Source organism: Neopelma chrysocephalum, unplaced genomic scaffold (genome assembly GCF_003984885.1).
Source record: "Neopelma chrysocephalum unplaced genomic scaffold, ASM398488v2 Primary Assembly neopelma1_59, whole genome shotgun sequence".
Taxonomy (NCBI): domain Eukaryota; kingdom Metazoa; phylum Chordata; class Aves; order Passeriformes; family Pipridae; genus Neopelma; species Neopelma chrysocephalum.
Genome location: NW_020897714.1, coordinates 19,572,904 through 19,717,082, shown reverse-complemented (window position 1 = coordinate 19,717,082; position 144,179 = coordinate 19,572,904). Strand labels below are relative to the sequence as shown.

The following is a 144,179-nucleotide window of genomic DNA, read 5'->3' as shown; positions in this document are numbered from 1 at the left end:
CATCAGCCCCAAAGTCTGCAGCATGTTTTTCAGCAAGGACCTTGATAATGACTTCAGAAATGAACTGTGAGGAAGGAAAGAGAGAGAGAAAAACTGAAGGGACACTCAAGGTTTATTTTCAGAAAAGCCAGACTAAGAAATAGGTTGCAGAGCCTGGAAATATCTCTGAGCTAATTCAGTAGCCCTCTGTGAAGTCTCTGGAGAGACAGTGAAGTTTAGTATGCAAGGAACCTGGGCTAGGCAGAAGAACTGGGCTCTATTCCTAGCTCTGACACTGATCTGCTTCATGACCTTGAGTAGACCGTGGCCCTTCCCACTTTTTGTCTGCCTCATCCATTAAGACCAAAAATTCATGCCGTGTGTTTGTATAATATTTAGTTTTATGGGTTTTGGTCTCTAATGGATCCTCTAGGGCTTCCTATAAAATTGTATGTTCCATGTGTCCAGCCACTGACAGGTCTTATGTAATACAGCTTCCCAGGCATGCAGAGGCTGCATGGGTTGGTTTACTGTCAAGGGTTAGTCAGACTGTGTGTGGTGTTTGGAATGGGAAATCTAAACTTGGATATTCACATGCCATTCGCATACCATTAGCCCTTTCTGTGCCTCCTACTGCCTGTACACAGAGACTTTGGTCTTGAGAGAGAACTCACTGAAGTCCAACTAGTCATTGGTAAATAAAAGCACAGCTCTCACACAGATGTCTTACACACATTCACTGCACATCAGACACCAAGATTCCTTGCCCTTTTCCATACCTCCAGATATTTGACAGGGATTTTGTGCTTGGTCGCATGGGTCTGAGCCAGGGGCTTCAACTCTGACTCGTGATTACCCTTCTGCTTCAGGATTTTTCCCAGCTGGGTAAGAACAGTAGCTCCATGTTTTTTCAGATCCTCAGAGCCTTTCATTGCATCAGGGGTCTTCAGGCCTTTGAACTTTTCAAACTTTTCAATGGTCTCAGGGTGGTCCTGAAAGAGTCTGTGGACAAAAATAGAGGGACTTGTCTTTGGAGAGCAGAAGCTCCTGACATACCTCCCTTTGAGTATTGAATCTACTGTAATCCCATCCTCTTATACATGTCCTAATATGATCACCATTGCCTATTTCCATTCCCTCTGGTTGTGACAGAGACACTGCCCTAAACATGTCCAACTAGAGCAACACAGTAAACGTCCGTATTTTTTTCATATAGCTCTGCTAACTCTTTGGCACCGGTCCTCTGGGTTACATCAACTGTTTGAAGACAGAGACAAGAGCCAAGGTTGGTTGTGGTGCTGAGAGGTGAGTTCTTGCATTCATCTGAAGGAAAACCAAAACCAAACAAAACCACTTGTCTTCATTGACTTACTATTGCTGAAGAGCCAACCTGTAGACCTCTGGATCTCACTAGGACTCTATTCCCAGCCCATTGTTCATTTACCAGGGAAGGAGAGTTCTAGAAGCTTCTCACAGATTAAAAAAAAAAAACAATGGTAGCAGTCCCCAGCCACAGGTCCCTTACATCTGGAGCTCAAGTTTTCTTGAACATCAGCTGGATGGGAGCGCTTACTGGGCCCCCCAACCCTATGATTGCAGACACAAAGGAATTTGGTTCCTGATTTTTTTTCCCACCCTCTTTCTCTTGCCTCTCTTCTCCCTCAGAAACTCCTTGGAGGAACAAGAAATTACCTGGTTTGGCTGGGAAGCACAAAGTTACAGGGGAAGGGCTGCCATCTATTTATTTAATGCTATGCTCTACCATGCGATATTTGTAATAAAAATTGTATTACCTTTCCATTTGGAACTGCTTTTACCATCATGTGGCAAATTCAGAGCCAAAGTAGCCATCTCACAGAAACTGATACATGAGGAGGGCTCAGGTTCCTGCTACCCCTCCAGCATGCCTGCTCTGGACCGCATGAGGGGAAAGCCATCACATTGCCACTCACTTCATTCCCACTTCATTCCCTTACCTTCAAATGGCAGCTGAACTGGGCCATTATAAAGAAGGTAAATAAAACAGATCCCTGCTTTGTGTCATCTTCGAAAAAAGGTTTTCAGAGCTCTTCAGTGGATATGCCTGATGGTGTGGTCTCCTTTCCTTAGCCATGCTTAGCATAGGAAAGCCCCCAAGCAGGTGCCATATCCCCAAGAGAAAAGGACAATGAGATCGGCATGGGAAAGGGAAGGCCTTTTGAGTGATGGAGCCAATGCTACTGACTGTCCTGGCCTTTTCTGTACCCTTCCAGCACATTGTACTCTGCACCGCCTCAGGGGAGATCTGAAGAGAATTTCCTCGAAGTCTCCATCCCTGCTGGTCTTTAAAGGACAAACTAGGCTCCAACACCCACCTAATGTTGTTTCCCACTTTGCAGTTTCTGGGTGTTCCCCAGTCAGGGTGCCACGATCTTGTGGAGTTTGGTGTCCTCTCAGATGGAGATCTCATGAGCACTCCTGCTCTGACACAAGAATCATGGAGGAGGGAAGCAGGGGGAAGGATGTGCTTCATTTCACACACCCAGACTGCAAATTCATCATAAAGTAACACACAAGCGTTACCACACAGATTTCTGGCCAGAAAGCAGGATGAACAAGGCTCTGCGAGGTGACACTAAGGTGGGGAAAGGGAAACACTCAGGTACTTCACAGATAATTTTACTGAAATAGTAAATTCCAAGAAAATTTTCACAGAGGTGATTTTTCTCTCATTTCCTTCCCTGCCTCCACATATCCTTTCTACAGAGGACCTGAAGACCCATGACACACCATTCTCCCCAGCATTTCTTACTGTAGTGCTTGGGAAATGGGGATCCAAAGCAAAGCTTAGCCACTAGACGCAGAGGGACAAAGCACCACCATCTTTTAAAAGCAGCACTGGCCTACTCCTGCACCCACAGAGAGATGGAGACAGAGAAGCACAGCCACTTTACACAGTGAGTAACTTTTAACACAGAAACCACAGCAGTGGGAAACCCACCACCCTACAAGAAAGCAAACAGCTTGTTGAAATAAACGCTGACAAACATGTCTCTCATCAAAGGTTCTCAGCTTTAATCTTAGAACAGAAGCTTCTTGCCTACCTCATTAAAATTATATGCCCGTGGCCGGCGAGGTCAGACTCCACCTTTCCCCAGACGGTCAGGACCTGCTGCCATTCCTGGTCACTGAGCCCCATGGTTCACTGAAGGCAGATCCTGAGTGCTCCCTGCAGTCGTTTGCCTTTCCCCAAAGAGTGGCCGGAGAGCTCACCCCTGGGATTTATAGCCCCTGTTCACAGACCTACACCTGTCAATCATTAACTGGAAATCTTGCTCTCTTTCAGGCTTGTCTAACCTAATCAGCCTCCCTGTTTTTTCCTAGGAAGCTATTTTGGGTCAGGTACTATTGTGGGTGCCACTGATGGCATAATTTCTGCTTTTCGTATTGGACTGGCACATGTCCCACTCTACACATAAAGGGCACTGCCGAAACACAGTGCCAGGAGCCTGTCCTAGGTTCCCAAGAACCCAGAGACAGTGTCAAGCTGTATGCCAGGAGATTTCTGAAGAGCACTGTCATCTGCAAGGCCACCCTGCCTCCCTCTCCCCTGGCCTGGCAAGGGCAGGCAGGAGAAAAGGCCGGGTCAGTCAGAAACGTTGGCTCCATCACTCCAAAGGCCTTTCCTTTCCCATGCTGATCTCATTGTCCTTTTCTCTTGGGGTAACACACCTTTTGTTATTAGAGCAGAGCACAGTGTTAGAAGAGACATGTCCTTAACCGTATTCAAAGCAGCCCAGTCATTTCCCCAGCTGCTGCAGAGGAAGGAGAGGGACAAGAGCTGTATGGGAGCCAGTTATGCCACATCCTGCTGCCTGCTCTTCTGGGGAACACCTAGGATTAGCTGTTGGCTGAGCCTGGATATTGGAGCCAACAGATGTACAGCTGAGCCAGGAGGGTAGTTTGCAGCAGGCTAGAGACACAAGGACACAGCAAGGCTTCACTCAACACCCACCCAGCCAGCAGTTCTGGTCTCTGGCTACCTCTGTCAAGCCAAACAAATATCAGTGTTGAAGGAAAAGCCATTGGGCTAACAAACCACCTGGGTATGTTTTGGGACACCTCCCAGACTTTCTCCTCCCTCCCTGTCAGGACTGGTAACAGCCTGGCACAGCAGTGGGATGACTAGTCCCTTCCAGGGGCTGGCTACAGTCAGAGCACAGCCTGATAACAAAGCTGAGCTAGCACTGCTGTCCCAAACCATGTGGAAAAGATGTCCCAAACCTATCTCTGGATGTTTCCAAGATGCAAGCAGATGAGAAATGTCAACAAAGGGCTGAAGATACCTGCCTTGGGATTCAGGAGCAGGGGATGCACCCTATGGTCTCTACCACAGTGCTGCACAACCTGAGGTGCATTGCTGCCTCTACACCCTTCTACTCTCTACAACACAGGAAGAGGTCCCCTGTTCCAGCCTTGCAAGGGGAGAGAAGTGCCCACATTACAAGGGTAATCAGGCAGCAAGGATAATGGAGGCACAGAGCCTCACACCCCTCAGAAACACAGAGGTTTACAGGAAATAGTTTGATTAAGAAGGGTGGCAAAAGCCAAATGGAGGTGTCAGCTGGTTTCCAAGTGTAGAGGTATGGAAATTTTGGCCGTTACATATTACAAGCTTCTGTCAGCCAAATGAACCTGTGACCCTGAAATCCACCCATTCCCGCTCCTCTATGCACCAGTTTGCTTCACATCCAAAAAGCCACATCCTAAACATTTCAATTCCAAGATTTCATCCTGATTTATCTATGCAAACACCAGGTTGCTACCAGTTACCCAAACTCAGATAAGCTGCTGGAATACCACCTAGGACTCCTCCAGCTCGTTCCTTGTACAGTTTTCCCCAGCACAGGATGGAGAGGGGAGAGATCACGTACCTGCAACCTCACTGCCCAAGTACTCAGAGCAGTAAACAAGCATTTGTACCCTTCCAGGTTTGGCCTTGGGTAGGATCCTGAATACTGACCTTACAGGTTTACACGCCTTTCAAACATGGCAGAAACATGCTCCTTGTACACAAATGGCTACTGCTTATGCACCGAGCTCTGTCTTATTCCCCAAGCTGAAACTACTCAGTTCAGGGTAAAACTAAAGCTGTAATAGCTTCATTTGAAATTGGTCGACTCTTCTCTCTCTGTAACTTTCTCCAGGGCTGTGAAGCCAAAAGCCCTGGTATGAACATTAATGTTAAATGGTCAGAAGACTTAAAACGAGCAGGAGATTTCATATTGCAGGTGAGGTAGTAATGAAATAAAATCATAAGCTTTCTCCCTGGAGCTTAAATAAATAAGTAGTCTACAAAAATACTAAAAGCTTTATAGTGCACCTGACTACCCCTCAACCCTGCAGCCTTGAAAAGGACATAACATTTTAGTATCCACAGGCCTCTTCTCGGGGCCTCCCTTGGGGCAAAATCTATCACTTGCATAATCATCTTGATAAACACAAACCATAGAGAGTCAGCATTTTGGCTGCCTCTTCTAAAATGCTTCAGGTGAATGAATAGCCTATTTCAAGCATCTCTGCCCACACCAGAGCCATGCTGGCCCGCGTGGCTGTGCCTCTGCACCCACACCTGAGGCACTCTTGCTAAACCAGCATAAAATGGACCGCTGATGCTTTTGGCCATTTTGCGGTTTTGGCTACAGTGTTTTGGGGTACATTAGCCACTGTCACCTCGTTGCAAAGCTCCTGGGGTGGACGTGCTCTAGCAGACCTTGCCTGAGCACTGTGCGGTGGCCCGGATGACCTGCAGTGGCCCCTGCCCAGCCCAGCCATTCTGTAGCTCCGCGGCCAGCGCGGGTCCCCCCGCGGGTCCCCCCGGGGCTCCCCTGGCCCGGCCCGGGCAGGACCCGCCGCAGCTCCGGCCCCGTCGGCCAGGACTTGCTGCCACCTCGTGGCCACGGATGACTGAGCCACGGGCACTGGAGGCCACGTCAGAGCCCCTGCCCGGGATTTGGAAGAGCGGGAAGATGTCCGACAGGTAGCCCTCGCATTTCGGAGGCAGGAGGGTGACCCTGGGGCAGGCAGGACTTCAGCGTCCCCCCGCCGGCAGCGCCACGGGGCTGCGGCTGCGGTCGGGTGCAGAACTTCTGTAAGGGGCTCATTTTCGGCATGGGATGTAGAGACGTTGCATTCCCTGATCACTTGGGATGCTGCACCTCCCTCCTTCCCCCACCCCCAGCCTTAATATTGGAGAGGTCTGGGGTGGTGAGATCGAGGCAGAAGAAGATCTCGTGTGACAGCAGCAGAGCCACAGCCAAGACTCAGGGTACTGCAGAAGAGAAAGGCTGTTCTAGAGACTTTGTGGGGCTTGCTTCTACCAAAAAACGTTCCCAAAAGGTGCTTAGGAAAGGACTGCCCATGTAACAAGTGCAGCAGGTAGGGGAAGAGCCATCTCTGGCAAAACAGTGGGTGCAATTCCACCTCTGCCTTGCTTCTCCCTCCACATATGGCCAACCTTTCTACAGGTATTAATGAATTTAGAACATGGCTCAATCCTGCAGATGGACAAGCCACTTGTTCTCTCCATTTATGAGTGATCAAAGAAGTTCTATGACTTGCTTGAGCCCACAGATACCCCAGTGAAAGAGCAGGGACTGGCCCTTGGGTATGGTTTTAGAAACACCAGCTGTTTGGTGGTTATTACTATGGGGCTCAGCCACGCAGGTGGCACTGAGAGGCACAGAGGAATCACACACCAGCCACAAGGATGGACCAGATCCACGTTTGTCTGGCCACATTCAATTTTTTTCTTAGAGTATTGCTGTTATGAAGAGAGAAGTCCAACCCCCACCTGTAAAGTGAACATCAGAGAGCCCAGCAGTCCCCCACAGTGCCTTGGTGGTTAAGAGAACAAATATCTAGCTCCGTTTCCTCTGCAGCCAGACCTGCTGCAAGTAGGAAAATGGGCACCCAAGAGAAAGGCACTGGCAGAAATCATAGATTTCTTTCTCATTTGAAGTAAGCTTGTGAAATAAACTTCCCAGTAAGGAAGAGAGAGAGATGCTCTAAAACCCAGTTCTTCCTCAAGAAGGCAGCCAAGCCATCTTGTGTGCTTACACAGCAAAACGTCTCAGAGGAACAAACAGATATTTTCATCAAATACTTTTTTCTTTTAAATGAGCTTTTTCCCCCACAATACAATTTTTTAAAAGCCCTGAGAGTAGCCAAGAGTCCCATGGCTGGGAGAAGCAGTGAGAGCCGCCCCAGCTCTGCTGTGATCCTGGGTTGTGACGTAAGTAGTACACACTGCTGTGGTCAGGGGGAGGCTGGCACTCCAAAAAAACTAGGAATATTATATAACAACAACTTACATAATTACCTATTGCATAATGCCAAGGGAAAGGCCCTCCATAACGCAGCTGTGGTTTCTATGGCATTTTGCTGAAACACGGCTGCTTCTAGGGGATTCATTTGCACTTTGTTTCAGGAGCCTGCAGCTCAGTCCATGCAGATAGACAAGTGAGACCCCTGTACTCACAGCAGCTTTAGCTGGAGAGGTAAGGGATATAGTAATGGGATCTTATAGCCATAGCAGGGCAACAGCACTGAGTTTTCTGAAGCTGTGCCTTTGACTTTGGTATTCAGAGGATCAGAAGACGGTCAAGTAAGAGCATCATCTGCAACTACGTTCATTGCGTAGCCTCTATGGCTTGTAGGAAATGAGGTGGAGTCTAACTGATGATGGCAGTGGCCAAATCAGGCTCACTCCTCTCTTCCCCTTGCTCTTAGACGCTATTCTTAGCGGCACCTCCAGGCAGGGCTCCCGCACACTGATGCATTTACACAGCTGAGAGGTGACCCAACCTGCTTGCTTAAAAAGAAGAGGAAAGACTAGGAGGAGAAGATTTCAGCATCAGGACAAGATTTGGGCTGTGAGTTTGCAGAGATGTGCTACGTACTTACCAGTATCTTGGCACAGATTCTTTCAGAGATCATGCCCGGTGCCATAAAGTCAGAGGTAGCTTTACCTTTGCTTCAGTGCTCACAGGATCCAGCCTTTGGTGACTAACAGACATAACACAGGCATGACCCACAGCTCCTGTGCAATCACTGAGGCATCTCACAGCGTATGTGACGCTGCAGAGCACCTGGACAAAACACTTATCTCGGCTAAGCAGGACACTTATTGCAGACCAGTGCTTGGATTAGTGGGAGAACATGTGGGAAAGCAGCAGGGCAATCCAGGACAAGAATATTTAGGCTACAATATAGAAACTGAGGCTGTCTCTGAGGCACATGAGCTCTATCTGGGGATGTAAACCTTCTCTGGAGGACTGGGTAAGCAGAGCACAAAAGGACTGAGGTTTTTGTGTGGGAAACTGAGTGCAGTTAAAGGAAGGAGGATTATGATTAGAGAACAGGCAGATTTTAAAGTCTCACCCACCCCCGAGCAAAAGGACGAAATTACTGTTTAGAGGTAAGAACATGGATGATAACAGTGAGACCCCAGAGATCTTTAGGAGTCAGTGGGAAATGTGGCATGCAGAAGTCCCTTCAGGTGGATTAGACTTCATAACAGCATAATGGCACTCAGGGATTTGTATAGTACTTACTGAAGTACTAAAGCAAGAGAGGAATTCCTCCCTCATCACGAATAATATATTGTAACTAAAGCCTGCTGAAGGACGACTGAGAAAGGCAAGGGCCACAGAAATACATATGGGCAAAAAGAGTCAAGCAATGAGCCTGCATGTCCACACATGCACTGCCTGCCACCGCGGAGCTCTGCAGCTCAGAGCTACCCACAGGAAGCTGTAGCAGAGACTCTTGCAGCATGGCTGAGGTTGGGATTTCATGAACAGGTTGACTAAAATCCAGGCAACTGGAAGGGGTGGCTGTTCCCAGACCATGCTTTATGCCAGAGAAGTGTCCTCATCCCCCTCTACCCAGTGCCTTGGGAATATGGGTGGTGCCTTGCCATGTAAGGGTGTGGGGTGCACTTTGGGTGTGGCTGAGTGCTGCTGGAGAGGTATTCACATGCCTGCAAAGGCAGCAGCAATTGCAGCATGGCCAAGACCAAAGCAAGAGCAGCATCAGCAGTGACAAAGCTGAGCCACTGTGCAAACAAGCACACTTTTTGCAGTCCACCTTTCCTGGGACACACCAACACTCATGCCCAAAGTTTGCAGGGAGCCAGAAGTGTCTGACTGCTGGTTAAACAGTCAGAATATGCTGAGTTGGAAGGGACCCACAAGGATCACCAAGTCCAACTCCTGGCCCCGCACAGGACCACCCCCAAGAGTCACACCATGTGCCTGAGAGTATCATCCAAATGTTTCTTGAACTCTGTGAGGCTTGGTGCTGTGACCACTTCCCTGGGGAGCCTGTTCCAGTGGCCAACCACCCTCTGGGTAAAGAACCTCTTTCTAATATCCAACCTAAACCTCCCCTGACACAACTTCAGGCCATTCCCTCAAGTCCTGTCACTGGTCACCACAGAGAAGAGATCAGTATCTGCCCCTCCTCTTCCCCTCATGAGGAAGTTGTAGTCTGCAATGAGGTCAACTCAACATTGAATAATTCTTCCTATCTGAGCTGCTCCTCGAGGAAGAGGAGTTAACCTGGCCTCAACACACAATGCACAGCTCAGACTCCCAAAAAAGAGTGGGAGAGCCCATCCCTACATGGTAAAACTGGGTGATACAGCTGGAAATTGCCTTTTCAGGCCCAGTGGGCAGGCAATGGCCCTCAAGGTACCAGCACTTAATATGAGGCTGTTCATATTTTAAGTTGGATTTGGAGGCAATGCCAGCAGAACCTCCTCCACTCCACAATGCCTGTGCAGCTCTCTATGAGGGCTTGAAATGAAGTGGATCAAGGAACTGGTCTGAGTTTAAAGTAACTGTGTTTATCTTTTGGAGAGTTTATTTTGAAGCCAGATAAGTTCTACAGTCTGGTTTGTCACACAGCTGGACCAACATATGCTGGCAGGGGGAGTAGGAGGACGCAGAGCTACTTACGCAGGCATCGCTTGTAAAAGAAACACCCATGGAGCCATCCTCCAGAACCCCAGGCAGCACTGTCTAACCAGTGGAACAGCACATACAGATTAGGGTTTCCCTTTGCCTGAGTTTCATGGGGTGAAAAGTGAGAAAACAGGCACACTTTTTATTCTCTTTGCCTGCAAAACAGCCTCTCATCCACAAAGCACGAAGCTTCTGCAAGATAAGAGCCCGTGGGGAAGCCAAGATCTACCCCTCGTTTGTATTGATGTTTACACTTGCCTTTTAATGAGCTCCAGCAGGTTCTTGCTTCCAGCTGCAGTTGGCCCTTTTCAAAGTTCAAGGTCTCATTTTGCATTATCGTTCCAACGCCAAGTGCTCCCTTAGGGAGGAAAGGAACAATCAGGACTTTTTCTCTTCTGAGAAGCAGCACCAGTTTAAGCAGCCCCTAATCCAGTAGTGCCTTCTGTGCTCTGCTAATCTTCTGGGAACTTCTGCAAGTAAACTGATGCCTTGGCAAAAAATAAGTGTTTTCTTCAAGCAGATCAACACTGGACAGTAGTGAGCACCCTAAACACAGTGCTGGTGGCTTGGCTGCCTGAGCAGAGCATGTACACTGAATTTGGGGTGGTGTCTCTGTTCTTTATCTCTTCGCTGGTGTTTTCAATGCTGTGCTTGCAATCAGATCTTTTGTCTTCTGCCCTTTAGGGTCCTACTGGCAAGACAACCACAGTGGTGGGACTTGCTGCTGACTGCAAGATACTGGCATGAAAAAAACACTGGAAGATTTCGCCTCTGCTGCGACTCCTGGTCCCGTGGTTTAAGTGTAACATAGCATTCCTGCCGCATGCTCAGCCTGGCTAGCCCCCTGAGCTCTTTGGGGTCTAGGGTTGCATATACAGATGTCTCAGGCTGGTCATCTTTGGAAAGCTCACATTACATACACAGGATCCATGGACAGATAGAAGCTCATCTAGCTCCTTCTTCCAACAGCACTAGTGGCAGGTGCCCAGGGAAAGTGTAAGAAGCAGGAACAATTGTACTCCTGTGCAGCAACTTGAGGCTAAAGGACTTCCCAAGGTTATATTTGCATGCTTGCATTTAACAGCTGTAGGCAGAATTCTTCACAAGTTTATAATTTTTTTTAATCCTTATACATGCTCCTCGAAATATATTTCAGACATGGCTGCAGCCTTACTAGGTCAAACAGTTTAAAACAACCTGCTGACTTGGTGACTCTGCAATAGATTAGCCAATGAACAAAGACAAAAATCTGATAGTCACTTTCTAACCATTCATAAACAGCTTTAAGGCATGCTCATTCCAAAAAAAAAAAAAAGGCCAATAAAAATGAAGCTCCATTACCATCAAAGATCTCTATATCTCTGTACATGCAGGGCTCCCACCTCTGGTGACTTTTTAGTTGCAAGTTCCTCAAACAACATGGTTTTATTTTTCAATCTTCCTCCTCCTGCTAAGGAGTCCAGTGCTGGTGGCTCAGCTGGTCGGATCCAGCTGCTCTGTGACAGCATCTGTTCTGGAAGTTGCTTATCTTAGCCTGTGGTCCTTTTATTTCATTCCCCATCATCTTCAGCAGAGATCTCATTCCACGTGGTGACTCTTTGCTCTAAATCCATGCTCCTTCTCTGGGTTTCAGTGCTAATTTTTTGACTTATCCATGGGTTTACAGCAAAGGCTAAATTACACAGGATTTATTATCCTCCTGAGCAAAAGGCCAGAATTTATCTGCTGCTCTTGCAGACATGCAACTGATGTAGCTGAGAGAGGTACATTGGCCCCCACAACAAGACAACCCCAGCCTCACCTGTTTGTTGGGGCAGAGAGGGTCCAAATCATAAAAGAAAAACAGACAAGGACAACAGTGGGACCACAGATAAAAAAGTCAGGAGAAGAAAGGGGACCGCAGATAGATCAGACAAAGCAGGTAGACGTTTTGTGTGAAAAAATGTATATTACAAACATCTCACCCACTGAGCATAGCCTGGGCCAAGAGGGCTACTTTGGGGTCAGGGTTCAGATGGAAATTCAGGTGGGAACGTGGGCAAGCTTTGATTTGTTTTGGTTATTAAATAAAATAAAAAGACCAACTTGAGTAAAGTGAGAGGAGAGCAGGAAAGTGAAGTCCTGGCCAGTATTACCTGCAAGGAGTGAACATGGCAAGTAATTTATTCAGTATCTGCCTCCTTGTCATGGGTCCTGCTTTTGGATGTTTCACTTTACAGACATAGATGTGCCTCTCATCTGCTGAGTGATGAGCCTGATGCCAGGACACTCCAGATGCCAGCTCTGCCAATCAGCCCACCCTCTTGGTCTAATTCACATGGATATTTAATACAGAAGTTATTACGAACCATCTCATCACAATGAAGCCATCATAGGTTCAGGGCTGCTGGCAGCAGCTGCAGATACCAGACTCTACACAAGACAGAGGAGAATGCCCACAAGAGGGAGAGTTGGTGCCAGTCTCGACAGTGATTTTGTGCAAACGGCACTTCCCTGCCTGGCAATTGAAGATCCATTCCTCTTGCTTCACTTCTCCCAGCAGAAATGTTTCCCACTCCTGGACATTCCCCTTTCCACACTATTTCCTCTCCTCTTCTTTCTCCAGATGACTGGTATTTCATCTTCTTTGTGTGCAATAAGCCAAAAGGCCACACTGTACAGGCACTAGATACAGTACCATGGGAAAGGCACTGTGATTAAGATGGTTTCTCTCCTCTACCTCCCTTTCCTCCCACACACATTGTGCTGTGCTGGAAGGGCAACCCTGCACCAGCCTCAGCACAGGCATCCCCTCCTCTTGCCCAGTCCATAACTTGGAGGTGGCACCCCTCATCTGGTCCTCTGGGGAGCCCTGTTATCCTCCATGGGCACACATGCAAAATACCAGCCATTCCTGCTGGGCTTTGCTCAGCCTCAACACCTCAGGTCTAAACTAGACTCCATCGAGACATGGGATTTTCAATCCATTTTCCAAAAATAGTGGGCAGCTACCAGCAACAAGAGCCCTGAAGTCTCTGAACTTCTGCAGGACAAAGCTTATTGTGAGGAAGTGCTGGAAGACATTGGTGATGTGGAAATAGCCGCTCTGCAGCCTCTACAGTTGGAGGTGCTCCTTGGTGCTGATGCAGCATGAGCACCAGAGGGACTTTTCTTGTGGGATCACCCCACCAGCTCCACAAACAGCATCCCTAAATCACCAGGTCCAAAAACTTTCAAGATACATTTTGATGGCTTTGGCTAGTGATTTAGCAGAAACTCTTAACAAAACTCGTAGCACTCCTGGGGCAGTTTTCTAACCTGAAAGCCTAGAGAAATGCCTTCAGAGGAGATCCACATGAACCACATCACCAGGATCACCACAGAGCCACCATGTGTGGCTCCCAGCACCTTGGCCACCCTCTGGCCACCATTAACTTCCAACTGCCAGAACAAGCCTTGCTTGTGCCCAACTGGCTGCAGTGTGGTAGCAGCATCAGCCAGCAGTGTTTTTGCAAGCGTGTAGGAGAAAATCAGCTCTCCAGAGGAAGGGAACAAAGCGGGGAAGCTGCTGGTTCCCTCTAAGGAGAGGGATTTCCAGCTCGAGGCAAAAAGCCATGAATGCTTCCTCTGAAGCACATTGTTCCAGCTGGTATTAGTATGTCAGGCATTGCACACAAACGGGCCTGGAAAGGAGCATCGACGTGAAACCATATGGACTCCTAAGCCTGCTCAGTGGCCAAAGAGCTCACCAAAGCAGGCAGTGTGGTTCATAGCCTAGCTTGGGGCACTGGGCAAGGAGGGGCCTATCATGTCCAAAGCAAGAAGATTTATCAACACACCTGCATGACCTGCCTTGTAGCACATCCACAACACTGTGCAAGACACTGCACGTTGAGATGGAGGAGGGAAATGCAAAAAGAAAACAGAGGGAGGAGAGACATGCCACCAAGATAATCAAAGGGATGGAGTACCTCTCCTATAAGGAAAGGCTGAGAACAGGGTTTGTTCAGCCTGGAAAAGAGAAGGGTTAGGAGTTATGTAGTTGCAGCCTTCCAGTACCTGAAGGGAGCCTATGAGAAGGATGGAGAGGACTTTTTACAAGAGCATGTAGTGACAGGACAAGGAGGAATAAGTTCAAACTGAAAGAGTAGGTTTACATTGGATAATAGGAAAAAATTCCTTACTGTGAGGATAGTGAGGCACTGGAACAGGTTGCCCAGAGAAGTTGTGGATGTCCCATCCCTGAAAGTGGTCAAGACTGGCTTGGATGGGGCTTGGATCAGCTTGGTCTGAGGGGAGGCGTCCCTGCCCATGGCAGGGAAGCTGCAACTGGATGATCATTAAGGTCCCTTCTAACCCAAACCAGCCCATGATTCTATGATTCTGTGCTAGCTTTACTGTAAGCCTTAATCACTCTGTTCCAAATTATAACTATGGGACTGGGCTCACGAGCTCATGCACCCAGCTGGCCTTTTAGAGCAGCTTCTCACCATGCAGCTGATGCAGAAATGCACAATGTGAAGAGCCAGCACCTAATCCCAGCTCCTGCAGTCAATCAGAGCATCTCATTCAGCATTACCTGCTCAGATAGGGTCACCTGAGCAGACACAGTAAGACAGCTGTGTAAACAGAGGCTTAGCAAATACAACTGATTACTGTAGGCAGCATGTTTTTACTTGGCTTTGGGCATGCTGACAGGAAATAACATAACCAAAAGGCATCAGAGGCGAGAAGGTGGAGATACGGGCCACCCCTTGGCAGGGGTGAGGCAGTGAGGTTATTTACAAAACAGCCAGTGGATATATGTATTACTTGTACAGGATAAGAAAACGAAAAGCAAAGTTACCTTGTGTTGAGTGGGATCATTTAATAGTACACAATTACTTCATACAAATTTGGATAGAATTAATTAAAAGTAATGTTGTGCTCTGAGGCAGAGTTCCCCTGCCACTGAATTCAGGTCCAAAGGGAAGCTCTTACTTGTAGACACTCACAAAATCAAATCCCTAAACTTCAGACCATTTTCCCTAGCAGCTTAGCTGTTGTGTCCTTTGAAGTTATATTTTAGGTTTAAATTTAAATCTTTATCCTTCTTTCTTACCTTTAATTTCTCTCTAGTTTGAAATCCAGAGGCAACTTCCATCTGCAAAGCCAAGCACGCTGGTGCACTGGGCAGGATCCCATGATCCCGCTGGGCAGAGCAAGGAAGACACCAGTTGTGTAGCTTCAGGCAGCCAGGAGGCAGCCGTGCCACTGGCCAGTGTCTTGCTCCCTGCCCCAATGCAGGACCTGAAGGTTGGAGTTCAGAAGTATAGTACGGGTTACAAGGAGACCTGCCTTGGGACTGGGAAATGAAATGTTTTCATCTGAAAGCAAAATCAAACCATGTAGACCCCTGATGCAACACACAGCCAGGATACCAGGAAGCTTTTGGCTTGCCAGGAACCTAACAGAAATATTTTCAGCCTGAGTGAGGTTGGCATAAACATTTTTGGTTTTTTCTTCCCCCATGAACTTACAGGTGAACCATAAGCCATCTTGGGAGTAAATTTACAACAGCAGCAAATGTTTCTCAAGTGCCTCAGTGAAATATGAAACTTGCTCCTTCCTTTCTGTCTTTGCCCACGTGTGCATGCATGAGCCTTCTGTCTCTGTGAGAGCATAACTTTTAGTACTCTGGCAGTGGAAATACATTAAATCACATTTACCCCAATTGTCCATCATTTTTGATGCCTGCACAGCACTCGTGGGCCATGACATGGACCACAGTGCTGTGTCAGAGATGTCTCCAGCACTGTACAACACACCAACTGCATGGCACCCACAGTGGGGGCACCCAGAGAGCATCCTTGGGCCAGGGCACTGATACTTCTGCAGGGATGAGAGCCCAGCTGGGGAGACAACATTGAGAAGCACGGTCAAGTGTGGAGAGGATGGGCTGAAGACTTTTCCCTCACCTTCACAGACACAGCTGAAATATCCCCAGCATGTCCTGGCACAGAAACTGATAGAGCAGATCTTCACAGTGATGAAATAGAGGGGGGGAAAACAGAGAAACATTTTGTGAAGGCTAAACACCCACACCAGCTTTGCAGAAGCGTTTTGCTTTTCCACCTGCATATTTCCATCCACTTAAGCAATCTAATACTGACTTCTCATTCATAGTTTGTTTTTTTAAAAAAGCATTTGGAACAAAACACTCTAATTACAGAATAAATATTTTGCTTGAAATGAGCAGACAGATATTCAAAACCATTTTCTGACATGACAGATGATTTGAAAGGAGCTGCACTGCGGGCATTGTACGCCATTCAAGACAAATTTAAAAATACATGGCGTTATAGCAAAAATAGACATGACCCAAAGCACAAACATCACCACACGGGCAATGTCTCCTGTAAAATGCCATTGGTGATTTGCATGGCAGCTGAACCCGGTGGCAGTGGAATAATGTCATCCACTTTTGTGGGTGTTGCTGTGGTAAACCCACATGAACACCATTGCAGCAACACGTGCACATTGCCATGGCAGGGATTGTCCAACTGCTCCAGTTTTGGGACCCCAGCCTGGGTCCCAGCCTTTCCAGAAAACCTAAGGGAAATTCCTGTCCTCTTATGCACGTGATCTGACTTCAAACTCTTGGCATGCTGGAAGAGACCTGAGTGACTCTTGCTACCTTTGCCACATCTAAATTATTTTATGGCATTCCAATGTGACCACAGACCTTCAGAGATGCAGCACAGCTCTGGCTCTGGAAATGGCTTTCCTACACTCGGAGAGCCAGGAGATCCCTGGGATATAACAGACCAGGTGCTGTACCATGATTTTGGGAGGCGAGGGCTGGTAACTCCAAGATCTGGACCTCTCCAGGCTGTTTGCAGAAACACTAGTGAAAGGAAAGAGGTGTTAAAAAAATAAATTGTAAAATGAAGTGGAATAATAACAATCCTGGGTAGAGGAATCTCAGAAATATCATGGCCTTGACTGCCCTGGTGGTAAGACACAGCTCTCGGTGTTCATGGTGCTGCTGAATCCTGCAGCCATGTCCAGAGCAAATCCCACACAGAGCAAGTAAAGAGGGGATGGTGTGTCCTGAGAGGCAGGCTAAACCCAGATTTATTGGTCCTGGTTCTCCTTTTAATTTTGTCCACATGATCAGACTATTAAAATACCATTCAAAATCTGCCTTTCTGCTTTTTCTGCCTTGGATCATCCTGTCCATTCAAGCCCTGTTGTTCCATGGGTCATTCCTTTGGGCACATTCATGGCACATGGTTTTTCTGATGTAGACGATGAGATGGCAGCTTTTCAAGCATTCCTATTTTCCCCAATGCCTGGAGTGAAATTGAGGCCAGAAACATTTCTGGGCATGTTAGGATTTTGTCCCATGGAGATTGCCTGGTTGCCAGAGGGCAGAAGTGAAGGGCTTGGAAAAGATAACTCCTGTACTGCAGCACTCCCTGAGCAGCCACCTACCACCAAGCCAAGCAGTCAGGGCAGCTCAAAGCTTGGGACCTGATTGTTTGCAAAGCAGAAAAGAGGAGATTCACCCATCACCTCTTCTCTCCTTCTGGCAACTTTCACTGTATTTTGGGCACAGATGCTCAGACTAGGTGCTGGTAACTAAACCAGAAACCTGTGGCCCCAGGAGACCTATGTAGCTCCAGTGGCAGGGAGGGAATGAAGCAGATGCACATGATGAGTGAAATCTCCAAGGTTCACATCAGGGATGCACTGTACTGGGCTGTTCTTCAGGACATGCTTTCTGCACACATAGGTTTGCTGAGATCTCACCCATGGCAGTGCCTGTAAGGATGCTCCTCTGTGCCTCTAGGGCCTCTCAGCTGTGAGGGTCCCCAGCAAGGGGACAGGAAGCCATACAAAGGCACAGGAGAGTTGAGTATTTCACATTTTCCCAAGAAGACCAGAGTACAAATCCACCGTGCATCTGCCCATCTCCAAGTAGAGCCAGGCACTACTGTTTCACAGGGATAAATTGGCTCTTGGGTCTGCACAGCAGGCACACAGTACATGCCTCTGGCGCCATCAGTCACCAGCAGGGAGAGAGATGCTCAGTCAAGGTGTTTCATTTCTGGTGGAGGGCTTAGAGAAAAACAGTTGCCAGGGACTTGTGAACAGGATGAGGGCATGCCAAAGATGGGCAGAACAGTTATTTTTCCACAAGTTCATTTACTACCCACTTGCTAGGGAAGGCGGTTGGTTGCCTTTTCCCAGTACAAGAAAGTGAAGGAAGCTTGCAACTTACCCCTTGCCAGAGTTTAAACCCTCCAAATGCTTTTTCTCCTACAAAATGAGAAACATTTAAACACACATGCAAAGAAAAATGGTGAATAAAGCTCCTTGCATGCTCAGCGGTGGGCATTCACTGCCATTGAGAGGCAATCTCCCCGGTTCCCTGCTGCAGTGCTGGGTCACACCTGGTCTGTAAATCACAGTGGATTTTCTGCAGATGCCGGGATGTCCCACCTGAGACACCTCCCAGGAGGCTGGCGTGGCTCTGAGCACACTGGACAGTCACCACTCCCACATACAAGCAGCTCCATCCAAGTGCAAATGTGTACAGCCCCTGAAGTGAAATTTGGCTTCAGCCTCATTTTTTGTTTTGAGGGCACCATTCCTTAGCAAAACGCAACATGCTTTTGAGCTTGAAGGTTCCAGGCTCAGCTGGAGGAAAACCAGGGTCTGGCATCACACTCCCAGGGTTATTTATGACCCTCCTTGGTACTAGGGATGGCTTACAGCCACCTCCTGCATCCTGCTCTTCAGGGGAACAACCAGAGCAAGCTCCCTTAGCTCTACAAATGGGGGTTTTGCCCAGTTTTGGCATGAGGACACTGGCTGATGGTGGGAAGGTGTTTCACCATCCCCCAAAGCTCATGGATAATGGTGGGGACTGATGACTTACCAGCATTCGTGCTGCTCAGCAGAAAGGCCCCAGTACTTAGTTGTGCTGGTGTTGACAGGTCCTAAATCCATATTGCAAGAAGTATTTGATGTCACTAACAAGCCTGTGGGAATGGCATGTTTCACTCAACCCTGCAGTAAGCCCAGGTATTTGCTCCTTTCAAGTCAAAGCTCTTTGAGAGCCCAGGGCTGAATAGGTATTTTGCACAGCCGCTCAGTGACCCGAATTGCCAAGCTGAGCTCTGCCTGGCCTCCCCTCTAGAGCTAATGATGCTCTCAAACACGGCAGGGCCTGGATTTTAACCAGGGATGAGTCGGCTTCACCACTAGCTGTCATCTCTGATGCTTCAAGGCTCTCTCACCCAAACTGACCCTGCGAAGTGTGTCAGACTCATCTCTCCAGACCTCTGGCTGCACCGGCTCTCGGCTTGGTGCCTGTCACACAACAGTGTTAGCAGGGAACAAGGGTGGGTCATTTCCGTTCCTGCATCACAAACTCCATCGCTGGTCCACAGAGGGGAAAAAGGAGTGTTATCCCCGGGCCGCAGCCTTGCAGCCATCTCAGCCCTCACCCCTCAAGGCCACCGAGCAAGCTCAGCAGACACCAGCTTTTCCCCAACCTTGAATTTTTCATTTCATCCCCAAACTGTCGATCAGGCCCCCCCCAGCATAGGTGTGAAGCTTCCTACCACCTGTGCAAAGCTTTGCATGGATGACACGACTCTCCCGCTTCCTTTCTCACCCTCGAGCCCCACAGCCAAGTGGGACGGTGGAGCAGGCAGCTCACCCACATTCACACTGGGGTGAGCTGAAATTCCTCCTCACCCCCTTGCACTCTGCACACAGGCATCTGCAGCTGTCCTTCACTGGGTGAGACCTGTCTCCGTGCTCAGTGAGAGGGCAGGGACAGCCAGCGGCGTCTTGCCCATGTGAGCTGCACTTGGCCAAGAGCAGGAGCTATTTCTGGAGAGCTGCTTCTCTCAGAGCAGAAGCGGCAGAACTCGGGAGCACTGACCGAAAAAGAAAAGCCCTGGTGTTTCAAATGGGAAGCGAGGTTTCCCAGCCTCCCACTGGGGAGGACAGGCAACATCCTTGCAAAAATAAGGGAGGACTGCAGTGCTCTGTGGCAGGAGGACTCCAGAGGAGCTCAAAGGCTACTTCAATAAGACCGTAAACACGCCAGATCGGCTGTTGTTGCAGAGCTCCGTGAAATTGGTGATGTCTGAGCAGAGTTCAGCTGGAGAGCGCTGGTGCTATAAAAAACAAAATGACTTTGGGCTTTGACGCTTCCTTCTGACACACAAAAAGGTGATTTGTGATTCAAAAGACAAGGAATTTATCATCAAAAGGAGCTGGGACAGAGCTCAGTGTTTACACATGGCAGAACAAGACAGGCACCAAGAGCAGATATATTTATACTCATCCATTAATAAAAGAAGCCAAGTCAACCATACCTTTGTGCTAAAGCTAGAGCATAGCACTCTGCATGTCCTTAAAAAGGCAAGAAAGTTTCCACAAACTGGGACAGCTGCTCCCGGTGCCGGCTCTGTGCATCCCCTCCTCAGTGAGCAGTGGGGCTCCCAGCATCAGCACGCTCACTACAGCAGGAAAGGGGCCAAACATGGCAAGGCTTCTCCAAGTGGGAAGGCTGACTCTAGATTCTGGTCATGGGCTGGTGGCCACTGCACCTTAGGAGCTAAATGGTCCCTTCTCTACCTTCAGAGACCTGCAGGAGACAACTGCCTCTTCTGAGACACAAAAATCCTCTGGTTTTGACCCCAGTACTCTCTTTGCTTCCCTGGTTATAGCGCTTGTGCAAGCCAGGAGCCTTCACCACTGCCGCAGGCAACATGGGGAAATGCTGGTCTTGGCACACTTGGGCTGGCTCTGTGGGTTTAAGACTTGGTTTGTGGGGCTGCCTTCATCAACCAGCAAAGCGAAGAGGAGCAGCACCCAAGAGTCTGGGCTATCATTGAAGGGCCAGTGTGAGCCCAAGGTGAACAGAGAGCACCCAGGGCAGTGGATGGTTCATCTCCAATGAGGTAAGCAATAGGGCTGGACGGTGCGAGTCACTGGAAACTCTTGGATTTGACACTAAGAAATACTTTAGAAACCACTAATTGCAGCAAATTCCTTAGCCCACAGGTACAGCTGGAGCTGCCTGGCTTCACCTGCAGTGCGCAGGGGAACATTACACCAATTAGTAGGAAAGACCTGGAAAAGTCAGATCTCTGTTCCTTGCAAGGTGCTTCTAGAAAGCAATCAATTATCCTTTTGCCTGACAAATAACAGATGAGCTTTCGCAGTTGTTTCCCTGTTTCCCCTCTCTGCCCCCACCCAGTTCCAGCCCTTGAACAACGCTGGAAGCTCTTCACTGAACCTCTCCAAGTTCCTCTGGAGCAGCAGGAGCCAGCGCTGGACGTGCTATGCCAGAAATGATCATGCTTCAGGCAAACTGAGAGCAACCATAAAAAATACATCTTGTCTAAATCAAAGTTAAGCCCACTGCAGTTTTTCTTCTCTACACTCCAGTAAAACAGCCACAAGCAAGGACCAACCCCGGCTGCATAGGAAGGAAACAGGGCTGCAGGCACACACCAGAGGCCACAGGTCACCTCTCACCTCCCAGGGCACATTGAAGTTGTTGTCACTGCAGAATGCATTTTGCCTTTGAGCTCATGCTGAAGATGCTACAATTACATGAACCTGACTGACCTTTGAGCAAGACAGAGGACTAGATGGCCTCCACAGATCTCTTCCAACCCAAATTATTCTACAGCTTTGCAATTTTCTGTATAAAGACAGAAAGAGGGCATGCAAATAACTGCCTCCCACACCAGCTACTAAGCTAAGCTCTCCTATCAAAGGGTGCTCAGGCTGCCATCCCTGAGCCAGTATAATCAATAGAAGTCCAGCAGCAAAATCCTGACAAGAAGTCAGCTTTGCCACTGGCACAGGGATCAGGGCTTCTTACTGAGCTTTCGGGTCAAATCTCCTGATGCAGCTTGTCAGTGCCAGCCTAAGATGCAGCCTTAGCAGTCACACTAACCTCACCCTTGAGCTCTTCTGCAAATTCCGTTTGAATTCATAAATCATTTCAATGTGATCCAAATGCTTTCCAGCAAATGTTACCATTTATTGACTATATCCCACCCTGCAGCTGCCAAGCACGGCCATGTGGCACAGGGATTCTCACTCAGTAACCATGCTGGTGGACCTTGGGCTGGCACCAAACCCCAGAGCCCAGAGCCCACATCCAGGTTGTCACCAAACCTTCCTCCCGGCTCCTCCCTGATGTGACAGTGGTACTGTCACTCTCAGCTGATGCTACCTACACACATTGAAATGAGCACCATGGCTTGTGATCAGCTGTGATTCGTGTGATTTGTCTATTATCTATTATAATTATTTACAGCTTATAGAAAGGGAATGTATTAAATCAGCTGTGTTCAATTCCTCAACCAACTTGCAGTGCATTCAAAGAATCTCTGCTTCCTCTGATGAGCTTTACTTTTGATAAATCATATTGAGAAATGCTGAATATTACAACACGTTTACTGACTTACTATTGAATTCCAGCATCAGCCATTTTACAGCTTTGCCTTGAAATGAAGGTAGGCTGGAAGACCTAAAGCTTCTTTGCTTTGCCTCTGAAGCAGCTCTGCAATGCCTTTCTCCCAGCACAGCCAAGCTTCCTTTCAAGACCACTCCCAGTTCCACTGATGAAGAATCCCTTAACCAGCTCTTGTTCAACAATTTTCAGCCCTGATTTCCAGGCATCTAATTTTAGCAGTCACTGTTGAACATCCTCTTGAGTTATTGTTAGAATGAAATGAGGATCATCTGACAGGAACATATCCTTGGTAAGTACTGGGAAGGAATGCTTACAGAGCTCGCATGCCTTCCTGCATCCTAATTGACAATCCTACCACCCGGAAACACACCTTATCCCACCCTTTTTGTTCCTCGTACCTTGTATTTCCAAAAGCAATAAAATCCTGCACCAGTCTCAGCTGTACTAGGCTTATTTAGCTGTACCATTTTGCTCAGTTATTGTTTCCATAATTACTTCCAATTAGCCATAGGGATTTATTTGTTATTTTTAGGATCATTTCAGCTGAAGAGGCACCTGATTATATGGATCTATATTTGCATGACATCTTTCACTGCAGGATCTGTAAATACTTTGTAGGATATGAATGGATTTCTGCTTGTCTGCAGTGATCCTCCTTCTATAAGCAGGAAAACAGGAGCAGTGATCAAAAGACATGTCCAAACTCCCAGAGGAAATTTACACCAAATACAGTAACAGCAGCTTCCAGTTGTGTATGTTAACTATTAAACCTGTGCTAACACAGATGGAGCGAGGTTGGCTACACAGGCATTAAAGGAAATGCCGATATTGTAATTTGAAACAGTTGTCTCTCCTTCCACACTAACAAGTTCAAACACCGATTGAGCTTGAGGAGAGGAAAAAAAAAAAGCTCCTTATCAAATACCAAACAAATGGCCCTTTTCTGCTAATAAGCAGCAATGGGAAAGAATGTGGATTTTCAGAGAGCTCAGTGTACAAACAGATGGGGCTGGGATTTTGCCAGCACGACTTGCCAAGGTTTTGCCCTTTATCACTGTTAAGATCCAATCTCCCAGCTCATTCTTCACACCAGCTTCCCTTCTTTGCGTTTTACCTGTCAGGGAGATGCACCAGCAAAACTCATCCAGATGCACTGAAAAACAGACAACACATGGGAGCCAGTAGACTGGTGTTTCTCTCTTTTATTTAAAAACAGTGCTTCATTACCATTTGCAAAGGGTTAGGAAGGGTTTCCCCCCTTGCTTAGAGTTTATAAAAGCCAGCAACATGATCAATAATTTATACACATGGATAGTAATACAAAAAAAAGGAATAAAAGCTAAAGATCTAACTACTCCAACCTTCACAATTCCAGCTACTTGATAATAATAGGAATAACCCAATGAATACTGTATGGTCTGAAAGCTACTATACAATATGATACTTAACGAGGGAGGGCAGGAAGTTAGAGGCTGTCACGAAGCCCTGGGATGCAGATACTGCTTCTCCAGAGTCAGCAGGGAAATGGGACCCTGGGCAAGCGGCTTGGGCGTCCTAGGAAATGATCCAGGGGAAGGGAACGCATCCCACCTGGGACACGTCCTGTTCCCCGGCGGTACCTGGCAATGGGAGGTGCTGGGGAGACTGCAAGAAGGGGCAAGTCTGTCGCTGCCATTGGAGGTGCTGCGGCGTCTCAGCCTTGCACTGAAAATCTGCAAGTCTCAAGTAGATCAGCCTGTGAGGTCAGTAAAATACTCCACCAGCTCTGTATCACTCTACAGCCCTGGTTCTCTTTTGCTATCAGCCCCAGGTTTTAGCTCCAGCTATTTACAAGCAGGATTTATCATATAAAAAAAAGATAATTCAAAAAACAAACAAACAAACAAAAAACCCCATTAAAAAAAAACAACCGAAACCAAATCATATCCCCTGGGGTAAAAGAGGATGGTTTCGTCACTTGATAATGCAGCCAATCTGAGCTGCCAAAACTACAACACACGCAGCACACACAAAATACTGTGAACAGAAAAAATAGAAAAACATGACCAGAACTGAGACTACTAATGCGGGAGGCCTGATTTCTGTAATTTACTCTGTGGGGAGTCAACAAGCTCCTCCACCAGCAGAGAACTGGGAATCTGGTAAGAGATTTCTTGACCCACTTCAGAATAACAACAAAAAAGAATAAAAAAGAACATTCCCAAGATTAACCAGCATTTTGCTGACTGCCAGCCAAATGAGTATCTGTGTGGACGGCTTTAGACACCAGTGATCTCCTGGTGAAATCAGGCAAGATTTTTGGCTGATGTGTTCTTGCTCTACCATGAGCTGAGAGGCAGCATGGGAAGCTTGTCTCCTGCACAAGCCTGGACCAGCTGCAGCCCGATACCTGGAGAGGACAACCACTGGCAGCACTGGCAGCTGCTGGCAAGAAGTTGCCTTCCAGGGTCAACAGTGGCAACGGAGATGCGACTTGGACATCCCAAGACCCATTTAGGCTGCCATCGATGCAGGCACTGCAGAGGGACGGGGGCTATCCTGACAACTCCTGGCTAGAGCGAAGCATACCAGGGATAAACCCCAAAGCCTACTTGTAAAGGGCCCCATTTCATGCTCTTGCTATCAGACTCCTGCTTGCCTTGTTGACTGGAGTTTTCATTGTAGAAGAGAAGTTTACTGGGGTTGCAGGGCAGAGAGGGCAATCAGTAAGGTGGGGGTGGAGGGAACGGGCTTTTCAGACATTAACATCACAAAAAATAGTGTTTTATGCAACAAAGAATCAAGTCTCACTGGTGTATACTACAAAATGTTTGACATTATCCAAGAGCATGTCAAAAATAAAAACACAAAGAAGTTTACATTGGATGTTTATCTTGTTCACTATGTTGGTTTTCCCCCCCCTCCTATTTTAAAACAGTGCAAACAGGTAAAACACTTTAAAAAAATCACCCCTCTGCACCAAGGACAGCATTCCCCCACCCTGCCAGGCTGGAGGGTCACAGGCAGCAGGTCCTCTGCCATGCTGCCTGTGCGCTTTCCCTTTGGAGCTAGGCTCAGCAAAAGCGCTCCCCAGAGCTGTTGTTTGGGTTTCCCTTTATTAAATTCCTAAGTGCTCCCCAAACCTGTTCTCCACTTGCCTCCATCTTCATGGCCAGGATGGGAAGATACAGATAGGGATGGGCTAGGGAAAAACATGGGTAGAACTGGGAGGCTCTGCTTTGTATTTCTCGCTGTTGGAGCTCTGGGTGCTGAATTGAAAGTCCAGCAGCCAGTGTCTCTTTTCAGGCAGGGAAATGGCTTCATTAACCATTCCACAACTAGCACTTGAACCAGCTATTCAGAAAACCCTCCTCAGCTCTTCCTGTGCACTTCACATCCACAGATGTCTCAAAACAGGTAAGAACAGGGGGTAAACTTCACTTTAGGGGTGGGGAAGCGAAGTCTAAAGTAGCAACACAACTGCTCCACGGTGGCCCTTGAGGATCACTGACAGAGCCCTGCCCAAAACCCAGGTCTCAGACTCCAGAGCTGTCACTCTTTCTTGCTGGGCAAGTCTGCTCCCTCTCAGGCACTGAAACAGCCAAGCCACAGCTATCTTTAAACATGGCTTTGTCTATCTGAACTCATGACACAAGATCCACATAACTGCTTAACCTGGGAAAAGCTGGCTATAGCAGGCTCATACTGAGCTCCCCATTGCCTCCAGGTCCTGTCATGGCTTTTCTTAGAAAAGCTAACCCACCTACAACAGAGCAGCCTCTCAAACATGGGGACAGGGACAACAGTTTGCTAATGTGCTGGGCACCAATACAACTTATTCCCAGTTGAGAATATGCTATACCAGTAGAAGTCATCTTTGTACCAGCACAACTGTACCCACAATGAAATACAGACCAGCACATTAAATAAATCAACTCTTCAAACCAAAATTTTATCAGTATATCATCATGTGCTGGCCAGACCTATTGCAAGACAGTACAAACAGCTACACTTAAACATTTTTAATTCTGCATCAAGAGGAATCCCAGATGCCACCAGACTAGAAGGTGACAAACAGCAAGCTATTTGCCATGCTGCCTGTGTGGTTTCCCTCAGAAAGCCAAACCCTGCTTTGCAAGGGACCTGTGATTGCAGACCCATCACAGGGGCAAGCACTAGCTGCCATCATTCAAATAAGCCAGGGCCCAGTTTAATTTATTAAACGTAATTCTTTTTGCATAGGGAGATATAGGCTTTGTCCTCACTTCTTCAGAAGATGGATATAGCCACGGCTTGGCTACTCTGAAAGCGTCTCTAGTCAGTTTATAACACATCAGAGCGAAACTAGAGCTGTTGTTCGCCAACAGGGAAGAAAGGCTAAAGAGCTCTCCTGTCATGGCACAACACTCACTCAAGAAACCTTGCTGCAAAATTCCAGCTGGCATGCAAGTTTTTGGGAGGTCTGGTGCTCCGGACACCTAGAACCAGTGAGCTACCTCTGGCTCCCAGCCATGCAAGTGTCCCAGTGTCCCCTCTGCAGCTCACTGCTGAGAGCAGGAAGCCGGGCTATCAAGCTCCCTTAGCAGGGATCTGGCAGCACTAACTATGGAGTCATGGAGACACTGGCTGGTTAATGCACCAGAGGAGCCTGGCAGGGAGTGACCAGAGTAGACCAGGCTCAGGTACAAGAGGAATCAGACTGGATGGTCTTAGAGCAGGTATTACTCAGAGATCAGGGGACCACAGTCCCACAAAGGTTGGGTGCTTCTGCACTAACCCCCTCACATTCCTAAAATATACTCGGGCGGGCTGAAGCTGCCATGCATAGACTCTGCTTGGAGGCAGAAATGGGGCTGGCCTCCCTACTTCCAGAGAGGCCAAGTGGCAGGCAGGGATTGCAGGCAGCACTGCCGGGGCAGGGGAGGGCACTCAGGGAGGGAGAACCCAGCTTTTCAGGAGCCGCAGTCAGAACCAGCTGAACTGAACACAGGAGAGGGGCAGCGGGGGGGGAGCAGCACCCCCAGGGGTGCTCTGCAAGCTGCACTCCTCTGCCCACAGCCTGCAGACCTGCTGCCTGAGGAACTGTCTGCGGGCACGGGAAGGGATGGCCTCACTCAGGCCCTCCATTTACAGCGGTAGAACAAGTCCAGTAGAGGCTTTTGCTGCATCCCAGCTCCTCAAGTACCCCGGCTGCCCTTCAGTGGAAATGGCTCCCCTTGAATATAACTATTTGTACCACAAGTCCTGCCTCTTCAACCCCAACTCAGGCAGTAAAAGCCCCCAAACACTCCGAGTCCCCCTCATTTCCTAGATTTTATGAAAGCCCCAACACCCTGTTCCCCCCCACCCCATTTTCAAGCTAAAATATTTATATACAAACAACAAAAAAATTGTCATAACAGCAACAAACCAAACTTTGGCTTGGGGAAAAAAAAAGTAAAAAACCAACAATAAAACCAGAAAAAAAAAGTGGCCAACAGGCTGGCAGTTTGGTGTCCTCTTTATCTGTCTATTCCTCCATAGAATCAATTGCTTCAGCATCTCTAGCTTAACTAATGGCTTCCCCATTCTTCCCATTAGAGGTGCTGTGCACAGAGAGGCTCCATGTGTCACTGGGGAAGAGCTAAAAACACGTGTGGTTGCGTGTGGCTGGGCCAGGACACCTCCCCAGGAGCGGAACCTCCGCTTGGTGATGTTGCTTAGTGTTAAATGCAGGAAGTTTCCTATTCTGTATCAGTGGTGGATGGAGAAGCATGTGTACAACAGAAGTTGGAAAGGCTTCACCAACAAACCCACACTCCAAGCCGCTCTTCTGGGGTTGGTGGCTCACCCCAGCACCAACTGATGGAGTTGAGGCAGCCTAATAAAGTTACGGTTCTGCACCTCTCTACCAGGTGGGTAAGAGGCCTGCCTCTAACCACCAGGGTTACTGGGAGCACTCCAAGAGCTGGCAGCTGAGCAGGGAGGTCTGGAGAGCAGCAACTCCCCATCACACCACAGCTCATACTGTCATCTAAATGTGCTATCTTTGAAACATAGCAAATTTGCTGTATGTGGGAGCAGAAGGGAGGTGGTCTTGGGAGTTGTGGAGCCTTCTGCTAAATAGTCTCTATGCTTCTTCTAATATGTAGTGTCTATATGGACTCAGCAGACCAGGTGCACAACTTTCTACGAAAGGCTGGGCAAAACAAACCCAGGGGCTCCAATGCAGCTATGTAAGGACCTGAAATAGCTTGTGGTAGGAAGTTCCTATGAATTCAGAGCTTGCACAAACTGCTTCTGCCAGAAACAAAACTACTTCAGGATCACATTTAGATATAAAAGATCCTCTTCCCCCACACAAATCCACATGCTTGTCCCTCACCTCAAGTAGCTTATACATGACTGTTTTTACCTTACTCATGTTGTTTGAAATAGATTACTTGCAGAAGCACCTAAGCAGCTCAGGATGAACAGGAGCAGAGACCTTGCACGCTGGGCCTCAGAGCATCTGCTATGCTCGACTCTTCTGCTAACTTTTTTCCTCTGCAAGGCTGCACGTGCTTCACCTCTGCAAGTTTAACCACTTGCTATCTGCAGCAGAGGTACTCTGCCTGATCCTGCATCTGCCACTCCTCGAGGAATGGGACAGCAAGGGAGAAAGATCTTGAAAAGGAGGAATGAAAACTAAGATAATTATAGCCACCAGCAATGGACAACGATCAGCTAGGAAAAGTTCTGTGTGTGGGGGAAAGGTCATCCTCATCAAAAACTTCTTCCAAAGTCTTGTCCCCTATACAGCAGATAACAGCAGAAGTCTTAGAGCAGGTTGAGGGACTCTTCTCTTGTGAAGTCTAAAATTCTGACGCTGCTGAAGCTGTCCCAAACCTGTGCGCGTCAGATGATGACAGGAACGAGGAAAGTCTCTGCATTTCCCCCATTTCCAAATGTAAATGACTATTTCCCACCAGCATTTAGGTCCCAGCCGCAGGCAAAGAGTGCTTCCTTCTGCAGACCAGAAACACGGCAGGTGAAGACTTGTCCCTCACGTCCTTCTGTCTCACAGGCACCAAGCACCAGACCCAGGAAAGTAACTCTGTCTGCGTGTTCCTGATTAATTGCATGATATCAGTTTCTAACCGCTTTTCTTATCACTAATTGCCTTTTCCGTGATTGGTAGGATAAGCTATGCACCAACATACAGACACGGAAATGCATTATTTTTACCACAGTTTAAAAAAAAAAACCAAAAATGAAAACAAAAAAAACCAAAACAAAAAAAAGAAAAGCACAATCTTTGGAACAAAAGAATTAAAGGCAGAAATTTAAAGGAAAAAAATACATATTCAAAGAACATAGTGAGGTATAAAAAAGTATTTTCTCTTTTGTTTTTTTTGTTTTTCCTCCTCGACTTGCTATAGAGTTCCTCTACTAGTAAATATTGCAATAGCCAGGCCTCATGACTTGGGGGGGCTGTCCCACTTGCAGGGGGCTCACGTCACTTCAGTAGGGGGCAAATCGGCTGTAGCCACCTCGGTATAAACTCGCCTGTAGAAATGAAACGGGAGAAGAAAAGGTTGTTAGGAGAACTGTGAAGTGATACCCAGGACAGCACCCAAATGCTTTTGGAAGGACCAATGGACCTGTCCTGACACTGGCCCACCACCATCAGCACCTCTAAGAAGCAAGAGAGAACTCTGTCTGCAAATCCAAAGGCGTGGCTTAGGAGAACATGCTCATGGCCAGCCAAGCTGGAGGTGAAGTTTGGCAAGTCTTGTGGAAGGGAGCTCAGTACCAGAGAGGGGACTCACGAGTCCTAACCTCAAGCTACTTTTTTAGGCTGCCTTTATAAATAGATAGCAGACACCAGGACTTCTAGGATGCTCTTTACCTCACCTTAGGGTGATATGATGACCAGGTACCCTAGAATCACCTGCTTTTCCCTCACTGACCCTAAAGAGAATCCACATGATGAGCTGAGGCTCAAACAGAGGTGCTACACTGCAGTTATCTATTTTTAGGTGTCTTTTTCTCTGAACACATTTGTATTCCAGCCTCTGCAACAACTTAGCTACTGCGCTGGCTAGCAGATGGGCAAGCGTGTGTTTTCAGCAAGCTGCTCCACTCCTCTCTGATGCCAGCATACCTCATTTCTACCCTTGTGTAACTACTGCTGGCAGGCAGGACACCGCATCCTTCCACTAGTGGAAGAGGGAACCAAGTGAAGCAGCTCTGCTGCAAGATGTCACAAGAACAACTTATTCCCTTGATTCCTACAACTGAAAATGGCACAAAAGGGTGTATTGAATCTCAAACTATTGCTGATTTTTGCTCTATATATCACTTTGATACAGTTCTACTCATTCACCAGCAGTGTTCTGGCTCCTGGCACTTCTGGTCAGTTTTAATTTTCGTTTTTCATTGTTTCATTCATTCATTCATTCTTGCACATGGCTGATGTGCAAGACCAAGTAATAACTGGCCTCCTACAACCTGGTTCCTTTCCTAGTGCACACACACATACAAATGCAGAACAACTGGGAACCCAGCATTGCAGCTAAGGACCTCCTCCCTCAACACAAAAGTCTTTCTGGGTGAAGTTTCACTCCCTTGTACCCAGTGAACAGCTGTTCCCCACGCTGGAAATGAGAAACAGCACAAGAAAGAAAATCCCACTTACCACAGCGCCAACTCCGTAGCTAGCGGCAGGGGCAAGGGCATGGTAAGGATCTGCTGTGTACACCCTGCCATAACTGAAGAGAGGGAGAAAAGATATAAAAAGAAAAAAAAAAAGTCACTCGGGAGGGGCAGAGAAATAGCTGTCTGACCACAGGTAATGGAAGAAGCAGCATGCCCTTCCACACACATGTATGCACACATGCACACACAGGCACGCAGGCAGCCTCTCTGTGAAGAGAACCTATGGGCATGCTGCCATGCATCGGTATGAGATGGGCAAGAGAACGGCCTGCATGGAGGTATATGGTAGAAGCCATGAGCTTGACCTGTAGGGAAGAGGTCATCACCTTTGAAATGACAGCTAGTATATCCCTTACCTCACGTGATGCAATTTGGGAGGAGAGTGACTGCTGGCGCTAGCGCTACTGGCACGGTAACAGCTGCTACATGGAAAGCAGTGAGGGATTCTCCATAATGAAAAGAGAGCATAAACTTTAATGGTCTCGCATGTGCTAGGATTAAAACACGGCCTCACTGCACAGGAGATGAAAAATCTTAAGGCAAGCACTCTGATGATGACAATCCTTTGTATCTATTCAGAGCTGCATGTTACAGCATCCTAGAGCACTGCATGAGCTGAGTCATTTTTTCTTTATGGATGGGGAAAGAACGCACCCAGTGATTAAGCAGCCTGCCCAGAGTCACAGAGCAAGGAAAGCCAGATCTCTGACTCTGAGGCTGTAACCGCAATGCCTCCTTTGTGCAGAGAATCACAAGGATAGGGAAGAGGGTAGGATTTGTGCCAGCTCACATACACTGGAGGGCAATACTGTCTGGGAGTAGAGACCGTGCATTCAAGTCTTTCGTGTTGGGTTGTCCATGCATGTGTGCGCATGCGAGTGCAAGAAAGACCAAAAAATGAGGGAAAGAAGTAGAAGTTCTGTAATGGATCGATGCTTCTTGAATCCCTGAGCACAGCAAGCTAGCCCCCGTGGACACCTGCCCCTTACATACCCATCGCTGTAAGCTGCTGCAGCGGCTGCAGCGGCTGTGGCTGCTGTTGCAGTAGCAGGCTGTGCATATCTGTAGGCTGCGTATCCACCCTGCAGGAGAGAAGAGAACTGACTTTACAGATACCTGTCCACCCACGCAGAGCATAAAAAATGAAATTTAAATAAAAGTCACACACATCACAAGGAGAGGAAGTATTTCAAACTGCATCAGCTCCCATGTCTTGTCTATCGCAAGCATCACCCATTAACTCATGTATATTCCTTTCCTTAGAAGGACCAGGGAGGCTCTTCCACTACCCTGTTTAGCAGAAAAAATACACTGAAGAAGACTCAGCATGGTTATAACCCTGCAGAAAATGCAATTTGGCATGGAGGAACTGAAAACCAGAACAGACCTGAAATCTTGCATGTAACGTAATTTTGATGGTCCCTTCCTCTTAAGCTGGAGAAATTAGAGGTGGACACTTTCTGTGAAGTGTGTATTTTAGAAAGGGGATCATTCAGAGAAATTCCTGCATTTATTTATTATTATTTTTTACCCCTCTATCTCTTTTTAAGCCAGGAAAACACAAAAGGCTAGAATTTAATTTAGTCCACATGTGCAAAAGTATCAATAGCCAGAGAAGCCAAAGAGCAGTCAGGAAAAGACGGTCAGAGAAGACAGTCCCTAGTGGGTTCAGGGCTGTCAACAAGCAAACTGACATGGAAGTCAATCAGACTGTTCTACCTTCCCCTCCATGTGAAAAGGACACAGGTCAAGGGAAATTATTCCAGAGCAGTCTGTACTGCTGCTGCTTTTCTGCCCATGCTACACACTGTAGCAAAGGGGCTTACACTGAGCAGAGGTAGTTACTAAAAATGTGCTTACAGCTGTGTTGGCAAAACATGAATCCTGACTCAGAGAAAGACCTGTGAGTCTTCTCCTGGAACTCCCACAAGGAGCTCCTGGGGCAGAGCAAGGCTTGGCCCAGGCTCTGCACACCCTGCAATACTGAAGGGTCAAGGCCAGCCACCTTTCAGGGGCAAAGGTGGCACAGCAGGAAGCAAAGGGGACTCTGAAGCCCTGGTTAGGTCTTTTCTTACTGGACACTTCTGAACACATTTTTGTTAACTTACAGGGGAAGGGGGTATGGTAAATGAACCATGGCTTTAACTTGCTTGAAACACAATGAGTCATTAAAAAAAAATCAGAAAATTCCAGATTGTTTCTGGCCTTTTTTTTCTTTTTTTCTTCCAAATTTCAGGGTTTGAAGGAGCAGAAGGCAGAGTTATGCTCTTCACCTCCAGAATCAGCTCAACATACCTCTACCACTTATACATCCTTTGCACATATGTAACTAAGAGTACAAGATCAGCTCTACCAAAGAACTGTGTTTGCTCAGCAGTGCTCAGTTTCGGGGCTAGGTAGCTTTTAAATTAGAAATAATGATTTTAAACTAATTTTGGTTGCTTTTGTGGGGCCTGCATTAGTCCCATGGAGGCTAACATGCTATCAAAAACATGTTTGCAGACCCTTTCCTACTCCAGAGGAAAAGGACCTGCAGCCTCTTCAATTTTCTAGTTAACAGAAGAAAAAGCAACACAGATCTACACCTGTGAAACATCATCACATGACCTGGAAGAGGTATCATGTTGCAGTTTTGCCCTTTTAATCTCACCTGGCTGTTTCAAACTCTGCATTGTGGATTGATGGTTTGGGGATGCTTAGCTTGGTTTTGCCATGGTATCACTGCACCATTATTTCCACCTCCAAAACACGATGGAGGCAACTGCAATGAGGTGCAGCCTTAATCCAAACCAAACCTTCAGCGATCTCACCAAATTAAAACAAGACTTCATATCATTGTTATTGAGTTATTCCCTTAGGTTTATCAGCTTCCTGAACCCTTGATCTGTTACTTGGGCACAGCTAAGAGGCACTTTGTCCTGGCACCACCCTCTGCAGGGCAGCTGACTTCAGCATGCACCCTGATTCCCACTCTGCCCCACACTTGCCAGTCACATTTCTGATCAGAAGCCACTTCAAATGTGCCTGGCACATACTCTGAACATGACAGCAAGATGCAGTTTGAAACCAAAAAGGCTTATCATGTAATTATCTTTTAACTCATGTCTCTCATAAAGGAAAAAGAAACAAAAACAAACCAAACCAAAACAAAAAAAAAAAAGAAGAAGAAAAGAAGGGTTGGAATCAGGTGTGGGGGGGGGAATGGCGTAACATTTATTAATCAAAATTAAAAACTAAGCATGCTGACATCTGGAGCTAGAACAACCAGCAAAGTCACCACGTTCAGACTCATATTGGCTAGTTCTATCCATCCCAGCATTCTCTTGGGACAGCAGTTCGCCCTAGGCTCTACCACAAGCTCAGTGAAGTACACAGCCTCAAGTACTAGAGCGTGCAGCCACAACAACCTGCTATTACGGAAACAGTCAGTCACCACCGGAGTTAACATTCCAACCTCAACGACTCCCGCAGCCTCCCGCCCTCGCCCCCCAAAATGGCTCCCACCCTAGCCCTGTCCCACACCACAATGTTAATAATTATAACAAGCAATAACCCATCTGTTATATCAGAGAAGGGAACAGAGACTCCACTGAGAGATTTAGAGCGGGATGTTAACATTTCTTCAGTCAACTGCACAACAAACAAAAAGAAAAAAAAAAAAACAGGAGAAATAATTCATTGGAGAAATGAAGTTAAGAAATAGCTGACGTGTATTGCTTTTTAACCATGCACTGATGCAAAATTGAAGCTACTGGTTATTTAAAAAAGGAAAAAAACCAAAAAAATCTCAGGATAGAGGTACACACGTACAGGCAGACCTGCTCAGTTCAAAGCGATCTGCAAAGTCTACTTATGTGTACTTCAAATAAAACCAAAAATGGGGATTATAATGGCCATGGTGCATTCCTGTCATAGGAGCAATGAGTGGGGACAGCTGGGAGATTTCTGACACAGGGATGTATTTAGCACGACCAGCAGGTCCAAATACACCAAAACAGGGTGAAGGAAAGAGGAGGAACTATTGCAACTATTATTCATTATTTCATAAATCCTTTCACCAAGCTCTGAGACCTGTACAGAGCAAAGCAGACACTGTACAGTTGCCTCATCCAGCTGATGCTCCTGTTCTCCATAACCCAGTGCCCACCTACATAATTCCATAAATGTATCTAAAGCCCTGCTCAGTTTGTCCAATGCATCAGATATTTTGTCCTGCTATTCCTGTTCACACAGAACTTTTAACTGATATGCAGAGCTCATCCGTAACCTCAGCTGCACAGTCTTAAAACCCCTAGTGATTTCTGGTGCCGCTCGCTTCAGGTACACCAGTAAATATAAACTATAACAGAGTAGAGCATCTGCAATTAAGAGGAACAATCATGTTTCCCAATTAAATAAATAATTATTTAAAAAAAAAGGCCCTTGCTAGCTTCACCACATTCCTCCAGTGCCACACAGCCAAACTGCAACAGAAGACACCACTGAGGGACAGAGTGCCTGAAACCCAGGACAGCCATGCAAACTCCCACTCCATCTATTTGATTCCACAGGGACCCACCTAGGTTCAGTTTTTTAAAATCTTTAGCCTCATCTCAAAAGAGATGAGTCTGTCTGAGCTGCTTGCAAAGAGAGACCTTTCCATCATTGGGACAGTTTAATCACTGCCTCCACAAGGAAACAGGAACTAATGAGAAGGCTTATGCATTTTTACTGGGCAGTGACAACCAAAAGGACTGTGCAAATCAAGATTATACAGGCTTTTGGATTGTCCAGGGAACATGTGAGAGAAGAATACAAGCCTAGATGTTGCTTATATTAATTCAAAGTTCTCTTTCTCTGGCTATCTGGCCAGTGTTGCTGGGACTATGCTGAACCCTTTCCCCATGTAGCACTTGAGCCTTCAGACCTCAACTGCCTGTATTAGTCAGGTATTCAGAAAAGCCCAAATTTAAAATGACTCTTCTGTGATGTTACTGTCCTTGGCTCATCAACAAAGCAATTTTTTTTTAAAAAAATCCTTCTTTAATGTTAGATGACAGCTTTTTCAGTACTGTCTTATATTCTCTGAAATAATACAAACATGGAAGAACAACATACACAGGAAGCTGCAATCCCAACTAAAGCAGCATTCCAATTACTGAGCATGTTAATGTACATAAATGAGCACAATGCAATTCAGCTCAAAATAAGTCCATCTTCTCTTCCACTCTTCAGGTCCATATTAGGTGATCAATCCAAAGAGGGGAGGAAATCCAACACTACAGCTTACTATGCCAGTATATCCTATGGTATAAGCCTCCCTTTTTTTTTTCCCTTCCTGCCTTAGACAGGCACACAAAGTATGTTGCTGGCCCTCTTTACTTCAAAGAGCCTTAATACCCCTAAGGCACAAGCATACACATAACCCTGGAGAAATGTGTAACTCATGGTACCAGTTAGATACATTTGACCACCTGCCAAGTTTAGGCAGCAAGCCCAATTTTAGGATCTTCTATTTGTCATCTCTCAAATGTGTCTTCTCCACCCCCAAACTGCCATATAACAGATTTTAAGAATCAGAAAGGGCTAGAACCCCTTCTGGTATTTCTACATTAGAAGGGTGGCATATGTGCACCAGGAATGAACATGAATGAATTAAAAGAGGTGACAGGACAACGGTGTCCATTGCAGCAGGTGCTTCTAACATGGTAATGGGACAAGCATGACCTTGTTAACCCTTCCACTGAATTTATGTTTTGTTGGTTTTTTTTAGTTTTTGTTGTTTTGGTTTGGGTTTTTTTATTTTGAATGAAATGCCACTCAGTATGAAATCTGGACACACGCCACCCTGCTACAGCGGGGGCTTGGATCACACGTGAGTCTGCGCTGCCCTAAAAAAGCCTCTGTTCCCATCTCTAATGTGGTGCTGGAATGGTTAGTATAATTCAGTTTGTTCCACTGCAATCCACAATCTGATTGGTTGGCAGGTCACACTGGCACTCCTACCTGAGGTATTTTAGCGCTAATGATTGGTTCCTGTAAGACTATTCTATAACAGAACACAGGAAGAGCAGTTCAAAAAAACACAGCTGTGGAAAGAAACAATCATACAAACAGCCCGCAGCGGGGCTCACCAGCCTTTTCTTTCCAGTGGATGCAAGCACGCTTTTCACAGGCAGGAGCGGTCTTCGCATGGGTGGGTTTGTTTGGGTTTCCCCCCCCACCACCCAGATTGACCCCATTGTAGAAGAAAGATAACCTTTCTTATGATCCGAAATGAAGCCCTCTGCATCCTGGGGCAGGTTGTTTTATCAATTCAGGTGTCTTGCCAGAGTGGGACGCATCCAACAACAGATGGAATGCCTTCTTCATAGAAGAAATGGCTAGCAGGATGGTTGCCCCAGGAAAGAAAAAAGGAGTGAGGAAAAGGAGGAGGAGGAAAATGAGAAATCGGTGCATAGCATATATGCAGAAAAAGCAGCCCAAACTTGGGACACTTCCCTTTCATCTTGCCTACGACTAACCACTCCCTGCCAGCTTAGCTCCTTTTTCTACCCTTCCTTCACACAACCCTATGGGCTCAGACATCCTAAGAGAATCGCAATTTAACTTGCCCCCAGTCCTAACTGAAGTAACCTCTGCCATCCCTTCTGGAATCTGGACAAGTCTATCACCAACCAGAGGGATGGAAGCACTGCAGTGAAAAGCACGACAAATCAGTGAGGCACAGGGACACTGCAATCATTCCACCTGTGACAAAGAAATTGTTTGGAAAGGCAATTTCAAGTTTGGATTATGATAACTTTTCCTGAGCTCCACTGGAGGGCTTTGAGCAGCAATAACATAGGGAAAAGCACCACCATCTACCTTGATGGAGTCCCCTCTTCTATCAGTCTGCTTTCTGACAGAGAGACCATAGCCACCAACAGCAGTCATCAGAAGTCCACCTAATGGTTCTAACCTGAGTTGGGGGCTTGCTTTTGTGTTACTTGATGGTAGCGCACTGCAGCACCAAGTCGTTACGGATATTCTTCATTACTGAAGTCTCTGTCCTTAAAACATGTTAAATAAGCCTCTCTCCCCACCTGCAACAGAAGCTCTGAAGGAGCTTTCTCAAAAGAAGCAGGGAGTAACCCTGGCCAGTCTTTCCTTTCAATGTGGCAGACTCTTAAACGCCACACTGAGGAAGAGGCACTAAGCATCACTCATTTTCTTGGTTACTTGCTGTAGCAAAGTGAGTGGTGGGTAAAGCTAGTGTTTTAGACGTGAAGCAGGAAAACCCAGAATCTTCTGTTGTCCTTGACACAGTTTTATAAAGAAACACTTGACTGGGCAGATCAATTTTTAAAGGACTGCACACACAACAGTATGTGTAAGAATGAAGAAATGCACCCAGTATCTCTATGCTCAGAGAACACATCTTCCAACTGGTGTACCTGGGCTGAGAAAAGCACCTTTACAAGACTTGATCCTCTACATAAGCCAACAAAATCCAAAAGCTAGTTCCATCCATTATCCCGAGTATAACCCCAGGATTCTCTTTATAAATGTCAGGAATAACACCTTCAAAGGAATGGGAATGTGAAATTCATGCTGACAACTGTGCCACTACCCAGTACAAAACCTCCCCAGCTCCAAAGAGCTATGACCTACAACATCACAAAAGGAAACTCCGCTAAAGCTAGGCAGGCCACAAGTTGCAATGGCAGTAGTGAACCTGAACATATTTGCTTTGAAAGGCATATTCCTGCTCTGCAACAGTTCTCCCTCTCCCACTTTTCTCACTGGCCAGTTCAAATACCTCAATCTACAACCCACCTAGGTAAACATAGATGCCCTGGAGATTTGCAATACAGACTGACTGGGTAGGACAAAGACAATGACAGGACAAAGTCTCCCATGGTATCACAGCTAATTCCCAGACAGGAGGAGGCTGCTGACTCTTGTAACTGAACATCTCAGTATATTTGTACTCTACAATTCCCCAAAGAGATGAGAGAATCTAGCCTATTTAGGTACCATTTCTACTAGCAAAATGAGATGTCAGTTTTCACTCTAGCATCTCAGTCTCCATTTTTAATCAGTCCCAGTGTCTTCCCCAAAGGGATAATCTCCACATCCCAGTGGCACATGAACATTTTTAAACATACAGCTTGCGCAGTTTAGTGTGGGCTGCACAAATCAAACCTGAAAGGGCCCCAAGAGGGAAGAGAAAGGGGAGGGTGAAGGGGGAGAAGGAAAGGGAAGGTCTGAGGCTAAACCAGTCCTGTTATTTTTATATCCAAATTATGAGAGAAGTGTTGAGAGAAATTTTAATTTGCTAGTCGTCTCTCAGGCTGATTAGTACCAGTGTGTGTGTGGGGGACAGGACACCCAGTGAACTGACCCTGGCAATGATCAGGAAACCCAAAGGCTTAGGTCTTGCACCCAGGGGCAAGCGCAGTGACAGAGAAGCATGCTTGCATTCCTAAATATATAAATATATATATCCACAAGGAAGAAGAAGAAAATTAAAGTAAATGATATTTAAAAAAACAAACCAAACCAAACCAAACAAACCAAAAGAAAAGGAAAACAAAACAAAAAAAGGCTGGCTTGTCAGGGGTTGGGGACGAGAAGGCTCCGGTGTGTGTACTTACATAGAGGTCAGCACCGTAAAATCCGTCCTGGTAAACCACACTGCAGAAAATCCACACAAAAACAAAAAAACAAAAAAACAAAAAACAAAAGAACAGAAAACACATTCCGGTTATTGAGGACGGCAGCATGCACATGCGTTTTACACAGGCAGGTGATGTATGAATCCACAACCTGGGCTTTTGGCAGGAGCAAATCAGCAAGAGAATGTGTGTGCGCACGCACGCTAGACGGCTCCAAGTCATCTTCCATGGCATGCAAAGGGAGAAGGGGCGGGCAGAGGGGGAGACAGTATGCGAAGGAGAGAGGGAGGGGAACCACCATCTTGTACAATAAATATAGACTCAAAAAGATCTGATGTCCTGAAGAAGAGAAACAAGGGTTTAGAAACCTCCACTCTTGGTTATTTTCCTGGAATGATTTTAGTTACCCCCTAAACACATGGAAACATTGGCTTCCTGAAGTGGGTTTGTGAAATTGAGGAGCCCCTCAGAAGGCATCCCACTGGGGCTGGAATCACCTATGTCAGGAAGTGTGGTTCAGAGACTTGTGCCTGATTACACATTTCAGGCTTCACAGGGCTGCATGACTTTGTTTCTGACATCCATACATCACCTGCTTTTACCCTGCACATTAGACATGCGATAAGATTTGGCTGATCACACAAGCATGCAAAGTATTATTATTCAGCATCTTAAAGAACCGATGCAACACCTCAGGAAAACAAGTCAATCAATTCTGATCAAAGTAAACACAGAGAAATGTAATTGAAAAGAAAAAACCAAAAATACCCACAATGCATTGCTTTCACAAGCAGAGATAATGAGCTAAAAAGGTTAGGTGACTGGTCCAAGGTCCGAGAATTGAAAGGTGCAGTGGGAGTCCCTGGTAGTAACAACCTATTCCATAGCAGAAAGGAGCAACTGGAAGGGTTTCCATGGGATGGTGCTTTTTCTGCTTTAAGCCATAGTTTTCTTTCTCTCAGAACTTCAAGCAGGAAAACTGTTGAACAGAGCCTGGGGTTCCCAAAGAGCTGCTCTTACCAGAGCATTCACTAGCTTAAGACTCTGCAGCTTGCTCTGGGGACAGGGGTTGGGGAGGGATGAGGAAGGAAGAGAGGGTATGCCCCCCACCCATTTGAGTTCAGCCTGTGCGTCACATACTGAGGAATTTCCTCCTGCTTTGTCCTCTGAATAGCTCTGCACAAACTTGCTCAAGGTTTTAAAAAGCATTAGCCCCACCATCTGTGATGTTCATGGATCTGATGTGTATGACTTACCCATAGCATTAAGGAAAAAGAAGGTATGGAACACTAGCTATTCTTTTGACTATTATTTTTTACTCATCAGATAAAATGTGAAATGCTGCCAAGAGCCTGCCACCCTCAGACACCCATCTATTGTAAGGCACACACACGCAAAAAAAGCCCAGCAGATCTTGCCAAAATTCTGCATGCTATTACTAAAAAATAAAATAAAATTAAAAAAAAAATCTTGCCATGTTAGCTACTGCTTGAATAATTTAGTCTTGCTGTCTTCCCCAGGAAAAGTACACTCCATTCCCAATGGACAAAGTTACTGTAGTCTCCAAGAGCGCTGGGAGCAGGTATGAAGATAGAGACCCTTGTTAGAGGAAGAGGGGAGCCACTTCAGCAGGGAGAAGCAGGCCATAAGATCATGTTTGTTGAAGCTAAATTTTTACAACCACATAACAAAGAATTTGGCTCCTGGGGCAGTGACTTACATTGCTGGGTTCTCTATCTAGGACCAGGAGTGTTTTAGCAGTGATACTCCACCTGCTCCTGCAGGAAAGGCAAACGCATGACAGAGGAAGTGACTTGGTTTATGAACAGGTTAGCAGTTTAACAGTTATTCCGAACACAATCAGTTGGATGAATTACCACATTGGATCAGGCCACTATTTCTGTCAGCAAGAAATGCTAGCATCAGCTCTCCAGAGAAAACTGCAAGGAACACTAATAACAGGTAAGAGTAAGACTTCTTGGATCAAAATAACCAAGCACACGTGCATCCTCCATCTCTCCTTTAGTTAGGACTTGACTGACATCAACTCCCAGGGTTGAAATTTAGCAAGGTTTATTTATATGCTAGAATATCCATATTTGTTGCTTCTTAATGCTTGCAAAAACTGAGAGAATTCCATCATTTGAGAACCACAGAGGCCATTCTGGTAATGTAGCCTGACCAGAAGCATAAAGCAGTCCAGCAGCCCATCAAATCTGTGTCATCTGCAAAAAACACACTAACTGAGCTAAAACACATCCACGGGAAAAAGAATTATGCTGGTTTTGTAAAGCAGCCAGCATATCACTTACGTGTACCAACCACAGTTGACTGTGCTGTAAAAAGAACCAAAAAACCACTCCAAACCCCCAAAGCTCCCTGCTGCCTTGTACCTAATCTTTTATCTGCTGTGGCTTTGAACCTGTGAATCCTCTATATATTTACACTCCTAGACTAAATTACTCTTTACTAAGGCAAGTCCACTCTTCATATAGGTACTTAATGACCATGAACAAGTCAAAGACTAACCTACAGTTTGAGAAATAAAATTTATCAAGCTTATTTAGCTTTCAGAGTTTTACAGTAGGCAAGTTTTTTCACACTATCTAAATTCTTACAGCTTTTGGTCTGAAGTGTAATTTGTCAGCATTCTCATTTAAAAAGCGTGGCTGCTACAAATTAGGGCAATATTCCAGTACAGTTTTTACTCATGCTATATATCAGAGGTCTCCTTATTTCTACTGAGTGGTATCTCAGTTATAAACTGAAGGTGGTATTTGTATTCAAAGTCAGGCTCAGGTGACTATCTAACACCATCTCCAAGAGTCTAAGCAACTGCTTTCTGAGGTATGGATTGCCTTCCCTGGATAAACATCCACAGCCATACAAAAGTATGGAAATTCCACATACACATTGGTAAATCTTAGTTTGAGTTCTTGAAATAAATATTAAACCATTAAGAGCTATGATTTCTTGCACCTTCCTCTGGTCTAGCACTTGACACTGTCAAAACTTACTCTAACCTGAATGGCCCTCAGGTCTGATCCAGTATGGCAATACCAATGAGCTTTTATTAATCTATATTCTGTATTTTTAAAATTCTGCTAAGCTCTCAAATGCAGTGATACCATTAAGTTTTGTAATTTAAACACCACTGAGGTTTGTGAAAACCAATTCCTTCCACCAGGTTTGAGTTAACCTGCAGCCTACTTTACTGTCTTCTTCCACATTACTCACTATGTCTTGGTCACTCATGTGTTGCTGACTGATCTTGTAGTGTCATCTTTCCACTGGCCAGGAAGAAACTAACTGATGCAGGGCAAGGTGTCAGGAACACATGCCTGTCCCTGACCCCATGGAGGTCAACAGTGCCCACATGGAGCAGTGGCTGTCCAGGTTACTGCAACATGGAATTGAACAGCACATTTTGTATGATTCCACCAGGAAACAAATTCGGTCTACAAAATATCTTTTGGAGACTCAGACGACAAAAAACACCAGCAGTTAATTACACCCCGGTGCTTGGAATAGGGACAGTCCTGGGCCATGTGTGAACCTGCCTTGCTTACTGCTGCCCTTGTAAATACTACATAGTGTCCTGCCCATGAAGACATGGAGTCAGTCAGCACGGTTAAAAAAACTTGATGCAATGTAAGTAAATACAGACATGAGACAGTATTTGGGATGGCTAATAAATGGAGCCTGGCCCATATTCCAAATGGAAATAAACCTTTTACAGGGACTCAGGCTGGATTTATATCAAAGACAAGCCCTCCCAGTGCCCCACTCATGACAGCCTCTTGCTAAGAAAGTTTAGCCATTACTCCCAGGGGTGAAGAGCACATTTCCTCTCCCTGGTGCAAATATTTCATATTCTGCTAGACGGCAGCACTTAGCTCAGCTTTGCTTCTCTGTTTAGCTGTGGAGCACTTCCTAATAAAACTTGACTGGGTTATTTTTAGAGCAACAGACTAGTTGTAGGTCAGAGATTATGGTTAGAGGATAACATGAACTAGAAGTGGTAGAAGAAAGAGGTGGATCTGAAAACCCAGAAGAAACACTGTTCAGAAGACCAACATTCAGACAGGAGGTTTCATTTAACGTCTTCTGGCGAATTAAATACAAACATTGTCCAGTTTTGCTCTCCGGCAAATCTAGCAGATACACAACCACTGCAGCTTGTTTCCTCGAGCTCCACTTTAAATATCAGACTGGACTCTAAAAAGAAAGGGCCACAGAAGCTCTCACCACTTAATCTGCTATTGAAGGTGCTGTAAGTTTATCAGGCCAGCTCCCTGCACTGATGTGTGTGGATTCCACCTTCCTTTTTAATAAAAGATTTGTGATTTATTTTCTTCCCTTTTGGGCCTAGTCTAAAGAAAAAAAAAAAAAAGGGTCAGTCCACTTCTCTGTCTCAGAGGATTCATTCCTACTCCTGTTCTTTCTGAGAACATTGTCTGGAAAATATGGCAAGTAAAACTCCTGAGACAATATGAATAAAGCATCCTCAGAATCAGAAACAAAAAAAAGACAGTTTGGAAGGGATTTGCTGATTTATCTGTCATTCCATCACATTTACACAAACCAACAAAAATCCCAAACAAAACTCACATATGGACCTAGTTCCCTGTACTTTTAAACAGTGGAATATTCTTTTGTAACAGCATCTATTCCACTGCATTACTAGTGAAAAGTCTGAGGGCAAAGAATGCTAAGGCCATGCATTCACTGCTGCTTCATTGCACTTTTATTTTCCCTACATCCCAAACACTCCCAGCTTTAAATTAATGGACTTGATTAATCTTTGTTTTAAACCTTTTTAAACCGTCTCCAACAAAGAAAGCAAATCCATTGTGGGTAACTGGCTCTCCTGTGTCCTACTGCCAGATGGTGAGGCATGAAGGTAATGGATAATATTCCTCAATCCGGGATATGAAAACGCAAATGGAGTGCAAAGAGCAGAACCTTTTCAGGAATTTTAGATCTTCTCTCTTTGTGTCCTTCTCAGCAGCACTATAACATTTAGGTCAATGGATGACAAACGCCCCATAGACAAATTGAGAAATTATGAGAAGGAATTCATCAGCGCTTGAAGCTGTCACAAGTACTGAAAATTGTTTCAATCAAAAACTCAACACAGAAAAATTTAGATTTGCCCCCACTGGATTCCATCATGTGCAGAATGCTCTGGCACTAGCAATATCTTGACTCTCACCATCCAGACAATTTTAGGGTTTTTTTGTTAACTGATTAGCTATTTGACACAGTTGTGCAGAGCACTCTGCTCTTGTGACCTGTGCTTACCCTGGGTAGGCAGGGATGGCTGTGGGAGGTACCGCCCGGACTGCCCCATACACTGTCCTTCCTCGGCCCCTCAGATGGGCGCCCCGAAACGCGGCTGCTGTGGTGGCTGCAGTTGGATAGGGGAAGCCTGGAACTGTAAAGACAGACAAAGTGGAAGGTGAAAAGGATCTGAGGTCTCTCCCAGAGAACAACCACCTGCTTCAAACAAAGTGACACAATAGCTCCACAGCAGTGGGACGTTTTGCATCAATCCTGCAGAGGGACATGCTTATAACCCAGCAAGCATCCCATACAGACTTCCTTCTACACCATGGCCCTTTGGGGGGAGAAGGGTTGCAGAGAGGCTTGGCATGCAAGAGGTTAATGTTTTGGCATGCCTTACCCACCCCAAACAGGGTTCAAATCCCCCCACCTTCTGACACCGCCATGCAGTCTGGTTAGAGTCTGAGAAGCGCGGGGAGTTACTATCAATACAGCACGCGGTTCTTCCAAAACTGCAGAGGCTCTTTAAAATAATTGGTCAAGAGGCCCTTAAAGTCAACCAACTTACATCAGTCTCTTCCCTCCTTTCCCCTCCCACTCTTTGCCACCCAATCCTCTGTATGTTCATTTTAAAGCCTGAAAGACAAGATAGCCTATATAATAGCAGCAGTAATTTCCCATAAAGTGCCAGTTTACTGAGTCCCCACCTTCATTTAACAAGTGAGACCAATAGCCAGCACCACATATAGTGATGCCTATATTATTACGCTTTAAACTGGAGTAAACTGGCTCGTGATGAAATGATGTAAAACCTCACAGGCATCTGCAAACACGTAATAATCAGATACTGAGAGGGAATGAGTCCCAGGGCATAAACCAAACCCAACCCAACGTGCGTCCAGGTACATGCCACTAGGGGCCCTGCAGACTTGCAGTTTAGCAGCTTGTATAATATGTACTTTAGGGATTTGTCTGTTTGGTTTCTTCGATTTCTAAAGCAGGGCAGGGGGGCAAGAGAATGGCCTATTGCTCACAGACACCCTCCCCTTGTTCTGCAGCTTCCTCGTTGTTCAGAAAGACACATTCAGTAGTACAGCAACACATTGCAGATGAACAAGTTACAGCAACTGCACAGTATACTTTGGCTCGAGGTGAACTCATTCCCAGCGAGACCCATCCTTTCAAGTATATATTATACAGACTGGAGAGAAGAAGGGTAACAGGTCATTGTTAACTCAAGCACAGTAACAATATAGGGGTCAATGGGGGTTACTTACTGATTAAAGGAATGTAAGTGTTAATACCCCCCCTTCCTGAGAGGGGCACTGCAGCGTCATTGCCGAGCGAGACATCTGCTTGAAAGCTGGACGCTATTTTAATTTTAAAAAGAATAAAAAAAGAAAAAACAAAACAAAACCATAAAAAGGTTATAAAGAAACAGTAGATTAAGAACATAAACAAACACCACTGCAGTTAAATGGCAGAAGTGGAAGTGTCTACTTAAGCTCTACCTGCATATAACTCAGGGCCGTACACCGCTCCAACCACAGGACTCAACTTCCAACCTGAAACAACAAAGACTGCAGTGAATGCCAAAATCTACACCAAGAGAAGGAACGGGCAGCATGGGTAGGGGGAACGGTCTCTTGCATGCGCCCCCAGCTTCACATGCATAGCTCTTTCCAATTTCTGCTTCGCCTCAATCCCCCTTGGTGTAGATGGAGGCCAACTGCCTTTTTCTAATGTCAAGTTCTAGGTACAGGTCGCTGTATCAGAGGGAACAGCAAAACATCAGCTGATCCACAGCACGGCAGAGGCACTGCTGAGGGAATGCCAACTGCCTTATACGCATATTCGCCGTGAGCACCATGCGACCTGGCATTCCCTGCTGAACCTTGCTGCCAACTCCTCCCTCCTTTACTGGGAACACCACAGATCCAAGCCCTATCTAAAGCCACTGGCCCAGACTGTCATCTCAGGCAAGTCAACCTATAGCCTTGAATTCTCAAAACACCCTTCTGTCTTGTTTCCTAGAGAACTGCTGAAAAATAAGTGTCTGAATTTCCTCATTAACTGCATTATACAACTATGGTTCATAAAGACAATTTGCATTCTATTCATCTCACATTTTCTTCTCTCTGTTATTTTAGTATTTCCTGTCTTCTTTGTGCTGCTTTTCAGGTGAAAGCCTTCACAGAGAACTGATTTTAATATAATCTGGATAACTGGCAAGAACTGCAAATCATCAACATAAGATGATTCCCTACAAGAGAATAGGGTTAAAAACTATGGGTATGAGGAGGAACATATTTCCAGTCAGATCTAGAAACCTATCTGTCCTTTCCCCCTCCATCTCTCCAATAGGGGAGAGAAGGGGTGTAAAGCTAACAACATAATCGGGTTAGCTTCCACAAAGCATTCCTTTCAGGAAAGATCTCAGCTGTTCAGCTAGGAATCACACAGGCTTTATTATTTAAATAAATCCATACCCTTCCTCTGTCTTGGAGCCCTGGTGCACTTACTGAACTTTAACACCTCAAACCACTCTAGAAATCAAACTTTGTGAACTGCAGCCCATCAACGGCATCCCTTCATCTGCTGGCAGGTTATCAATGAGAGATGCAGTGCAAGCTCCCTCTATAAGAACAGGCAGGCTTCTGCTGCACTGCCCACCTTGATGGCAAAATGCTCCAGTGGCTGCAACAAGTGGACTGGGAATCAACTCTCAAATTTACTAACAGTTGTACACCCACTTGTCAGTATGCCCTAAGCCTGGCCTAATACTAAGTACTTTTGCATAGGTTTGAAGCTGGCTTTAAACTGCTGGCTGCAAAAGCAAAATATTCTTGCCTCTTATCAGTTTCATAAGTACACAAAGTTTTGTTACCAAACAGTCACATGCATGACACTTTAGGCCCTTGTTTTCAGGACAATATAGCATGGTTGCATTGCCTTTTGCTACAAAATCCTTTTAGGTACTGAAACTCAGAATCCCAGCCCTTTTGCCTGGCCCCGTTTCCCCAGCTCTGCACCCAAAATAAGATTTATTTGCCAGGAGCCACTCAACAAGTTAGCAGCAGAGGCACATATAAAATTTTTATCTTCTGACTTCAGAGTCTTACGTTATAATCAAAAAAGGTTCTCACACTAGCAACTAACTACCTGTACACAGTTTCCTGCCTTGCTGAAGCTGTTTGGGAACATTTTCAGACCAAAAAGAACTTTCCTGCCTGTTTCAGGACAAGGACTCAGATTCAAAATCTTTATCAAAGCAGCATTCATTTCTGCTGGGAGAATGACTTTTTATGCTATATATGCCTATGCAATAAAATTATTGTACAGAGAACCACCAAGATATCCCGATGAAACAGGATTCTTCATTATCCAAACAACTTGGCCTTTCTCTATTTAAGTTTACTAGAAAATGACTGAACACAAGCAAAATCCATAACAAAAAGCGAGCACACAAGCAGTGCAAAGCCTCTGTTTTCCTGGTTGCTTGGGGACAGCTGTAGTTTTACAGACAGAACCTAAAGTGAGATATAGCTAATTACGCATCTTAAGTTATGCTTCTGCATTCATATTTAGGTATCTACATGATGGCAATGAGACTAAGGAGCACTGCACATCCCCCTGTACAGCATCAGCTTGCAGTAGTAGGGCAGGCAACTCATCACTCCTTGGCATCTTTACTTAGCTTGGCCACATCAGGCATATCCCTACTTCTCTTTCTCCCCACTTCTCCATCTGGAAAATGGTATTTCTCCACAAAAACTTTCAGGTTATACTGAAGAATAAATTAGGGTTTGTGGGGTTTTGTTGGTTTCTTTTGGTCCTGAGGAAAGGTCATGACTTTTCCCTTTCGTCTTTCTTCAAACGTTTCAGCTCATCAGTAGTACAAACAGTCTCTCTTACCATTTGCGTAAGGTGTGACCATCTTCTTATTGGTCATCACTCGTGCAGTGGCGTTGTTAACCTAAAAGTAAGAAAGGGGAGGGGGAGGAGAGGGAAGGAAGCATAGAACGTTAGGGAAAATGGTGGAAAACTCAGATACCACACATACACACACACACAGTATATTTCTCTGAGCAAAAAAAATTAATTTTACATTAATGCAATCTTTAAATTACTTTTAACAGTTGCCATTTAATTATAAAAGTTACAGCTAAATGTGGCATTTTAAAATTATGCATTAAACAAAAGGCCAACGAGAGTAAAGTGCAGATTCTCCACCACCCTGCCATCCTTTGGCACAGGATTATTCACAGCTCAGTGATCCAAAGGGCAAAATTTGATGTTTTGTCCAGGTTCTGTTCAAGAGGCAGCAATAATTTCTGCAGCCCAGGGCAGGGGAACTGAACCAGGTGACACACAAACTGACCTGTTTCTCAAGCTCAGTGCTGGAATTGGGGCCCAGCAGGTCTCTGGCAGGCATGCTTTTGGATAGAAAAAGGTAGCTGGGAGTCCATCAGCTTTAGATTTGAACTCCCAAGGCTTGAGGAAGTCTCTGGAACACCACCAACTGTTTGGATGGTCTATATTCACTGATTTCTTCCCCATAATTTTAAAATCTTTTTCCAGATTATTTTTTCCTTGTCACATATCTCACAGAGCAAAAAGAAGAAATACAAAGCAGCAGACCTGGGTCTTTTTTTGGTTTTATTGTGCTCTCCACCCTCTTTGCAGAGCCCTGTATAGTTCCAAGCAGTTTGATTGCTCAAGCAAGTGGGGTGTTACCACAGAGATGGCGCTGATAAAGAAAAGATGGACTCGTTTGGAAGCCAAGTTACTGCAGCCTCATGTCAGACAGCCTCAAAGTTCCTGCAAGGAGGGTGAAGTCTTATGTATCATCAATAATTTACCAAATCCCACGCCAAATGGGAATTGAGGCCAGGGTGAAGAAGAAAAAATAAAAGCTGCCTCGGGCCCTTGAGATGTATGGATGGCAAGCATACACAGGGTGGGGAGTCCAGAGCTACATTTTACTCTTGTTTCAGCCCCAAAACAATAGAAACATTACACATTTAAAAAGAGAGAATGGGAAACAACAATGATGAGACTGAGAGCATGCAGTTAAACACACACAGATAAAAAAAGAAAAAGAAAAAAAACCACCACAATTGATTCAGAGGGTGGGGAGGGGAGGAGTGAGGGGATAGGGTCTCACAAACAATCATTTAGATGGAGCGAGTGCCTGAAATCAGCTGCTACAGCAAAGTGCAACACAAGCACTTAAAGGAAAAATTGCCAGAACCGATCAGAAACCACCAGTCAGCAAAGAGACCAACAGCTGCATTTAACTTAGTAAAGAAATAAACTGGGGAGGGGGGAGAAACAAAAAGAGAGAAAACAAACAGTAACAGCTACAAACAGGTCTCAGATAGAAAGAGCAGCAGAAAGAAGGGGCAGGAGAGAGAGAAGAGGAAATGGGTGCATTAATAAAAACCAGCCAAACTGGAGTTCAGTAACTCTGAGTAAGATGTGCAAGGGGAAATCACCATGAAGTCAGTAATCAAACAGCTCAGACTGCTACAAAACAATATGTACATCCAAAGTCCAGGCGGCATTACTCAACAGCATTGAAAATAAAAGGGGGAGAAGGGGGAAGGAGGTGGGTGGGGACAACAAGTCAAATCACATTTCGTAGTGTTAATGTGAGATGGCAGATGGATTTTTCTTTCTTAATTTTTTTTTGTAATTTTAAGAAAAATTTAAAAAGAAAAAAAAAGAAAAAAGCTTCTTCTCTAGCGCTTTTGTTTCACTTACCGCCAACTTGTACCATCGCCAGCATTGTGTATAGTTACCATGGAAAGAGTGAGTCAAGTGAAGGGCCCTAAACGCTAAACCATCGGAAAGGGAAATAAAAAAACAAAACAAAAAAAAAAAGCAAAATATGCAGACATCTTACTCAAAAACGGTGGCTTTTTTTGTTTCAATATTCTTACTTTTTGGTTTTTGGGTTTTTTTGGGGGTTTTTTTGTTTGTTTTTTTTGTTGTTGTTGTTGTTGTGGTTTTGGTTTTTTTTTAAGAAAGAGGGAGAGACGGATGATGCCAGTTAGCCTTCAACACAGTGGAACACCAAACTGGTCAACACCAGGCATGCCCAACATCTGGCCATGTTGGCCAGCCGCACATTAACCCTTCCCCCCCCTGCGGCGAGAGCTAGAAGCTTTAAGGATTAGCTTTCACCGAGCCTACTTTTGACCATGGGCAGGTCAAGAAACCAGCAATGTGTATAGCACAGCCCACTTGGGGCTTCTGCCCCCATGTCTCCCAAACCCTCCCCACCACAGGCATCATCTCACACTTGCATGGAGGAGAACTGGCCTCAGAGGAAAGAGAGGATACTGACTGGCCCCCTGCTTTCTTTTTTGGACACAGAGTTAGAAGTTGGACAGTACTCTTTCAGTTAGTTTTGTTCAGGCCTGGTAACAGGAAATTGGAGCCTCGCAAACTGAAGCAAAGGAAAAATCAAGACAGCAGAAGGGCAAAAATTTGGAGTGGGTGGGAATAAAACATAGTAAAAGAAGAAAGAAAAGAAAAAAATACCCAAAACAACAATAAAAATATTCTGTAAAGGGTGTAAACTTCTATACATTTCAGTGCAGGGAGGTGAAGGACACAGACACAAACACACACGCACACACGAGACTGGGATCCAAATGTGAAATAAGTGAGGCAAGACACAAAAAGAAATCAAAAGAATAAATATAAAGAAGAAATTGAATTACTGAAGACATGCACCTCGATTTTACGGCCCTCTACCACGGTGCCGTGTAATTTCTCCCTGGCCCTGTCTGCATCAGCACTATTCTCGAAAGTTACGAACCCGAATCCCTGCATGCAGCGGGAGAAGGGGGGAAAACATGCACATCGTTATATATTGAAATACTGATCTCTAGGTAAATAGAGAAAAAATATCACAGTATGAAATCAACATCAGCACAACTCAGCAATAACCTCCTAGAGTCACATTGTTGGTTCATGCATGTTTCATAAATGAAAGAAATTAAATTCAATAAAAAAGGAACCGTAATCATAATAAGAATAATAAGAGTAATTAAAAAAAAAAGAAAACATAAAAGCAATTGAGGCCAGACCAAAAAAGAAGTACAAAGTTACTCGAGACAATTTTTCATTTTGTTTTGTTTGGGTTTTTTTTGTTTAAAAACACTAAACCCTGCTCCAACATAGGCAAGCTGGTCAAGCCCAAGCAGGGCTTCTCTCCCCTCTGCTAATGAACACATGCTTTGCAGGACCCCCACCCACCCCAACACAGTACAGGACATTGAGCAGCACTTGGTTCTCTTGAGAAACTGCTACAAGAGCAAGCAGCAATCTGAGTTCATGCCTGGCATCAGGAAGTCTGTGAAGCTTTGGGCAAATCAAACACTGAACCTTGCTTTTTCCACCTGTAAAATGGAGACAATAATAATTACCTACCTTAGAAAACTGTTGAGAGGAAGGGCTCTTTGTAAAGCATCCCTTGTAAGCTCTTCGGGGCACATCTCATGTCTACTCCTAAGCCTGTAACTTCCCTAATGACATGAGACCCTGAAAGTAAGCAGGGCTTCTAGGTGGCATCATCAAATAACATTACTTAATGTGAAGATTTAGAGTATCACATACTGTAGTGTCAAAATCTTCACATATCTGAGTACTGTGTTGGACTTGACTGTAAATCTAAACACCTGAATACCAATTCATCGGTCAAGGGAGGTTTTGTCTGACACTGCTGACCCACTTCTACCTCCCTCCTACCCTGCTACCCACCTTACTTGGCTTTGTTCTGAGATGGCAACCTCTGGGCTGTGGATAGCAACAGATCTCTGCCTAGTTAGACCAGAAAGCTTCAGAAAAATTGACATGCCCCGCTTGGCACAACCACAAAGGCTCAAGGACTGCCAAAATGTCGCTTTAGCTAGACGAATTTAGGTTTACCGCATCCATGAAGGCACACACAACACGCCTGTCCTACATGCTCATGCTGCTGCCAACTCGTGCAGTCGCGTAGCAGGGCAGGGTAAGAGATCATGCTTCCTTCCACAGAGATGAATGCGCTGACATTAAAAAGAGAGCCAACATGACTAAGTGAATTAGGATTTTAACTAGTAACAAATGGCATCTTAATACAGACAACTGTGATGAGATACTCTTCGTGCCATTACAGAGAACAGACACAAACAAAAAATGTTGTTGCATTCTCCTTTTAGGGTATCTTAAGAACAGAAGTAATTGGCTCCTGTGGCTTGGTATAAAGCAAATACTGATTTAATGTACTGGTTTCATCTCCACTAGCTTCAATACCCTCAGGAGCAGAACAACAAAGCTTACATTTGATGCAATGGAAACTCACAATGTTCATTGAAAAGCAAGGTGATGAGAGTGATCTACAGCTATGCCTGTCAGGGAAATGGCATGCTAGCCACTTGGCCTCCTCCATGCGCCTTGGGGTCCCATGTGTATGGACTGGACACCCCAAAAAACAGACAGCATAATGATTTCTAAGCATTGTTAGCAATGAGACACAAGCAAGCCATTATTATTCAAGTGCTTTTTAAAGGTCTTTACAATACTAATCAAACAGTCCGAGCCATTTGACAAGCTGGCTTTTACAACCCACAGCTAGGTTTCCAGCACAAAACTCTTACACATTTGTAAAATGCAGGGTTGGGGTTATTTGGGTGTTCGTTGTTTTTTGGGTTTTTTTGGGGTTTTTTTTGTTTGGTTGGTTGGTTGGTTTGGGGTTTTTTTGGGGGGGTTGGTTTGTTTGTTTTTTTAACTTCCCCCAAACCTCAAAGAGCAATAATAAAAGAACTTAGCAAAGTAGTGCAATGTTGAGATCAACAAGAGTGCTTCTTTGGGCTCCAACCCAATAATCTACAGCTTCAGATAATTTCATTTCTCCAGCTATAAATAAGGAGCTATATAAATATCAAACTGATGCCTTTTTCAGAACAGCATAAAAGTTTGCTGTTTAAATGATTTAAAATCAGAGCTACAAGACACAGGGGCTAATAAAACAGTCCAACTGCACATAACTCTCAAATATGTCACAGAGAACCAAAGGGGGTACAGGGGGTGTAATAGCAGAGCTGATTATGAAGGAATAGGGTATTGTGTCTGCTTCAAAGAACCCCTACAGAGAAAGGCAAGCCTGAGAAATAGAGCAACACCTTTCCCTCTGGTTCTGTATAATGGGGAAAAAGCATCTTCTAAAGGCTGGAGGAGGAGGGGAGGTAAGGACTGCAACACGAATCTCTATTTCCCTCTTCTCTTTTTACATTAAAATTTCTGTTTGTTCTAGACAAGCCTGTGGAGACTGAATGAAATTTATGTCTTCGATGATGATGTGAACTGAAAGCTGGAGTGCAGATGGAAGGTAATTTTTTAGACATTAATCTGTGCAGGCTAGAACCAAACTAAGACTATTTTAATTCACATCTGCTTGCAATTAGTGAAGTCTGTATGGTTTTTTAAAAAACTACATTAGCATTAATTATCTTTAAACTGAGTAGGAATTTTCAGTATTTTTATAAGTTGACTCAAGGTAGCATACAATCCACATGCACACTATAGGAATATAATTAACAATGTGAATTAAACCAGAATTAATCTGATTCAGAACAACATAACTAATTAACTATATTGACAGATCAGTCCTTAGCTTGTGCAACCCTCTTTGTTGAGAACCATTTAATGTCAATGCTGAATTAATGCTTTATATAGTTGACTATGGCAGAGTCAGTATTTGTGCCCTCTTGGTTTGTCATATTAATGCATCTCTTACACATTCAAATTTTCATCAGGAAAAACAGGTGAGCTATGCTTGACATTTTTGTTATTTCAAAGTTTAAAAACTAGCAATTATATATATACACACATATTTTTGATGTGGGAGAGAAAAAAGCACATACATATACTTTTTTTCCTTCTCATAGATGACCTGTAAAGAATAGGGATTAATTTGTAACTACACATATACAACAAACAATTCTCAGTTTTCCCTCCTCAAGGTTGTCTTGACCTTGGAAAAAAAAAAGAAAGAAAAGAGGAAGGAAAAAAAAGAGACGGCAGGTATCCAATAATCCAATATTTACTAGCTTAGCTTTATAGCAGGTACTGGATTGCTCCATAGTAGTAGGTATGGAGCCAGAGGAAGGGAAGATCCTGGATAAAAAAAAGACTTAGGGCTTCTAAAATTTAGATTATACAAATAGCTTGGGTTTAATAATGCTGTTATGATAACAAGGCTTAAATTTTCAACAATTCCTCCCCATCAATAACTGCCAGGAACTTCTCCCAAGCAGAAAATAAGTTTGACCCAGCAAACACTAAACTCCAACAATATTTTTAGGATTAGTGAGTAATTTGCAGTACCAGACTAACCCCTTTTTACCCAAAGGTTTATTGAAAGGGCCTGAAGAGACCGAGTAACTGCCACCCTTTTAGTCTGGCCTCAGACTCTGCAATAAATAACAAGCAACATGATGAGCAGTGAAAAAAAAAATAATAAATGTATATATAGTATTTGAACGTTTCCATCTCTGAAGAATGAGAAAGAAAATTTACCATGTAACCGTAAAGGGAGAAATCAAAAGCAGACGGTTCTCCTGGGTGTGGCCAGAACACAGAAATTAAACAAAAAACAACAACAAAAATAAAATAAAGTAAAATAAAAAAAATAAAACCAAAGAAAACTAAACAGAGCCCCTTGAAATCCATGCACTGTTATCCCTTTGTTTGTCATGGAGTTTAGATCAGTCACCCCAGCAGCAGCATCTTTGCCTTGTACCACTGGAGCACACAGCCAGCAACCAGCCTTGCTGTCATCTGCTGCTGTGCTTGGTTCTAACCAAGTTTTTTTCTTTTGTTTCTTTTCCTTTATTTCCATAATAAACAAACTTTTAGAAGCCTGAAAAAAACGGCCAAAGAGGCAGCAGTTTAGGCTACCTGTTTGCAAGACATTTGGAAAGACTAGGAGGGTTTCAGCTATAATCCACCTGAGATGAGGAGGACTGAATGCACCGACAGCATCACAGCAAAAAATCCAGAAAACACATTACTGAAGTCGCATACACAAATGTACCCTTCAGTTAGTGAGAATCAGCATAAAACAAGCTGCCACCATTTCAGCAGCTCTTCCAGCTCCTCCCTGCCCTGTGCCTCACTTCAAGTGCGTTAAAGCATACGTGTAAAACACCCATCCATGTACCTGTGAGTATCTGGTGAGGCAGATACAGGAATTAATCTGACTAAAAAAATGTAAATGTATCTTCAAAAAAAACCTGCAGGGCTATTTTTAAGCTGTATCATTTCTACAGTCCGGCTTGTGTCACTCCACTGCCGATCCTTGCTGCAGAACAGAGGAGGGGGCAGAGGCCGGCAGTGGGCAGCAGGAATCCAGCCAGCACTGACCGCTGTGCAGTGAGAGCTTGGGGCTTCAGGGCAGCTCCAGCCAGCCCAGGTCAGGGGCTTCATGGTCCACGTCATCCCCGGCTGTGTGCTGCTCCTCCTCCCTTCAATCGATCGTGAATCTCACTGTGTGGTCTGTGAGTTCAACAGGCTGAACTGGCTGAAAAGAAGCTTATTTCTCTCTCTCTCTCTTCCTACTGCATCAGTATTTTGCCAGTTTAGCACCCTAGATTCAGTTCCCTACACAGTGACACGAGCACTACTGGGAAGGTGCTCCCACAGGAGCAGTAAGCCAGCTTATACTATGAAAACATCAACTTCACCCTGAAATTCAAGTTTAAATAAACCAGTTCGGTGTATGGACTAATTTAACTCGTTAGTTTAGTATTGCAGACTTCAAGGCATAAAGCTACTACAGTGAACTAGGATAAGGGGATACCAGTCATGTCTCCTTCATGCCACTGGCACTCTAACGGGATTTGGTGACCTGAGAAGGTCATGCTGGTTGCCAGTACTTAATTTGTTTTTAAGCCTCTTTGTGTTAACAACAAATTTGTATTTCTGGCTCAACTGATGAAATCTGAACAAAATTTATAAAAATAGAATTCAAATGAAAATAAGACCTCTAATTCATTTTATGTAAGAAGGGGCTTTCCACTGATGGGAAACTAGGCCCAGAACAAGAGTGGCTCAACTCAAAGCACCTAATCCATTAAAAGAGAAGTAAATGCACATGCAAGCATACAGTCTTTAAGGCTTAATCATCAAAACCTGTATTCATATTTTTATCTTAACTTACAGTTAACTGCAAACATAAAATCCCACACAGCTTCCTGCACAAGCTTTTAGTTAGGACAGGTTTACTTACATAAATCCAAACACCAATAGATGCAATTTCTTTGTGAAGACAAGATGTAACCTACCATACAACTAAGTTTTTAATTAAATATGAAGCACTTCAAGTCACTTCAGTCCTATATAGGAACTTGGAGATCTGGATCTTCCAAGTGAAAAGCAGTGAGGGACAAACTTACAGTATCCTGAAACCATGAGCCCATCTGCACTGATATGAACTCTTATGATTTAAAAAGCTACTAAAAAAAAAAAGCTCCCTATTCAGCTAAGATTTTGCTATGTGCTTACACACTCTTGGTCTCTGAATGTCATCGAGGACACATCTTGGAATGCCACATGGTACACAGCTGATGAGCAAAGAGCTTGGATTCCCTTCCCCTGCAGCTTTATGAATGCCACAGGGTACTCGTTACACAGGCAGACTGCATTAATTCTGCAAATATGTCCACTTGTTCAGTTCAGCACAATAGTGATAAAATACGCATCTAGAGGATGCATCTCCACTAACCAAACGAGCAGGAATCCTCTCGACTTCCTCTGGAGGTGTTTTATTCACGGTTCAGTGAAGTGCAACCATGGGCAGAATGCTATTTAAAGGCACTTGATACGAGTCAGAACTAGAAATGTAATGGTAAACAGGATAAATTAAACAAACAGCTAGTTTCCTGGAAGCAAGCAAAAAAACCCAAACAGATCAAGGGAAGACTGATGTCATTCTATTAAACAAGAATAAAACAAAATGAAATTCAAGGGATGTTTAAAGTTTGTGTCTTCTTTCTCATACACAACAAAGCAATATAAGTGCAAAGTCTGCCAGGGCCCCTATAATCCTACTGAACAGACTGAATCTGGGAAGAAACTGAGTTACAAAACAAGAATTCACATTGCTTTGAAAGAACAATCAGCAAAACTAATTATTAACTGCCTCCTACTCTGCTGTGATACAGAAAATCAACAAATAACACTTCTGAGAGAACCTGAGGCTGTAGTGGACACACGCTCTCTCTTTGGTCACCAAACTTCCTAAGTACACAGAGATCCTGAATATGAAGCCAGTTTGATATAGTTCCCCCAGGCTGTCGAAGAAAACTGCCCAGTCATCTCAGGTGGATTCAAAAGGAAGAATGCAACCAGCACAATTCCTTCAGTCCCTCCTACCGACCAGCACTGGAGTGATCCCAGTGGAGTTCTCCTGCTACAATTTGGCAGTGACAAAGCGCTGCTCAACCCCATCACACGCTGGGTGGGGACGAACCCAGGGCAGTTTGGGATTCACCACTGTACCTTTTAAATATTTACAAAACATATACACAAAACTCTACAACCCTTAGGAACCCGGGGAAGGGAAGGGAGCATTGAGAACACAGCACAAGGCAGGCAGCAGGAGCATCTGCTTTCGGATTCCCAAGAGAGAGGAGGAGAAGAAGAAGAGAGAGAGGTTTCATATCATTAGATTAGAATGGAAACCACAGGGCAGGAAAATGCATTCAGAATTTTTTTCCTAAGGTGGAGGAAGAACCCAAGAGTGAGTGAGTGGCCTCCAGAAAGATCCATTTCCTTTGCTTCACCATCAGATCACCAAACTGTTGTTTTTCCATTATACCAGGTGCTTCGTGCAGCTACACCCCACTCAAACACTGGGGCCTCCCATTTTCATGCTAAGCAGGAAGAATCTTGCATTCTTTTTAAAACAGGAATTACTTTGGGTAGAGAAGGATGCAGAGATACCATGAAATAACTCTTTGGCTGTTTTCTCATTCTGTTCAGATTCTGCCCCATCCCTCAATACAGGCTACCAGTTTTGTAACTGCTTTTTGCTGTAAGATGACAAAAAAGCAGTAGAAAACTGCATGGTCAAGGACTGGAAGAACATCTCTGCTTTTTTTTTTTTTTTTTTCCAAATATTTATGAAGGGCTCAGGATAAAATTTGTCATGGAACTCTTCAGCAGTAATTTTTGTTTTAACTGAAAACCGGAAGCCTTGGGCTTTAGCAACTGCACAAAAAGGTACTTTTCGTAATAATAAATCAAGTCTTCACAGAAAAGTCTTCAGTGTCAATGTTGCCTAGAAGGGAAAGGGCAGCCGTGGGTGTTTAATACACAGGACTGTATGGATGGGAGAGAGAGAGTGAAGTTCATGTGTGGAGAGGAAAAACACTGCTCTAGAAGGCACAGGCAGTGGGGTACGAAAGATAGGCCAGGCCAGTTACTTTTGTTCTTTCTTTTGCAATAATATACAAATAAGTAGGGATTTGATAGAGACCAGAGGCTATTCCCAAAGCCAAACAAAATTTACTAAAATCAAGAGTAATTCACAGATAGCTTTGGCCTATAAATATCAAAAGAACAGCAGAGTGCAGAATAAATATTTACAAACTCAGCACAGTTGATTGTTTTGCTAAAGCATATAGATTTTTATCCATTCGTGGAAGAAAAACACTCGACTAAATCATATAGATATTTACTTGTTCAGACTGTCTTGTAAAAAATCAAAACTAAAGAAAACCATGGTATTAAGCACAAATAAAGGATGGGAAAAAGGCTAAGACTCATTTATTTAATGTAAAGATCAATGGCTTTCTGGTTTCCAGTTAATACAGAGACTGAAGAATTTCAGAATGCATGTCGGGCAACATGGGTGGAAATTTGCAGAGGGCTCTGAACATGAACATACCCCAGGAATATATGTTGAAGCAAAGAGGCCACCATAAAGACTGTGAACCTCAAATCCAAGCAAAAGGCATAGACTGTAAACTGAAACTGCTTAGCTGATTTGCAACTTCAAAACCTCTTGTGTGCATGCACACATGTGCACACACGTGTGTGTGGGGAGGAGGAAAATTTTGTTTTAATTGAAAATGGGAATCTTAGCATTGATTAAGTCAAGCAGAGTATAGACATGCACTGTGCAAGCTTCCCCCATAGAGCTTTGGCAATGCACCTCGCTCCTGACCTGCAAAACTCCCTGCTATTCCAGTGCTGAACCTCCTGGGCAGAGAGAGAATCACATCAATTTGTCATTGTGGTGATACCGGTTATGTGATGAGAACCAATTGCCAATTAGGACAGAGACCACTGAATATCTCTGCAGCTGACCTAAGCAACATTTGAAATTTCATCTTCAGAGAGATAAATTACCATTAACCCTCAACAAAACCTCCCTCTTAATATATCTGTAAGATGAAAATAGGTGTGTGAACGCAAATTCTGTGGGGGAGGTCCACATGGGGCAGGGCAAGTGGAATGAGGATGCTTATATTAAGCATCAGATATCTCAAACATGAAAGGTCAGTGTCTCAGAAGCAATAAGTAAGTCTACAAAACAGAGTAAATAAAATCCTTTCACATATGAGATATGACAGTTTTCTACAGAAGTATTTTAATGCAACGAAATGGGGAGATGGGGGTGAGTTAGCCTTTTTTCTTACAGTCTCCCATCACACAAAGCTGCTTTATCTTATTCTGCCTTCCCCACAGGGCAGCCATTGCTAGTGCAATGGGAACAGCTTGGTATGAAGGCTCAATTGACCGACTCCCTGTTTGTTCAAAAGGCTGTGGAACCTGATCACACATCACAGACAGGAGTGTCTAGGAGCATTTGTATATGCTGCCCAGAATTGACCATGCTCAGAGTCTCCAGTCAGAGGGAACAGGAGACAGTCCCCAAAATAGCTTTTCCCTTCCCCCATCACACTAATTCCTGCTGATCTCTACAGAATATATTCTCTAGGCAATGAACTGCCTTTTACTCTGCAATCAAATCAAGAGAAGCGGGTACAGAAACAGGACTTACCTTCGAGCCACGCTCATTAAAGATTATCTCTACATCAAGGATTTTGCCGAATTGCTGCAGAGAGACAAGGGGGAAAAAAAAAAGATTTATTTTTGGCAATTCATTTTTTCTACCTTTTTGGACCTGGCTTAGTGCAAGAAGGGAGGTGAGAATATCTCCATTTCTAGCAAAGGAATAAAATCCCAGTGACGTGACCCAATTCTCTTGGGTTAAGACATGCAGATCCTCTTGGTAACAAACCCCAGGTTTTCTCACAAAAGTCTACAGGAAGAAAAACAATCTCCAGAAGAGTTTCAGGGATTTGAGGCATCTCATCTTTCCCGCTTTTAATCTAAACAATTCTTTCTTCCCTTATTCTACTATTTCATCTACAACATGGTTATATGATTTTATCTCAGGCATCTAACAACATTTCTAACATGTAATTCAGCATTTCAGCTTCCTCCTGAAGTGGCTATCACAAAGAGAAACCTAACAGTGATGTTTCTCTGGAAGGGATAGTAACATAACATCCCAACCTCAGAGATTCCAAACTCTGAATCTCCTTTCCTCTTATTTACCAAAACTCCAAGCCTTTAAAAGAATTGATGGCAGATTCAGAAACCACAAAAATGGCAAACTCCCAACAGTTTGTTTTTGAGAAAAAAGATAATTCAGCTTCAACCTGTGACATGTTATTGATGGCCTGTGCAAGTCTACCACGTGACAGAATTCTGACCTCTGTCTCAGCTTGGAGAGACCCTAAGGAGAGCTTTGCTCTGTATGAGTGGGTTCAAAAGAGCTCCCTGTGTAGCACAGAACACAAAATGGAAAACAAGAGTTACATGGTAGAAAGGAGATTTACCACCTCTGTGGAATTACATCTTTCATCTTGCTTGAAACACATTAAAATATTTCTATTGAAGTGGCCAGACTCAAACCAGTAACCTAGAGGTAAAAGCATCATCACTTCAGAGGGCCACAATGTTCTGTCTTCGAGAATTGTCATGGCTCTATTTCCCAACTCGAGGTCTACTCTCTAGAAAGACAGGTCTAGATGTCATTTTCAGGAGCCATGTATATAAGTAGTCTTCATTCTAGAGAGACATAATGTGCTCAGACGAATGCTACATCTGAGTGTTTTTCCTATCCCATTTTTTAGGAAAGCTTCCAATGACATAGTTTTGATCTCTCTACTTGCAAAAGTTTGGTAGCATATAAAGGAAGGGTTAGCAAGAAAATAAAGGTGATGAACACAGCCTCCAGGCACTAGGACACTCTCTCCCTTTTGCCTGTTGCTCTTAATATAGTATTTGCCTTTTTTTTTTTAATTAACATTTGCATTCAGAGTCAAATGGGTATAATACTCATTTTGTGGGAGTCCTGCTTGAAAGGCTTGTGGTTAGATTTGAAAACGTGAAACATTTATAACAGGGAGCCATGATGGCTGAGGAGAAGCTCTAAATATGTAAAGCAACAAAAGGCTATTAAGTTCCTTGAACAAGTATTCCACAACTATCTGCAAGCAAGCAAACCCCTTCCAACAATTTTAGCTATAGTTTTTGTCCGCTTCCATTCTCCATTCTTAAAAAGGAGATCTTGGTTCACAGATGTTGTTTTTGCTGTTCTATTGTTTAAGGACAATACTTGATCTTCTATTCATCCTAAGAACAATTGAATTCACAATATTCCACGTTACATGAAGTTTGAATAATGCTAATGTAAACACGCATCTTCCTTGAAAGGAAACCTCAACATCTCAATAGTTTAGGCTTGATCCATGCTGGATCCTCTTTTGACTGCGGCTGTGCCAATCACCGCTAAAATACATTTTCTATTTCTATCCCACGCTTAGCGTGGGCTTGTCAATAAAGGAGATTAACCGTTGATTGCTTTTTATTGTCTTTGTTGCATATGGCTTGGGCATTGCCATGAAAGAAATCAGTCATGATTGCTTTCCTGGTAGACTATTCCAGCGTCATTACATGACATGGGCTGAACCAATTTAACAGCTCATGGCTGCTGAATTGCTGTCTCTGCTCCCTTGTCCTTCCTTGTCTGGTCTCACCAGCCTCCTAGAGATGGCCTCAGTTTTCATTCTCACCTGTAGATAAACTGATACAGCTCAATGATTCTGTAAAAACCTAACCCAACAAAAGGAATAAATACAAAGGTTTTTTTGACAATTTACTGATCTGTAGTGGCTTAAAGTGTCAGGTGAGCATTAGGGCTCTAAGAAGCACAAGGGAGCAGAAAGCAGACCTTGCCTGAGAGCAGAATCTGTCCCCTGCCAGATCATCTCAGCTGGCTAGCGTTGCCATACACACACTGAAACAGCCAGCCTCTTGATAAATGCAAGTGTCAAAATTATTTTCAGAATCTTCAAAGCCAAAATCACCATTCTACCTCATTAGAATCATCCTTAAAGTGAACAATCTGTGCAGCTTCTGGTGCACAATTATGTCATGCCATCTTCCCTTTTCTGCATACCCAGCTGGGCCTGGATCCCCGGGTAATACTACCAGCACTGCCTCCCAGCCCCATTGGGCTGAGCTCTCCCCACAGGCTTTCCATACCAACAGGAAATCCTGTCTTGTGTGTTTAACTTCTTGTGTTTGACAAAATGCTGGTGGTAACATTGAACGCACGTGGTCTGACCCAGCTCTGCGAGAGGTGGCAGGTTTGCCTCTTTGCCTAGCAGATGATGGAGATACGTAATTTCCTAGATTACAGACTTAAGATCACTAAATCCTGTGGCTGCAGTGAGCACAGGTTTGACATCTACTGTAATAGGCTATGCAAACTGCCCCACCCATGCAAACTGCCCCAATCTCTTTTCTGCCTAGGAGCTGTGGGTGTTTGAAGAGGCAAGAGGGAAGGACCTCCTTGGGAGAGAAGAACAGACACAACAGGGGCTAACTGCTGAACTGAGGTTTGCTGAGGAGGGGCTTCCAGCTCCATGAAAATCCCTGGAAGAAAGCAGCATGACCATGAGGCAGGAGGATGTGCCCTGGGCTCTTCAAGGCTCTGCTGTTGCCCTTGCCACAGCTGCTCTGACAGCTCCCAACACCATGACTCTTGTCCTCGCTGCTGCAACGGTTACAGCAGATCCAGCACTGGAGGCACTTTTTTCTGGTAGTATGCCAGAATTTTCCTGAAGAATGGAAGCAGGGAAAAAAAGAACTAGTTCATTTTAACAGTGTATACCTCCTTCAAAGCTGAATCTAATTTAGTGGAACATAAAAAGGCACTTTGTTCTCCGATGGTGCTTCGCCTACCAAATGTCAACAGTGCAATGCAAACAATGGAAGTTTTAAGAGCTCCTTACTGAAAGGTCACAATTTTTGTATGGAAAATGCTGGGCCATCTAAATACAAGGGTCAACACCAAGTGCTCTCCATAATAATTTTTTTAAATCATGTATACAGGCATGTTTCTATGTTCCAACAGACAGAGGGTCTGGCCAAACGAAACAAGTCCCATGCTTAAGTCATCCCTGAGGACTAACCATCTAATCTCTGACCCTGAAGACATGAGTCACTGGGCTGACAGACTTGATTGGCTCATTCAGTGATTACCAAGAACTTCTGCTTAGAACCCTGCACAGCCTCTGGAGAAGGCATTGCATGCTCACCACCGTGAGTTAAAAAGCTTGCTATGTGACCGAGAAGCCAGTATTTCCCTGCCATATATCAGCTTGTGCAAGAAGCCACCTCCATGAACTGCTCATGCACACGCCATATGATAGAAAGATACACACACACACACACACACACTCATCCAGTTATGCCATGGCATAGGAGCTATAGCATCTTGTTTTATCTTAGTGGTCCTTCCCTGGAGTGCCTCGACAAGCTTTCAGTTATTTTTCTGTAAAGCAGATAAATAAAAAATCAGCTCCGCTACAGTGGTAGCAGGGAGTGATAGAAGTAACAGTTTTTAAGAGGCATAAAAATAATAACAGACATGAGTTATGACCAGAATCCAGTTTTCTTGTTTGAACATCTACCTTATCATTGATGCAAGGGCATCGTGCAAGTAAAGGTATATGCATGCTGTGTGTTTCTTTCCACCCAGATGACATGAAGGCAACAGATTTTTCCAGCTGAGGCCATAGCTACATTCAATATTATAAATTTGAGAGATCTGGCACCCGAGAACTTTTGCCTTCCAAGGCACTGACAGTTTGGTAATGCCCCTCCTGTATGCTCTGTTCCAGCTGGCCCTGCCTCCTCTCCCTGTCTAGAGCTTTCAAAATCAGCTCCAAATGTGCCAGACAAATAACTTAATCCTAAAGATGCAAACAACAGGGAGTACAAGGCAAATTCTCTAGAAATTATGGAACAACAAAAGGTAATGCAAGACACCATGTGACCACATCACATCCCTACAAGAGAACTCTGTATGCCCAAGCAGTTTCACTAGCCTTACAAAATTCACTTAGAGTCCAGTGAGCTATCTAAATCTCAAAGGTGTCAAACAATCCATTCCTAAAGATGGTCAAAATTCAAAACAGCCAGGAAACCAACCTCCTGTACAGGAAACTATTTCAGGTCCTCAGGCTTGAGATGCATGAGCAAGAGCATTTCATAAGCAGAACAGGTGCATGCTGCAGAGAGTGTCCTTTCCCTGGCTCCCAGTTCCATGGGATATACTTTCAGCTGAGCACAGCTGGCTCCATCCTAGCCTGTATTAGTCAGTGCATAGTTATGGCACCATGGGGTCTGCCAGAGCTACGCTGTTATCAGTACACGAACTTCCTCACACAAAGCTGAGTCACACGTCTTCAAACAGTGGGGCCAACCCTGTTCAGCCAAGCTACACCAGTATGTTTTGCACTGACAGGAAGATGGAAGCATGGAGCATTTATAGACCAAAGCACTACCACAGTTTACCAACTGAACAGATAATAAGCAAGCACCAAGCAGCCCTTATTTGGGTTGACCTGTTGCCCAGCAAAACACGCATTTTCTAAGAAACCAGACTTTAACAAGAAGCCACACAAAGAGCACAGATTTCTCACAGGATTTAGAGACCACAGGCATCCCAGTAAAAAGAAAAAAAAGGTGACAAGGAACACAGCTTCTCAGTCATTTCTTATCCTCTGACTCAAATAAAAGATTTTCACATGAAACACTGAGATGGGGGTGAACAGTACTGGAGGGTACCATCCAGAAATCATAACATCATCCAGCTTCCAGGTCTGCACTTCCAGCTCCTTGCTGCTGCCTTGTGCCGTTCCCCAGAGGTTTGACTGCAGTGTAACCTGGTACTGCTGCCACAGCAAAGGTACTTGGACCCATGCCCACAAAAGTAGCACACATTTAAAAATCAATTTGAGAGGACTTAGCATGTAGACTGAGTCCATATGAAACTGGGTTAATAAAAGTTAACTCCATGTAATTTTACCCAGGCCTTTTATGCAGTTAAATCCAGCTACAGCACAGCACTATTTACTAAATGACATTCAGCTCAGTCTCTCTGCAGACTCTCCTAGTAACTCACATGAAAACCTAAACAAACCTCAGACAAGTATGTATGATCCAGTCATTTCTGCCTTCCACCAGAAGGTTAGTACAGAAGTTTCCACAGCAGATACGCTTTTGCAGAGCAAGACTGACAGTACAAGAGTTGCTGACAGCTGCAGTGACAAGCACCCCTGCGCAGAAGCACCGTAGTCCCTGCCGCGGTCGTGCAGCCAAAGCATGATGTTCAAGCAGCACTGAGTACACAAGTCCTTAGCAAAAGGTGGTTTAAGGAAATGCACAAGTGAAACACATCAGGATAAACAGCAGCGCCTCTTGTAACTCTAACCAACATCAGTAGGAACAAAGTCCTGCCCTGTGACAGGGCTGGGGCTCACTCTCATCTAAGAAAGAGCTTGGAAACAAGAAAAGTCACAGAGGCCACCTTGTGCCAGAATATTTGTTCTCCAATACTGGCACATAGGACTTGTTACATGCAATTGGTGGCCAATACTATTAGCAGATGAAAAACTTAAAATACATTTTGATATCCAGAAGACAGGATTTCCTCCTTCATATGTCCAATCCACTAGGAAAGCAGAGTCCCTTTCTGCAACTTTCCTACTGCTATATTTCAGGCTTCAGTGCGTGAACACCTGCAGGTCAGAGCTTCTTGGTCTATCATATTATTCACCTATATGCCTTAACACATAATGAGTAGTTTTCTACCATTACCAATACTTGTGTATCATGAATTACTTGTGTATTTTAATTTATTTACTGGTAAATACAGATTCAAAATTCTACTGAATTCTTGGTGACAAAGAGCTGTAGTCTAACTTTTTATTGCTTTAGCCTTGAACTATAGGCTCATGGAGGTGTTTGCACTCTTGACACTAGAATGAAGTTGGATGAGAAATTATATCCACTGAGTTATTTTAGGAAGTGCAAAGTGACAAAATGTTTCCTCAGAGGCCAAGATCTGAGGGCTACAAGAGCTTCCAAAAATATCTGAGCTTGCAGAGCTGCAATGCTTGGGTCATACAAAGAAGTGGTCTACCACAAACTTACATTATAAAGAACCTTGCCATAGAGATATGAATTATGCTTAGAGAAGGAAAATTAAAGCATTACCTGCCTTAATATCCAAAGTTAAACAAACCAAAAAAAAGTAGCTACCATTCTGTCACCTGTAATAAATTATGTTATTAATAACTTCATTAACTGAAAGTTATTAAATGTGACAGAATAGTCACCTTCATAGAAAACACCTATGGGTTATTACTGCTGTAGCTGATAATGCACAGAACCCCTTTATCAACTGGGTTGATGATGCTTCCCATCAGAAGCAGTTAAGTCTACAAGTAGTAGCCATGCAGTAAGCATGTTTTAAAAAAGCTAATGTCTCCATCTGAAGCCAAAGCCTGAGAAAATTCACACCCTGTACAGTGCTAACCCACCTTCATCTGCAAACATCATCAACATAGTCCTTATTTTTATCTTACTGTGGTAAAATGCTCTTTGCTTAAGTGTACATTCTGAAAAACATCAATTCTGACTCCTCATACTGTTACTCTCACAACAGATAAAAGATTTAGTGCACAGACACCCATATAAACTACCAAAACAACCCACTTTACTTGTTTCTGTGGAGGCAATTCAAGATTCAGCTTGAGAACAGAAGAATCTTTATCATGCAGGCTGTCCAACCCAGCCTCCATCTTCACCAGGAGACTCCTAAGTTCATCCTACTCTGAAGTCCAGAAATGATGAGACTATCCCAGCCAATTTTATACTGGGAGGAGAACTGCTTCTTGAAGCATGAGAGAAGGGTTGAAGCTATCAGGAATAAGGTACAAGCACAGACACGATCATAGCACAAAGTTGAAACACACTGAAGGAAACATGAGCTTTTCTTCTGCATACATAGTCCAAAAAGAAAGGGGACAGCCCATCAGCACTTAAGAAGACTACTACCATCATGTCAGAGTCCTTACACACACTAGCCAAAGAATGTCTAGTGATAGTAAGATCTTAAAAAGGTTGCTAATTTGTTTTTAACACTGATAGCAACTCTTCTTCTGCCTGCTAACTTGTTCCATTGTTTAAATTAGTCCAAATGACTATTTAATGAATTTTGCTCTTATTTCAAGGGTAATTGTGTCAAATCTCAGCTTCCAACTGGAAAATCTTATTGTGACTGTAAACAAGATCTAAATCTGTTAGTAGGTATCATCCATACATAAGCACCTCTATAGGACACACTTGTCATTTCCCAACCTCTCTTTTTAATAAGCTGATAAATAATGTACCTAACACCTTACACAATTAAAAAAAAAATCACTCATCTTTCAAGCCCTAGTTGGTTTTCTTTGGTCTTAAACTGATCTTAGACCTGAGTAAAATTATGTAGTCACAGTCTTTTCAACTTTGAACACAAGCAAGATCACACCCTTCCTTCAACCTGATAAGCCCCTTTGAATTATTGAAGCAACTATCTTCAATGATCACTAGTACTCTTCCAAATCAGTATTTTCCAAAGAAGGCTTTCCATCCTACGAGCACAGACCGGTTCCCATATAGTCAGTGCTCTGCACTGAGATGCATCAAACACATTTTTGTTGGATTTATCATCAGTCAACCAGGCATTTCAACTCATTCTCTAACAGTAACTTTATCTTTCTCTTTCCTCCTCCTCAAATATTTTTTTAACTGCAAACCTTACCGGCAAGGTTTTAATAGTACTGTCTCCATGGGTTGATATAGATACTGAACAGAACAGAGACGGAAACAGATTCCCAGGGAAACTGACACTAGAAACAGTCTTGATCACAGATGTCTCCCCAGTAACTACCACTTTTTTATTATCTGTCATTAAAGAGGTTTTTAATCCCTCTAATGTGTGCTGTGCTTGAGATAAGTAGGATTTTTCTTAAAAATTGGTCACTTGGACAAATTCAATTGGTTGAGCGGTGTTTAATTATACCAGTATTGCTTTGTACAATCTTGTCAAAATAAATGAAACAGTATTTGTCTGCAAAGATGCATATTACAAAGTCATGCTGAATAGATACTAACACATTTCTTCAGATTCTAATGTTTTTTTTTTAAACTTTCCAAAGTTATTTTTATCTTGGATCAACATATGGATAGTTGGTTAGTAGCTCTTTGGGTCATCCCTTTCAGATTTTTTCAACAGTAAATTCTGGTTGGCAGTCTTCCAGCCTCCTGCAACTCCTCCTAGCTTATAAGAATTGGCTAAAAATTAACATTAATGAATTATCCATCTCCTTGCTTTGGCTATTATCTTTGGATGTACCTTATCTAGATCTGCTATTTTTTAAATATTAGTGAGCACTGTCTCATCCTCCTTTGTTATAAATAATATAGAAAACCAGATAAGGTACAAATACCCTAACTGTGGAATCATGCCTTTCTGGCCATCAGTATGATGCTGCTGAATACTTTACAGCTTCCATTAACACTTTGCTTTTAAAGATACCTTCCTGGACAGTTATCCTGCCAATTGTTTAACGTCCAAGAAAAAGACTCTTCTAAAGCTCCTTACATTACTGCCTGATGCCATATTCTGTTTGCACAAAGCAAATACAGACAAATAACAATCACTGGTACCTAGGCAACGGTGGGATTTCAGGTCGGCTATTAACTCTTCTTTATCTGCTAGAACAAGGTCAACTATTGATTTATTCCACAGTGGGTGCAGAACTGTGTGCATTAAAAAATGACCTAGTCCTTCCAGAAGCTTTCTGGAAGTCTTTTTAATGGCCTCATGAAATGTCAAGCAAATATTACCTGTTCTAAGCAGGCCATTTTATTTGCCTCCCTATAAGATGCATATACATAAGGAAATGTTTGCTCCTATCCTGAGGATATTTCAGGGACCCGTTAGAAACACGTAATAGCTGAGAAATGGTTGGAAACCAAATAATTTGAATTTGTTAAGAAATCCTTATGTTTGCCCCTCTCACAAATTGTGCAAGTTCAGAGAGCATTATGTAATATCCATTTAATCACATATGGGACAACATGTTTGAAGTCCCCCTCTACTCAAGTCTGGACAAAAGCATTAGATAGTTTCTGCGCCTCAGGGCTGGGCTGACCTCTCGCATGCTGTTGCATCCTTGAGGGGACTTCTTTACTCCCTTCCTACCATCACATTTATTTCTTCCTCCAAGCTTCACTGTCTACCCAATTCCTCTCTTTGTACAGTAGCTCGGGAAAAACACTCCAGGCAAGGATTTTGAGTCTCTCAGATATGACATTGAAGAGATGTGACCTGACACACAGAAGGGAGAGGGAGAAGATGGGGGTTACAGGCCAGTCACAGCTCAAGACTCACACAACCATGAGTCCCTGTTAGGAGAAAGGGTAGGTTTCAGTGAGTCACCCAAAGGAAAGCATCCTGATCCTGAAAAAGAAATAGGAGCAAGCAGGATTTAGAGAGAAATGCTCTCCTGCTTGAGGCTATGAGCATGCTAAGAGAAGCAGCACCGAAAGAAAAATGATGATGCACAAGGATCATTATCTCCTTGGCAAAGTAGCAAAGTTCTCTATTACCAAAAAATGGCATGTGGGAGTTTTTACGCCCCAGAAGATGAAGGGTCAGGTGAACTAGCAAAAGGTTTTACAATAAATATACCATTTACCCAAGTTAAAATCACATCACTGTGCTGGAGCTTGAGATTACATTTAGAGAAAAAATAAACAAACAAAAATAACTTGAAGAACACATAGTGTTACTTCCCTATCCCTTCCATGTACAACAAGGGTACCATATGGGCCCAAGAAAAGGACAGGAAATCTTAAGGCAAGTAATTAGGCTGCATTTTCTACAAATCACTACTTAGGACAGCAGTTCATTTAAACTGCCTGGGTCTTCCAATCTGTAAAGCAGAGGCAAGAGTCACTAGGACAGGGATGTCCTTGTCATTTCCATCTCATCCATGTCTCCCACACCAGGAGCACATGGAGGAGGGGCATCAAGGTGAAGGAGTGTGAAAAGGGCTAGTTGTCAAGCCAAGCGCCAGTCCCAGGAGAAGGGACAGCAACGTGTAAGTGATTTATGTAAGCGATGCAGCTCCCAGGAGAGGGGAGCAGCAGTAGCAGAGAGCAGGACGTGATAAATACAGATTGTAGCAGGTGGTCCAAGAACTGTCTGTGATTTCAGCAACCATTTATCCAAACCGGATGGAACTGCCTACCACACAGCCCTGCAACAGCAAAAAGCAAGCTAAAAAACCACAAAAGCAGAGCAGGCGACTGAGAATATTCAGCAATCACAGATTGCCAGGAGATGAGTTTCATTATGAAAACATTCCAACAGATGGCAAAAGTGTGACAATCTAAGGTATGAACAACACGGAAGCAAACCCAATCCTCTTGCAACAGAATCACAGACTCACTGTTTTGGCTGGCAATTAATTCCAGAGGTTGTTTAGTGTAACCCTTGCTCACAGCAGGTCTAAGAAGATCTGGCTGGCCAGGTTGTGTCCAGTGAAGGCACATACCTTCAAGGATAGAGCTTCCACAACATCTTCCTGGGTAACATTTTCTACTATTTAAGCATCCTCACAGTAAAAACAAAATTTTCCTGATATCTAATTGATATATCAAAGGCAGAGAGGCCCTGCAGAGAGACGTAGACAAATTACAGGGCTGGTCAATCACCAACTATACAAAGTTAAAGAAAGACAAGTGCCAGACTCTGCACTGGGATGGGGCAACCCTGGATGTTCATGTAGACTGCGGAATGAGATGCTGGAAAGCAGTGCCACAGAAAGGGACCTGGGGGTCCTGGTAATGGCAAGTTGAATATGAGTCAGCAGTGCTCTGGCAGCCAGGAAGGCCAACCATGTCCTGGGGGGCATCAGGCAAAGCATCGCCAGCTGGTTGAGGGAGGAGATTGTCCTGCTCTGCTCTGCACTGGTGAGATCTCAGCTTGAATATTGTGTGCAGTTTTGGGCACTGCAATATAAGAAAGATATTAAGCTATTGGAGAGTGTCCAAAGGAGGGCAACAAAGATGGTGAAAGGCCTTGAGAGGAAGCCGTATAAGGAGCAGCTGAGGGCATTTGGTTTGTTTGGCCTGGACAAGAGGAGACAGAGGAGATCTCATAGCAATCTACAACTTCCTCACAAGGGGAAGTGGAAGGGTTGGCACAAATCTCTTCTCTGTGGTGACCAATGACAGGACCCAAGAGAACTGCATGAAGCTGTGTCAGGGGAGGTTTAGGTTAGATATCAGGAAAGGGTTCTTCAACTAGAGGGTGGTTGGACACTGGAACAAGCTTACCAGGGAAGTGGTCACAGCACCAAGCCTACCAGAGTTCAAGAAGCATTTGGACAACACTCTTAGGCACATGGTGTGATCCTAGTGGGTCCCTTGCAACTCAGGATATTCTATGATTTTACTTCCTATGTTCCAACTTGTGATTGTTGTCTTTGTGTCATCATCAGATACCATCAAAAATCATCTGGATACATCTTTTCTGTATTCTCTGATCAGGTAGTTGCAGACAACAAAAATAGCCCTCCTCTGCCCTTTTATTTTCAAAGCTGCAAAAGCCCAGATCTCAGACTCTGCTCACATGCCATGTTCTGATCATCTCAGTGGTGCCCACTAAGCTTCCTTCAGTATTTCATTTAGATGAAGTGCACTTCTTGCACTGGAGATCCCCCACTGGACAGACTTTTCCAGATGCAGTCCAAAAACTCCTGGAGTCAGGGAAAGGATCCTTTCCCTGGGCCTGCTGGCTACTCACTAACAAGGCCCAGGGTGCGGTCTGCGCCCCTTTGCATCGAGGGCACACTGCAGCTCATGTTCAAGTGGTTGTCCATCAGGATCCCACATCTTTTACTGCAGGGCATCTCCCTAGATAACCAGCCCGTACTGCTGCAGGGGTTATTCCCTCCCAAATGGAAAGCCTGAAATTCAGTTTTGCCAAGTATCTTAAGATTTCCCTCAGCCCATTTCTCCAGCCTGGCCAGGTCCCGCTGAATAGCAGCCTTGCCTTCATGCATTTTGACCACTCCTCTCCATTTGGCCTCATCCACAAAATAGCTTCTTATGGACACAAAAAGCTTCAAGAGCAAGGAGCAGAGATCTCTCACAATATATAGCAACTGGGGCACTTGTTAAGACCATCAGTGAACTTTTTAACATTTCTGCATGTTTTGTTCACTTTGTACTGTCGATGTTATGAACAAATAAGCCCAATTCTTCTCTCATTTATAGGAGTCTAAGCTTGAAGTCCATGAATTTGACATATTTACAATATTGCAACACTACTCTGCATGTGAGAGTGTGTGTATGCGCATGCATGTACACCCACAGAGACGGCTCAGGAGATACAACAACTGAAACAGGAATACTGCAGAATATTTGGAGAAGCAGCTGGATATGCAGCTAGGACCAAGGTATACACTCAAAGCCTAAAGTGACAAGAGGAACTCTAGCTTTGGTCTTCCCTGACTTGAATTCTCTGGACTGTATCTTAAACAGGCTGTTAACTTAAAAAAATATTTCTGATTAGTTTTTAAGACTCTAAAACATGCCATCAACCAAGGATTATATTGTAATCACATCAACAAGTCCAATACTCCTGATGATGATGATATACAGGGTTAGGTCATGAAGCATCTATAACATTTATCTCTGTGTTTGCATGGAATGAGTCACCATCTATACTCATGTAAACAAACTCTTCCTTGAAGAGCTTATAAATTGAGAATCATGAATTACATACAAGGATTAGGGAAGACAAACTATTTGGTCAAAAGAAACAGAATGTATATCATACGCAATGTAAAATACCATCTGACTTGCACTAGCTTTTCCACATGCAATTGCTAGGTGGCGAATACCTTGCAGCAATTTTTCATCGCAGAAATGGATCACAGAGAAGGACATAAATATTTCATCAAGTTTCTATGCAACTGAAAAACAGTCCTTTGCAAGGGATACATTAAGTCAATGTTTAATCCAAGTCTTTACTCAGAAAGAAGGTGAAGTTTTGTTTTGGGTTTGTTTGTTGGTTTTTTTTTCCAAAACCAATTGTTAGATTACACTGAACATTGCTGCCCAGAGAAGCTGCGGATGCCCCATCCCTGGAACTGTTTGAGGCCAGGCTGGATGGAGCTCTGAGCAATATGGTCCAGTGAAAGGTGTCCCTGCCTATAGCAGAGGTGTTGCAACTAGATGATCTTTAAAGTCCCTTCCAATCCAAACCATTCTATGGTTCTATTAACAACTTGATAGGAAGAACACTGTTACAGTTCTCGTGTGTATTTACCAGCCAAGTTAAATGCTACCAATTGTCCTAGTCCTGCAAATATTTTACAGTGTGTTGACTAAATTGAGGGGGACAGGCTTTTCATTCACATAAGTACACCAGCACCAGGTGTCCCACCTCTGGGAAAGGAGAATCTGCCACGCCTTAAAAGGCAGCGATAACTTACCCCAAACATCTGCCGAAGGTCAGGATCTCGGAAGCGGAAGGGAATGTTAGACACATGAAGTCGTTTTGGAGTGGATTTGCTCTCGGTATTCTCGCTGCTCTGCGTCTGTGATTGCTGTCCATCTGTCTGTGCCCCTCCTTCTGTCTGCTGAAATCAGAGAGACAAAAGCACGTGCATGAGTAGAAACCACAATTCCTCTCACATGCCATGTCTACCTCTTTTTAGGTATTAGCACTACACTTGTAATTGCACTATCTAGCACTTGACAATTATTTTGATAAAGCCAGCAGCCCTTAACAATTGATTGGTTGTTCTTCCCCTCCCTTTCCATGAGTAAACAGTAATGAGATCTCAGCCTCCCTCCCCTCATATCACCTATCAGCTTAGTGGAGTTGTCTTTGGTTTTCTTAAATTGCTTCTCTCTTTTAGCCTGTTCTTCCTCACTTCAGCTGCCACCATATGAAAGATCTAATGAAGAGGCGGATCTTTCATATCCTGAAGCTGGGAGGTAGTACCGCTACTCTAATCTCATGTGGCAGGATGTTCATACAATCATCAAAATCCCACAGCTGAAGTGGCAGCTCTTCACCGGGCCAATACCAGACATACATCCCCAGGCAAAACGGCATCTGCTCTGTCAAGCTCCCTTCAGAGAAACATTACCCCAAAAGAAGATCTATAATTAAATGGTAAAATCCATGTATGAACAGATTACGGATGTCTTTGATTAACTTTTCTCGTACGTTTAAGTGAGCCCAGGAAGAGAAAACAGTCATCATCATCACCGCAAGATTTATAAAAATTTCAAGTGCTACCAGTTCCAGAGCTAAGAAAAGGTATTTGTTCCACCATTCTCAAGCACTGACTGGCATTGCGAAGCAAGGTAAAGGGGTAGGCCAGGAGTTCTTGTTCACATAAAAAGTACAGCACACAGGCAGAGGAATAAGGGGGACCTGTGTGCCAGAGGAGAGACCTAATGCCCCACAGAGATAACTGGCAGAAGAAAAGAAAGGAAGAGAACCTCAGCCACTTGTGTGGGCTTAGACTGAAAAGGGGTAAAATTTGAGCACAGCACTAAATATAATGGCAAGGCCCCTTTGCAAAATGGCTTGATGGAAAAATGGCATTCTTCACACTTTAGTCACAAAAACTACCTCAAAACCTCAGAGCTACAGAACAAAGCAGACTACAATTTGGTCGGTTTTATTGCTCTGTCCCTTTCCAAGCACATGCACTGACAGGCCAAGGTATTCAAAGAGCACCCACCCCCTCACTATCTCCTGCTGCTTGCTCAGTCTCCTAGGAGTCATGCTTTGACTACCTGTGTGATGCATTTTGAAGTGTCATTTCAACTCTTCAGATGCCAACCTGACTTCTGCCTTAACTCATCAAGTAAAAAGTTCTACAAAAGGCAAGGACAGTGCAATTGCTAGAGTCAGTCTTTTTAGGGCACTTTCAAGTACACACATAGGCCTTAAAGATGGAAGAGTAGGGGTGAGTTTTTTTACTGCTTTGGGCCCTTTTCCCCCCCATTTTAAACATGTGATTTGTGTATCAAAGATGAAAAAAATCCAAGGGGAGTTGCCCACATCTCCCCAACCACTGAATGTACTTTCTAGGCTGATCTGCACATCACTCAATATACAACACTTCATGTACATTTGGAATCATCTCCACAGATAAGCTCAACCAGCAACATTAAGAAAGTGTCTTCTGCCCAGAAATATCACTTACAGACATGACCTTGAACTTGCACATTGGTTATAAAGCAAGTAAATATAAAGATAAGGCAAGTAAACAGTAAGCACTGGGGTCTTCTCATGCTAAGCAAAGCAGTGGCAGTTTTCCATTTCATTTCAGGAGGGCTGCACATTCAGCAGCACAAAACATGTTTGATCTGGTTAACACAAATTAAGCTGTGGCAGGAAGAATGAAGATACTGCCCTGGCGAGTATCTCTACTTCCCATAGGTGTGCAAGTCTTAGGTGAAGCCTGGCAGAATGAAGAATTTTTATTTGGCTAAGACTCATCCATCCCACAAACATAAAATTTTTGGGAACAACCTTAGAAACTTCCATTTGCTCCTATCCAAAAGCTATCTCCACCCACCCCCACCATCTCCCCTCTTCTCCCGCCCTCAACCCCATGACAAAAAGGTTCTCCAAAACATACTGAGAGTGCACCCTAGGGGAACAATCAATGCGGCTGGCCTGTGATTAAATCAGACCATGCTATTTAGTGGGTTTTTTTTTAATCCCTCCATCAGAATGCTTTGCTCCTCAGGGCAAATCTGTCCAAGAAGGACAAAACACAGGAGTAGTCTATCTATCATCACTGTATACAACACCTGCAAGTGAGTTCTTCAAAGTAACTCCCAAAAAACACCAACACTCCTGCTAAAAGGGATATCTACAATCCACTTTGGAGCCCTGCTAGTGCAATTTGCCAAATCCCATGTTTTCTATGGTTTTGCATGGATTTGGCAAGTGAGCAAACACCCATGCACAAAGTGCATCTGCTGTGTCAATGAGGAAATGCACAGATCTTGAATGGTGATGACAAAAATGTTTTAGTCTTTAAATTTAAATATAGGTTGCACAGGACTGGATCTGCTGTTTCCACAGGGGAGGAAGCCAGAATGTTGTCTGCACTCCTCTCCCATCCATTTGTTCCTAAGCACAGGGCAGAACTCCTTTCTTACCAAGGGTGCAATGTATCATGTAGAGTGGCCCACCCAAAAGCACTCACAGCTGGTCCTGCATATGGCAGTGTCATTTTGCGGCATGTGAGATGTGTACAGCAAGACCAACGCTTCAAAGAGGAGAAACAATAGAAGGAACAGGGGATCTTGGTCCTTTACCTTTTTAACTACACTGAGAGTCCCCAAATGCTTTTCAGGCTTTCACATTTCCTGATTTTTCAGTAGAAGTTTAACATTAAATACCTTGTCTCTCTGGATGCTGTAGCTCCCTCATCTCTATGGTCCCATGGTCCTAAGGTAAGATTTGAACTTTCCACCACTATAACATTAGCTCAATACATATGACTACTGCTACACATTCAGCTACAACATAAATGAAAGAAACAGTGTCCTCAGATCTTTCTTTTTTTCCTTTTATAGTTATTCCTTGGCTTAATTCATTAGGAAGGAGACGAAAGGAAGGGCCCCGAGTCTTTTCTAAGGCAGCACATAACAGACACTGGCAACAGTGCTACTCTGACCAAGCCAGACTACAAAAGCCCTCATTTCACCAAGTGCCCACTCCCCACCTTGACTCCTTCCCCACACGGAGTTTAATTTCCTTCTGGCCTCATGTCAACACTTCACAGTGAAGAAATGGACCTCTCCCTTTGCTACAGACAGTGATTCAGCTCGGAAGGGAGCTAACACACACTCAATGCCTGTCATCAGGCAACACAGAGACATGCTGTGGCGGAGATCTCGCATTTAGGAGCTGTACTGCATTCACTGTACCTCCTCAGCACAGTCCGTGTAACATACACTGATGCAGGTGATAATGTCATTCATACCTGCACACACAAGCTTTGAGCTCTGCTCAAGGTCACTGAGAAACACATCAGAGCTCAGGACACGAGCAGCATGTGCTTTACTTTTAACTACTTGCTGCCTGTGCCCCCATGTCAGCTTCTCCCTTACACCCACCAGCAGTAAGGAAACGCTAAGCAAGAAGAGGCAGCTGCAAAGAGAAGCACAGATATATACACGTGCACGTGCCCATGTAAAAGGGGAGGAGGACACCTGGCAACATGAGGGTGTTCTGAAAGGTTTGGGAGCATCTTCCCACCTCTCAGCTGGACTCCTCCATCCTAACCCAGGTGGTGATCAATCAAATGCTGGGGATTTCTCCGCAGCAGCAAGGAGGCTGGGGCTCCAGCACCACCTGAGCTCCGAGCAGATCTCCATCTTCATGGCTAGACAGAGGGCTACCTCCCCAGCAAACCAGAAAAGCACCAGTGTGACAGGCCAGCACAAAGATTATTAATACCCAGAACATTCTGTTTACATCTCCCACTTGCTTCTAGAACTGGAACCGCTTCAGGTCCAAGTTAGAGACAAACAAAAAACAACCCCTTGTTCTCTCCCCCAAGAAGCAGGCAGTCCAAAATGCTGTGAATCATAATGAGGAGGTTAAGAGCTATAAATCACTGCAAAGAAAATATTTACAAAATACAAACTGTAACTAATAACTGTATTTAAAAGGGGATTTGGGTGGCTTACAAAATCTAGGAGACAGACTGTGCTCACTCCTCTGCTCCTAGACCAGTCTTGAATTCAAAAAAACCCAAAACCACACATCCAACCTCGTTTGGATCAAGAGCTTGAAGAACTGTGGAGACAAGGACTGAAAGCTACAAGTGGCAGAAGGCAACCTTCCCATTGCGAAGCAGAGTGCAGATAATGTGGAAAACTCTCTGTAACTTCTAGTGAAGAACCTGTGTCAAAACAACCAGTCGCCCACCAATGAACAGATACCCTCTGAGCAGGTCTGGTGGAAAAACGAATGAAGAATTAGGCTCTAGACACAAGATCACTCTCCTGCCCCAGCACACTCTATTGAAGTCAGACTGAGGTCCTACACATCCAAGAGCAAAGGCCATGGGAACTTTGGCTGCTTAAACAACACTCGTTTAGCAGACAGAAGACCACAGGGCTAATCATCATCTTTCAACAGCAGCAAATATAGTTTTACAATTATATCCATGTACTTGATTTTTCAGAGATGCCAGCAGCATTATATTAAAAAAAAAAAAGGTTGGGCTACTTACAGGCACAATTCACTATTATCCAAAGTACTCTGTATGCCAAAAAAACAGACAAAAAAATGCTAAGGACATACCAAATTACTTCTGCAAGATTTTTTTACTATTTTCAGTATACTCAGATGAATTCAGGGCATATTTTTTCAATTGTTAGTTACCTATTTTCAGACACACTGAAGCTTAAGTCATTTTGTTCACTTTCCTCATTAAAAACATACCTCACAGAACACAAACCTAACATAGGAAAGCACACAGGAAACTTTGCTATCTCTCCTGCACATCTCTGATTTGTCAGGTAACGCTTTCAATGTAAAGGTGGATATTTCTAATGGGATTCTATAGTGCTTTTCTCTTTTTCTTCCCCCCCCCCTCCTTCAATGAAGTGGTGAAATGGAGCCCCCCAAAAAGCCTGCTCTGCTGGTCACAGTCAAACCCTTTGTCAGCAGTCCCAGACCATTCCTCACAAAAGGATGCCCTTACAAGGTGAAGGAAACAGCAAGATTTCCCCAGCTAGTACTCAACCCTGGACCGTTCTATTGACAGTAGCAGAAGAACAGTCACACAGTGACAGACTTTAGATCCATCCAGCCCATTATCTTCATTCTAACAGCAGCCAAATCTGTGGAAGAATGTAAGAACAGGGCAAGTGTTCACTGGTTTTTCTCCAGCAAACTAAGCCAGTTGATGTCACAACTTGCAAAGCACACTGTGGACAAGAGTTGCAATGCCAAGTTCTTCATTATATGAAAAAAAACCCAAGTAATAAAACCTGCTTTTTTTTTTCCATACGTGGCACCCAGTTATTTCCTGTGTGCATCCTAGTAAGTGAAAATGGGAAAGTTCCCTATTTTAGTTCCCTTACCATCCAATATTCTGTGTGCTTGTCATATGCCTTCATTCCTGTCAGCTCTTTTTGTAAGTGAAGATTTCACTTCTCTTCATAAAGAACCTGCTACATCCCTTTCATCATCACTATTATCCTTCCCTGTACTACTGCTAGATCTGCTACAACCTTTGAAAGATACACAGAAGTACCACAGTTGTATACTCTAACATAATGATATTTGCTGATTTATTTCCCATTTCTCATTTTAAAACTGCCTCACTAGACACAAGTCTGCAAGTACTGACAATAATCTGCCTCGTACTCAGAATAATAAAATAATCTGCCTCATATTCAAAGAAAACTCCTGATGTTAAATGTCAGGGTTTGCAACCTCAAGACAGCAATTTCTAGGCTGAGGTGGCCAAACAATCAGCAGCTAACTACTTATTTGAAGCTAGTTCTTCCTCGTGTCCACCGGCTCAGCAGTATCAGAAAAATAACTGAGGATATTCATTAAACATATTCTTCACCTGAAATACCTCACATGAGCAATTGCTTTAATTACTAAAGGGATGAAAAGTAATTACAGAGGAAAATTCTGCAATCTCAGTCTAGGCAAGAAATACCCAAGGGAAAGTCATCATTATAACATCATCCATGTGTTGCAAAAGCCAGTTGAGGAATCCTTGGTGCCGTTGGTTCCCTTCTATCTAACATCTTGCTGGATGTACGGGGCACAGTGAGACGACCAAGCACCTTTCCTGCCTTGGTTTTGAACATGACACATATGGGTCTCCCACCACAGATGCGTCTCCTTTGAGAAACTGGAAAGTCAAGATCCCTTTATGGTATAGCGGATGAGTTAAGTATGTTCCAGTACAACAGCACATCAAGAAGCCGAGACACGACACTCTGTAATTAAATAATGCTTTATATTGGTTCATGACAACGTAATATCAAGGCAACAGCACCTGCCATTTTCACGCAAAATAATTTACATAAACTTATTCCTCTACTTCCGTATCTCCAGCTGCATTCCATAATTTATACAGACACACAGATTCTTCCCTCTGACATTAACAAGAGAAACAAGTTGAATAATCAGCTCGCAGTATTAAGTGCATTGCATTTACTATCAAGCAAGCTTTTTTAGTTCAGCAGATGATTAATCTTCCCTCTGCGGGTAGAGTACCAGGGGATGCAGAGAGCTGACAACTGCTCTCGGCTTCTGGCCGTGCTCTCCATACGCTTACCTTGCAACAACAGCATTTGCTGGATCCCTCCAAGAGCTGCTCTAATTCATTAACCCAGCAAAAGAATTGGGCAGCTTTCTGCCAGGTCAGTGAATTAAAGTGGCTCATGTAAGGAATGCCAGAGCCAGTAAACAGGAGTGGGAGTTTGCACTTGGAGTCAGATATCTCTTTTCTGACAGCAGTGAATCTTTTAGATCAGCTCAGCTGCCAGAGGTACTGCAGCCTAATTAGCATCTCCCCTTGCAGCTAACTATGCTGGGTGTCTCCATTAGGGATAAGAGCACTAAAGTAAACCAAGAAGGGGGAAGGGGGAGAAAAACCAGGTGACCCAGCACTATAAGTAGTGAAATGCAGAGTGTCAACTGTTTAAGAGACAGGCTGCAACAGGCAGACCAAGTAGGCCAAATATGGTCTGGTACCTCAGTCTATTTTTAATCCAGTTCTTTCAGCTGTGCTTTGGGACAGTATCAAGAGAAAGGACAGATGCCTGGAGATGAAGTATGAGAGATCTGCATGCCAGGCAAGAAACAAAGCCCCACAGATGAGGTTTGATCCTAAAATAAAAAAAAGATTCTAAAATATGAAGTTGTTTGTATTACACTACCTATTGTGTCAATTTCTTTTCCATGCCTCTGTTCTGAGAGCTCTGAATGCTTTCCACTACACTCACACTGCCAAAACCAAGCTCATCCTTAGCTGGTGACACCAACCAGTCGTTCCCCTTTGCTCAAGGCTTTTAGACTGCATAGGAAGGCATGGACTTTGACTCTCAGAGTTTATTTTACGTAAGTTCACTACTGATCTTTGACCTCAGGCTTCCAAACCACTGTCTATTAACTCAGACACCACTGCTAATTTCAAATCATTCAATCTGAGTCACCCACAAGAATCTGCCAAGTTTCTATGAAAAGGTGCTCCCACCTGGTGTGTTACGGACCTTGCTATAGACCCCTTCACACTGCTGTGTAGCATCTTACCAACGAGATTAAATTGCCCTTTCCATGAGGGACCCCTAAGCCATCCCATGTTCTTTGTTACTTTGGCAATTATCCTAAAGGCTATCAGCCTGAAAAGCAGGAAGGTCCCACCATCTGAGCACACCTTTTGCTATCTCACTCTGTCCCGTCAACTGGACCAAGCACAGGCCTTGTTCTTAAAAGCAAGCAGAGAACTTATCCGTCTGGCTGAATGAATTTCTGAATCATCCCATGGGAGCACAGGCTTCAAGTCAGCAGCTAAAAAACCTACTGGCTGTTTGGTCTGGGGTATCACCTTCACACAAATGACAGCAACTGTGCTTGTCAGTCACAATAATGGGAGGGAAGGCTCACACCTCACCTCTGATGACTTTTCACTCTATTCAAGTTAGCACTTTTGTTTGAGTAAGATAACAAAATGGTGAAAGGAAAAGATGCCTTAAAGCACAGCAGTCTAGTCCACATGGACTGAACATGTGCATGCAACAAGTAATAACCAATTCATGTGATGGACAAGGGTGCTTGACATTACCTGTAAATGTTTAAGGTGAAATACCCAACCTGTTCTGCTGTATATTTTAATAGCACACTTTAGCCTGAGTAACTACTGAGCCTTCTTCCTTCCCCTAGATCCTACATCATTAATCAGCATACTGAGATGGAGAAAAGTTACGTGGAATTACATCCCAAGGCAGCCCACAGAATAAAAATAACTTCATACAGAAGAAGTCCTCTACAAAAAGATAAAGGGACTTGGAAGATCCAGGATGCAGTGGATGGGAAGGTGGCTCAACCAAGGGCATGTGGAAGGCTCTTGGTTGAGGCACCTTCCCCCCTCTCTCTCCTTGGATTTCTTTATGTGCCACCATCTGGGATCCTTTGGGCTTGACGAGTCCCAGCCACAGCAGTCACAGCAACACCCCTGTCTGTGCCCTTACCCCTTTCCAGCCAGCTGTGGCCCTCGAGCCTAACTCTGCACGCTCAGCTCACACATCTTTAACCACATCAAATGGTCACACCAGACGTGCCCACCTGTTCCCAACAGCCAGTACAAGTGTTGTGTGTTATTCAGTCTGTTTCTCGGATAAACCCTGCCAGTCAGGCTCCCTCTGCAGACTCCTGGCAACACCACTGCCTCCCAGCAGTCTCCCAGCAACACTCCCTCCACACAGATGGGCTCCCAATCCCTCCTTGTAGGCTAGCCACATGCTGTGGGCTCCTTGGAGCCAGCTTTAGTTGATAAAACACAGAGCTCAGCCCTGCAGAGCCACCGAGATGGCTCCTAATATGGAAGAGGAGCAGGAAGGTTGGCAAGAACTTACATTCAAGGTCAAGAGTCACATCATTTCCATTAAAAAGAAATGCTCTTAAGCTCTGGACAAGGATGGGAACAGCAAAAACACATGGGGAAAAACACTGCCCTGTTTTATTCCCTATTTCCAGCTTCCCCATCTAACCGGCAGTGCTCGAGAAAGTTGCTTGCTGGAGACGGGCAGCCCAAATCTTACGGCTTGGAACGACATCGGACAATCTGGTGCTAAAATGATGACTTGCATTTCTGCACACTGCACCAGCTCTAAGTTTTATTTCCTGCCTGACCTCTTCTCATCTACGTTTGTGTTTGCAGAGTAAAGCACTCAAAGTTCCTTCTACACACTATCAATGTGCCTTACAGGGTTTGTACTCTTTTGCTTCTTCAAGATGCTGAGGTTGAGGCATTCCCAGGATGAAATCAAAGATATCTTCACAAAGTCATGACCAACAGAGCCAACCCACTGCAGCGGAGCAGAGGCACACACCGGGAACTGTGCACACTTGAGCTGGTACTATCAGTTCTTCCAACTGTTGGCACTGAATTCATTCAGTACTTACCAGGGAAAAAAATAATCTCTACAAGCCAAACACCAACTACAAGTAAAACTGAAAGCATTAACAGATTAAATCCGCCCCTGAGCGCCGAAGGCTCTCACCATAAGGCTCTTTATTAGGAAGTTAAGTCTTAACAAGTGGCTTAAAGGGTGGATAAAGCTTTTCCTGGGATAATCTGCCAGCATGTTGCCCAGTGCCAGTTCCAGGTCATGGGAAGAAGAAAACAAAAATACAGAAGATGCTAAAAATCTTGGTTTGGCAAATGGATGACCAGTAGCTGAGAGCTCCTCTCCTAACTTTGCCCTCTGAAGCTCCCTGTCATCTTCAAAAAGTCAAATAAAAGTGATTTTCTACTCTGGTAGTTTCCTGAAAACAAAACCACATTGGGATTACTACTTTCTTTTTTTTCTTCTTTGCAGACACCAATTTACATGGGGAAAGATGGAAACCTAGTAATGGAAGGTCAGAAGCCATGTTTTGTTTACAATTCTCTCCTTCTCAAGTCTACTGCTGATTTGCTGTATACTTAAGAAACAGCAATCCAATCAATGTCTGCTTTTTCCCAAAGCACTGTGCTGCTCTCCTGGCTCTGCACCCTTGTGCACTTACTGCAAGAGATCCGTTCTGCGTGCTGGCCGTGTTCGTGCTCTGCTCTCCGTGCGGCTGCGTGCTTCCGTAGAGTGTCAGATTGTGCTCGCTGGTCTGGCCTGCATAGTCCTGAGTGTGTGGCACCCCGTACTCTGTGGGAATCCCATTCTGTGGGGGTGGCGGAAATGGGATTGTGGTGAATGGCTGCACCATTGCATCAGGAGTTGCTGCTGGCTCCTGGTTACCCTGAAGAAAGGAAAAGGAGAAAACAGGTTTACACTACAGAAGATAGATCAAAACATCAGCCCAAGAAACAACACACAGGTGTACACGTGAACATCCCACCCACCATCACCATAATATTGCACAGTCTTCTATTACCTGTTCTATCAAAAAGAGCATGCCTTACTCCTCTGAGCCATGACACTGTTCTCTTAATCTTTTCAGAGCAACTCTCTTGCTAACAGCTGGCACGTGGAGAAAAAATTATGGGGTTTGCAAACTGCATACCCCTGTGATCTCACACAAAGCTTTACACACAGTAAAGCGTTATTTTGGAAGGGGGAAGAGACACTGAAACATTGGAACAGAGAAGGAAACACAGAAAGAAGATCAGGCTTCTTTAATATCCCTGAAAGTACCGTAACTGGGTCCATCTCCTCCAGCCTGACACTCATTGCTCTGCTCACAAGCAAGCACATCATGTGTTTCAGAGCATGACTCCCGGTTATGTTACAGTAATAAAAAGTTTACTTTTTTAAACCCATCTGTGCAGAAGCCCCCTTCTTTGCTCTGGCAGCACTGAGTACACAGCACAGGTGCTCAGGTATCAATTGCTGGAATATCCCATTTGCTGCTTGCTGGCCACGCAGAAGACACCAAGGACCTGTAGGGAACTGAGCTGAGATTGCAAGCCTGGAGCACACTCACTCTTTCCCATTCCTGAGCATCCCTACTATCACACAAGACATTAATCACCCACTCCTCCCTTAGCTTTGAGTATCCCACAGAGACCTCTGTGCTAGGATAGTGGGCTTTTTAGAAGCTTTTAGCACTGTCTTAGATGTTGCTGACACCAACCAGATGACTCAGAAACAGAGACCTGACCATGCAAAAGAAATCCCCAAAAAACAGTAAAAAAGGTTACACCATCACATCAAAAAACCCACAATAAGCAAACAAAAGAGCATGCAGCTCTGCAGCCTCTGCAGGGATCTCACCAAAGGGAGAGCAGGGAGCTGCATTCAGCCACCTGGGGTGAAGGAGAACAGCCTTGACATTGAAGCCCGACCCTGAGAAGCCCAGGCTGCTGCACTGCTCCTACTGCTTCATCGCCGCAGCAGAAAAAAAATTCACAGAAAAGATTTATGATAGGAGGCCTGTTTGATTTATGTGCATGTCAACAGACTAATCCTGATTTTAAATTTTGGCTGCTGTTCCAGCCCTGGGTCCTCCCCCATAAAGTCTGGAGGTGCTCGAGCCTATTCTAACACCAGCATGCTTAAATCAATGGAGTAAAAGCGAAACAGACCTTATCCTACAGGTAAGGAAAGGCAGAGTGGGAATTACCAGGCAGCCTTTCAAGCAAAGAGCACGCAGGACCTGACAGACCTCCAGTGAAGCTGGACAAACCTCTAATTCCTTTTATCAGCCTACCTGCAGCTTTCCCTTCCGGGCGAAGGAAACAATGATAAACGCAGCACACCTCCAGCCAGCACCGGGTCATTCAGACACTGGCTGAATCCCAAATTTGCTCTGACATTAGTCTATCTGGTCTGCCTCCCCTGGGGGCCACGTGGCCACACGCTCCTGCAGCTGGGGAGAAGGAGAGGGAAGGGCATTCAATACCACTTAGCGCAGCCAAGCTAAAGCCTTGGCCTGCATCGGGAACAGACCGTTTCATTAACTCAAGTCCAGCCACTGCAAAGCCTTGCTGCCTGCAGAAACACAAAACTCTGCAGCCTTATCTGAGAAAGAAAAATTCAGGCACGCACGCCAGCCACGGCCAGTGCTCAGTTCCTTGCACGCACTCCCCCGAGTCGCTGCAGCCCTGCGTCGTGTGCTCGCGGGTCTGCAGAGGTTTTTTCACACACTAAGCACATTTTCTGAAAGCAGGACGGGATTTTTTAGTTTTCTCCCCCAAAAGGAGGGCAGTTCCACCAGCACTCTGCTTCTGCTCATTCCTTTGCCATTCTCAGCTTCAAAGCAAGGCACTTCTGACTCAACCTAAACTCACCAAGATCTGCAGAGCAAGTTCTGAAACAGGAGGCAGGAGAGGCAGAACGATGGTTGTCTCACTGCAAACCAGGTATCAGCAACCTTATCGCTCACTTGCTCACACTGTTTATCCCCCGACACAAGTCCATTCCATCCACATACTGTCTCCTTTCCAAATTCTTCTGCTTACAATATTTCATTGTATTTGATTGTCTGTGTGCTACGGCCCACACTGTCTGCCCCTTTCTTACGTTTAAAACAGGACTAAATATGAAACTGATTTTTTATTTTAAATTAAAAAATTGATAGGGTAACCCCAGAAAAGATGCAGGCGCAGAAACTATCTCAAATTTTCTCAGAACAAGCTAGATTTCCAAGCCAGTAGCATCCCAGATCAGAGGAACAAAATGCTAATTAGCCCTAAACAAAACCTATTCTGCCATCCTCTCTACAGTGCAGGGCTGCTCCCCAAAGGACACAGTCCAGCATCTTGTTTAATCTCACTCTTAGACTACTTAAAATGCCAGCCCATGAACCTTGTATAATCTTATTTTCAGTGGTTTTACCCCTCAGTTAATACTGTTCCCTCCAGTTTAAATGCATTTCAACCTTTTTAAATATTTTCTTTCCCTTCTTCAATTATCTACAAATGCTTGAAGGATGAAAAATGCTTACTCTCTCTTCTGTTGCTTGTGGCATTTTGATAATACGTATTTATTTTGAGTTTAATCACACCTCTCAAGCCAAAATATCCTGGTAACTTTATTTATTACTTCTCTCTGACCTTCCTAAGATTTTCAAAGAAAGGATTTCTGGTGCCAAATGAATGTTTTTAATACCATTGTCACTCCCCCCCCCCTCAAATTGCATTAACATGCAAAATCATATATCTTTTATTACAAATGTATCCTTCATTTAATGTCTCAGGTTATCTGGAGATTTATCACCATTATGTTTGTCCAGGTTTCACCTTCCCATGGAGTATCTGTATTTCAAATTATTTCTCTCTTTATATGATTATGGACATATTTCCCATCTGATTTTTTCCTGTAATTTTAATTTCCTTTGGTGCTTTAGAATTACTTTTTTCTCTGTTTCCACTAGTGTCTGCAGAAAAGGACTCCCGATGAGATCTCTGCAGGTTTCACAGCATATCGATATCCTCCAAATCCAGAGGAGATTCTACCTCTTCTGTTAGTCTGCCAAATTTCAACATTTACACACTTCATATTTTCAAGAACTAACACAGGACATGCACAAAAAAAATCCCATTAATCTTCAAACATAGAATCTGAACTCCTTTATCTCCTTCTAACCCACCATGGAGAATTCTGCAGTCAGAGGTGCTGCTTCTCACACTTCTCAGGAGGTACAAAGAGCAAGAAGAAACCCCAAGTTTTCCGGCTGAAGATACGTACTTGGGAGGAGAGACTCAACAGAAAGTATTTTGTCCATCCAATCCTGACAACATACTTCACTGTATTGCCAGTCCTGCCTGCTCTAGCCATGAAAATCTCTGTAATATCTACTTAAATGCAACAAAAAACCTAGATATGTATGTTCAAGGCAATCACCATCCCCAAACACACACAAGGACACCATCACAAGACTAGGAAAACCTGGCTGCAGCTCCCCCCAAAAGCTAGTGTCATCTTAAACTTCTGTGAGGGCATGAAATAAATCTTAACTAATGTTCAAGAGCAGACAGACACTTCTCTTGGCCACAATGCATCAGGCCAGCAGTCTTCAGGAGGGGAGTGTGATGGACATTCGGTTGCAGGAATAATTGTGGCAATTCCAGATCATCCAATTTCCTCCACAAATTTGTGCTGCCATGCACCAACCACGATAGCTGACATCCCATGCTCAGACTGGGAAAGGCTGGTCAGCGCAAGTGGAACTCAGTGTAATTAGCACATACTGCTTAAAAAAAGGAGAACACTTCAATAGGATACATGGTAACCCCAAATTCCAAAAAGAAGTAGTAATTGCTCTGTTTGCTATTCATTCTGTTGCTCTGCTCCCACATTCATTCATTCACATCAGGTGGGAATTCAAAGTAGCCCTTCCCTTGCAAAATGTTGGCATCTGATTCATCAGTACTCAAGACCTCAGAGCACAAGAAGGATATGGATATTCATCTGGGCTCCCTATTCTCAGCCCTACAAAGGTCTAGTCAGGTCCTTGCAGGTGCCAACTTTCTTCCTTAAGTCAGGGTTTTTCCTACACTGCTCATTACAAATCCATCCCACATTTTGTTTAAAAAACAAATTAGCTGAAACAGTGAAAAATCCCTAATGGGGACACATTTTTTAGAGTTTATGCAGCTTTAACTTAATTAACGAACTTCGTAGCTCCAAGCTAAGCAGAGGAATGGTAAGTAAACGCACGTAGTGGTACCTTGTGGAAGGGTGGGAACTGGAGATGATGTCTCAACAAGGAGAAAAGCGGTTCAGCAAATGCAACACAGGATGAATTCTTTCAGCAGACAGCAGGTGGTGATCCAAGATCACTGCACTGGAGCGCCAAGAGCAAACACCAGAAATGCACACAAAGGCCTGCTACTTCCATAAAACTGTCAAAGATCAGTGAGTTTTGTGAAGGAGTGGTTTTGCTTTGCTCATTAGAGAAACTGATGTAATTATAGGAATATGAAAGGAGCCTTATAGCAATGCAGCTCCAGATCTCTTCTGCATTGGTACACCATAATATGCATATTTAGTAAAGCATAACCACCCAAATAAAAATTATTAACCTGGTAAAGCTAAACTGGTACAATTTCTGTACAGACATGACAAACTGCCACGAGGTAACCCATCTGACCTATCCATAACCCTACAATGAATCATAAGCATCACAGAAAGGTGCAGAGAAATGGTACAGCATATAAACATCAAATAATCTCTTAAAAATGCCTTTGAACTCTGCTAACCCCCAAATCACTGGTATAGATGTGAGTATAAGCCTATTAGTGGAATAGGGGTTCTAATAGGTATATCTTCACTGAACTAATTTTATGAAACCTTGAAGCAACTGACTTGCAGCTAAGGGAGGCAATTAACCTGTTTGTGAAGACCAGAGTGTTCCAGCCTACACTGTTTGCTCTCCGCACTAACCTAATCCCTTTCGTAAACAGCAAAAATGTTTGTAGCTGGGATCTGAAGAGCCTGGCACGACCATTCAACCTGGAGCCGATGCCCATCCTCAGCTCTGCATGAAGGGGATCCTTGTAAGTGAGGGGGATGTAGGGACCACACCGTCCCCTTTCTACAACCCAGCTCACAGCCTCCTGCCAGGGATGCAAATGTGACACACAGCTCTGGTACAGGAAGCAAAGCACTGCTCCCCGGCTGTACACAGGCGAGAAAGAAAAGGTTTACCATACAAGGTTCCTGCTTAGGAGCAAAAGAAATAATAACAATAAAAATAATAACAGGCTGGGGATTTTTTCCCCCTCCCCTTCTCACAGGTGAACAAAAAAGCTGCTCTAGCAGGGTACCCTTCCCAGCCTCTTCCAACACAGTCTCCCTTCCCAGTTCTGAGCTGCAGGTTCAGAGAGGATCTGGTTGGAGCTGTCACCATCCCACCTCCAGCTGTGCACTCCTGCCCTCTTCTCCCTGCCAGTCTGCCCACTGCTGAGCCCTTTCAACACATATCCCAGGGGAAAAAAGAAAAATTACTCACTTTTTGTTGTCAGGTTAGTTTTGTTGCCACTTAAGAGTGCTGAAATAGCTTGGCAAGGAGCTAGAGGAGAATCAGAGCCAGAAAGGACAGGGGGTGGAGAAGCTGGGGAGGGAAGGGCCATGGGCACCAGCTCTTGGATGAGCTCAGGCTGCCAGGGAGCTGCAGTCTCCAGCATGCATTAACCCTCTCCCCAGGCAATCCCACAATTTGCCCACTGATAACAAATGTATCAAGAAGCAATTTCTTCACAAATGGGAATAGATACAAACCAGGGTGAACCATGCTCCCCAGACACACCCGGAACTCCAGCATTATCGCTTCCAGAAAAACAGAGGCTGGGCGTTTCATTACACCAAAGAGAAACCCCACCCTACGCTGGTAGCTCTCACAGCACATAGAACCTAAGCCTTAATTTTTAAAACTGTGCTTTTGCTCTTTAGGGCCATGAGGATACTCAAACACAAAAGGAAATGATGTACAGGATGATGAAGTGATGGCTTTCCAACTCCCCAAACACCCCAAACCAGTGTCTTGGCCACACCAACCCTGCAGGTCCCACAAACACCATACAAGCTCTCTATACAAAAATGCAGCAATAACACTTTCTCCATCATGGCCATTTCATTACAGATTAGCTTCTGAATGGGAAGAGTGGGTAAAATGCCTACAGAAAGGAAATCTGTATATATCCTTTTCACCTCCAAAGGATATAACCATCTCACATTCATCTTTGTACAAACCTGTTTCTGGATTCAGAGGGGTATGTGACCCTAACCTGACACCCACAGTCCACGCTACAAAGGCATTTCTGTAACTCCAGAGAGCAAGACTGGCATGCCTGTGTGTCTGGCGACCGAGACTGATAAAATCAACACTCTTTCTTAGTGTGGGCTGATCATAAAAGCACCTTGAAGAGGATCACGGTAATAAGAGGTTTTGTATTTCATCTGCACATCTGGAGCTTGATCTTTGTTTGATCTACGACACACGGGGGTAACAAAAAAGGATGTCGGATTTTCACTCTACTACCATGAGCACAAGAGCAATTTCTCCTGAATCCTCCCAAAAGCAGGGCTCTATCTATAGGTAGTTCTGCAAATGTCTGCTGGAGTTTTATGCTAGTTCTGTTAAAACAGAGAAAAGCTCATATGTATGCCTTTCTTTTTTTTTTTTGTAATTTAAATTGGATGTAATCATTTCAGAAATGCTTTTTGCATTGGGCTAAGTTAAGCCTCAATAAGCTAATCTTGCACCAAAGGGGAAAAAAAAAAGAAAAAAGAGATGCCTGCACTCAAGCTTGCACCTAGCTAACCATTTAAAGGCATGTTTCCTTCAATTTCCTGGTGCAAGCTTGCACTAGATTATCTAATCTTGCCCTTCCCTCTCCTAGATATGTAAAGCAAAGGAAGAACAAGTTATCTTCCAATACACACTCTATCATTCCATGCCACCAAAAACTGTTCTGTAAAATAAAGCAGCTGGCCTTTTTTTTTTTAATGCATCTAAGAACTTTATAGAGAAGAAGTTCAAGCCCCCTTCTGTAGGAAAGGATAAAAGAAAATTATAGTCTTATCTTACTCTTATACACAGGAAACACTCACTCATCCCCATGCTACCATCATGTCCACTAATGGCCAACTTTTACTCTATCCCTCTGCACAAACACAGGCTCTCAGTGCTGAATGCATACACACTTGGTAAGAAGCCCTTGGGCAACCTGCAAAGAGGCTTCCTGTTGGATACAGCCAAAGCTTTAGAGTTATGCAACATTAATAAGGCCCAGGGCCACATCTACTTACCAGCCTGAAACATAGCTTTCAGATTTTAAAAAGCACTGATTTCTGCTCCTGAAATCTACATTATTCCCCATTCAAAAAAAAAAAAAAAAGTTAAATGTTACTAGCACAAAGACATCCCAACAAATGCTTTCAATCAATTCACGCTCTCTGGGGCTGATTAGAGAGAATTGTGTTTCAAGAGACTACATTGGGGTCTCAACATCTGTTTCCATTCCATATTAGGAATGAAACTACCTCTGAGAATTATTGGGGAGAAGGGGGTAGGGGTGTGGAACAAAGGAAGAAGTCACCAGGATGGATATATCTTCAGCAACAAAGCCAGCAAGTAAGAAAAAAGCTCAGGCTCAATTTTTTGTTCCAGATTGGTCCTTTAGCACCTCTCCTGGCTGTATTCTCCCCACCTCTGCAGTATTCCAAGTGACTGTTTTCCACTTCACATTCATAGTCAAACATTCTTGGGGGGAAAAAAGATTTCCATAAGATGACTAGCTTTCAACAAATCAGCATGAAAATAAAGTCTCAAAATACTACACATCTAGTCCTATGTTAATCCAGCAGGCACCCAGAGCTGCAGAAGCATGTCCCACAGAGGGGAGCTTACTCTACCATCAGGAAAAGACGCTTAAGTTTCTTCTTTCGGACCAGAATTCAAATGAGTCACAGCTAAGAAACAGTGTGCTGCAGATGTGTCACGTATGTTTAATCCAAACTAACTGTGATTAGCTATTCAGCAGATTAGCAAACCAATCACACTTTCAGCTGCATGATTGCAGATCCTCTCTCAGGGAAGCAGAGGCCAGTGGTGGGGAAGGAATGTGCTAACTGCTCTTTCAGGAGTGTTCCATGTTTACATCAGGGTATATGGGCACTCATGTACATGACACTTTAAATGGCACAGAGGATTTTCTTGTGCTGGTTTTCTGCCTTAATCTTGATGCTAACCAGTGGTTCCTGGTGCTGCTCAGAGAAAGAAGGGCTACAGAATATGAAAATATAACAGGGAAGAAAATCCCACCTAGTGCCATGGTATCTCTTGACCAGGCTGTCAGGGTAGTGTCACATCTACTGTCACCTCAGCTAATTCTACAATCAGATTGCTCGCTTCAGACAGCTTTGTTTCAAGGAAGACAGTAACCCTCCAGATGACATATTTCAGAAAACCAGTACTGCTGCTCCAAGCCCAATCAGGTACCTGGTGCTGGACAGATAACCAATTTTTCATCCCATGTCTCTGCTCTGCAAATGGACTATCATTGTGTATCTGCAAGTACATCACCAAACCCCAGTGAGTGTGAGGAGTTATTCCTGCAACGTCAAGAATTCAAACGGCTTTCCTGACTGTTTAAATCCTCATGAAGCTCATTCAGCCCCTTAGAAAGATGTGTATCTACTTTAGTCACAAGAATTTCTCAAAGCGACACAGCTATCTGTAATAGACTCTCTCAGATCTCTCTCTATATCCAGTGCTCTTCTAGGAAGGATTTTGAAGATCAGTTTTGGTATCAGGCTTTCCTGTCCCCCTCTTCCCTGCTGTGAGGGCTATAAGCTGAAGGCAGTACCGAGCTGTGCAGAGGTGCTGCTCTGAGCTGACTTGGCTCCTGGAGGAAAGACAAACCTTAAAGCCCTGTCTGGCAGCTTCACTTATACTGCACTTATACAGGCCCCTTCAGTTCCCCAGATTTCAGTGGCCAGCAGGAAAGTCCTCCCGCCTGCCTGCACTAATTCCAGCACCGCACAGGAAAAAAAGCAGTCCTGCCTCTGCTGCCAGCGTAGGAGGAGGAGGGAGGGAGAAAGCGCTGGGAAGGGGAGAACACATCTGGAATCAATTGGAGAGCGCCGAATGCCTCGGAAAGAACTGCAGAGCTGGCAGAAACCATAGCGAGGAGCCACGTGTTCAGACGTGACTACGAAGCAAAGGTGGGGGACGAGACACATACAGCATACTTAAACACAAAACCAGAGCTCCTCTTGGGGCTCTTGGGGGATTTTTTATGCAAGCAGCTAAACATCTCAGTCCTGTCATATTTTCACTGCCCCTGGCCTATCATGGGTATGGTCAGAATTCCATACAGAAGACAGGAGATGAGATGAGGCAAACGGGACCCATCTGTGACTCGAGCACCAAAACTCAGTCACGCAGCAGCAATATTATATCAAGCTGCTCTCAGGGCGCAGGGCGGAGGAAGTCTGTGACTGACTTGGCACATGTTTGAGAACAGAAATTTGCCGGTTTAAAAATGCAGATTTCTTCCCACAGTTACTTTCCATTCCAGCAGTGCATTCTCCTATCTCCTGCTACTCATTTGTTCCAAGAGTAGTTTTCCATTTTTCAAGGAAGCCTCCATTATGTGTCCTGGAAAGCAGAGGTTCTGGAAAGGAGCAGAGAGTCATGGAGAAGCAATTCACCAGTGCAGCAGCCTGGCACAAAGAGTGACTACAGCTGTTCAGATATATTACCAACAAGTAGGATGTGGGAAGCACTGCTACTTTGGTACGTGGCCTTGGTCAGATGAAAAATAAGACACATGCTTCCACATATGAATTTTAAAAACAGAATTAAAAGATTCAAAAGGGAACACAAAAGAGCCACAGAAATGACCACAAGATTGGAAAAAGCCACATGGCTGTGCACTGAAAAACTTGAAAAGCCCAATTTATTTTGCTTATAATTTTTTTAAAAAATTAAGTGGCAACTGATTATTTTGTGAAAGTATATTAATTGTGAGGGGGGGGACACTACACGCTTATGATATTTAATCTAATTTAAAAAGGCATCAAGAAATAGCCAAAAGCTGATAAATTCAGCTCTGGTAAAAGACTCCGTTTCATTTTGTTTGCTGATTTTTAAATGACGGTCATTAAGTCAGCTGCTGAGAAGGACTCAGTCCTTTCCATCTCTTTGCGCCTTTGTGCTGAAAACATTATGTCACTCAAAACAGAGGTACCTGAGTGAGACATAATGGCCCACACCACATGTACAGCCAAAAGAGGCTATCTAAAGCCAGATCTATAGGACAGTATTCTGGAAAGCTAACAAGAGCTGGTGGAAGTCAACGCACATAAATGAAAAATGATTAAACTCAGCAGCATACACATTTATATGCAAAATGACTTCACCTTATGGAGAGGAAAAAGCTATTGAAAAGTATAGGTGCAGTTTTGTGTACCACCTAATATGATAAACTACCAACTGGCCTCAGAATCAGTGGCTCCGCTTCCCTCCCCGGCCGTTGAGAGCTCTTGTCATGCCACAGCCATTGCCAGAAAATTAATCCAAACAATAGTCATCTGTTTGGCCATAAACTGAACTGTCTCGCTTTATATCTGCTTAAGCACGATGCCCAAAGTGGTGAGGAGGCTGAACATATGGCCAGGGCAGAGAGACGAGGGGGACTATTCTTCTCACAGCAGCCCACAGTTACGCTACGTTAAGCGCAACTTGAAAATGCACCTGAAAGCCACTTCATATAAGAACAAGAGGCTACGTGGACATTTAGCATATGTTACTGCCACTACCTGTTTCACTGCTTAACTTCCAAAGCACACCCATGTAAGCCAGCACGAAGCTGGTTTGTACACAGTGAATTTGTCAAGTATCTCAGGAAAGATTTCCCCATTGTTATAAAATCCTTTTAAAGCCTCTTTCCCCCAGGCCTTCCAGCTAATGCATGTTTACCAAATTCCTGCTCTAACCACAAACCAGTACAGACTTCTCCCCTACACAGGCCACCTGCACAGCTGAAAGGTAAAACTCGAGGTCAGCGCCACATTTGACCACCTTTCAGGTGTCTTCTCCTGGGCTGGGTGCGACTAATGCAGCTCCTGTGGCCTCCACGCTCAGCAGTACCTTTGGAAGAATGCCCCTCTCCCTTGCCACCACCACATCAATGCCTTGGTCACATAAAGTGTGTGTGGGTCTAATAGTAGTGATATACCAAATATTCACATTAAACTACTGGCAGTCCCACTTTTAAACTGCTCTATTTTACTAAAGCTTAAACTGATAAACCTTAAAAGCTAAATTGAGATAAGGGCATCCCGTTTCAGTGGCATGCCGGTCAGCATCTGCAGCTCCCTTAATACATTACTGCAAAGGTTCCCGTGAAATTTACCCCCCTGCATAATTCCCAGCAGATCTCCACCTTCCACAGCCAAGTGCATTAAAGGTACTTTTTTCTCCCTCCTTGCGCACCTACAGAAAGACAAGAGCACAGGATATGCAAAACTTAAACCCTTTCAGCCAGTCCGTTTGCCCTTCTGTACATCCCCTTTCACGCACACAGTGTCAGGCTAAACAAAGCCGCTCGCTCCAGGATACAGGCCTGGAAAAAAAGCATTAGCATCTGGCAACCAAGAGCAGCACCCCAGCATAAGAGCCTGAGAGCAAATACAAGTCTCTGGCACGAAGAGGAAACACCAAGATGTACGCCTGACTGCTCCTGTCAATCTTGCAGTGGGGGAATGCCCGATTATTTTTTTTTAAATATATTTTTATCATATTACTGAAAGGAAATGCCAGGGACTGCTGTGGCCCCTATCCCTTGAGGCTCCACTGCTGCCATCAGGCTGCACTGCCTTTGCAGCCATGAATATTTAAACAGGGCAATAAATATTTCAGAGCACATTCATCCCAATGAGAAGTCTACTAGCACAAGAGAGCTGAGACAACCACGCAGAGCCGGGGCTGCTCCCTGTTCTGCCTCTCCAGTTCTCACACCGCCTGCCCTCCCTTGGCCTTACTTCCCTCCAGACCTCAACAGAGAGCCTCAAATATTCACGAGTAAAGCAGCGGTTACTTCACAAACAAGCAGAAACACCCATGAAAAAGTAAAAAAGTGCTCCACTTTTCAAAGAGGTGCAGAACACAACTAGCGCATGCTTTGCTTTCACCTCTTCTGAGCTTTTGGGTGCTCGCTCTCAGGAAGAAAATAATTTCCTTGAAGACTCCACAGGACCTTAAATCTTTTAACACTGCACCTCAAAAAAGCAAGAAACTAAGAGCAACAAAGCCAAAAGCTTGACAGCACCTGGTAGAGCGAGGATGCATGACAATCTCTCTCTTCCCCCCACAACTCCCTCCTTAATTTCAGTGGTGCATTTACTCGGGCATTTCTCCGGTGCGAGCAGCTCTGCTGGCCTCTCAGTGGGATGCTAACAGATGTACACAACTTGGCCATCACTGGCACAAATAAAATTGGCTAGAAAACAGGTTTAGGACGTAACAGAAAATGCATTCACTTACTCAGCTATCACCTGCATGCCCTTCATGTACTGAGGGCTATTTTGACTGTCATAGTGATAAAAGCTTGGGTTTTTAACTAGGACCTTAGCTACAGTCTCACTTTTAAATTTTTGGGTTTTAAAGACTATTTCACAGGGTAACTAAAATTTTGCAGAAAATCAAAATCACATATAAAGACACTTATTCAGGATCAAATTTATAGGGCTATGAAACCTTTGGTCAGAATCAAAAATGATCTTTCATAACAGCTTCCACTGCGTATCTCACTAGATTCAAAAGATCTGAGATATTTGCTGGTTACACAATACATGGAGAAGGCTTCAGAAAATGGGTACAGCTACTCTGAGTGAAAGGAAGCCAAAAAGATACCCTCACAAACAGCAGCCAGCAGACAAAAGGTTATCTTAAATGACAGGCACAAGCTAGTCTAACTGGCTGGCTAACTGAGCTGCACCAGGACATCTCCTTTCCAGGTAAAGACTGTAATAAACAGTATATAGAAAGAGTCATCTCTGCCTTTCTTGGTACCCACGGACCATCTTTTAAAAGGTGATGGTAACTAAGCTGCAATCTCAATGTATCACATGCTGTCCAAGATGCCTCTCGGACTGCGCAAGAACACACTTCTCATACCTGGATCCTGGCCCAGCTTAAGGTACAAGCTGGGCACCAAATGGTTCAGCCCTGTCATGGCTTAGGCACAGCAGGGAGCGTGCAAGGGTATGCAACAACTCAGCAAGGTCTGCAGATGCACAGTCTTGAATTAAACTGCTAAATTCCCCTGCAGTCTCATTTCAGCTGCTTTTAGTCCTTTGAAGGAGAACACCCAGGTCTTAGCTTTGTGCAGAAAAGGCCCCGCAGCACATCAAGAGTGAGCTTCCTACTGCAAGCCAGAGCTCCTGTTATTTCATCCCTGGTCCCCATAGCCAAGGAAAGAGACCAAGGCAGGACCCAAGTGCTGCACAGCCTGCTTGGGATGGCTAGTTTCTTATTAATGAAATTCTCTCTCATTCTCCTGGTCTGTGGCACGAAATGGCTCCAAGCTGAAGTACTGAACTGTCAAATAGCAAAACCTCTTTCCATGTCAAGGAAAAGCAGCTGCCTACTGAATAGGTGGATCAATCACCCGCTGCCACCCTCTGTCCCATCCCCTCCTGAAAGAGAAGTAGCATCCCTCCTTCAAGACCGGTGATCAGCCATGCCACCAAAAAGATGCTGTTTACATTAAAAGTATAAAATAGCAGTCACAGCAGTGTAATTCGGAGAGTGACAAAAATCCTGCTGCTTTGCCAGCAGTGAGTCCTGAGATTTTACATCTCTGCTTCTAACCACCACCCCAGCTGCCCTTTATATATCACTGAAACTAAAGGATCCAGTCAGAAGTCAGACCCAACCTGACCCAAAAAACACCTTGTACTTTCCTATCTTATTAACGGACCTCATATACAGATAGAGAAAAACTTCTCGGAACATGAGTGTTACCTCACCAAGTCATTTCCAGCAGGAGCCACCATTTTACAGCAGACATCAAAATAATGAGTGTTCCTCTGCTGACTGTGCAGCTCCGTGTTATTCCCATGATGGGCCACATACCCAGCAGCACACTAACATGGAAAAAACCAGCATCTGATCCCAGGCAAGCATAAAAAACTGTGTTTGAAACCATACAAAAAGTGTTAGGAAGGAAAACAAGGTTTAATTCTGTGGCTCCTGAGGACCTCTCATGACTCAGAAAATAAACGCAAACAGATGTAAAAGTTAATTTGGATCATATCAGCTTCACTGGCATGCAAAGGGCAGAGCAGGCACCCTGGGGAGAGGGAGGGAAAGATTTGCCATAGATCAGGTTACTATCGCTGACACCTGACCTAAAACACCCCAAGATTTTAGCAGACTCTGCCAGATCTTCTAATTTTCAAAGGTGCAACCGCTTCCTTTAAGAGATGTGATGTGTGAAACATGTAACACTAACTGAGGTCAGGGATGAAGGAGATCCTGCAGCACAACTATGTAAGTGGTCCAGATGATAATCCTCACTGCTTTAGAACGAGCCAAATTAACCGAAACAAGAAGAAAGCAGAAGTGAATTGTTCCTTTGAAGATGTAAAATTTTCGATCCAAATCAATGAGGACATAAGGAACTGCAATACTTTCACCACAGTCTGAAGCTACTGCACGGAACAGACAGACATGGACAGTTGCTCTGTCCTACAAACATGCTCCTTCAAAACAGATGTCTGTCTGCAACCCAACACACTCAGCTTGCGAAGCCAGAGACCCAGCTTGCTGGACGGGCTCCATGGAATCATCGCCCAGATAGGCCAGCACAGCCCACAGACATACTTCATCAGTGTCAAACCTGAGTAATGTTCTTCAGCATGAGCCCTCAACACTTGATTTTCACTTTATTTCATTTGACGAGTTCTCAACTGCCCATCATCACAAACCAAGCATTGTTTCTGTCCTCTTAAATTTTTAGGAAGAGTTAATGTTCAAAAGTGGCCAATGAGAGCATGTGTAGCAACCCACAGCAGTGAACATATCTACTGTTAACTGAAGTCCCTTTGCTTTGTTAGGACTTGAAAATGCACTAGATGATTCACAGGGAGACTGATGTATCAGAAAAACTTCCTTTAAATCCTTTAAAATGAAAATTGCTCTTTTAACTTCCCCTTGGACGTCTAGGACATAAAGCCTTTCCAGAATCCCAATATTTGGCACCACAGGGTATAAGGACCACCTGCATTTTATAGCCATGGTTGATCTTAGATGATCACAGAAGAACTGGTTTGAGCAACAGCCTCCAGTTTTGTGTTCTGCTTCTGCTGAGTACTACCAACATCACACCTAATCAACAGACTCATCTCCATGCACTTAAGCAAGAGTAGGACTAATACAGCTGACCTCACATGGGGGCACAGGAGCAGCTCATACAGGCACAGTAATCCCAAGCAGAAATTTGGGACAGACACAGATGAGGGCAATTCCTGAACCACTTCACAGCTGGATTGTTGAAGATGTCCCTGCTCATGACAGAGGGGTTGGACTAGATAACCTTTAAAGGTCTCTTCCAACCCAAACTATTCTATTATTCTATGATTTTATGATTTGCTACAGGAACATTTCTGCTAGGATTGCCTGAAAAGTAGCCAGGAGGCTCATCACAACTCTGCATTTAAATCGTGTCAATCAAACGTGGTTCTTTCCTGCCACCAGATTCTTTTCTCCTAGATTTAGGCCATAGAGTGTCTCAGAATAACTGTACGGTGACACACAGAGCCTCACAGCTAACCTAGAGGCCTACTACACTTTTGAAAGCCACTACAGCCCTCTACAAACATCCTAGAAGAATGAAATTTATCTTCCTTTATGCTCCTCCAAAACATTAAGAAATTCCTATTACTCAGCTCTAGCTATTCTTCTCTGTGTTACAAATAACATAGGTCAGAGTTTCCTACCCATCCACTAAAAAAAAAAAAAAAGCCACCAGCTTTCTAAATACTTCTGCTTTAAGCAGAAGGCTGGCTGGGAGACGTGTTCTGGGCCATGTGGCTGAGCTCTGCCAAGCAGGACCCCGGCCACCCATCAGGCAGGGAGGCTTGGAGCTGGCAGGCAGAAGGCAGGGCAGGCACAGATCTGAATGGAGACTCTCAGCTCTGCAGCTTCCAGGGCAGCTTTCTCCTGACTTCTGTGCCACACTTGCAGTAAGTCCTGCAGCTGTCAAAACCAGTTAAGAGTACTCCTAACAAAACCCCAAAAAAGTCCTGAGAAGTCACATTTGAGCTGAAAGGGACAGTAAAGTCACCGCCTTTCTTACCTCTTCATAGCAGGGCTTGTTACAGGAGCTTCCTATTGTCTAGAGCCAGTCACCATTGGGCTGCTCAAAGCTACAGTTTCAGACTGGATGGAAAATATGGCTCAGGGATCTTTATTCTGATTAAACCCAATTTAGATTCATGTCCTTGAATAAGACAAAGTATTCAGAAATCTTGCTTTCTGACAAAGCACTGAGATCTCCGCAGTATTTTTTCCACCCTTCTGAAGTCCACGTTACCAGATAAATTCATTCTCACACTCTTTGGAGCATTTTGATCAAAAGAAGCTTTGAAGACCTAGAGTCCCTCAGAAAAATTCTCTTATGATGGAGGTTTGCAACTGGCTTTGGATGACCTAAATTCTTTCTGACACCAAGAGGGTCAGTCCCTCCTTGACTACACCCCTTCATCAGTCACACCTACTGTATGCTCATCACAGTCTGTCACCCACATCCCTGTGAAGGACACAAGGAACTGTCCCAAGTTCCCACCACAGCTTTCAGTCACCACCATCCTCATTCCTATATTTCACCACACCATACTCTTTGTCATAGTTCGGCTCCATCACACAGTCTAACATGACTCCCAAAAAGCATTAACACTTCCCCAACCAAACTTAGATAAGAGGGACTGACTCCTGGAACTATTTTTCCTCCCTTTCCCATTGCTTCGAGACAGAAGGGAGCTTCATCCTGGAACAGGGTGGAGACAGACCAAAGAATGGTTTTGCACAGCAAATGTAACAACATTAAACAGCATCACACACACAAAAAAAAGCAAGGGGCAAAGTTAAAGCAAACTAAGCTGCATTAAATATTTGAGCACTAAGCAAAGTTAACATACCACAAATACCTTATAGTCCAACCAACAGTCAACAAATTGACTAATTCACTGATTTCACCAAATTATCATGCTCTTCCTCCTCTACCTCCTGATTCAGGCTGGAAGAATCCTTTGTAAGTTAAGATAGATCTAAAACTCTGTCTGTGGAAGCTCTGAAATCCTTTCCCTTGCTGCCCTATTTATTCTCAACCACATTTTACAAAGCAGGAAGGGACACATGCTGGAAAACAAAAGCCTTATATACTCCTGCTCTGTAATATTCCTATGTACTTTGCATAATTGTTCAGTTTTGATAACCTCCTTTCATATGCTGTAATAGCCAAAATAGGAAAAGCTACAAAGAACAACAAATCAAATTAAGGGTTTCACTCTACATGGAGGGTACACAAGACAAAAAGAGGACTAGTGCAATCCAAGAAATCCAAACTCGTTTCCGAGGCATTTTTAAATCAGTCTTTTAAGTAATTTAAAGCAGGGTTTGCTATTAGGACTGGAGAGAGAGCATAGGCTTCAGATAAGGAGTTTCAGCGAGACCGGATAGGTGAATGGTGGTCTACGCACTGCATAGGTCAAACTCTGATTATCTAAATCTTGGTTAATCAAAAGCAATTATCTGAAAGTCAAATATGCCCTCCAAGTCAGATAACTCAGCAAGACCAGGACTTATAAAGCACATAGAAATCCTAAACTCCACAGGACCACATCTGCAGACACTATGAATTTTAAGCAGGATAACTGGGAGGACAGTTCAGAGGGTTTTAACCATACTCAAGACTCCCAGCCTGAGGGCAGACTTCAGAAGCTAGAAAGATTACCCTTGCAATTACTTGGACATTTTTGGTGTCTCCATGCACCCTCAGATTACAGGCTACTTGGAGTGCAATTCCAGTTAGGTATTTAGAGACTACTCAGGGTAAAAGTCTCCATTACAGGCAGGCTGATAGAGCCAGCCTGGCTGATACTTCCCATTGCAGGACATAGTTTTCAGTTGTTTATAATTCTGAGAAACTATTCAAACTGATTTTTTTTTCATGCTATCTGTAATTGATTTTGGGGTTGGCAATTTTTTTTGTTACTTCAGCCATAGCAATCCAACACAAGAAAATAGTATTGTTTATGATTAAGGGGGGAGGAAACCACCCCACACAATTTGAAAAGTCTATGAGGACTTCATATTTCACAGAAAAACTTGCACTTCAGGAATCTATATTTAGCAACCATACTAAAAAACCACCAAAATCTGACCAACATTATAACAAAGCTATGGAAAACTACAGTACCTGTCTTATATTTTATCAGCTAAATCTGCTAGTACAGCTATATGCAATGGTCAAAAGTGGCTAAAAAATAAAAAGTAAAGAAATAATTATGCAAAACCTGCTGAAAAGGAAAGAACTGATCCATTCTTTATATTTATTATGGAAAGAACAAATGGTGGCAAAAAGTTTTATGTTAAATACTAGAAAAGACTTAGCAATGCTCAGAAAGGCTGGCAGTGGCATCACAAATGTTTTTAAGGCAGGTTACTTGCCATCAGGAATGGTTTAGATATTGTTTATTCTAACAGGAAAAGAGAGATGCTCTTGAGGGTGGCTGGCAGTGCTGCTTGCACCCCGTTTTCTGTGATTTCATGCCCTCATTCGGGGCTCATCCACAGCTTCACAGGAGGTACTAGTCATATCAGATCCAGGTCTGTAGATCAATGACAGCAGGGAGATGACCCATCTCCTGTACTTTGCACCATCTCCTTTGTAGGGATGATGTAACATGAAGTAGCAGTTTCCTACCTCAAATCCAAAAACCCCAAGAAACAGACCTGTAAGTACAGCAGGAGGTAAGTAAATTAGGACAAGAAGCCTGGGCACTAATAGGACAGACAGTGACAGTAAGCAAAGGGATAGAACAGACAAGTTTGACTGCAATAGGAACAGAGAAGGCAAACTAAATGAGGAATGCAAGGAGTGGGTGGAGAATTAAAAAAAACCTATGACAAGGAGACTGTAGTGAGGACAGGGAGGAGGAGGAAGAGAAGCAGAGAAAGAATAAGCAGGTCTAAAAATCAGCTCCTTCAGAAGGAACTGAAATGATCTAAGCAGTAAAGCAGTAGTCTGCCAAAACAGAAGGGCATTTAACTGAAGAGGAATGGAGACAGGGAAAGCACAGATACACATTTGTATGGGACAAGCTACTGACGAGGGATCATGAGGAGAGAGTGAGAGGAAGACGACATATCCATCAATCAACAATAGAAGGCAGAAGTAAGACAGGAAAGGTCACACAGGGATAGAAGAGAGGGGAAAATGTGCATACCAGTGTAGAACCCCAAAGCCTAGACCAGAGCTTCACACTGTGAAAAGACACCATTCCTCTGCTGTCAGCAAATATACAAAACCAACTGGCAAGCACTGACCAAGCCGGCCCGCACAGAAAATGACAACTAATTACACATTCAGTAAAAGTGGCAGAGGTCTATGGGATGCATTTGGGATGGCCAGCTCTGCCACAGATAACTTGCAGAGGTCATCATGGTGCCACATATACTGAAGCTGATGGGGACTGGTAGAGGGTTGTCTAGTTTTTCTTCTCTTTCTTGTGGAAAAAAATAGCATACAATCATGTTATTAAAGAGGATCATAAATAGACACAGAAATAAAGAGAACAAATGAAGGTTTCTTTCCCAACTTAAAATATGGAAATGCCCTGGAATTGGAGTGCCTTCCCATCACCATCTTGATCACTCTCAATTCAGTTTGAGAATAATATTGCTCAATGGACAATTTTGCAAAGAAAAAAAATCAGGTATTAATGCGTGCCGTTTAGCAAGCACAGTGTTTATTCTATTTTCTTTTATACAGACAAAACACACTCTATTTTTTCAAAAAGCTTTCAGTTGAGTAATAATTGCTCTAGCTTCTGTGAACCCTACAAAACCAGCCTATACATCCCCTGCTCTCACTGGTCATAGAAAAACCTCCAGAAGCCCAGCAAAACACCATCCTGCACAGGACAGGATCATAAATAACTCTACAGGAGGACACCAACGTACTTTTGGTAGGAAAGTTAACATTTCTCTACTCTAATTCCAGGGAACATATCATATGGGAAGAATACTGACTACATCCTTTTACATAATATTTGAGAGCAGACTGAGGCAAATTAACCATCTCTTTCCCAGTACTTAAGACCTCCAAGGGATGCCTGTTAGTGAATTCTGTGACTCTGCAGCTGGGAGGTAAGTAGGTTACGGAACTCATTGCAAAGGGGCAGCCAACTGCACACATCATTTGCTGAAAATGGATCTAAAACAGGAACATCAAGCATTTTACCTGAAGTGGTTAATAAGACCAGAATCCATGCCTAAAAAACATCACATGCAGACACACCCATTGCACTGGTGTTAGAATTTTATAGAAGACTGGTCAATACTAATTAAATACAATGGAGCCATCATGAATTAATAACCTGGAGGGAAAGACATTGCTGGTTTTAAGGGCCTCCCTCCTTCTCAACCTTGAACTTTTCATAATTTTTGGTAGCTCAGTACAGCCTTTTCATTGATCCAAATACTTCATAAATTAATAGTTTTTAAAATACAGTTCAACAGTATGTTAAATTTACACAGCCTTGGCAACCAAATATCACAGCAAACTTAGGCATCCTGATTTCTCAATTCCTGGGGATAGCTACCTAGTCACCTGCAGGAGAAATGCATTAGGGAGCAGCGAGGTTATTTCTAGGACAGGGACTCAAGGAAATGGCAGTGCTGTATCAAGTTCCCTTTCACATCTCCATCCTGCCTAGGCAACGCTGAATACAGCTTCTGCCATCCCAAGGCAGCTCTGCAAGCGCCTGCAGCAGTTTGCTTCTACTCCAATGCATGCAAAACTGCTCAGCTCAGGTGGTAAAAAGACTTTAAAAAAAACACTCACTGGGTTGTGACAGGCTCCACTGATTTGTAAGCCCTTCTCAACCAGCAGTTAGTGAGTATCACAACAGTTATAGACACAATGCACAGCCCCACCTCAAGCAACCATGTCCTAACATCTGGGAAAGTGAGATGGAGATTAATCTTTACATTCCCCAGGGAGATTCTCCTGGAAAAGTGACTGGCCAGGATTCCTCTCATACAAACCTCTGATGTTGACATGGTGTCTGCAGCACTAAAAAGAAGTCCTACAAGAAACAGTAGAAGGAAAGCAAAAGCTAGGGGATAGGTACAGGCACTGAGTCAGATACCATGCAAACAAGCACCACTTTCTGAACAGCAAAGAAAGGGGAAGAGCACAAGTCCACAGACAGAGAAGAGAGCAATCCCTCTCAGACAGCTCATGCAAGTTTGCAAGAGTAACACCAAAGCAAGGAGCAAACAGCAAGGACAACTGGCCCCAAAGGAAAGGGAGATGGAATGCTCAAAGCAGGGAAAAGTGACAGGGGAATAGTGGTAGCTCCTGAGAGAAGTCAGAGAGGAAAAAAGGGGGCCTTCCACCACACATAGAAAAAGCTTTTCTTTTTTAATTCTTTCTTTTAGGGGAGCAAGGGAATCCTGCAGCATTCATCTTGCCTGGGGGGGAACGGAACCTAAAGCAGACATATGGGGGTGGGAGGAGGGAGACTGTTCTGGGACTCGATCTCCTTTACAGACAGTTCAAACAAAGGAGGACGGTTTCCTATAATGGGATGCATTGTACACTTTTAGCTAGCACAAGGTGGCTGTCGTGACAGGGTTCCCCATCTCCTGTCTTCCCCCTCCAAATACACACCCCCTGCATGATCCCAACATGGAGTTCAGACAAAGATCTGTTTTATCACACCATTACTGTAACAGGAGATGGAGAAAGATAGGGAAAAGGAATGAGGCAGAGAAATGAAAAGGAGACAGAGGCCTTTAATGAGTCAGCTGCTGCTCTGATTTAAATAAGATCTCCATTTAAGGAACACTGCAATTGGTTTTTTTTAATTAAAAAAAAAATCACTGACTGAGCAAGCAACTTTTGGCTGCACAAGGTTGTCTCACAGTTACACATGGGATCTGGGAGGGAAAGGGTTATGGAAGGGGGAAGGGAAAGGGAAGAAAACCTCTGGAAAAAATGAGGCTGCTTGCTGGTTCATTTTAACAAGGACATAAATTAGTCTCAAAGCCACAAACGCCATCACCTCCCCAAGCCCTGGGCAGAGTGTAGCAAGTCAAACACGTGCCAAGATAAACGGCGCTAGCTGGAGCCTCCAAGGGGTGCTGGGGGGAACAAGAGGGGGCATGCTGGCAGGTAGGGCAGCAAAGATGCTTCAAATGGTGCCACAAAATGGAGACTGGTGATCCTACAGCTGCACAAAAGCAGACCTTCAGATGTTTCTGCCTATACCCACATCAAAAGCTGAGAACTCAAGACAGAGAAAGACGGAAAACGGGGTGCTGCGGTAGAAAATAGCAGTTCTCCCTGGTCTGGCTTTAATTACCACAAGCAATCCTTCCTCCTCCTCCTCCTCTTCCTATCTTGGAAGAAGGCCCGCCAGCAGGCAGCAGCCCAGGTGAAAGGTTCCACTGCCGACAGCAGGGAGGGGAGCAGACAATGGCGGGGGGCAAGGGGGGGATTCATTACAAAGGCAGGCATACATACATACACACACACACCGGCTGCCAGGGCTGCCACATGGGCTGGCGTCCGGGACTCCTTAAGGAGGCAGCAGCTCCCTCCCCACTCTCTGAGATGCTCGACACCTTCCCCCTCTCCCAGCCCTGATGGGAAACAGATTCGGAGGAAAACGCCAGCAAGGCACTGGGCTGTCCAAGAAAGGGAGGGCTTTGTGCTCCATGCAAGCCAGCAACCTCACCATGCACCACACAGAGAAAAAGCCTTTTAGCATATAATTCCCGTCCACAGAAGACTCTCTCTTTTATCTGCAATTAGCACATAATGTACTGGGCCTCGTTTAACACTCATTTTCACTGATTTAGGATTAAGGGGGATAAGGCAAGGGTACTTTCTGTTAATGAATCTGAGCTCTTGCTCTCATTAGCAATTTTGGTTTCCTCTTTTTCAAGCATGTTTCTACCTTTCAGCATCTCTCTTTCTTTCCATCACTGTTTCTAGTCTTCCCACTCCACACACTCATGTTTACTTTGTTCTACCAGCCTCTCATGCCTCTATAGAAGCTGATCTCCCAGACTTCCAAGGAAGATAAGCAAGCTTGCTCCCTAAAACACAACAGAACTCAGACCAGGCAGGCAATAATGTCTGGAGAGTGAACCAAAAGGAACAAGAGACTGTATTCATTCAGTGACAATTACCAGCTTAACATACCAACAATATTTATTTTTCATAAATGAGACAGAGCCCCAAGGAAATAAGTTCACAGGTTGTAAGTAAAGCCACTCCACTGCTTCAGACAGCACTGCAGAATGAAAATAACGTAGCTGGGGATATTATCTTGGATTTGCCATGCTCCTTCAGCCCCACATTCAGCCAAACCTGCAGTGAAGCATTGCTAAGGACCAGCCTAACAAGCCAAAAGCTCCCCGTGAGAGAAGGCAGCACCGTGCTATAGCTGAACTCACCTGTGCTGTCTTCCTCAACTCTGCATACAAGGGTTATCCGTCATTCATCCAGATACCCAACTGACACGCAGTCCAAGCTCTCCTCCCCTACTGTTTTTTAAATATGCATCTTCTTCAGCATCAGTGTGTAAATAACACAGCACAAATCCTGAAAACCTATCCTAGATAGCACATACTCCTAAGACAGTTGTAATTCAAGGTCAAACAAGACTAATAATGCACAGTCTTGATACCTCCTTCCCCAGGTCAGTAAATTAGCATTTTCTATGGAAGACAGATTTCCCAGAAGTCTATCAGAATATCCCAAACCTTTAAATGAGTTTATACCCTCCCCTATTTCAGCCAGCGCTCCAGCAGAATCCCAACCTTCCCAGCTCCACATGTCTCCAATCCACCAGGCTCATGCTTCAGGGTGCTTGGTCCTAGGCACACACGAACTACACACTCTCGCATACTGGTGACCCAGGCACCTTCCTGCACTGCACAGACACGGGCTCTGTGCATGACGGCTGTGACTGAGAGCACATTGCAATACAAGGCTGTGAGGAACGACCCTCCGATACGTGCACACATCAGTCTGTAGCTTAGGGGTACACACCTGCACCTAACCAGGCAGGCTCTGAGCACGCAGCAATACACAAATGGACCCTGACTGCAGAGACACGGCTTTTCAGCATCACTTACTAAACTAAATATAGGTCCAGAAAGCCTCAGGAGATTTCTGCAGAGCTCTTCTGTCTCAAAACAGAAAGCCTTGGTCCAGATAAAAAGGAATGTGTAATGGAAGGGACTAAAAGCAGAAGGTGGTGCTTGGGAGTCTGGGAAGATACCTTCAGAGTGGACAGAGACCTATTTTTCAGCCACTGACAAAAACATGACAGAGGGAAAGGGTCAAAGGGGGTGTCACTTCTTGCAGCAGATCATTCTGAGTTAGACACTAGCAAAAGCATTGCCTCTTGCAGTGGGACAGGTAGGATCTCAGTAACAGCTAACGAAGAGGGATTCAACCAGGGCTAAAGAAAGCCAAGGCAGTATGCACCTAGTCTAAGACCTGGAAAGCTCCAACGAGAAATAGCACTTGTGAAACCCAGATCTGGAGAAAAGTTCCTTCTGAGAGTCCTTCCCTCCACCCCCTTGGGGAATATCCCCCAAAGGTTTCCATCTCTGCAAGGCACTGCGGGAGCATTATATAATGCCTAACTCCAAAGGATTTCAGCTCCACGATGCTGCTCTCCTACTCCTCCCTTTGCCCGCTCCCTCCGGCGGCGACTTGCAGATGCCATGCCAAAAAAAAAAAAAAATTTTTGAAAATCCAAAAGCGCACAGCAGCCTTAAAAGGCGAGCACTGTCCGACGAAATCCCCTTGCGAGGCGGTGGATGCGCGATGGCCGTGGCAGCTGGGCGCGCTCCCCAGGAAACGTCAGCCTCTTTCCCCCGGGAAGACACGGGCAGCCCCACGCCTACAGCTACCTACAAGGTCTTCCCGGCCCCCGCGGTGACCAGCAGCCGGATGGAGAAACGGCTGGGAAGACGTTTACCTTCGGGATCGGCCGCTCAAAGACGGGTTTAGTCTAACTCGGAGCAGGGGCACCCGCGCCCCTCACGCACCGCTCCTCTCTAGAGGGCACTGCGAGGTTGCTCCGGCCAGGGGGACCGCAGGAACCCCTTCCCCGAAGCGCCCAGCCCGAGTGCCCGGCGCGGCGGGGCTCCTTCCCGCAGCGCTGCCGGCCGCTCCGCTCCTTCCCGCACCGCGCCGGGCGCCCGCTCCCTGCCCAGACAAAGCCGGGCTGGCAGCCGCCGGCAGCCCGGCCCGCTCGCCAGCCTTACCTGAGTTACCATTTTCTTTTTCTCCATAAACCAAAATGGGGGAGCCCGACCGCAGGGGGGAGGGGGGGGGGGGGGAAACCAAAGAGGAAAAAATAAAATAAAAAAAAATTAAAAAGCAGCAGCCCCGTGGAGGCGGGCGGCGGGTGCCTGCGCTGCGCTGCCTCGCCGGCGCGGTGCCCCCCGAGCCCTTTTTCCTCTCTTTCTTCTCCCGTGTTCCTCCCCTTCTTTCCCCTCCCTCCCCCCGCGCCGCCCCCCCGGCTCAGCCAGATGGCTGCGGGAAGCACCGCCCCGAATGCCGAAGGTAATTAATGCGAGCCGGGACCGCCCCCGCCGCGCCCCGCCTCGCCCCGCCCGGCTGGGCTCGGCTCGGCACGGCACGGCCACCCCCCGCGGCAGCGCCCGCAGCCCCGGCCAGGAGCTCCCTCGCCGGTCCGCCGGGACCCCACCACCACCCCGCGGGAACCATGGGGCTCGGCGGGGGCGCAAACGCGAGCTAGAAACAAAAGCGAAGGTGGCCCCGCGGAGCGCCGGTCGGTCCCGGCCGGCAGGACGCCACGGCGTGCCCGCGCTCCTCCGTACCTACCATGCCTAGCGCCCAGGCCTCCACCACCTGGACCTCACCAGCCGGGAAGGAGCATCTCCCGGCTGGAGGATGCTGGGGAGATAGCTGTCAGTTTTGCACAGATCTCCCTCCTGCCACAAACGGGAGAACGCGTGGGTTACATAGCGTGTTGGATGAACCGGAAGCAGTATCCCTGCCAGGATCTGCATTTCTATCATCATAAAAACTGGAAACCGCTGGACTCCTTCCCAGCTTGCTTTTTTCCCTCCTATTTATCTTCAGCAAGCATCTGGCCCATAACACCTGAGCATGCCACGGTTGGCAGCATCTGTTCTCCCGGCGACCCCGTAAAACAGAGCGATACGCTGCTACCCCATTTGCCAGACGGTATCTGAGATGCTCTGATTGATTTTTCCCAATATTGCACCCATGGAAACCCAAGGACAGGGCTGAGTGCAGGTCTGCCAATCCTGCGGTTAGACAAGAAGACTGTATTGATGCTCCAGTGCTCATGATGCAGAGATAAAACCAGCTCAGGCAAGTTGTCCCTCTGATGTATCTCTTCTTGACACCTGGTACTCAAGAGACTCCCCAGGCTTTAGCAGCAGAAAAGTCAAATTATGGTGCAGTAACACCTTGCATCCCCATGTGGTCTACTTTACATGAATAGTTATAATTTACACACTCCAAAAAAAGACTAGTGGTTTTGCTTCATGGGCTTCTGCTACAGTCCTGCTCTCCAAGCAGCCTGTGCTGACCCACAATGCTTCTCAGTTTCCCTATTTCATTCCCTGCAAACTGACCTCTGGCTCCCTCCCTTCCTCCTTCCCTTCCCCCTTCTCTCCTCACTGAGCAAGAGGTGAGCGAGAGCGAGTGTCACAGCCCAGTCCCCTCCTCCTTCATGAAAAGCAGGAGACCAAGACACCAGAAGCCCTTGCATCCCACCAGCACATGGAGGCAGACAGCCACGGGCCAGCTGCCCAACAAGACCAAACTATGGTGTGGGTTCCTCTGGGAAGAAGCCAGCCCCCATGGCTACAGCCTGCAGGCCTCTGAGTCAGAGTCCACATTTTTTCTGCTTTATCTCATCATCGCTGGTAACTTGTATCTTACTATACTACATAACATTCAATGTTGCAAAACCAGCGAAAATATTGGATTTGTTTTTTCCTCCCCTATTACAAACCTGAGATTCTGGAACACAGTTCTAGGCCAAGTATAAATTCCACTTCAAAGCAGCAAAAAACACAGTGACCTCCTTAAACCTTTGACATGACAAAGCACCAGGTTTCAGCGTTGTACATCCCATTCATCAGACCTCTGCAAATGACTCAGGATAATCTCTTTATTCTCTCCACTTAGGTAATTTAACTGTTGTGTTTACTCAGTTTCCTCTGTGCCACCAGGTAGCAACTTCTTGTCCCAGATCTGGGGCTGTAGCACAGACCTTCAGGACAAAGGAATGACATGCTACCATCATTCCACCACTGTTAACCAGGATAGCATCATTTCCACTCCATTTTGGCCTTCACCTGAGGAACCTCTAGGAATACTGGCCATCCAGAAGTCTCCTAAGGACACAGAGGTGCCCAATCGTGCACTGAACCCTCCCCTTGCATTGCCTCCCACCACCCAGTTGGTACAACTGCTTTGCTCATATGCCAGCAGAGTGGGAATCCCTTTCAATGTGATCTACTGCTGGTCTCCCTCTTTCATCTCCATTGTAGGCCAGAAAGCATCTCTTCCCCCGTGGCTTGGAATATATTTCTTTTGCTCCTGTTGAGCAAAAGAAAAAGACCCAATTTCCAGAGGATGTGCTCAGCCAACAAGAAACACTGGCCTGCAGGAGTTCCAATTGCTGAAAAACCAGCTGAAATGAACATCTGATAGAGAGTTTCAAAAGCTTCAAAAATACCATGCAAAACATGACCAGACTTGGCAACACTTGAGATCTTTGTTGTCTTGGGTTTTACTGGAACCCATGGAGCAACACCTGATAATGAACAAAGCTGACAAAATTAATTGGTGAATCTGTGCAACTCACCTTTCTGCACTGAAAGCTAGGGGTTCAGGTGTTGTCTCAGCCATTCGGAATAAGTCTGGAGGGCCATCACTTAGCTTCTCCTACATGAGAATTATGGAACCACTCCTGAATTTACCATCACCATTTGCCACCCTCTGCTGAGCAAAACCAAAGACCCAAACTGGAGATCTTGGGGCTGAAAAGAACTGAGAAGCGTGAGGAGAGCTGGAGGCTGGGAGCCTGAAGAATACATAGCTCAGAGCCAGGAGATCAACCCTTCCTACTTACTGCATTTATTCAAAAAGCAATATATTCAGAATGGCTCTAGATGCCAATACTTATGAGTTCTTATGATTTCTTGTGCATCACAGGCACATATGTGTTGAAACTTCATTACTGTGCTGCAGAAGTAGCATTTTGAAATAACTGTGGGCAAATTTCACTAGTCTGCCTCTGCAGTGCCAGGGCACAGCTGATCATCCTCATCATGCCAGGCAAAGCTCATTGCTCCCACCTGAACATGCCTGTGACACTTTTATAGTCTCTTCTGTGCTCACACAGATGTACATGATAGTTTTTGCTTAGCTCCTATTATTCAAATCCTAATGGAAAAGAAGCTGGAGAAGGATGTTTACGCAGCAGGTGACAGGACAAGGCCACTGAAATCACACTGGTGAGAGGACAGGTGAAGAACTAACCTCTAGTTTGACAAAGTACACACTCTTAAATGCTTGGGTTAGTTTAAGACTCATAGGAATCATGGAAATGAGGAGGCCACAAATACTCTGCTTTCAGTGAGTTTCAGAGGTTGTTTTCCTTTTTTTTTTTTTGCTATGCTTATAATTCCCCTTTGCTGCTAAGGGTGGAAAGCAAGCACAGCCTTCAATTTTAACATCCCATTACCTGCATTTCTGTGCTGGCTCAAGTTTACATGGAGCAAATCTGCCAGCTGGACCAAGGCCAGAGGGAAGAAAAAGAGTTTCAAGTGCAAAGAAGCAATTTATCAGGAACAAATCTTAACAACCAAAAGACACACTTCTGCTGGTGGATTCTATTCATGTGTGTAATAAAACCCCCCGACACAAGGTAACCTAACAAAATACTCTTTAGTGGCTATCTGATGTATCTCAGGGTAGATAATCTTCAACTGCTAGTCTATGTTTCACATTTTCTGGATAAACTTGGTGCCTGTGAGGACAAGGAATGCTGACACTGAATAGCCAAGGACTGCCTAGAGAACATCATCTTTCACTTGGCTCCAAAAGTATTTGAGCCTGACCCACAGCCTCTGGCTTCTCCAAGACTCCACACACTGGGCCAGCAAATCTCACGTATGCTCCAAATATAGCCCCCTCCCCCAGCGGAGGCTGCAATACAGGCTTTGCCCAGCCCTGAGCGCTGCTCGCAAACCCACCCCTTCCTATCACCCTACACATCCTCTCTGGACCTCCAAAAGCAAAAAGGTGACAAACAAGACTTTTATGGGGGTTTTGTGGGTGGTTTCTGAGGAGAGAGGAGGAGAATAGGTGAGAAGCTGCTCTGGGTGGCTCACCATCCCTGTGGGACAGGCTGCAGTCACACGCACAAGTCACATGCACTCCGACAATGCAATAAGGTACGCAACAACACAAGTTTGCAGAGCACAGCCTTGCTGTCAGCTCAACCCCTCTAGAAACAAACAAACAAATGAAAAAGGCGAGAAATGCAAACCAAAATACACAAATCTCGTAGTTAAAATATCAAATGGTACCGCTCGCATGCAGGAGTTTCAAAGCCCTCCGCAGAGTCTCCGGACTGCTGAGGCCTGGGACACACCAAGCCAACAAGCCCAGCTTGGATGCAGTGTCCTTCTACAAAACCAGCATGTAAGCTCCAATTTTGTCCAAAGAACATACAGGGCAAATGCCAAAACTCATTAAAGTTGCCACTGTCCTTTCGCTTACCTGGACAACTGGGTATTGGTAATCCATACAATACACACCATACATAGCCAAAGATCCTCCAGCTAAAGGCCAAACGGACACAGGACTGAAAGCTTCAAATCCGAGTCTCCGTCTTTCAGCCTTGTGGGAAGGACTCTGGCAGCCCTGCGCAGTGCTTGGCTCGGGCCTCTGGGGCCACTCAGGTTGACACTAGCTCAGCTGAAAATAAAAAGGAGCTGCCTGGCTCAACACAGCTCAGCCCCTCTCTTCTGGGATCCAGCGAGGCAGCGCTCAACCATAGGCGGCACAGGCTCCTAAAATTAGAAATCCCCTACTGAAAATGGCCCTGCAAGCCTTGACTGAGGAGTGCCCTGCGATTCCCAGGCAGCAAACACAGCAACTGCCAGGAAGAGGGGGACACAGGATCTTCGCAGCCACCGCCGCCAAGGCTGGGAGGAAGCAAACAGCACTTGGGATCTGAAAAGAGCATATGTTCTGGGCTCTAGGTGCGTCACAGGGAACACTCCCAATCCAGGACAGGGAAAAACATATGGGACTGTTCCTCCCCCACTCCCATACCCTTCTTGCTGTCCTCGGCAGGGACAGGTGCTGGGATTAGCATAGTAAAACCCTTTGGTGTCAGGCAGGGAGGGAGAGGGGAGAAGCCACATTGATATCTCAAACTGAAGGGATCTCTTTCACAAGGGAGCATGTGCCTGTATCATTTAACGTTTCTCCTTCTCTCCCCACTTGAGGCAAGCAGGGACAGCTGCCGGAACTGGGGCTGGCGGGGGGAGTTGGGCCCTGGAATGGCCCCCACCACCCCAGCCTTGTGCCAATGGGTTGCCCCCTCAGCTGTTCCAGTCAAACTGGGGGCGGCAGGGGGAGGATTAACTCTGCCATGGGGGACGATGAGCAGTGGGGAGAAGGGGGCAAGGCTGGGCCGGGCCAGTTGTTGTGCCCGTTTTAGGAAGCCCGTCCTCCTCATTCCCAGGGAGGAATCTGCTCCCTGACGGACGGGGACAGATGGGGAGCTGCCTGGCCAGCAGGCTCACCCCACCAGCCCCACATGCCGGCTACCAGACACCCGAGAGCCCGCTGATGATTCTTTAAAGATACACCATGACCACGGGGTGCCAAGTGGGCCTGACCTCCCATAGCAAACTACACAAGGTTGCACCCATCACTGCACAAAATCGCTGGCCCAAACCCGGGGTCCTAAAGAGTTAACAGCCCAAACCCACAAAAGATTCCCACCTTCCTCCAACAGACAGCAGGAATAAAACCCCTCCCTCTGAGGTTTCAACAATAAGCTGTTACAGGGATCAAACCCAAGAAGGGCTAGCCAAATTTCCCCTCCACACACCATCTTAAATGCATAAAGTCAGGGGGTTTTTTGCATTTCTAATCTTTACCTTTTCTGTAGTCCTGCTGTGCACCACTAAACAGCTACCTCAGCCTACCTCTGGGGCAGCTTCCTTTCCATCATACTGTTAATTTCCCCCCCCTCAGAAAGAGTTAAACTTAAGATTTATTTTTCTTCAAGAGGTTAAATATGTGGATCATTATCTAGCACAATTGGCATGTGTGGATCTTTGTAATTTAGGTAAGGGATGTCTAATCCACAGCCCTCTGACCCACTCAGCCCAGCAGGACAACTCTTGGCTTGTCCTCTGCTCCCACTGTCCTTTCTTTCTCAGACGCCTCAGAAAAGGACAGCTATGAGCTGGGTGAGTGGTTACAGCAGCTGTCGCCCACTCTCATCATCTTTCTTAGGGCAACAGGGCCACTTCTTCCTTACAAAAGGAGCATGACCGATTTGGGGAGTACAAAGCATGACATTTTCTACATCTAAAAAAAAAATTAATAAAAGTTTCTATAGCCATTGTTTCTGTGTGAAGATTTGCACAGAGAAAGAAATTAATTGCCCATAAATGGGAAAGCAGCTATGCTTCTAGATCTCTTCACTGGGAAAAAAGGATGAGGCTCCCACAACGAACTTCCATCTCATTCTGCTTTTGGCCAATTTGTTTTGCCCCAGACACAAACCAGCCTCCTGAAGCTCACATTATGCCTCTTTCTCCTCACCTTCAGAGGGCTGTTTGGCTACCTCTGAGCACTCCCCCCACATGCCCTGCTTTGGGGCACAGATAGCATCTGGTTTCCTCTGAACAACCAATACTTCTTTATTTCCTTCTCCTTTCTGTAACTACATGCTCAAAAGGTGCCTACCCTTCATTCTTTTGCATAGCTCATTACTATGCACTCAAGCAATTTAGTATCTCCAATAAAATCTTTTTATGAAAAGGCATTAATTTATACAAACCCAAAACCTTTTCCAGTAGCCTGTTTTTGCTACTTCATATTACTGCCCCAGGTTTTAAAACTAAATCCCTAACTAAGTTAAAAACCTTACATTTATTTCACAATCCAATTCTTGTCATTTCCAACCAGGCCTCGGGGGAATAAAATGTTTCCAAATCCTAGTGCATATATCTTCCTATCTATAAATAACCATCAAATGGGCAAAACAAAACAAGGAGGGAGAGCATCACCTAAGCTCCTCTGCTGTTTTAACTACAGATCCAGACAGAACTGCCATGCTTTAAAGTTTTTGATGTAGACTTAAATACTCTGCCTAACCAGCATTAAGATACTCAGGTGACATTTTGGTAACAAAGTATCCTGTGTCCCACAGACAATTAAATTACAAAAACTAGTTTTAAACTCGTATGTGCCAAGATGGATAGAACAGGACTTTACTGGCCAGCGGTAAACTACTGAATTTTCTGCAAGGCTGGCCACAAGGACTGGTTTACTACTGCACACTGACTTGCAACAAATATTAGTCAAATATAAGATGGCACTGCACTCCATAATTCTATTTTGAGATAATGGTCCAACTACATTACCATACAACCTGCTATGCTCATGCATTTCCAGTAACACAAGTTAGGTAACTTAGAAAATCATAGCCTTGTTCCTGCAGATGCTTACACGTATGAATAATTTTAAAATTACAGAAATATGAAGACTGAAAAAGATCTCCTGACACACAGAATCAGATCAATTGCTATCACACAACATCCTCTCAAGTTTCATAAAATGTATCACACTGTATCTTAGAACTGGGTTTTGCAGCTATACTACCCCAGCAAAAAGGCTGCTCTAGAACATCTGAGATCATCTGTGTTCTTCTCCAGCTTAATGCTATTCCTGAGCAATTTCTGTTTATTCTTTGTTCTTGTGCCAGTACTGTCCTCTAGCTTAGCTGTATTTTCTCCTTCCCTTACAATTAACCTTCCTCATGTACCCCCTCTCTAACTATCCAAACAAGCAGCTGTTCCAGTCTTCTGTCACATGATAGGCTTGCTATTCCCCGACCTCCAGAAGCACTTTCTTGCACCTGATCTAGCCCGCACTCCTCTTTCTTTTTTAAAGACATCACCCAGATCAACATTATCTCTGTTTCACAATTTCAGCACTAAATGGCATTTTCTCTGGTCTCATTAGTACTTTCCTCTGTAGCACCACATCAGATGGTGCAGAACCTGTCTACAGGAAGAGATGTCATCCCATTAAGAAAAATGCACATTACCAAGTTAAGAAAATTGGCTATCTTAAAAACAGATAGGCTGATAAGGCACAACCTGATTTTGATGGATTTGTGTTGTCTTTTATTGCATTTTTCATTTGTGTCCAAGCCTTTAATTAATATTTTTGTGTCAACATGCAGCGGAGTTTGGGCCAACAGGTCTGTATTTACTCAGATCATCCCCCACCAGCAGCAGGTCTATTACGCTTCCTGGTCTCCATACGTACAACAGCACTGCTATTTGATAGTTTAAAACTTGTATCAGAACTGCAACTGCATTAACCAGTTATTTCACTTCTGGGAATGGGCATCCCGCTTCACCGGGCAACCCTGCTCCCCAGCCCAGCCTACATGCACTAACTAAGGTCTTTGAATGACCAGCATGGTTGTTTCTATGATAGGTTCATGCCCATTACCCATCTTGCCCTTGCTCCCATGACCAACTCTACTTACAAACACAAAGATTTGTTCCATTCTGTGACCACAAGAGCATCCTCATTAACTACCCTATCCTCAACACAAAGTGGCCCCACATCTTCCCTTCTCTCGAGTTGTATTTTGAGAAACTGTCACCCATTTCCTTAGCAACATTTACAAGGTTTAATTCAGCCTGATTTTTGGCAGTTCTCATTTTATCCCTACTGACTTTAAAGCCACAGTAATCTCTGCTGATAAATTCTCTTTTGTAAATTTTTTTTTCACCTAATAGCATTTATAAGGTTACGCTTAAGTTTCTTCTTAGAAGATTTTCTCCCTTTACATATACCATCAATAATTTGTATCCAAAGTGCCTCTAAAAACAAACAAAAAAACCCTCCAACCAAACAATAATAACCCCACCAAACCCAAACTGCACAATTCCAATTCTACATTCAAGGCTGTTTTCAATCCACCTCACTGACTTCATTAAACATATTGCTTCATGTATTAAAGCTTGTATCATGATCACCCCATTCCAAAGGTGGGGAGGTGGAGGCTTCAAAACAGCTTGTTTTCCTGTAATAGTCATAGCCCTGATAATTCACTCACTGTGTCAACAACAGGTGATGATGTTACGGTGACAAAAATCTTTTGACCTGATGATTATTAGCAGCATTTGTTCTCCAAGCTATATCTGAGAAATTAAAGTTTCTCAGACTAATATTTATCTCTCTAATGGTACTGGGAATAATATAATTTCCAAGCCTCAAGTTTGTATCCGAGTCCAATCCTATGAGGGATTACAGCAGACTCACAGTACTCCCCCAGGACCTCTTTTACCATTCTTCCCCACAGCAATTTGACCAGAAACAGATCCTGCATTATCAGTATTAACTCTGCTTTCTTCTTTACAGTCTACTGCATACAATGCAGCCTATCACCTTTTACATCTATCCTATCTGAACCGCGCATAATCTTGAATGCATGTTAAAGCCATGATTACTATTCTTGCAGATTGATATTATCCCTATAATATCCAGTTTCATGTTCTGCACCAGTAGCTCTGATTCCTCTATTTGTTATTTCTAATGCCAGGAGCCTGAAAAAAACCCCAATCCTGATATGTTTGTGCATTTATTGATCACACAGCTCCCAGCTACCTCAACTAAGAGTATCACCCATCTAGTTACTGCTGAATTCTATTATTCTTTTCATAACATTGGATTTTATTTTTTCTATCTCCTACCTACCCATTGCTTTTTCTAGAGATACTGTTTTACATGCTACTGTAGCAGCATTTACTTAATTTTCCTTTTTCCATGTACTAAGCAAGGCATGGAGATTACACAAGTTCTTCCAAACGTTCCCAAAACCCAGTATTTTGCTTCACATACACTGCTCTCTTTGATGTCTGCAGACTGAGGAACATTTTTGGAAAATGCAAGACCACAGCCCTGGGCTTTGCTTTGCCTGCTTTGTTCAGACTGCTTATAACAAGTATGCTAAGTCACAATTACAAGTACAACTATAAGAACATAATATAACCATAATCTCCCGATGCTTGAAGTGCAGCCATGGTAGTTCCCGACATTTGACAAATACTTTTTTTTTTTTAATTGATAAAAACTGGTACTGTGGGGACAGAGCAACACAGAATGGAGTCTGAGCTATTTCCATTCTACATAGTCATTACACCACATTGATCTTTACTAAGGAACTACACCAACAGTTTCATTTTACAAACTAAATTTATAAATCTTTTGTAAAATTCTCTGTTCTCCAGACAAATTAATCCAAGCCTTATCTAGTTACTCCCACTAAAGAGCTCTTACCTCCGCTGATTCTAACTCTTCATTGCTAGAAGCCTGGCTGATGCTCTTCCTCTCACTCACCAAAAATGGCATCTTTAACAATTAGCCAATCACTACATCTGCTAAACTGGGTCATCAGGGATCTGATGAGCAGCTTACAATATGTCTCTGCTTTTTAAAGACTGATGTAAACGTAGGAAACATGCCAGCAAGGATGCATTTTCTGGCTGGGTATGTACTGATTTCCATAGCAGCTAAATAGATCAAGCAGCTCAGCCAGTTCATACCAGTGTTAGACAAACAGCACTCGATACCAAGATTACATCTATAGAGCTGCAAGAGATTCTCTCATTTTGCACCAAGGCAAGTCCCATGTCCTGAGCACAAAGGTGGCTTTCGCTCACTCCAGGTAAGAATTTATACTGGAAAGTCATCATTCCTCTCTAGGGCTACATTTTCTGGGCTTTATTGTTTGAATGGTTTGAATAGGTATAATGTTTTTAAAAAAACTGGATGATTTTTTTTTTCTTCCTAGATCTAATATCACCAACAACTAGAAAAATTACTTATGGTCCAGTTGTTATTCTTATCCTGGAATCATTAGGGATTCAAGTGGGGAGGCCATAAATGTAGGCAGAGCATACAAAGGAAAGCTCAATATTCCCAAATGGCAAGTAGAAGCAAAGATGACAATACACAGGTAACTGCAGAAACTGATTTTTTCTCACGTTTCAGAAACCTGTCAGTTTTACATAGTTGTCCTGATCTCAAGAGCAAGAAGATCTGGTGGTGGATTAGTTATGCAGGTGAGTAACTCAGCACCAAGCCGGTGCGTTCTCTGCAAGTGAAACACGTTAAGCAGGCAAATGCTGCAGATCAGGAATGAGATGCATTAAGTAGAAATGAAACCAGCAGTTCTGGGCGATGTGGAGTAGCAGTAAACCAGAGTGTGTTGGATTAGCATAATAAGGACATCAGGGGAAAGAATTTAAATGCATTGATAAAGCCATAGGAGCCACTACTTTCCTGAACCCTCTCTGATTAGTTAGTTAGTGCTACTGATGCCTCGTGTTCATTAGGATTAATAGGCCTAAAACACATTAGCACAAATGAAATTAACAAGAATATACTTTGAATCCAAGGAAACTAAAAGCCCCCTGGCAAACGGCCCAAGAAGCCTAAAGTTAGAGAAGGGAGCAAATACCAGGTTATCTGTAGCAGAGAAGATACCCCCATCATACTCGCTGTTTCTGCCAAGAAAATACCACAGGCAGACAATGGAACTTCAGTCATTATACATCCAGTTTTAATGGATAACATTCACAATTTAAAAAAAAAAAATTGAGATAAAAATACCACAGATAATATTTAATAAAATCAAAGTTCTAAAATAGCTCCTGGTCATGTCTTTTCCCCTCAAAGTGCTGGAGATCTCCCCTTAGAATCTTTTGCTGCAACACATTCCCCTCTTGCAAGGCAATTTACCTATGAGGGATACAGTTTGTTTGCATCTGCCTCTACCACTCTAAACACTCTCTAACTAAGTTCTGTAGTCCTGAAACCCATCTAAAGTGGCTTAATAGCTAGGCACCATGTATGCTCTAAACTATGGACATAAGATACCTGCATTCTGTTACCGCCCTTAGCTCTTCACTGCATCATCTACAGGTAGCTGTTAAATATTAATGGTTTGTCTAGACTGGAAAACTAGCGTAGTTTAAAAATACACAGCATAAGAGAACAGGTCTGAATTAAAAAAAAATTACTTCTTTACTACTGCTTATTTTCAAAGCCTCAACAAACTCTGCTTTAGGGAAGGACATGGATAAAGGAGGCAGAACAAGAATATGATGTTGGTCTGCTAAAGCAGCATATTGTAAGACCTTTGTTTGCTGGACAACTGGCTTTTGTTTTGTTCTGTTGAGCTTTCTTACAGCCATCCAGTAGAACAGCAATATTAGCAAACTCAAGAAACCTATATACCAAACAGGATATGATATGACAAGCCTGGATTGTCCTCAACCAGAAACCAAGCTCTCCGAATACGCAACCTACAAAGTCATGGCTGTCAAGAGACAAAGACTCTTGATCCTGAAGTTAGGTTTCTGTAGGCAGAGTCTTTCTTAAGTTGGAAGTACAGATCCTGCCCACACAATTTCAGCTGCTGGACAAGGACCCAGAGTCAATTCAGGCAAAACTCAGATTGCCCAAACTCTATCTCTGAAATTATTACAAAAAAAAATGTAAGGCAGTGATGAACACTCATCTGAAGTTTGAAAAATCCTCTGTCAAAAGACTGCACTCCCAAAACTGAGGTTTTATGCATGACGCTAACGAGCTGGCTCCCAGGAAGGCAGCTTTAACAGAACAATAACTCACAAGAATGTATTCATGATTAAGTTGCAAAATAAACCTGCCAGCAGTCTGGATATACCAGCAGCAGGCAGAAGACACGACTTTAGCTTTCCTTTCTACCCCAACCCAATGCTTTACATGTATTACAAAACAGGTTTTAATTACACTATCTTGAGACAACTCCAGAACATCTGAGTACAACATGCGACAAGTCCAAAAGGAGCTTCTAAATTCAGACAGGCTCCATCGCCTTAGTTATCTTCAGAGGCACAATATAAAAGGGGGAAAAGAAAGTATACACAGCTTTTCCAGAAAAAAATTATCTGTATGTTGGGCCTGGGCCTCCTTTCAAGGAGAACTCTAAATGCTTGGCATTGCTTCAGGAAGCAAATAAGTGTAGTTTTGGGCTAAGCCATTTGACAATGAAGGTCATCGTATCACAGCTTTCTTTTGGGACCACTTATTTATGCACTGATCTTGGTAATGCTACATCTCCATCAAAATGCTTTTTGCCTGTTACATGAGAAACAAAAAGGTGCCCAGATACAGAATTTCAACATCAAAGAAGAGAAGTTTTCTCTTCGTAGTTTAGACATTACATGAGAGCCACACTGCCTTTCTATATTCCTTTGGGAGCAGTGGACAAAGAGGAAACAAAAGAACAGACTGGAGACAGTTTTCCTTCACTTCAGAGGCTGCTCCAGAACCTCAGTCAGAGAAAAGCTTTGCCCATTCTATCTCTCATAGTCCCACTTGGTTTTTCACTTAACGAGTAGCAGCAGTTCAATTAGCTGATCCTTAAGGGGACAATGGGGAGATCCGAAAAAGAAAGACTTGACTCTTCTAGAAATAGAGCAGCTTAAGCCTGAGCGTTTCTTCAGATCTACACTAAGCCTACAAAAATTAAGGTTAATTCCTTAATTAACGAACCACCTTCCTAAGAATAAATACTATTAAAAGTCACCAGATGGTAGTATCAGAGATACTCTCACCAAGTATTTTTAATTGAATGAATCACAAACTAGGGCTGGTCTGCACTGGCGAATTCCCCCATAACGCAAGCACAGTTCTGCCATTACCTCAGTCCTAGCAGTGAGTGGCCGCATGGGGCCGTTGGTAATGCCACTTGCATTCCCAGTCTATCCCAGCAAATGCTCATGGGATAAACCACTTTCACCAAGGATTTGAGCTAACACGTTTTACCCCGCCCTTGCCTGGGGTGAAGGGAGCACATGATCAACTATCACAGAGCATTTCAGTATGTGGCCCTGTCTTACTCATCCAGCTGAGTGCTTGCTTCCTAACGGAGACGGGTTTGCTATGGATTTTCCTCCCCACCTCACCTCCCAGCTTATCAAATTGCTTCCACGTGACAGACTAAAATAGAATAAAGTGCTTGTTCCAAGTTAAAGGATGTCCACACAATAAATTATGCTAGTATCAGCTTAAATTTATCCCTACCATAGAGCGGAATGGCTTCCCAGCCTCACAAACAAAAGCAGAATTTGGGGGAAAGGTTTTCTCAGACAGCATTCTGTTCTTCTGACACAGGAGCAAAAGCATTCCCTGCTCAACTTGGTTCAACCAGAACAGCAGAGCAGCTGCCCACACACTGTAAGCAAAAGGCAAAACATGTCAAAAGTATTAAACCAAACTCTTAATGGAATGAAAGTAAGAGAGAAATAAACAAGTAGCACAGTCTACATGTGATAGGTGGGTCCAAGACTTCATTACTGGCAGGAACTGAGGAATTGGAGAACATCACGCAGGCAGGACCTTTAGCTGCCACAACAGCAGGTCACCAAATAAATCTCAGGAAGTCATTTGGAAACACTTACAGCACAGCAATATACAGAATATGACACTTTCGGTGTAAATCTGCAATGACAATTTCATGATAGAAGAATTACACATCTGTCCATTAATTTCTGTAGGCCTCAATTCAAAATCTCACTTGCCTACTAAGCTTCAGATGATGAATCCTGCTTTTTCCCCATTCCCATTTAAGAAAACTTTAAAAATCCCAAACTCAGGCATCCCTAAAGAGATTCAAGAGCAAAATACCAGAAGCACTGCAGTTAAGAATTTGGTGCATTTGCTGAGTGCACAGAAAGGATCCAGAAATAGCATGCAAAGCCGAAGTTTGGCAAAAACGAAGCAATTTACCCTGAAAGAGGAAAGTCAAGACACTAAGTGAATGGTGACAGCAGCAAGTCATGCTTTAATGTAGGAGTGACCCCAGGGACTACTCTTCTTGGGGCAGAGGTGCTAGTTATTACTGTGTTCCTTCTCTAGTGGTTTTAGTGGAGAAGTATAAGGCCGTGGTGGAGAACAGAAGAGGTATGTTGAGGCTATGCCAGCTCAGAGGCAAGAAGGTGTCTTCACATCACTTTCTGCCTAAGACAAAAATAGTAAAAGGCAGCAAACTTCTAGACTTTTTTTTTTTTTTTGCGGAGTTCTCGAAACCTGTATATTTCTCAGAAAGTAGGAGAGATCAAAATCCTGAAAATCTTTTTATCCTTACACAGAGTCCCAAGAGATGGGCACAGAGGTCTGCTACAGGCACATAAGCTAACTGCTACCCTACCCACACTTCTCCCACGAGCCAAAAGCACAGAATAAAGGCTGACACAGCTCGGTCCAAAGTCCTTTCCTGCAGGCTAGCTTCAACTCCCAGCAAGTTCTAAAACAAGCCACAGCAGTTGAAATCCCTGGACAACAAACACCGAGGGCTTTCTCTGGTTGCACCATCTGCACAATCAAGATACCTGCTCTTTTCAGCAGCTTTCTGTGACCTTTACAAAAAAAAATTCACTCATGTTTATTTGCCCCAATTTACCACACTATTCTCTGTCCCAAAACCAGGATGCCATAAAGATGGTTTCCTGACTCCCATGAAAACTCATATCTCTGCTTTCTGTCACTATCAAGAAATCTCTACCAAAGCATTTGGCTCATGTTCTCTGCACATTTCTCCAGTTACTCTGCAGTGGAGCTACTCTCACTTCATGGTAATAGGCTTACTAAGGCAAAAATTCACTGCAACCCCTCCAAATTATCAGCTTGGATATCAGCAGCACTCAAACTTCAGCCTCTATGTCTTTATGGGTCTCTTAGCATGAATTTAAAAGAACCACTTATCTCAGGCTAGAGATTGGTGTGCAGGCCAGAGTTAAAGTAGGGCAATACTTAAGCTGCATCTCAAGCTCACATTGTAATGAAGCAAAAGCTGCAACTTCAAGCTCTGAAGGGGCACAGCAGGCACACCTCCTGCAACTGCTCTGAATTAGATAGCTTCTGAGAAACTTGCGCGAACCTTAAAAATCCAATACAGCTCGACAGGCAGATCAAGCTGCAGCACCCTCTTTCACATACACTACTGGGTCCTCAGCACAGGGCTAGGAATGAGACTATTCTGCAGCAGAGGAATGTGGTAGATATGCAAACACCGTAGGAAGCAAACTTCAGAATGGCAGATTGCCAAAGGCACCTCTGGGCAAAATGAAGAAAAAGCATCATTGCCACCCAACTGTCCCAGATTGTCTGCAATAGAACAGGAAAATACGCAACTGCCACCAAGATGAAAACAAAGAAAATGGCAATCACTTCTAAAAAGAAAAAACAATATGTTTAATGCACATTCTCTTCCTGACTTACCCTCTTTACAATTATGGAACAGATCTAATAACAGCCCCTAAAAATCCAGCTGTCACATTTTGATAATTCAGTGATTGCCCACATAGATCTAATTACCTCAGCAAAGTCCACATGCCTAAAACCTCATGTGGGCATGGCTACTCCTCAGCCTTGCCCTGACAGAGGTCTGGAGAGCAGAAGCAAGAGCAATGCTAGGATGATCAGATGTTTTTTGGAGTCACCATGGTCCAAGTATAGAGACAAGAAGAAGGGAAACAGCTGTTCTAGAGCTAGAGAAAACAGAATGCTTAAAAACCTAGAAAAATAATTAAACAAATTAATGAGCCATAGTTGGCAAAGGAACAATAGGTCAAGGAAGATACAATTCCTCAGTGGGGGGAGAGGTGAAGAAGGGGAGAAGCTCTCCCATGTTGGGACAGAGAGGAACCAAGCTAGCAGCTCCACAGCAGAGCTGAGGCAAGGAGGGTAGAGAAAAAAGGACATATCAAAACAAGAGGTGACTAATTCTTAAGTTTCAGGGCTGGAAAAAGCAGTAGAAGATGAACAAAAGGGAATGCCTGTGGTGGATCCAAACAGGAGACAGGGGTGGGATGTCAATGCCACAGGGCTTGTTTTGTTATTGGGTTTGTTTGTTTTAAAAGGAAGCTAATAGAAAAACACCAGTGGCTTAAAATGCTCCAAGCATACAGCCTGCCACTCCTCTGAGGTTATGACAAAAATTCCTACCCCATAATGAGAAGGGCTTCTTGGGATCCAGCAGCCCTCATCCCCAGCTGGGGGACGGAGGGGGTTCCCGTATCAGCGACTCAGCAGCACGGAGCTCCCCGCGCTGGCACCGGCCGCCTGCCCAATTCAGACCTGTAATCTCCCTCGACTTTGATTTAATGCAGCAATTACTGGTAATGTGGTTTGAAGGAGATAAATGCCCAGTACAGGGCTGGCTGGCACTGACGCTCATTTCGCTCATGATGCGAGAACAGTTTTAATTAAAATCCCCTTTATGATAAAGGAGCTGCTTGACTGGATGTTTCTGTGCAGCCCTGATACGGAGCCTCCTCCAAAGCGGATTAGAAATCAAAGTTTCCCCCTTCTCGCTACTGGCAACACACAAAAATAGGGAACAGTCACCATGTCACCCCTCTACAATTTCCTTAACCCTAGAACTGCTAGGAAAATGCCCATGTTTCCTTAAAAGCAATTGCTACTTCTTGTCATGGCTCTAAGTGTTTTCCAAAAACTAAGCACAAGGGTTGCTTTAATGGGAATAAATGTATCCATGGAGCTCATCCTCTGTGATCCAAACTCAGTTTCCTCTCTGTCTGGTTTAAAAGGGAATCAGCTTGGCTACTTCTATGGCAGACCCACACCTACAGCCTGCATTCTGGCAAGGAGAGAAATCAGACCCATGGTGCTCTGGCAAGGTGGTAGGAAGTCAGGATTTGGCCGAAAGGCTGGAAAAGCAGAAGCCTCTGCTGGGTGAGGCAGAGCAGCATGGATAGGGGAAAGGGAAGGCGCAGCATTGCAAGATAAAGGCATAAAATTTGGCAGAGCCGTCAGGATCCCAGCACAGACTTGTTCCAGAAATGGTCTGTCAGCTCTTGATCAAGTTACAGCAAAAGTAGGTGCAATTTTGGGTTGGTTTTCTTCTTTACAATATAGGAAATACCAGAGATGAATACATTAAGCACAGCTAGTTTCTATTATTGCAAGTGCCAGGAGCAGATTGTCACAGTGAGAAATTGGCCTTGTGCATTACACAGAAAAGGCAGTGCTGGGTTTGGAGGCCTGCAGACAGTGCAACATGAAGATAAAGAGCCTCAAGTCCGAATGCACATTATTCCTCTCCTCAAGCTACCGAACACACGTAAACATAAAAAGGCTGATTTAAGCAGCTGAATTTCTCTGTGACCTTCAGAATATATCTGTGAGCCATGGGACTACCTAAGCCTTGACCCGGGTCCAAGCCTTTTCAGAGTGTTTGCCTCATCACCCAAGCAGTGCTCCATGTTCCTTGACATTGTCTTCAACTCCAAAGCCCTCAATGCCAGTCACTGGGATTCTGTTCCAAAAAACCTTTATCTTTAAAATAAGAAAGTCATTTCAAAGTGGCTCTCATGTTCTGTGATTCCCCACCCCCTTCACGCAGTACAATATCAAACCACAATGAAAAAAAAAGAAAAATCCTGACAGAACCAGGAGGGATTCAGCACAACGGCATAACTAGCTGACTCCTCAGGAGTCTGCAGAAGCAGCCCACTGGACCACCAAACACACTACTATGAATAGTGAAACCAGCCTTCAGGAGCACCTTGCTCCTCAGCAGGATGAACAAAGGGTAAAAACACCAGGTCAGAGACAGCAACATGAAGATTTAATGTGGTTTTGCTGGTCCACAAGGGAAAAAAATGAAACCAAAAAAGGCCTGGTATAATTAACAAGATTAAAGGGGGATTTAGGATCAGGACAGAAAAGCAACGGGTCAGATTGATCCTTACAGGATTAAAGTTGGAATCCTACTAAGAGTCCAGTGGTTGAGAGATCAACGCAATGTAATGGGATTAAACCAACATCGGCTTTTGTTTTTACACAACTGAACCTCCAGCGCCTGTATTTTTACTGCTCCAGATAAGCAGCAGAAAAGTTGACAGGTACCCACAGAGAACCTGTGCACAGGCTGGCCAAGCACATCCCCTTCAGCCCTCTTAGGCAGAAGAGCAATAGGTTAATGCCACTTTCAGAGACAAAGGACAGAAAAATTGTGCTTTATTACAAATTGTCCAAACAATTGTCAAAAAAAGCTGAGGATTTACCAAAGTCCATGTTCTGGCCAGCTCTAAATTAACTGTTTTCAAGTGTGATGGGATCACCTTAGGACTGATGGATGGGAAAGCCAGGAGGACAGTCCCAGCTGCAATCAGACATGCTGCCGATGGGCAATTGGATTTTGATAGTCTCTTGCCGGCAAGGAACAAAGGATGCAGTATACTCAGTGGAACATATCAGCAAATACATTTAAGGCAAATTGTCGCATGTCCCTGTCGCACAACAATATCCAAGAATTACAAAAGTGAGAAAAGCCTCTTTCAGCATGTATCATTTGCATTACAGCTGGTGCAACACATGCAGGCCAGCTGCACCTCTGTCCCCCAGCCCCGAAATTTCCAAAGCTTGTCGGTAATTTGAGTTGGTAGCAAGGGGGAGAGAAAGAGGGAAACAGGACAAGGCTAGATATTCTTTCTAGATACGTAAGCTATTTTTAAAGTTTTTAATTCTTGTAGGAGAGAAAATCATGCACGTTTAAATGAGAGGGTATCCATCACCACCACACTTGGTTGAAGAGGGAAGGGTGTTTATTGCACACCTGTTCGCAACAGCTAAACAGCTGCATTGGAGAGCAACATTCCTCATGCAAGGAAAAAGCATTAAAGCATCTCATATTTCTACAGCACTTCTCAGTCCAAAAGGTGTTTAAAATCAGCAGTTACACATACATCATACTCCGACAAAGTTTTTTCTGCAGAGGAAAAATTTCCCCAACACTAACATTTTAAAATGCCAATACCGCCCATTTCTTAAAAGATGTTGCAGTCAGTAGCTTCACGTATGCTGAATGGGCTTCTCCTTTCAGCTATCTGGACAAAAGAAAGTAATTGCCATCCACTGTTCCTCCTCACTTAAGCAGCAGCTAAGATCACAATGTAATAAATTTGGTGGGTGGAGGGGGGGGAGAGAAGCTGTAACTACTTCTGGATCCAGCAGGCCTTGGAGCAAAGCTCCTCTGCAGTGCTACTGAGATGGTCCTCATAGGGCTACACACCCCACTTGTGCTGCGCCAAATAGGCTTTGCCACCTTCCTGAGGGATGCTTTGTCTTTACTCATAAGGGTTCTCCATCCAAAAGATATGTCATGGATGCAAGGAGACATTACCATCGTGATTGAGAGTGGGATGAAAAAGGAGGCTATTACAACAGAAATGAAAAGTGAAAAAATAGCAACAGGCAGTTCACACTGCACAATTTCTATCTTCTAGCCACGTATACATAATTAAATTTCAGCATTTTTCTGCATTTAAACTTTGTTTCAACACTACATGATTTATAAATTATAAAAAAGGAGTGTTCTAGTATCATCCTATGCCAGCTCCTTAAAACACAATGAATAATAATCCCTAAGAATATCTTTAAAAATTGTCATCTGGTCAAAATATTTTTACTTCATCATTGTCTTATGTCCAAGATTCAATTAGAGCATTGTGTGGGGGACAGCATCTTTCATTTGAGGCAGGAGAAAAACTAAATGCCTTTGCCCTGGATTCAGCTACAGACCCAAGAACCATCTGGTAAAAAATCAGCCAGCGCATTGTGCAGGCAGTATATTAGTCATGAGACATAGGACTCTGAGAACAATGAAACCTAAATTTAAGGGACAGACGAAGGAAACTTAATTACTTGTTTAAGCTTCTTCACAGCTTTGAGGAATCTTTAACACTTTCAGTAAAAGACTTTAGCACTGGAGGGCACAAAGCACATCCTGAATTGATTTCCTTATTTTCTGCAGGCCTGTTTTCACTTCCAGCATGGAACTATCTGCACTGGTCCATCAGCACAGCTTGTCTATCCAATGCGTGGCCGCAGGGTGCATCATACTGCCCCCAGTACGGGGTACCATCCAGACCGCAGATCCTCCTCCAAACTGACAACTCCGCAAAGAAAACATTTTGTGACTCAAGCTCCTGCTGACCCAGTAGCCCTCACTGAAGGATGAAGGAATCTTTTCCAGCTAATTGCACAAGCCATCCAATCATCCTTTGGTTAGGCGTGCACATATACACAGTTGCTACCCTAGTGACTGCTTAGAGCTATAGCAAAAAAGCCACAACAATTTAGAGCCACTCAAAGACCTCTCCTATACTGTTGCCATAGCCTTGGGGACTAGGGCAGCCTTGATAGGCTGGAAAGTTGGGCAGAGAGATATCTAATGAGGTTCAACAAGGGCAAGCGTGGGGTACTGCACCTGGGGAGGAATAACCCCAAGTGCCAGCACAGGTTGGGGGCTGACCTACTAGAGAACAGTTCTGCAGAGAAGGACCCGAGAGTCTCAGTGGGTGACAAGCTGACCATGAGACAGCAGCGCGCCCTTGCAGCAAGGAAGGTCAGTGGTATCCTGAGGTGCATAGGAACAAGTTTGGCCAGCAGGCCAGGGGAGGTGATCCTCCCCCTCTACTCAACACTAGTGAGGCCACACCTGGAATGCTGTGTCCAGTTCTGGGCTCCTCAGTACAAGAAAGACAAGGAGCTACTGGAGAAGATCCAGCAGGAGGACCACAAAGATGATCAGGGGTCTGGAGCATCTCTATTATGTGGAGAGACTGAAGGAGCTGGGCCTGTTTAGTCTAGAGAAGAGAAGACTGAGAGGGGATCTCATTAATGCATATAAATATCTCAAAGGCAGGTGTCAACAGGATGGTGCCAGACACTTTTCAGTGGTGCCCAGTGACAGGACGAGGAACAATGATCATAAGATAAAACACAGGAAGTTCCACCTCAACATGAAGAAGAACTTCTTTACATCAAGGGTGGCAGAGCACTGGAACAGGCTGCCCAGGGAGGTTATGGAATCTCGTTCTCTGGAGACATTTAAAAATCACTTGGATGCATTCCTGTGCAACCTGCTCCAGGTGACCCTTGGCAGGGGGGTTGGACTAGATGATCTCAAGAGGTCCTTCCCAATCCTAACAATTCTGTGATTCTGTGAAAACAGTTCTGGGGCTAATGGAATTAAGATTAGCAAATAAGCACCATGGGAAGTGCAGGAAACACAGATGTTCAGTCTCAAATTGCTATTATCTGTGCTCTTCCTCAAGCTTTCAGCTGGAAATCAGGAAGGCTGAGGTTTATTCTCTCCTTATTCTCTTATGGTTTATTCTCTTCCTTCCAAGATAAACAGGCTGTTTTGTGAAAAACTAACTTAAACATGACCCGGTCCCTGTCAGTCTCCCAGGACTTGGACAGGCTTACAGCAAACAGAGTCCCCTGTGCTCATCGCTGTTTGGACAGGTGGGAATACAGCAGTCAGGAAGAAGAGCTGCTGGAGAAATTCACACCAACTCAGCCAGTCTACATCCCCCTAATTCTTTTGTTTAGACTCCTCGAGGAAGGGAATTCCTTAATATGATGGCAATGTGCTGGACACTTGATTTATATAAAACCAGATAAAATCATCCTACAGAAGAGATCATTCTGATCCTGAATCTCCCTTCTCTGAAGCCATGAAATGCCTTCTCTTTTTGAACTGCACTGGGCTTCCTTGTCTCAGTTGTGACCTTGACATCTTCCACGATTACAGGCTTGCAGGAACACAGAATTGGAAAAGATCACCCGGATTATCAACTTTAGTCCTCTAATAACACAGACAGTCACATTATATAATCTCTTTCATAAACTCTTCTTTCTCGTTTCCCAAAACTCCAAAGCTTTTATAAAACCCTAGATGCAAACAGATGCTTTGTCACACTAACCCCCAAAAGAACACAATGCAGATATCCCCAACCCAGCTGTGCACGGAACAGCTCAAGTGTGGAGGCAGTATAACCATGTTCATGAGGTGCTGCACCAAAGCTAATAAACCTTATCGGGCAGCAGAACTCATTATCTCAGCTGCAGAGCTGGACAAACATAACTATATTACTTCTGGATTCAAGCTGCTACGTATGCATGCCACAGTATGGCACCGCAGGGACTTGCAGGCTGAGGAATCAGCTTTCAGGCTACTCACTTGAGGATTTTCACATGAGCTCCATTTTATGATTTTCCAGAGCTTTCCTGCTCTGGAGCAAGAATCCAAAAATCAGTGTTTATATTAACACAAAATGTCTTTTAATACACTTGCTGAAATTCACCCAGACCTGATCTCTAATAGGCAATCAGGAAAACCTTTCTACACCCTCACAGTCACAGTTTCCCATAGGCAACCCCATCTTAACCTCTCTTAGCACTGACCATGCCACGCGCGCACCTTTCACATACAGCAACTGTGCGTTCTCCCTCCCGTCAGAGCTTCATTTGCCATTTTGGCTGACGTGTTCATTTGCCATGCCTACCAAACAGGTTCCAGCCAAAGACCTAGAGGCACAGCCAGACTTCCCCAGCAAGAGCTGCCCCAGGCTTGGCACCAGAACAAAGCAGGGAAGCAGTTTTCCCTGGATAGCCACTTGCTTTGCTGCTATCAAACCCACACTTTGAAAACCATGCCGTAATGTCCATACTTTTCACTGGCAGTAGCTATCTCTCATGAAAAAAGACCAAACAAATAATAGAAAGACCTGGCGTGAGGAAGAGCACGTTGCTAAGACCCAAGTTTGGCAGCAGAGTTGGGTTTCCAATCCCTTGGTGGTAAAGCTGATGAGTTTGCAGCCTAGAGGGAAAAGTTATTCCAGTGAATGCAAGGAGAGACTTTTAAGTGACAAAAGGCAAGTAAAAGACAGGTCAGGAAGAAAACTAAAACCAAAAAAATTCAAAATGAGCTTGGCAAGCTTACTAGCATTATTCTTGCTGTATGGTAATTAGTGGGTCTAGGTAAGATCTTCACTTTCACAAGGCTCTAGAGAAAGGAATCATTTCTAGTTGCAATAGGCAGCCAACCCTCTCACAGACACTCAGCATGTACCCTGTACGTCGCTGCGAGAAATGAGGAAATTATCCATACCCACTATAAACTGAGATCAGAGCAATGAATCCAGTGCTTTCCTACCAGAAGCCTAGCAACAGCATGGACCTCCCATACCTTGGTCCCTCCTGCCTTTGATAGTTTCAGCTGTCTTTGAGCACAGGAGAAGGATGATTGATAAATTGCTTCATAGGGCTGCTGCCCCTTCCTTTCAACCTTTCTTGTAAAAACAGACCTCCAACAAGGCGACATTCATACATGCAACTCTCAGAACACATCATGCTCTTTAGAAAATACTTGGAATGAAATGACTCTAGATTATATCTTATGACTCACAGTACACAAAGATTCATCTGCTCATAAATGGGAGGAAAAAAAAAAAGAAGAAAAAAAAAAGAATCGGGTTTTCTTATCCAGTAAAGGGTTGAACACCTTTTCCACATTCAAACCACTCTGCTCCTGGCTGTCACCAGCAGAACACCTGCCCCCATGTTGTCAATACTGACTTCCCTCAGAGTAAAGACCCTCTTGCCTTCATAGCCCAAATTACCCCATGTCCCATTCAGAGAATGGATGACTAGGAGCCCTCTCGAGCAATTCAGGAGCCCAGACAGCTGCATGCAAATGGGGACGAGTGAGAGAAGAGACAAAAGTAGAGTTAAATGGTGCCCCCCCCAAAACAAATAATCTTGTCTGCAAAACAGAATTCCTATACACACCTATACATATGGCAAAGCACCCACCTTGAGTTTCAACACTGACGATGCACTCAAATGGTCTACGCCATCAGAGAGACTATCATACCATCTCTGCCTCAGAAAGACTTCATACAACTGCATCCTACACAGTAAAAGTGTTAAGATAAATAGTCTCTCTTGATATTTAATGGCACAGATAGTCTGCCGCCTTCACTTCCCTCACAATGCCAAGCATTAGGTCATCACAACAGATATTTTAAGTTTCCCACTCTCCAGATCTCCACAGCCCACAATCTCCTGCAGTCTACAAGGCTCTCAAATATTTAAGAGTATCCTGCAACAAGTTTCACTCGAGGGAATACAGTTCAACAAGCAAGAATGTCATCTGAACCAAGGCTACAGCACCACTTCATTCCAGAGACAGCATTATTATCAGGGACTGTGATGTTGCAGGTAGCCTGTATGTCTGGGTTCAGTATCCATGCTATACCACAGTTGCAGAGAAAGACATATTCTCCTTTTTATTTTACTATTTGTCAAACCTGACAGCACTCAATATTGCACAATCTCTTCAAAGAAGATAATTCTGTAATGTGCACCCCTTGGGGGGTGGGGGGAAGAAACATTATGGTTGCTGTGGGAACCTTAATTCTGGATTTCAGGACTTGCATATTTAAAACCTCAAATTTAACATTGCATTAATGTAGCTTCATGCATTGAATTAAGGAATGACTCAGTACAAATCTCCATGCATCTACTGAAGTCCTGACATTCCAAGGACAAGAGGCACAGAACAGAAAAAAAGACAGCATGGGAACAAGGAGACAATGGGAGGTAGGGGGGGGAACCTGTGAGCAGGGAAGCAAGAAACTGGCACAGGCGAGGCACAGCAAACCCCACACCAAACCAGATCTGTCACTTGAGGTTCCTTGTTCTCACTGCTAAAGGTTATGCAGCCTGTCAGATAAAAAGAGCTTAAAGCAGAAATACAAATAGGCACGGAAGAAAAGGTTCCTGAAAGGACTAAGGAGGAGAAGATTCCCCGAAAGTAATAAGGTAACCTGTACTGAGAAGGCAAAGATCATATACAGATAGCAAAAATTCACTAATTTCTTTAATTATCATGGCACAGTGCCCAGATGATGCCTTTAAAACCCCTTCAGCTATTTTCAAGCATTTAACATTTCTTTTCCCCACTTCTCTTAAGTTTAACTGCAACGCATACACAGCAGCAGTGCTGCCCTAAGTTTAGGATGCAGGCAGAAGCAGCACCCCACGGAGGGTTACCAGCCTTCCTCTTGTCAGCAAACATCCCAAAACTCAACCTTCTTTTAAGAATCCAGGACAAGGCTTCACCTTTTGGGCCAAAGCTGGCCTTTAGGCAGGCTAACACCTCTGCTTTACACTACAGTGCTCACACACCCCTCAGCATGAGGAGGCGAGATAGCAGGGCAGCTCTGCTCCCACACTCATCCTCCTCGTTTTAGCAGAGTAAGGAACATCTCCATTGTTTACTCCTTATCTAAAATCAGCAGCAGCATGGCTGAATTACTTCTCCTCTTACCCCACCCACCAAACCAAGCACAAATCTTAGCTGAGCCATGGGGCCTGCCCAGTCTCTCTCACTAAAAACCAGCACCCCAACTGGGGTCCGGCACACCAGGCTGTGGCAAGAGGAAGAGCAGAGGAGGTGGACGTGCCTGCCAGCAGGGCCTGCTGGACGAAACCAGGCAAGTGTGCATACCCCTGCGCAGAGTCAAGTTACCCTGCAACAAAGATAGTGTGTGTATGTGCAAAGGAGGGAAGTCAAATCCTTCTGCCTGGGTTCCAAGGCTTGCTTTGTTGCTAAAATAAACCAGTGTTTGTTCCTGGGAGTGATGGGGAGTCAGACTCTAACAGCAGCCAGCAGCAGTGAGAGCCCCCACACTCAGTGTTAGGAACAAGGGTGGGTTTTAAGAAAAAAAAAAAAAAAGAAAAAAAACTTGGGACCCAATTGTTCTTCACCTCACATACCTAGGTAAGGAAACTCAAGGGCAAACTGCTGATCTCAAGGGTGCCCAGGAGCAGACAAAACTACACATAGATGACTGAGCACTCTAAGAGAACTGACTGCTCCAGAGGAAATTCCAGTCCTTGCTCAAAGGCTGAAAATATGTCTTTATATAAGCTTTTACTTTGCTTGCTGGATCTATATAACACTTTACACATGTTTTTCCTGACATTATTTTCCATACTCCACCAGAAACTCGAGTAACTGTGACACTTCTGGAAAAACAACCTTGCATCCAACTTTTGTAGAAATAGCTTCTCTCTCCCAAACTCCAAAACTATGTATTCCCTTCCTGCTCCTCTCCTAACCTTCAGTGACTACAGATCCCTTTCAGCAGCAGTCCTTCACTACCTGGGATGTCTTTCAGTAACTCCAAAATCCCATAAAGCAGAGCCACATGGGAACAGTGTTATGCAACCAAAGAAAAATTATATATATTTTTATATATATATATATATATATATACACACACACAGAGGTCTCTCAGATGGCAGACAGTGATGAGCATTATACCAAAAATTTTGTCTCCAAGGCACTTGCCCAAAACTGTTCTCTCCAGAGAAACCTATAACCACAGGAAAAACCTGCTCGTTACCCAGGTAATAGTACCTGCTCGAAATATTATTTTTTACAAGGGAAAAATAGCCCACTGTGTGTAGAGGTTGCAGAGAGCTAAGCCCAACAGTGAAGGCCACTCACGTTAGTGCAGAGTCCTTCAGCTTTCCATTCCTTATATGTGCAAAGTGTGCAAGCCCTCACACACGCTTCCTACTCACCCAGAGGTACATCATGTTAGCCTGGGTCCTTCAAACCCAGCAGTGAGATGATCCGGCAACACAAGAGGCACTTCAGTAAGATTGTCGAGACCGAGGTTGGTTGAGGGTGGTTTTTGTTTTTTTTTTTTCTTAAAGAAAAAAAAATCCGAACGGCTCAGTTTGAGGCTTAGAAAGCGTCTCGCCTCCTCCACCCCCCTCCTCCAGCTCTGGCTGCTCTGCGCTCTTCTCTCGCACTTAATCTCTCTCTGGGAGTTCCCAGCCCCGTGTGTCTGTACTGGCGTGCACAGCACACACTCTGCATTCGCCTCCAGGGAATTTCTCTCTGTCATTCTGCTTCTAAAAACACAATCTCGGCCTCACAAGATTCTTGCAATAGGCAGGGATGGGTGGGGTTAGTAATAAATGCAGCCCGGCTCCCAGTGCCGGAGAGCGCTTACTTTAGAAGCAGGGATCTGTAGCCGTGAATGAGGCAGAGCAGAGCGTTGTCCTCCAAGGTCACTGGGGGTGAGGACCCATTCCCTGACCCACCCACTAACTGCTTCTCCAGGAATCATCCACAGATGCAGGAGCCGTGAAAGGTGCCATAGGCAGGTTCTGCACATCTTCATCTACCCCGCTAGTCAACACCCCAAATTCGGTTACAATTCTGTAGCTGTATTTAATCATTAACCACTGACAGGAATCAAGGAGCACAACTATGGGGATCCTGAAGCTAAGCAGAAAATCTGTGTGTGCCAGTCACCCTGGAACTCCCTCAGGAAAAACAACCACTGGCAGCGTGAGCTGGAGAAAAGAAGCGACACAGATAAAGGGGTTAATCTGCTTTCGCAGGTGGCTCCACAGACTTGCATATTGCTAAAGGGAAAAGCAGCAGCTGGCTCCGGTTCCTCAGAGTGTATCGGGTTCCCACTTGCTTGGAGGCAGCCTTCCCCCCAAGTCTGACTGGGGCAAGTGCCCTCGCAGCCTTGCACTCCCAGCCTGCTCCAATTTCAGGACTGCAAAGCTCTGCCGGTGGGGCGGCAGCCCCGGGAAAGGCGCGCTGAGCAAAAGACACTTGCCCCAGCCACCAAGACAAGCACCAGCAAGCCCTTCCCTGCAGGAGCGAATCCTCGTCCCATCCCCCGTGCCCGATGCCACAGGATGAGTGTCACCTCACATCTCATTAATCAGTTAAACTGCTCTTCCAAACTAGGAAAACGGGTTTCTTGCCCACTTCCCTTCCCACCTCAAAATGAAGAATTGACTTCCCTCGCTGGGCTCCAAATGCTAAGTTAAATATGGCCCTGTGTCTAACAGGGGAGGAAAAAACCCAAATCAAACAAACAAACAAACAAACAAAAAACCCACACACAAAAAACCCCCTTGTTTTCATTGAGGCACTGGTCTCCTTGGAAATGAGTTTTGAAGGAATAGTTTTATCTCAGCTAAAGATATAGAAATAGTGCTATTCTATGTATTACCTCTGCTCGCTGTACTTACAGATTACTTAAATGCAATCCAGTGGGCTTCGAGCAAAGCAAGCATCCTGTGGCCTGCCAGGCTCCACACACAAGTGAAGCCCTACCTACAAGGGGTGACAAATGGATGGGCCTCCCACCACAGCCAGACCAGACATCCCAGACGTGCTTTGCACTCCACAGGCTCCCCTCGCCTTCAGCAAGCCACAGACACACCCCAGGGCAGGCTTGTCCCAGGAACAGGCATGAACACACAGGGCTCTAAGGAAATAAATACATGACTGTCACTGCAGTCACACATAAAAACCGGGAAAAAAGGCTTATTGTCATGACCAGGACATAGCAGTCATAGGGATGTACTAGTTAGAGACTAGGCAAGATGACATTCCATTTTCCAGCCAGGAAAATTCAGGCCCTGCTTTTCAGGGGAAGGAGCAGAAGGTCCTCCAGGAAGCTGGGATGTCACAGGGCTGTTCCACTATGGCATTGTGCAGGTCCCCATCTGTTCTCACCTTTTTGCACAATGGGTCAGGTTGGGAAGGTGAAAAGCAATGTTCCTAAAAATCACTTATTGCACCAAAGCCTATGCACCACAGTCTCCAAAGAGTGAAGCATGTGATCCATAAACCTGTTCTCAAAGGCTCTGAGAGGAGTGAAACAGCAGCAATGCTGACATTTGCATCATGGTTAGACACTTCTGTTAACATCTCTGCAGCAGGGTCACACCAGCAGCAGTGACTAGTTCAACCAGCCTGCATACTCAAGCAGACACTTCTGCACCAAATAACCTTGAAAATGCCATCAAGGTTTTCTTCTGATCCAGAGTCACAATCCAAAAATGATCTTAAGTAACATTTTAATGAACGCTGAGATTCCTTGTGTGCAGAGGAGAAAGTGAGGAAACACATGGACCAGGTGAGCAAACCCAAATAAATCCTACTTCATATGTATTACCATAAAAGACTTGAAAATGATGAGTGCTTAAAACAAAGCTGAAGAGTTACTATCAAGTTCCCTAATTTAAAAAAAATAAGAAAAGGAAAAAAAAGGAAAAAATTCTCCCTCTTCTTCCCCAGGATCTCTCATCCTTTAGGTCACTCTTCCATGGGGAAAAAAAAACCAAACCAAACAAACAAACAAAAAACCCCCACCTTTCAGAATAAGCCTGTTCCTTAATTTCAACAAGTGAGACTTGCCACAAATCATCCCAGTCAACAACTGAAACTAGTTACAAGCATCATCCCAGCAACTCCACAGCTGTGCAGGTCATATTCAACCTCCAAATCAAAACAAGACCCATGAACCCTCCGTGAATCATCCAAATACTGACTCAAAATTTATTTCACTGTTGCTACAAGGCCACCACCTCTCCATGGAAGGTATATGGGAAGATTACTGAGAACAGCAGTGATGCAATACCCTTGTCCTGGAGCAGGAGCCCTGTTTGATGAACTGCAAGAGCAGGTTTCTCAACACTCAGTATTCTCAAGCAGTGAGAGGAGTACCCAGCAGGTCAAAAAATGAGGCTGCAGGATGAGTCGCTTCGACAGAGCTGCTGCTGCTGCCCAGAGGCTCAAACCAACACTAAGAACATGAAGTGCATGCCTAAGACTATCCACAGTTGTAGACAGTACAGGTGGCAGTGGGGTAACCATTTTAGCCTCAGACTATAAGCACAAAAAACATTTACTTGGTCAATACAATTATTTGGGGGGGAACAACTAGACGAATTATTAGGCCTTCTTTAAGCTTTTATTCAGATTTTTCAACTACATTAGATAGTTTGTACAAAGTACCAATACAAGACACTTTTTTCTAAAAAATTTATCCTAAAAAAACCAAAACTATTCTCTAAAGAGCAAGAGGAAAACAGTATGTCAATGCATCTTATTCCAGAAAGACAGACATAACTAAGACAGGTTTCTGAAACAGGTAGCTAGGATCCTCTGCAAATGCTTTGTCTTAATCCTAACAACGGAGCTTTACAGGATATGTGTCAGAGAAATCAGAGAGGCTGCTGTGTGTGGAAATACACATGATCTCTTAGGGATCTTTCATGTCTCAAAAAAGATTAAAAGCAGAAAGAAAAATATTTTAAAATTAATATATACCAAGCAACTGGAAAAGTGTTCAGAGAGCTGCAGCCTAGTGAAACATTGGTCCTTCTTCTCTGATGGGAGGCTGTTGTGTAAATCAAAGTGAAAGGGGAAAAAAGCAGTCTGCAAAGACTTTAATGTTTGTTAGAGAGGTAAGGAAGGTCTTAGCAAGTAACAAAAGGAAAAAGAGAAAAAAGGGATCAAGTAACCACCTATTTAATATTATTTAAATGTATTTGGCAAAATAACAGGCACTGATAAAAAGGCAAAAAAATTCTACCTGCTTCTGTACCGGTATCAAAAGCCTTAATGACATAAGAGTAATTGTGGCTGCTCAGTTATGTACATAGATTGAACCCAAAAACACTGCTGGTATATAAGTTTCAAATAAGCCAAATGCTTAAAAAATATTCTACAAAAAGTTCTAGCCTATTTAGGAAAGATCAGAGTGGGCAAATGGGGAATGGGTACAGCACAGTTTCAAACTGACATTATCTCTTTCTAGCTGATGGTGTCTCAGAGGCATATGATTTCAAATGCTCGTGGATTAACATTCTAGCAGATAAAGCTCAAGACAGGGTACGAGCTGGTGTGCCTGCTACACACTACTGAAATCACATTAGATAGCAGACAGGATGAGTGGCTAGCTGAGCACCTCTTCATAACAGAGGGAAAAACCCGTCTGATCAGGAATTTCTAATGCAACGACATTCACAGGAGGCATCGGGGGGCTAATGCCAAAGAACACCCTCCAAATTTCTAAATTACAGAAAACAATTTCTTAGTTCAAGAAGTGTTACATTGAAAATGAGTAAGTCCATATTAGATTCCATCTTGACAGAAAAGAGCAATCAATTGTAAAAACAGAAATTAGCGGTAGCTTAGTTAAAATGATTGTGACAATTGCATTTGGATATATGTAAGGAGAATAGAGACCAAACCACTGTATCTACGTACATTCTGAGCACTTGAGTGGGACCAGAGGTACACTGGCATATTTTTCCTAGACAGACAGATTGCCTATTGGGCTTCCCTGTCACATCCCCGCACTTGAACACTTGTATATATTCTAGCAAGTGGAAAAAAAAAAAAAAAAGCTGAGAGAAGAAAATGGAAAGGAAATTAGAAAGGGGAAAAATAAAATTTACAAGGGAATCCTAACAACAGGAGGCAAAATCCATAGTCAAAGCTGGAAGACGATAATGAGTTTTTCAAAGTTTCTCAAGAATAGAAACTCCAGCAGTTGCATTGATTTGCTACTATGGGGAAAAGGTAGACACATTCCCAATATTGAAGAAAGAGCCAAAGGATTCAATACGTATTTCTGTTCTATATTTGGAGAAAAGTCAGCTGTTGCAGTCTGTGATAACGAAATGCTTTCCATTCCAGCAGTAACTAAGGAAGATGTTCCAACAGTCGCCCAACAAACAGCTCTGCAGTTCTCTTATCTGGCTCAAGCTTGCAAACAAAAGGGATGTAACCAGATAACAAGTGGGTTTTAACCAAACTACAGCTGTGAACATATTTAGATGTGGACACTTGGGAAGGTGCGCAGTCTGCTTTGAACTGCATCACCTGCACTTGCGGCTCTAAACAAGCCCTAACTGCAGTACTAACATTAAACCTGCTGCAAGGCCAAAAGTACCGCTGTGGTGCAATGGCAACCCCAAATGCAGGTGTTTCTTGAAGCCCATTATTATTAAAGTGCTGCTGCTGCTAGCTGAGCTCAGCCAGCTTCTGTCATACCAGAAGACTGCATCAGGAAAGCAATGCTACAGGGGAAGG

The 144,179-nt window shown here is 44.4% G+C and overlaps 2 protein-coding genes across 8 annotated transcripts in view; both read right to left on the bottom strand.

Annotated features, from left to right (window-relative positions):
* MB (myoglobin) overlaps positions 1-3,312 on the bottom strand; it is a 4,113-nt gene extending 801 nt beyond the window's left edge. The window contains exons 1-3 of the mRNA XM_027680356.1: positions 3,063-3,312; positions 759-981; positions 1-64 (exon numbers count right to left, since the gene is read on the bottom strand). The exon at positions 1-64 is cut by the window's left edge and continues 801 nt beyond it. Coding sequence (XP_027536157.1) covers positions 1-64; positions 759-981; positions 3,063-3,157 — 382 coding nt within the window. The 5' untranslated portion in view covers positions 3,158-3,312. The remainder of the gene's footprint in view (positions 65-758; positions 982-3,062) is intronic.
* Positions 3,313-29,778: 26,466 nt separating this feature from the next.
* On the bottom strand, positions 29,779-139,131 carry RBFOX2 (RNA binding fox-1 homolog 2). Of its 7 annotated transcripts, none has more exons than XM_027680355.1 (13): positions 138,842-139,131; positions 85,348-85,572; positions 75,032-75,178; positions 61,111-61,164; positions 51,792-51,884; positions 48,963-49,023; positions 46,559-46,612; positions 46,325-46,417; positions 45,066-45,198; positions 37,108-37,150; positions 32,116-32,204; positions 31,103-31,175; positions 29,779-29,970 (listed from the first exon to the last, which is right to left on the bottom strand). In XM_027680355.1, exons 1-13 carry the CDS (start codon positions 138,854-138,856, stop codon positions 29,926-29,928), a joined length of 1,125 nt encoding a protein of 374 aa, XP_027536156.1. In that variant the 5' UTR covers positions 138,857-139,131; the 3' UTR covers positions 29,779-29,925. The 7 variants fall into 7 exon arrangements, 5 of the variants coding, with proteins under 5 accessions (XP_027536156.1, XP_027536153.1, XP_027536152.1 ...); XM_027680352.1 differs by lacking the exon at positions 138,842-139,131 and adding an exon at positions 115,835-116,363 and having other exon boundaries at positions 75,032-75,175; XM_027680351.1 differs by lacking the exon at positions 138,842-139,131 and adding an exon at positions 115,835-116,270.
* Positions 139,132-144,179: the final 5,048 nt, after the last annotated feature.

Coding starts and splice junctions, on each gene's coding strand:
- RBFOX2 (XM_027680351.1), bottom strand. CDS start 115,879: ATGTATGGTGTGTATTGTATGGATTACCAATACCCAGTTGTCCAG. Junction 51,885..61,110: donor TTAATGAGCGTGGCTCGAAG/GTAAGTCCTGTT, acceptor CGCTGCATGCAG/GGATTCGGGTTCGTAACTTT. Junction 31,176..32,115: donor GCAGCAGCTTACAGCGATGG/GTATGTAAGGGG, acceptor CCCTCTCTTCAG/TTATGGCAGGGTGTACACAG.